At 50.4% G+C, this 144,179-nt stretch overlaps 1 protein-coding gene across 1 annotated transcript; it reads left to right on the forward strand.

Annotated features, from left to right (window-relative positions):
• Positions 1-18,305: 18,305 nt before the first annotated feature.
• LOC140386786 (protein Wnt-6-like) lies at positions 18,306-120,044 on the forward strand. Its single transcript, XM_072469485.1, has 3 exons — positions 18,306-18,522; positions 79,231-79,532; positions 119,556-120,044. The coding sequence occupies exons 1-3, from the start codon at positions 18,324-18,326 to the stop codon at positions 120,015-120,017; spliced, it is 963 nt and encodes a 320-aa protein (XP_072325586.1). The 5' UTR covers positions 18,306-18,323; the 3' UTR covers positions 120,018-120,044.
• Positions 120,045-144,179: the final 24,135 nt, after the last annotated feature.

Consider the following 144,179-nt stretch of genomic DNA (forward strand, 5'->3'; position numbering starts at 1 on the left):
CAGTTCCCAAAACTCCTTCCCCTCTCCCACAGTTCCCAATACACCTACCCCTCTCGCACAGTTACCAATACACCGTCCTGTCTCGCACTTTCACAATACACCTTCCCCTCTCGCACAGCACCCAATGCACCTTCGCCTCTCGCACAGGCTCCAATACACCTTCCCCTCTCCCTCAGTTCCCAATACACCTTCCCGCCTCGCACAGTCGCCAATACACCTTCCCCTCTCACACAGTTACCAATACACCGTCCTGTCTCGCACTTTCACATACACCTTCCTCTCTCGCACAGTTGCCAATACACCTTCCTCTTTCTCACATTTCCCAATAAACCTTCCCCCCTCGCACAATTCCCAATACACATTCCCGTTTGGCACTGTTCCCAATACACCTTCCCATCTCGCACAGTTCCCAATACAACTTCCCCTCTCACACATTTCCCAATACACCTTCCCCTCTCGCTCAGTTCCCAATACACCTTCCCATCTCGCTCAGTTCCAAATACACCTTCCCCTATCGTACAGTTTCTAATAAGCCTTCCCGTCTCGCACAGTTCTCAATACACCTTCCCCTCTCGCCAGCTCCCAATTCACCTTCCCCTCTCACACATTTCCCAATACACCTTCCCCTCTCACACATTTCCCAATACACCTTCCCCTCTCACACATTTCCCAATACACATTCCCCTCTCGCTCAGTTCCCAATACACCTTCCCATCTCGCTCAGTTCCAAATACACCTTCCCCTATCGTACAGTTTCTAATAAGCCTTCCCCTCTCGCACAGTTCCCAATACACATTCCCCTCTCGCTCAGTTCCCAATACACCTTCCCATCTCGCTCAGTTCCAAATACACCTTCCCCTATCGTACAGTTTCTAAAAAGCCATCCCCTCTCGCACAGTTCCCAATACACATTCCCCTCTCGCCAGCTCCCAATACACCTTCCCCTCTCGCCAGCTCCAAATACACCATCCCCTCTCGCATAGTTCCCAATAAACCTTCCTCTCTCACACAGTCCCTAATACACCTTCCCCTCTCGCTCAGTTTGCAATAGTCCTTCTCCTCTCCCACAGTTACCAATACACCAGCCCCACTCGCACAGTTCCCAATACACCTTCCCCTATCGCACATTTCCCATTACACCTTGCCTTATCGCACAGTACTCCAATACACCTTCACCCTCTCTCATAGTTCCCAATACACCTTCCACTACCGTAGAGTTCCCAATACACCATCCCCTCTCGCACAGTTCCCAATACACCTACCCCGATCACACAGTTCCCAATACACCTTCCCCTTTCACACAGTTCCCAATACAACTTTCCCTCTCACACAGTTCCCCATACATCTTCCCCTCTCACACATTTCCCAATACACCTTCCCGTCTCGCACAGTTCCCAATACACCTTCCCCTCTCACACAGTTCCCAATACACCTTCCCGTCTCGCACAGTTCCCAATAAAGTTTCCGTTCTCACACAGTTCCCAATACACCTTCCCCTCTCGCAATGTTCCCAATAAACCTTCCTCTCTCGCACAGTTCCCAATATACCTTCCCCTCTCGCACAGTTCCCAATTCACCTTCCCCGTTCGCACAGCCCCAAATACACCTTCCCGTTTAGCACAGCTCCCAATACAGCTTCCCCGCTAGCACAGTCCTAAATACACCTTCCCGTCTAGCACAGTTCCCCATACACCTTCCCCTCTCACGCAGTTCCCAATACACCTTCCCGCCTAGCACAGTTCCCAATCCACCATCCCCTCTCGCACAGTTCCCAATACACATTCCCCTCTCACACAATTCCAAATACACCTTCCCCCATCGCTCAGTTGCCAATAAAACTTCCCCTCTCGCCCGGTGCCAAAACATTTTCCCCTCTTGCACAGTTTCCAATCAACCTTCCCAGTCTCGCACAGTTCCCAATAGACATTCCCCTCTCACACAGTTCCCAATACACCTTCCCGTCTCGCACAGATCCCAATATTGTTTCCCTTCTCACACAGTTCCCAATATACCTTCCCCTCGTGCACTGTTCCCAATACACCTTCGCCTCTCACACAGGTCCCAATCCACCTTCCCGTCTCGCATTTCCCAATAAACCTGCCCCTCTCGCACTGTTCCCAATGCACCTTTCCTTCTAGCACAGTTCCCAATATACCTTCCCATCTCGGACAATTCCCAATAAACCTTCCCCTCTCACACAGTTCCCAATACACCTTCCCCTCTCACACAGTTCCCAATACACCTTCCAGTCTCGCACAGTTCCCAATAAAGTTTCCGTTCTCACACAGATCCCAATACACCTTCCCCTCTCGCACAGGTCCCAATTCACCTTCCCCTCTCGCACAGTTCCCAATACACTTTCCCTCTCGCACAGTTCCCAATACACCTTCCCATATCGCCAGATCCCAATGCACCTTCACCGATCGCACAGTTCCCAATGCACCTTCCCCTATCGCTCAGATTCCAATACACCTTCTCCCTTTCACTGAGTTCCCAAACACCTTCACCCTCTCGCACAGTTCCCAATACACCTTCCCATCTCGCTCAGTTCCCAATACACCTTCCCATCTCGCTCAGTTCCAAATGCACCTTCCCCTATCGTACAGTTTCTAATAAGCCTTCCCCTCTCGCACAGCTCCCAATACACATTCCCGTCTCGCTCAGTTCCCAATACACCTTCCCATCTCGCTCAGTTCCAAATGCACCTTCCCCTATCGTACAGTTTATAATAAGCCTTCCCCTCTCGCACAGCTCCCAATACACATTCCCGTCTCGCTCAGTTCCCAATACACCTTCCCATCTCGCTCAGTTCCAAATACACCTTCCCCTATCGTACAGTTTCTAATAAGCCTTCCCGTCTCGCACAGTTCTCAATACACCTTCCCCTCTCGCCAGCTCCCAATACACCTTCCCCTCTCACACATTTCCCAATACACCTTCCCCTCTCACACATTTCCCAATACACCTTCCCCTCTCACACATTTCCCAATACACATTCCCCTCTCGCTCAGTTCCCAATACACCTTCCCATCTCGCTCAGTTCCAAATACACCTTCCCCTATCGTACAGTTTCTAATAAGCCTTCCCCTCTCGCACAGTTCCCAATACACATACCCCTCTCGCACAGTTCCCAATACACCTTCCCCTCTCACACATTTCCCAATACACCTTCCCCTCTCACACATTTCCCAATACACATTCCCCTCTCGCTCAGTTCCCAATACACCTTCCCATCTCGCTCAGTTCCAAATACACCTTCCCCTATCGTACAGTTTCTAATAAGCCTTCCCGTCTCGCACAGTTCTCAATACACCTTCCCCTCTCGCCAGCTCCCAATACACCTTCCCCTCTCACACATTTCCCAATACACCTTCCCCTCTCACACATTTCCCAATACACCTTCCCCTCTCACACATTTCCCAATACACATTCCCCTCTCGCTCAGTTCCCAATACACCTTCCCATCTCGCTCAGTTCCAAATACACCTTCCCCTATCGTACAGTTTCTAATAAGCCATCCCCTCTCGCACAGTTCCCAATACACATTCCCCTCTCGCCAGCTCCCAATACACCTTCCCCTCTCGCCAGCTCCAAATACACCATCCCGTCGCATAGTTCCCAATAAACCTTCCTCTCTCACACAGTCCCTAATACACCTTCCCCTCTCGCACAGTTTGCAATAGTCCTTCTCCTCTCCCACAGTTACCAATACACCAGCCCCACTCGCACAGTTCCCAATACACCTTCCCCTGTCGCACATTTCCCATTACACCTTGCCTTATCGCACAGTACTCCAATACACCTTCACCCTCTCTCATAGTTCCCAATACACCTTCCACTACTGTAGAGTTCCCAATACACCATCCCCTCTCGCACACTTCCCAATACACCTACCCCGATCACACAGTTCCCAATACACCTTCCCCTTTCACACAGTTCCCAATACAACTTTCCCTCTCACACAGTTCCCCATACATCTTCCCCTCTCACACATTTCCCAATACACCATCCCGTCTCGCACAGTTCCCAATACACCTTCCCCTCTCACACAGTTCCCAATACACCTTCCCGTCTCGCACAGTTCCCAATAAAGTTTCCGTTCTCACACAGTTCCCAATACACCTTCCCCTCTCGCACTGTTCCCAATACACCTTCCTCTCTCGCACAGTTCCCAATATACCTTCCCCTCTCGCACAGTTCCCAATTCACCTTCCCCGTTCGCACAGCCCCAAATACACCTTCCCGTTTAGCACAGCTCCCAATACAGCTTCCCCGCTCGCACAGTCCTAAATACACCTTCCCGTCTAGCACAGTTCCCCATACACCTTCCCCTCTCACGCAGTTCCCAATACACCTTCCCGCCTCGCACAGTTCCCAATCCACCATCCCCTCTCGCACAGTTCCCAATACACATTCCCCTCTCACACAATTCCAAATACACCTTCCCCCATCGCTCAGTTGCCAATAAAACTTCCCCTCTCGCCCGGTGCCAAAACACTTTCCCCTCTTGCACAGTTTCCAATCAACCTTCCCCGTCTCGCACAGTTCCCAATAGACATTCCCCTCTCACACAGTTCCCAATACACCTTCCCGTCTCGCACAGTTCCCAATATAGTTTCCCTTCTCACACAGTTCCCAATGCACCTTCCCCTCGTGCACTGTTCCCAATACACCTTGCCCTCTCGCACAGTTCCCAATAAACCTTCCCCTATCGCACAGATCCCAATACACCTTCGCCTCTCACACAGGTCTCAATCCACCTTCCCGTCTCGCATTTCCCAATAAACCATCCCCTCTCGCACTGTTCCCAATGCACCTTTCCTTCTAGCACAGTTCCCAATATACCTTCCCATCTCGGACAATTCCCAATAAACCTTCCCCTCTCACACAGTTCCCAATACACCTTCCCCTCTCTCAGAGTTCCCAATACACCTTCCCGTCTCGCACAGTTCCCAATACACCTTCCCGTCACACACAGTTCCCAATACACCTTCCCTCTCACACAGTTCCTAAACACCTTCCCATTTCACACAGTTCCCAATAAAGCTTCCCTTCTCACACAGTTCCCAATACACCTTCCCCTCTCTCAGAGTTCCCAATACACCTTCCTGTCTTGCACAGTTCCCAATAAACCTTCCTCTCTCGCACAGTTCCTAAACACCTTCCCCTCTCGCACAGTTCCTGAAACACCTTCCTGTCTCGCACAGTTCCTAAACACCTTACCCACTCGCACAGTTCCCTATACACCTTCCTTTCTCGCACAGTTCCCAATATACCTTCCTCTCTCGCACAGGTCCCAATTCACCTTCCCCTCTCGCACAGTTCCCAATACACTTTCCTGTCTCGCACAGTTCCTAAACACCTTTCCCACTCGCACAGTTCCCAATTCACCTTCCCCTCTCGCACAGGTCTCAATATACCTTCCGCCCCTCGCACAGTTCCAATATACATTCCTCTCTCTCACATTTCCCAATAAACCTTACCTGCTCGCACAGTTCCCAATCCACCATCCCCTCTCGCACAGTTCCCAATACACATTCCCCTCTCACACAGTTTCAAATACACCTTCCCCCATCTCTCAGTTCCCAATATAACGTCCCCTCTCGCCCGGTGCCAAAACACTTTCCCCTCTTGCACAGTTTCCAATCAACCTTCCCCGCTCGCACAGTCCCAAATACACCTTCCCGTTTAGCACAGCTCCCAATACACCTTCCCCGCTCGTACAGTCCCAAATACACCTTCCCGTCTCGCACAGTTCCCAATACACCTTCCCCGCTCGTACAGTCCCAAATACACCTTCCCCTCTCGCACAGTTCCCAATACAGCTTCACCCTCTCGCACAGTTCCCAATACACCTTCCCCTCTCGCACAATTCCAAATACACCTTTCCCTCTCGCACAGTACCCAATACACCTTCCCAAGGGGCTGGTTTAGCGTACTGGGCTAATTCGCTGGCTTTTAAAGCAGACCAAGGCAGGCCAGCAGCACGGTTCGATTCCCGTTCCATGCTCCCCGAACAGGTGCCGGAATGTGGCGACTAGGGGCTTTTCACAGTAATTTCATTGAAGCCTACTCATGACTATAAGCAATTTTCATTTCATTTCATTTCATCTCGTACAGTTCCCAATGCACCTTCCCCTCTCGCACATTCCCTAATACACCTTCCCCTCTCACACAGTTTCCAATGCACCTTTCCCACTTGCACATTCCCCAATACCCTTTCCCTTCTTGCACAGTTCCCAATACACCTTCCCCTCTCGCACAGGTTCCAGTACACCTCCCCGTCTCGTACAGTTCCCAAATCATTTTCCCCTTTCGCACAGTTCCCAATACACCTTCCCCTCTCGCACAGTTCCCAGTACACATTCCCCTCTTGCATAGTTCCCAATACATCTTCACCCTCTCGCACAGTTCCCAATCCACATTCACCCTCTTGCACAGTTCCCAAAACACTCATCCCCTCTTGCACAGTTCCCAATACGCCTTCCCTTTCGCACAGTTCCCAATACACTTTCACCCTCTCGCACTGTTCCCAATACACGTTCCCATCTTGCACAGTTCCCAATACAGCTTCCCCTCTCGCACAGTTCCCAATACACTTTCACCCTCTCACACAGTTTCCAATACACCTTTCCCTCTCACACAATTCCCAATACACATTCCCATCTCGTACAGTTCCCAATGCACCTTCCCCTCTCGCACAATCCCTAATACACCTTCCCCTCTCGCACAGTTCCCAATGCACCTTTCCCGCTCGCACATTCCCCAATGCACCTTCCCCTCTTGCACATTTCCCAATACACCTTCCCGTCTCACACAGTTCCCAATACACCTTCCCCTATCGCACAGTTCCCAATGCACCTTCCCCTCTCGCACAGGTTCCAGTACACCTTCCCGTCTCGCACAGTTCCCTAATCATTTTCCCCTTTCGCACAGTTCCCAATACACCTTCCTGTCTCGCACTGTTCCCAATACACCTTCTCGTCTCGCACAGTTCCCAATACACCTTCTCGTCTCGCACAGTTCCCAATACACCTTCCCCTCTCCCACAGTCCCCAATACACATTCCCCTCTTGCACAGTTCCCAATACACCTTTCCCTCTCGCACAGTTCCCAATACACATTCCCCTCTTGCACAGTTCCCAATACACCTTCACCCTCTCGCACAGTTCCCAATATACCTTCCCATCTCACACAGTTCCCAATACACCGTCCCCTCGACAACAGTTCCCAAAGCACATTCCCCTCGACAACAGTTCCCAATACACCTTCCCCTCTCGCACAGTTCCCAATACAGCTTCACCCTCTCGCACAGTTCCCAATACACCTTCCCCTCTCGCACAATTCCCAATACACCTTCCCAAGGGGCTGGTTTAGCACACTGGGCTAATTCGCTGGCTTTTAAAGCAGACCAAGGCAGGCCAGCAGCACGGTTCGATTCCCGTTCCATGCTCCCCGAACAGGTGCCGGAATGTGGCGACTAGGGGCTTTTCACAGTAATTTCATTGAAGCCTACTCATGACTATAAGCAATTTTCATTTCATTTCATTTCATCTCGTACAGTTCCCAATGCACCTTCCCCTCTCGCACATTCCCTAATACACCTTCCCCTCTCACACAGTTTCCAATGCACCTTTCCCACTTGCACATTCCCCAATACCCTTTCCCTTCTTGCACAGTTCCCAATACACCTTCCCCTCTCGCACAGGTTCCAGTACACCTCCCCGTCTCGTACAGTTCCCAAATCATTTTCCCCTTTCGCACAGTTCCCAATACACCTTCCCCTCTCGCACAGTTCCCAGTACACATTCCCCTCTTGCATAGTTCCCAATACACCTTCACCCTCTCGCACAGTTCCCAATCCACATTCACCCTCTTGCACAGTTCCCAAAACACTCATCCCCTCTTGCACAGTTCCCAATACGCCTTCCCTTTCGCACAGTTCCCAATACACTTTCACCCTCTCGCACTGTTCCCAATACACGTTCCCATCTTGCACAGTTCCCAATACAGCTTCCCCTCTCGCACAGTTCCCAATACACTTTCACCCTCTCACACAGTTTCCAATACACCTTTCCCTCTCACACAATTCCCAATACACCTTCCCATCTCGTACAGTTCCCAATGCACCTTCCCCTCTCGCACAATCCCTAATAGACCTTCCCGTCTCGCACAGTTCCCAATGCACCTTTCCCGCTCGCCCATTCCCCAATGCACCTTCCCCTCTTGCACATTTCCCAATACACCTTCCCGTCTCACACAGTTCCCAATACACCTTCCCCTATCGCACAGTTCCCAATACACCTTCCCCTCTCGCACAGGTTCCAGTACACCTACCCGTCTCGCACAGTTCCCAAATCATTTTCCCCTTTCGCACAGTTCCCAATACACCTTCCTGTCTCGCACAGTTCCCAATACACCTTCTCGTCTCGCACAGTTCCCAATACACCTTCTCGTCTCGCACAGTCCCCAATACACATTCCCCTCTTGCACAGTTCCCAATACACCTTTCCCTCTCGCACAGTTCCCAATACACATTCCCCTCTTGCACAGTTCCCAATACACCTTCAACCTCTCGCACAGTTCCCAATACACCTTCACCCTCTTGCACAGTTCCCAATACACCTTCACCCTCTCGCACAGTTCCCAATACACCTTCACCCTCTTGCATAGTTCCCAATACACCTTCCCATATCACATAGTTTCCAATTCACCTTCCCCTCTTGCACAGCTCTCTGATACACCATCTCAAAGAACAAAAAACAATGCAGCACAGGAACAGGCCCTTCGGCCCTCCAAGCCTGTACCGGTCAACCTTGGCCAAAACCCTCAGCACTTCCTTATGCTGTATTCCTCTATACCCATCCTATCCATTTTTCTTGAATTCATAGAATTTACAGTGCAGAAGGAGGCCATTCAGCCCATCGAGTCTGCACCGGCTCTCTGAAAGAGCGCACTACCCAACCGCACACCTCCACCCTCTCCCCATAACCCAGTAACCCCACCCCACACTAAGGGCAATTTTGGACACTACGGGGTAATTTAGCATGGCCAATCCACCTAACCTGCACATCTTTGGACTGTGGGAGGAAACCGGAGCACGCGGAGGAAACCCACGCACACACGGGGAGAACGTGCAGACTCCGCACAGACAGTGACCCATGCGGGAATCGAACCTGGGACCCTGGAGCTGCTGAAGCAATTGTGCTAACCACTGTGCTACCGTGCTGCCCTTTGTAGTCAAGATGCCTTTTGAATGCTGTTAATGTATCTGCTTCCACAATCTCCCCTGGCAACGCGTTCCAGGCACTCACCACCCTCTGTGTCAAAAAACCTGCCTCGCACATCTCCTCTCAACTTTGCCCCACAGACCTTAAACCTTTGCCCCCTGGTGACTGACCCCTCCACCCTGGGAAAGAGTGCCTGCCATCCACTCTATCCATGCCCCTCATAATCTTGCAGACCTCTATCAGGTCACCCCTCAACCTCCACCAGTTAACTCCCACACAAAGATAGTCCTTGCTTGTCAGCACGAGAACTCAGTTCTATGTCAGTGAATCTGGCATCGATTGCCTATGCGTTCGTCTATTTCGCAGCAGTTAAGTACTCCAGGGAGGCGCACAAGGGATTAAACTTTTATTTAAAACAGAGCTGCTGTTCATGTGGCTGCACGTTTGATATTCAGTGAGTGTGCATGAGTGTGTGTGTGTGTGTGAGTGTTTTGCAGTCTGTGTGTGCGTCTGCTTGTTTGTGTGATTGGTTATGGCAGTCTATGTGTGTGCGTGTGTGTGTGCATGTGTGTGGCAGTCTGTGTGTGTGCGTGTGTGTCTATGTGTGCTTGTCTTTATGTCTGTGTGAGTATGACATTTGTGTTTGTGTGTGTGTCTGTGAGTGTGTCTGTGTGCTACTGTGTGTCTATGTATATATGTGTTTGTCTCTGTGTGTTTTTTGATGTCTGTGTTGGTGTGCGATGTGTTGGGCAGGTAGGTTCGATGTGGACTGGACTCGATTCAGGGAAGCTAGAAACAGACGTCTAACACAGGAGACGATCCAACACTGTTTTATTCAATGATAGAACTGATATACATATTCAGCTGTGGGTCGACACTATAGTGAACTGACTGGAGACCTTGTAGTAGCCTGACCAGACTTAATAGCTATCGCATGGTGTTTGCACTTGCTAGCTCGTGGACTCTGACTGTCTCAGTGGCTGGGTCCCGAGAGAGCGGGAAACCTAGTGCCCTCTGGCTTTATAGTGGTAGTGTCCTGTCTGGTGATTGGCTGCACTGTGTTGTGTGCTTGCTGGTCATCCTGTGTGTCAATCACTGCCTGTGTGAATCTCATTATATACATGAGTGGATATCATGACATCTCCCCCCCTTTATTTTAGATATATAAATACTGAGGTGTGCGCCTGACTATATACAAAAGGTGTCTAAATGAACGTATATACGTTCATTTAGATGGATCGCTGGATTGCTGGTAGATCAGTGGCCTCGTGGCAGGGTACGTCCGGAGGAAGCATCGTACTTCGGTCAGATAGCGGGCGTGGAACTCTTCGCAATGTCCGTCTGTTGCGCCGTAGCAGGGAGCCATCATCAGCCATGCGGACAAGGAACGGTCTTGGGGCCACTTGTTTGATCACAACAGCTGTGGCTGACCAGCCGCCCTCAGGCAACTGGACACGAACATGATCAGTTGGGGCCAGCTCGAGTAGATCCGTGGCACGAGCATCGTATGTGGCCTTCTGTTGGGCCCGTGATTGCTGCATTTTCTGTAAGACCGTGAGGTGGTCAAGGTCTGGAACATGGAACTGTGGTCCTCAGAGTGCGATTCATGAGCATCTGCGCTGGAGACAACCCAGTGGACAGTGGGGTTGCCCTGTATGCCAGCATTGGTAGGTTGAAGTCGGAGCCTGAGTCTTCAGCTTTGCACAGCAACCGCTTTACAATTTGGACCCCTCTCTCGGCCTTCCCGTTTGACTGCGGGTAGTGGGGACTGGAGGTTACGTGACGGAAGTTGTAGGACTGTGCAAAATCAGACCATTCCTGGCTGTAAAAGCAAGGACCGTTGTCGCTCATTATCGTGAGCGGAATACCATGCCGGGCGAACGTTTCTTTGCAGGCTTTGATTCTACTTCTGGGTAACTGGAGAAGTAGTTGACCAGGAGTACGTAGTCACGCCCCTTGGCGTGGAAAAGGTCGACACCTATTTTGGACCACGGAGAGGTCACGATCTCGTGCTGTTGCAGCGTTTCCTTGGGTTGAGCTGGTTGAAACTTCTGACAGGTAGGGCCGTTGAGGACTGTGTCGGCAATGTCCTGGCTGATGCCCAGCCAATAGACCGCCTCCCGAGCTCTGCTTCGGCATTTCTCGACCCCAAGGTGACCCTCATGGAGTTGGCCCAGCACCACAGCACGCATACTCTGAGGAATTACATCCTGTCGAGTTTCAGAAGGATTCCCTCCACCACCGTCAGGTCGTCTTTTACGTTATAGAACTGGGGACATTGTCCCTTCTGCCAGCCATGGGTAAGGTGCTGCATCACACACTGCAGCAGAGGATCCTTGGCCGTCTCCTCACGAATTTGGATCACCCGTTGATCAGAGGCCGGAAGGTTGGTGGCACACAACTGCACTTGCGCTTCTATGTGGCAGATGAAGTCACTTTGTTCACAGTGTGGTAATGGGCCTGGATAGGGCATCTGCAACGATCAGCTCTTTGTCTGGCGTGTAGACAAGTTCGAAGTCGTAGCGGCGTAGCTTAAGAAGAATTTGCTGTAACCGAGGTGTCATGTCATTTAAATCCTTCTGGATTATACGGACTCGAGGCTTGCGGTCCGTTTCTACTGTGAATTTTGGCAGGCCGTAAACGTAGTCGTGAAACTTGACTATCCCTGTCAGGAGACCCAGACACTCCTTTTCGATCTGGGCATACCGTTACTCAGTGGGCATCATGGCCCTGGAGGCATATGCCACTGGAGCCCAGGACGAGGAGTCATCTCACTGAAGGAGCACCGCCCCAATGCTGTCCTGGCTTGCATCAGTCGATATCTTGGTTTCCTTGGTTCGGTTGAAGAATGCTAGAACCGGGGCTGTGGTAAACTTTGCTTTCAGCTCACGCCATTCCTCTTCATGCGAGGGCAGCCAGTGGCATTCCGTCGACTTCTTGACGAGATGGCGGAGGGCCGTGGTGTAGGATGCCATATTGGGAATGAATTTTCTGAGGAAGTTGACCATCCTGAGGAAGTGGAGGACCGCCTTCTTGTCCTCCGGGGTCTTCATTGATCGCCGAGACCTTGTCGGCATCTGGCCGCACGCCCTGCTGCGAGATGTGGTCACCCAGGAACTTAATATCCGATTGACCACATGAGCACTTGGCCCTGTTGAGCTGGAGACCATGTTCATGAATTCTCTGGAATACCTTCTTGAGGCGAGCGATGTGTTCCTGGGGTGTTGTGGACCAGATAATTACGTCGTCAACGTATGCTCGCACCCCCTCGATGCCCTCCATCATCTGCTCCATGATGCGGTGAAATACTTTGGAGGCAGATATGATCCCAAAAGGCATCCGGTTGTAACAGTAGCGACTGAACGGGGTGTTGAACGTGCACAGCTTGCGACTGGACGCGTCCAGCTGTATTTGCCAAAAACCCTTGGAGGCGTCCAGCTTAGTAAAGAATTTGATATGAGCCATCTCACTGGTCAACTCTTCATGTTTTGGTATCGGGTAATGCTCCCGCATGATGTTGCGGTTTAGATCCTTAGGGTCAATGCAAATGCGAAGCTCCCCTGACGGCTTCTTTACGCAGACCATGGAGCTGACCCAGTCTGTTGGCTCTGTGACCTTCGATATGATGCCCTGGTCTTGGAGGTCCTGTAATTGCTTCTTCAGACGATCCTTGAGAGGTGCTGGCACCCAGCGAGGTGCATGAATTACAGGGGTGGCGTTCGGCTTGAGCAGGATTTTATATCGGTATGGGAGCGTGCCCATTCCATCGAATACGCTGTGGTACTGCGTGATAATGTCATCTATGTCGGCTTGCAAGTTTCCATCAGGCAAGGCCATCGCCGGTGATGATGACATGGTGTGGACGCGCTGAACCAGGTTCAGGAGCTTGCAGGCTCGAGCACCGAGGAGGGACACCCTGTCAGGCCCGACGATTTCAAACCGCAGTGTTGCCTTGATTGCGTTGTTGAATACCCCGAGTTGACAGGGGCCACTGGACGGCATTGCCATTGTAGTCAAGGAGCTGGCAGGCCGGTGGAAGAATGCTTGGTCTGGTGCGGATGGTGTCGAGGTCGGATTTCGAGATGAGGTTCGCCGATGCCCCGGTGTCCAGTCTGAACCGGATGCGAGCCTTGTTCACTGTGAGGACAGCACACCACTCGTCATCGGGATCCACACTGAGGATCGAGAGGCGTTTCGCTGTTGTGGTGGAAGGCAGCGCATGTGTGGTTATGATGCCCACCCGGTATGGGGACTTGAGGCACTCAGCATCAGGGTCCGTTGGGCTGTCGGGATCGGAATCTGACATGCCTTGTTGTATTGAGCGGACACTTCTGCGCCGCAGCTGGGGTCGCTGGCTGCTGAGCGGTGGAGCAGATCTGCAAAGGGCTGTGTAGTGGCCAAGCTTGCCACACTGTAGACACTGACGTCCTTTTGCCTGACATTGCCGCTTTAAATGGGCGGAGCCACAATTCGGACACGTCATGGCGCCATCGCGCATTCGCAGTGCGGTCGGACGACGTACACACCTGCGCAGTCGGGTTGTCGGCCTCGTCGTCCACTCGGTCGTGGCGTCATGCGCAGGGACCCGGGAAAAGCGTGCGAAACGGCCATTCTCCTCGATGCTCAGGCCCTGCATTTGTGCAATGGCCTGCACCCATTCCGCCTCGTGGGAGGCCAGCTTCGCAGTTTCTGCTGCCCTGATGTGGGAGTAACGATTCTTAGCATGCTCATGGACAACGCACGTCTCGATAGCGACAGAGAGGGTCAACTGTTTGACTTTCAAGAGCTGCCACCGAAGGGAGTCGGAGTGGACCCCGAAAACGATCTGATCCCGGATCATGGAATCAGCCGTCGAGTCATAGTTACATGACTGCGCTCGGATGCGGAGATGGGTCACGAAGGACTGAAAAGATTCATCCTTACCCTGAAGCCTCTGCTGGAAAACGTACCGTTCAAAGCTCTCCTTCGCCTCAATGTCGCAGTGGCTGTCAAACTTCAGCAGGACTGTTTTGAATTTTGTTTTGTCTTCGCCGTCAGCGAACGTAATGGAGTTGTAGATGTGGATGGCGTGGTCCCCCGCGGTGGAGAGAAATAGCGAGATCTTCCTGGCATCCAATGCTGCTTCGAGGTCGGAGGCCTCAACGTACAAGAGGAACTTTTGCTTGAAGATTTTCCAGTTGGCGCCGAGGTTGCCGGCGATGCGGAGCTGCGGAGGAGGCTGGATGTTTTCCATTTCACCGGATGGCTGCTTGCTGGTCAATGCTGATTCACTCAAGGTAGATCCGTCAAGATCAATATCACTCTGGTACCATGATGTGTTAGGCAGGTAGGTTCGATGTGGACTGCACTCGATGCAGGGAAGCTAGAAACAGACATCTAACACTGGAGAAGATCCAACACTGTTTTATTCAACGATAGAACTGATGTACATATTCAGCTGTGGGTCGATACTATACTGAACCGACTGGAGACCTTGTAGTAGCCTGACCAGACTTACTAGCTACCGCCTGGTGTTTGCACTGTGCTAGCTCGTGGACTCTGACTGTCTCAGTGGCTGGGTCCCGAGAGAGCGGGAAACCTAGTGCCCTCTGGCTTTATAGTGGGAGTGTCCTGTCTGGTGATTGGCTGCACTGTGCTGTGTGCTTACTGGTCATCCTGTGTGTCAATCACTGCCTGTCTGCATCTCATTATATACATGCGTGGATATTATGACAGTGTGAGCCTGTGTGTCTATATTCTGCTGTGTGAGTTTGTGTGCATGTGATGTGTTTGTATTTGTATGCATGTGTTTGTTTTTGTGTGCGTACCTGTGTGTTATTGTGTGTGTGCATCTGTGTGTCTGTGTGTTACTGTATGCTTGTGAGTTTGGGCGTGATAACTGTGTGTCTGTGTGTGTTACTGAGTGCATGTGAGTGTGGGCGTGATGTGTGTGTACGGGTGTGATGACTTTGTGAGTGTGTGTGTGAGTGTGATGACTGTGTGTGTGAGTGTGGGTGTGATGACTTTGTGAGTGTGTGCGTGATGACTTTGTGAGTGTATGTGTGTGAGTCTGTGAGAGTGTGTGAGTGTGTGTGTGAGTGTGATGACTGTGTGAGTGTGTGTGTGAGTGTGGGTGTGATGACTTTGTGAGTGTGTGTGATGATTGTGTGTGTGTGAGTGTGGGTGTGATGACTGTGAGAGTATGTGTGTGAGTGTGGGTGTGATGACTGTGTATGAGTCTGTGTGAGTGTGTGTGAGTTGGGTGTGATGACTGTGTGTGAGTGTGGGTGTGATGACTTTGTGAGTATGTGTGTGTGTGGGTGTGATGACTGTGTGTGAGTGTATGAGTGTATGTGTGTGATGACTGTGTGTGTGATGACTGTGTGTGTGAGTGTGAGTGTGTATGAGTGTGGGTGTGATGACTGTGTGTGTGTGTGAGTATGTGTGTGAGTATGGGTGTGATGACTGTGTGTGTGTGAGTGTGTGTGTGAGTGTGTGATGACTGTGTGCGAGTTTGTGTGAGTGTGAGTGTGTATGAGTGTGGGTGTGATGACTGTGTGTGTGTGTGTGAGTGTGTGATGACTGTGTGTGTGATGACTGTGTGCGAGTGTGTGTGTGTGAAGTGGGTGTAATGACTGTGTGCGAGTGTGTGTGTGAGTTGGGTGTGATGACTGTGTGCGAGTGTGTGTGTGAGTTGGGTGTGATGACTGTGTGCGAGTGTGTATGAGTGTATGTGTGTGATGACTGTGTGTGTGATGACTGTGTGTGAGTGTGAGTGTGTATGAGTGTGGGTGTGATGACTGTGTGTGTGTGAGTGTGTGAGTCTGTGAGAGCGTGTAAGTGTGTGTGAGTGTGTGATGACTGTGTGCGAGTGCGAGTGTGAGTTGGGTGTGATGACTGTGTGTGAGTGTGTGTGTGAGTGTATGTGTGTGATGACTGTGTGTGTGTGAGTGTGTGAGTTTGTGAGAGCGTGTAAGTGTGTGTGAGTGTGTGTGAGTGTGTGATGATTGTGTGTGTGAGTGTGTATGAGTGTATGTGTGTGATGACTGTGTGTGTGACTGTGTGTGTGAGTGTGAGTGTGAGTGTGAGTGTGAGGTGGGTGTGAGGTGGGTGTGATGACTGTGCGTGAGTGTGGGTGTGATGACTGTGCGTGTGAGTGTGAGTGCGAGTGTGTGTGAGTGTGAGTGTGTGTGAGTGTGAGTGTGAGTGTGAGGTGGGTGTGACGACTGTGTGTGAGTGTGGGTGTGATGACTGTGTGTGTGAGTGTGAGTGTGAGTGAGTGTGAGTGTGAGTGTGTGTGAGTGTGAGTGTGAGTGTGTGCGAGTGTGAGTGTGAGTGTGAGTGTGGGTGTGATGACTGTGTGTGAGTGTGGGTGTGATGACTGTGTGTGTGAGTGTGAGTGTGAGTGTGTGTGAGTGTGAGTGTGTGTGAGTGTGAGTGTGTGTGTGAGTGTCAGTGTCAGTGTGTGTGAGTGTGAGTGTGTGTGTGTGTGTGAGTCTGTGAGAGTGTGTGAGTGTGTGTGTGAGTCTGTGAGTGTGAGTGTGAGTGTGTGTGAGTGTGAGTGTGAGTGTGAGTGTGTGTGTGTGAGTGTGAGTGTGAGTGTGGGTGTGATGACTGTGAGTGTGTGTGTGTGTGTGAGTCTGTGAGAGTGTGTGAGTGTGTGTGTGAGCCTGTGAGTGTGAGTGTGAGTGTGTGTGAGTGTGAGTGTGTGTGTGAGTGTGAGTGTGTGTGAGTGTGAGTGTGGGTGTGATGACTGTGAGTGTGTGTGTGTGTGTGAGTCTGTGAGAGTGTATGAGTGTGTGTGTGAGTCTGTGAGTGTGAGTGTGAGTGTGAGTGTGTGTGAGTGTGAGTGTGGGTGTGATGACTGTGAGTGTGTGTGTGTGTGTGAGTCTGTGAGAGTGTGTGTGTGTGTGAGTGTGAGTGAGTGTGAGTGTGATGAGTGTGAGTGTGAGTGTGAGTGTGGGTGTGATGACTGTGAGTGTGTGTGTGTGAGTCTGTGAGAGTGTATGAGTGTGTGTGTGAGTCTGTGAGTGTGAGTGTGAGTGTGTGTGAGTGTGAGTGTGAGTGTGGGTGTGATGACTGTGAGTGTGTGTGTGTGTGTGAGTCTGTGAGAGTGTGTGTGTGAGTGTGAGTGAGTGTGAGTGTGATGAGTGTGAGTGTGAGTGTGAGTGTGAGTGTGGGTGTGATGACTGTGAGTGTGTGTGTGTGTGAGTCTGTGAGAGTGTATGAGTGTGTGTGTGAGTCTGTGAGTGTGAGTGTGAGTGTGTGTGAGTGTGAGTGTGGGTGTGATGACTGTGTGTGTGTGTGTGTCTGTGAGAGTGTGTGAGTGTGTGTGTGTGTGTGAGTGTGAGTGTGTGTGAGTGTGATGACTGTGAGTGTGTGTGAGTGTGGGTGTGATGACTGTGAGTGTGTGAGTGTGAGTGTGTGTGAGTGTGAGTGTGATGACTGTGAGTGTGTGTGTGTGTGCACGTTGGGATTAAATGAGGCAGGTACTAGTTGAGTAAGCAGCAGGTATTTGCCAGGTTTTGTTCCAGCAGCTCAGGGCGGCGAAGGCTTTGCTCGAACACTTGTGACATCAGCACAGAAACACACCATTCAACCCGAGTTTTATACTCCACGTGAGCCGTCTCCCAATCTTCCTCTCCGAACCAAACCAGCCTTTCCTTCTGCCCTCTCCTTCTCCAGCATCCCTTTAAATACAGCTATTCCCCTCAACTACTTGTGGTATCAAGTTCCACATTCAAACCACGCTGGGCGAAATATATCTCCCGAATTCCCTATGGAATATATCAGCGACTATCTCATAGTTATGGTGCTGTAGTTATTGTCTCTCTTCCTTCTGTCTGCATCAAGCTAATGAACTCTTTGATATTTTGAAAGACATCTATCTGGTCATCTTTAGGTTTATCATTTCTCGAGGAGGGAACTCCGTCTGTACCATCCTTACTTTCAGTTCTTGTGACTCTTTTTAGCGTTTTCTCCAGCGCTGATCAGGGTGGCGTCGGTCGAGGGGCTAACGTTTTAAGTTCAGACTGCGCGGCGGCAGTGGTGACCCCCCCGCGTCTCAGCCGTTCTGTTGCTTGTGCTCGCAGGGCGGTGGGAAGTCCCTTGGTGATGGACCCAAACAGCATCTGTCGCAAGACCAAGCGATTGGCAGGCAAGCAGGCCGAGCTGTGCCAAACCGAGCCGGAGATCGTCAGCGAGGTGGCGAAAGGAGCCAGGCTGGGCGTGCGAGAGTGCCAATTCCAATTCCGGAACCGCAGGTGGAACTGTACCGTCCACAATAAATACTTTGGGAAAATCCTGCAGCAAGGTACGTGCTGAATCAGATCATGTCTCGGATCCTCTGGCAGCGGGGTAGGGGGTGGTCAAAGTCAACCATTCATCCATCCATTCGCATTAAGCCTTGCTTATTCACCTAATCCCACTAACTAATTCTCCGAAAGGGTTATTGATTCGGTGCCACTTATCAGAGCAGCACTTTGAGCCGCTTAATTCTGCACTACATCAACCTTACATCTCATGGCACGTGCATGGTGGAACCTCTTAAACCCAATCTCCCCGTAACCCTGCCCATCGCCCCACCATGGATTAAATGACCTAAAATGGGGAACCCCCCTCAACCTCCCCATAGGAATCATTCTCCGGGACTCCACATGGACTGTTGGAGGAGTTCCAGGGGCCCAAATTCCCAAGGGTCTGGAAGATGGTCACAAGTCTCCGCTCGGAATAGTTACAGGCATTGACGATTCTGCTTGGGTAACCCATTAGGTAATCATGTGTAATGTTGGAATTAGCTGATGTCTTTCCACTCTGGGTAAAGCTGCCACAGGCTGGCGAGGAATGGCCCCAGAAGGCCAGGCAAGCCCCAGGTTACATCCCCTGTCGACATTGAATGAGATCTTAGCAAGTGGGAGAGCTGTGGAGGCCAAATCACTGAACATATTTCAGAAGAAAATAGATAGATTTCATAGGTGTAGAGGGGTATGGGGAGAGTGCTGGAGAGTGGCATTGAGTTAGAGCAACAGCCATGGTCACGTTGAATTGTGGAGCTGGCTTAAGGGGCCACATGGCTTCCTCCTGCTCCTGTTTTCCATGTTTATTTTCTGCCAGGGTTCTTTGTAACTCCTTTTCCAAGGGTGAAAAGAAATGAAGCTGGGTTCTTTGAGCTGATTGCCATCCAGTGGTAGGAACACTTGTCAATATCACGAGGCTGTTTCACTTTGAGCTGCCCTACACTACTTCACCCAAGCAGTCTTACAGCAGACATGAACCTTGAGAATAAATGTCACCAGGCCATTTCACCAAGATTCAATATAAGAACATAACAAATAGGAACAGGACATTTGGACCTTTGCGGCTTCTTTCCAACCATTCAATAAGCTCCGGATCAACTTAGTGATTCACCATCCATTAATCTTTATTATTGTCACAAGTAGGCTGAAGTAACTTCATTGAAGCCTACTCGTGACAATAAGCGATTTTCATTTCATTGAGTGAAGACATTTTGTCAACACTTCAGACTTAAATGGCTGCCGTGTTGTAGATTCCTCAGTCATGGGAAATATTCTCCCAGCGTCTGCCCTGCCCAATTCCTTCAGAACTTTGTACGTTTCAATTAAATCATCTCATTCTTCTGAAGCTAGTGAATCTGGGCCTAGTCAATCTTTCCTCATATGACAATCCTTCACACCAGGAACCATTCTAACGAGTGTACATTGCACTCTATAAGACAAGTACATCTTTCCTTTGGTGAAGAGTCAGAAACAGCACTCAGTGCTCCAGATGTGGCCTCAGAAAGCCCTTTAAAGCACCAAGACAAGTCCAAATGTTTTCCAAACTCAAACATCATCAAGAGCAGGGACACTGAATACCAAAGAGGAGGCGAGGGCTCACCAGGATCAACAGCTCACATTATAATAGCCTTCTGACACTCACTTTAGGCTGGGTCGCAGATGAAGAAGTCCCCCTTCCCCGCCTTCTTCCAGTAGCCCTGCCCATTCCCCGCACCCCTGCACATTGTTCCTACTTAAATGATCATCTATCGCCCTCTTGAACCCCTCGATTGAAGCTGCCTCCACCACACTTCCAGGCCGTGCATTCCAGACCCCAACCACTCGCTGGGTGGAAAGGTTATTTTTCTCACATCACGCTTGCTTCTTTTGCAAATCACTTTAAATCTGTGCCCTCTTGTCCTTGATCCTTTTACGAGCGGGAGCAGTTTCTCCCTGGCTACTCTGTCCAGCCCCCTCATGATTTTCAACACCTCAAATCCCCTCTTAGTCTTCTTCTCTCCAAGGAGAACAGTTCCAACCACTCCAATCAATCCTCATAACTGAAGTTTCTCATCCCTGGAACCATTCTTGTCAACCTCTCCTGCACTCTCTCCAATGTGTTCACATCCTTCCTGTAGTGTGGCGCCCCGAACTGTACACAATACTCCAGCCGAGGTCTAACTACTGTCTGATACAACTTCAGCATAACCTCCTCGCTCTTGTACTCTATGCCCCTATCATAAAGCCCAGACTACTATATGTTTTACTAATTGCTCTCTCCACCTGTCCTGCCATCCTCAATAATTTATGCACATTTATACCCAAGTCCCTCTGCTCTTGCATCCCCTTTAGAATTGTACTTTTAATTTCATGTTGCCTCTCCATGCTCTTGCTGCTGAAATGAATAACCTGACACTTCTCGCTTTGAAATTCCTCTGTCACCTGATCTGCCCTCTTGCCCCGCCATGTCTTCTGTCCTTTTCCCCTTTGAAGATCTACACTGGCCTTCTCACAATTCTTCCAAGCCTGTATCATCCGCAAACTTTGAAAGTGTCCCCTGCACATCAAGATCTTTGTCATTAGTGCACATCAGGAAAAGCAAGGGTCCCTGGGAAAATCCACTACAAATCTTCCTCCAGTCCGAGAAATAACAATGAACCACGACTTGCTGTTTCCTATCACTCCGCCAATTCTGCGTCCATATTCCTCCTGTCCCTTTTATTCCATGAGCTATAACTTTGCTCACAAGTCTGTTGTGTGTCACTGTATCAAATGCATTTTGGAAGTCCATGTGCACCACATCAACAACATTGTCCTCATCGACCCTCTCAGTTACTTCTTCAAAGTTAGTTCAACACAATTTTCCCTTAAGAAATCCATGATTGCTCTTCCTAATCACCCCACATTTTCCTATGTGACTGCTAATTCTATCCTGAATAATATTTTGAGACGCTTTCCCACCACTAAAGTTAAATTGACTGGTGTGTAATCAACCTTTTTTGAACAGAAGCATCATTCTCCAGTTCTCTGGCACCTCCGCTGCAATTTCAACTCTCACTTTCTTCAATATCCTTAGAATCCCTACAGTGCAGAAGGAGGCCATTCGGCCCATTGAGTCTGCACCGACATTCCGAAAGAGCACCCTACCTTGCCTCACTCCCCGTCCTGTGCCCGTAACCTAACCTGGACATCTTTGGACACTAGAGGGCAATTTCAGCATGGCCATTCCACCTAACTTGCACATCTTTGGACTCTGGGAGGAAACCGGAGCACCCGGAGGAAACCCATGTAGACACGGGAGAATGTGCAGACTCCACACAGACAGTCACCCAAGGCTGGAAACGAAACCAGTCCCTGGCGCTGTGAGGCAGCGGTGCTAACCACTGTGCCGCTCCTGGTCCCACTGCCTTGTCAATTTTGAATGTCGACAGCTTATCCAATACCTCCTCCTTATCAATGGTGAACCCTTCTAGGGGCAGTCTCCTCCTCTCTCACAATAGCCTGAGTCCAACTGAGCAGTGTGATACAACTGAGTGGCCTGCCAGGCCTTTTCAGAGGAGTGCGGCTTTTACGGATCCACCTGCTACAGAACCGGCCCCAATGCCTCAGAAATCCTCCTACACCAGTTCTCCAGCCATGTGTCCAATTGCTCAGTCCTCCTATTCCTCACAACTGCCTTGAGGTTGTACTTTATAATTTCCTTCCTAACACCCTAAAATCTGCTTTCAGGACATCATCCCCCTTCCTACTATGTTGTTAGTAGCAATGTGGACCGCAACATCTGGCGTAAGCCGGTTTAAGTCCCCAGAAGGATGTCCTACAGCTGCTCCATGTCGTCCTTGACCCTGGCACCAGGGGGGGTGCAAAGTACCATCCTGGAATTACGTCTACGTCCACAGAAACACCTGTCTATTCCTCCAACTCATGAATCCCCCATTGCTCTGCCACTCTTCATTCTCTGAAGCTGAGTCACTCTTGGTACCACTGACCTGGCTCTGGCAGCACCCCTCAGGGGAACCGTCCCTCTCACCAGTATTCAAACTAGAAGACCGGTTGGCAAGGGAGGTTTGTCCAGGGGATTTCTGCACTACCTGCCTGGATTGCTTAGACTGCTTGGCGGTCACCATTCTCCCCTCTGTCTGAATGCTCTTAACCCACAGTATGGCCATATCCCTAAAAGTGCTGCCTCTGTAGTTCTCTGCCTCGCGGAGGTGCCACAGTGACTCCAATCGCCAGTCCAAGTTCCGAAACCCAGAGCTCAAGATTCTGCAGCCGGTGACACTTCCTTCAGATGTGTTCATCTAGGACACATGGCGCTTCCATGACTTTCCACATACCACAGGATGTACATTCCACTCGGCCGAGCTGACCTGCCAAAACTTTAAAAACTAGTTATTACAATTAGAATGAGTAGAATAACTTAACAGTTACTCACCAATCAGCTTCTTTCCCTGCAGCAAAATAAGAGCCAGCTACCGGAAGTGAGAAAAGGTAGAAAATGAAAGGATCACGTCCTTCCCTCTTGAATGAACTCGCTCATTCACTAAACCCCAACTTAAACGCTCTAATGCAGCCCAAAGCAGCAATCCCTCACTCACTAAACCCCAACTTAAACGCTCTAATGCAGCCCAAAGCAGCAATCCCTCATTCACGAAACTCCAACTTAAACACTCTAATGCAGCCCAAAGCAGCAATCCCTCACTCACTAAACCCCAACTTAAACGCTCTAATGCAGCCCAAAGCAGCAATCCCTCATTCACTAAACTCCAACTTAAACACTCTAATGCAGCCCAAAGCAGCAATCCCTCACTCACTAAACCCCAACTTAAACGCTCTAATGCAGCCCAAAGCAGCAATCCCTCACTCACTAAACCCAACTTAAAGACTCTAATGCAGCTCAAAGCAGCAATCCCTCATTCACTAAACTCCAACTTAAACGCTCTAATGCAGCCCAAAGCATCAATCCCTCACTCACCAAACTCCAACTTAAACACTCTAATGCAGCCCAAAGCAGCAATCCCTCACTCACCAAACTCCAATTTAAACGCTCTAATGCAGCCCAAAGCAGCAATCCCTCACTCACCAAACTCCAACTTAAACACTCTAATGCAGCCCAAAGCAGCAATCCCTCACTCACCAAACTCCAACTTAAACACTCTAATGCAGCCCAAAGCAGCAATCACTCACTCACCAAACTCCAATTTAAATGCTCTAATGCAGCCCAAAGCAACAATCCCTCACTCACCAAACTCCAATTTAAATGCTCTAATGCAGCCCAAAGCAGCAATCCCTCACTCACCAAACTCCAATTTAAACGCTCTAATGCAGCCCAAAGCAACAATCCCTCACTCACCAAACTCCAATTTAAACGCTCTAATGCAGCCCAAAGCAGCAATCACTGAATCACCAAACTCCAACTTAAACACTCTAATGCAGCCCAAAGCAGCAATCCCTCACTCACCAAACTCCAACTTAAACACTCTAATGCAGCCCAAAGCAGCAATCCCTCACTCACTAAACTCCAACTTAAACGCTCTAATGCAGCCCAAAGCAGCAATCCCTCACTCACCAAACTCCAATTTAAAAGTTCTAATGCAGCCCAAAGCAGCAATCACTCACTCACCAAACTCCAACTTAAACGCTCTAATGCAGCCCAAAGCAGCAATCACTCACTCACCAAACTCCAACTTAAACACTCTAATGCAGCCCAAAGCAGCAATCACTCACTCACCAAACTCCAGCTTAAAGGCTCTAATGCAGCCCAAAGCAGTAATCCCTCACTCACCAAACTCCAACTTAAAGGCTCTAATGCAGCCCAAAGCAGCAATCCCTCACTCACCAAACTCCAACTTAAACACTCTAATGCAGCCCAAAGCAGCAATCCCTCACTCACTAAACTCCAACTTAAACACTCTAATGCAGCCCAAAGCAGCAATCCCTCACTCACCAAACTCCAACTTAAACGCTCTAATGCAGCCCAAAGCAGCAATCCCTCACTCACCAAACTCCAATTTAAAAGTTCTAATGCAGCCCAAAGCAGCAATCACTCACTCACCAAACTCCAATTTAAACGCTCTAATGCAGCCCAAAGCAGCAATCACTCACTCACCAAACTCCAACTTAAACACTCTAATGCAGCCCAAAGCAGCAATCACTCACTCACCAAACTCCAGCTTAAAGGCTCTAATGCAGCCCAAAGCAGTAATCCCTCACTCACCAAACTCCAACTTAAACGCTCTAATGCAGCCCAAAGCAGCAATCCCTCACTCACCAGACTTCAATTTAAACGCTCTAATGCAGCCCATAACAGCAATCCCTCACTCACCAAACTCCAATGTAAATGCTCTAATGCAGCCCAAAGCAGCAATCCCTCACTCACCAAACTCCAATTTAAACACTCTAATGCAGCCCAAAGCAGCAATCACTCACTCACCAAACTCCAGCTTAAACGCTCTAATGCAGCCCAAAGCAGCAATCCCTCACTCATCAAACTCCAGCTTAAACGCTCTAATGCAGCCCAAAGCAGCAATCCCTCACTCACCAAACTCCAGCTTAAACACTCTTATGCAGCCCAAAGCAGCAATCCCTCACTCACCAAACTCCAATTTAAACGCTCTAATGCAGCCCAAAGCAGCAATCACTCACTCACCAAACTCCAGCTTAAACGCTCTAATGCAACCCAAAGCAGCAATCCCTCACTCATCAAACTCCAGCTTAAACACTCTAATGCAGCCCAAAGCAGCAATCACTCACTCACCAAAATCTATATTTAAACGCTCTAATGCAGCCCAAACCAACAATCCCTCACTCACCAAACTCCAATTTAAACGCTCTAATGCAGCCCAAAGCAACAATCCCTCACTCACCAAACTCCAATTTAAAAGCTCTAATGCAGCCCAAAGCAGCAATCACTCACTCACCAAACTCCAATTTAAATGCACTAATGCAGCCCAAAGCAGCAATCCCTCACTCACCAAACTCCAACTTAAACACTCGAATGCAGCCCAAAGCAGCAATCCCTCACTCACTAAACTCCAACTTAAATGCTCTAATGCAGCCCAAAGTAGCAATCCCTCACTCACTAAACTCCAACTTAAGCGCTCTAATGCAGCCCAAAGCAGCAATCCCTCACTCACCAAACTCCAACTTAAACACTCGAATGCAGCCCAAAGCAGCAATCCCTCACTCACTAAACTCCAACTTAAGCGCTCTAATGCAGCCCAAAGCAGCAATCCCTCACTCACCAAACTCCAGCTTGAACGCTCTAATGCAGCCCAAAGTAGCAATCCCTCACTCACTAAACTCCAACTTAAGCGCTCTAATGCAGCCCAAAGCAGCAATCCCTCACTCACCAAACTCCAACTTAAACACTCGAATGCAGCCCAAAGCAGCAATCACTCACTCACCAAACTCCAGCTTAAACGCTCTAATGCAGCCCAAAGCAGCAATCACTCACTCACCAAACTCCAGCTTAAAGGCTCTAATGCAGCCCAAAGCAGTAATCCCTCACTCACCAAACTCCAACTTAAACGCTCTAATGCAGCCCAAAGCAGCAATCCCTCACTCACCAAACTCCAATGTAAATGCTCTAATGCAGCCCAAAGCAGCAATCCCTCACTCACCAAACTCCAATTTAAACACTCAAATGCAGCCCAAAGCAGCAATCACTCACTCACCAAACTCCAGCTTAAACGCTCTAATGCAGCCCAAAGCAGCAATCACTCACTCACCAAACTCCAATTTAAACGCTCTAATGCAGCCCAAAGCAACAATCCCTCACTCACCAAACTCCAATTTAAACGCCCTAATGCAGCCCAAAGCAGCAATCCCTCACTCACCAAACTCCAATTTAAACGCTCTAATGCAGCCCAAAGCAACAATCCCTCACTCACCAAACTCCAATTTAAAAGCTCTAATGCAGCCCAAAGCAGCAATCACTCACTCACCAAACTCCAATTTAAACGCACTAATGCAGCCCAAAGCAGCAATCCCTCACTCACCAAACTCCAATTTAAAAGTTCTAATGCAGCCCAAAGCAGCAATCACTCACTCACCAAACTCCAACTTAAACGCTCTAATGCAGCCCAAAGCAGCAATCACTCACTCACCAAACTCCAACTTAAACACTCTAATGCAGCCCAAAGCAGCAATCACTCACTCACCAAACTCCAGCTTAAAGGCTCTAATGCAGCCCAAAGCAGTAATCCCTCACTCACCAAACTCCAACTTAAACGCTCTAATGCAGCCCAAAGCAGCAATCCCTCACTCACCAGACTTCAATTTAAACGCTCTAATGCAGCCCATAACAGCAATCCCTCACTCACCAAACTCCAATGTAAATGCTCTAATGCAGCCCAAAGCAGCAATCCCTCACTCACCAAACTCCAATTTAAACACTCTAATGCAGCCCAAAGCAGCAATCACTCACTCACCAAACTCCAGCTTAAACGCTCTAATGCAGCCCAAAGCAGCAATCCCTCACTCATCAAACTCCAGCTTAAACGCTCTAATGCAGCCCAAAGCAGCAATCCCTCACTCACCAAACTCCAGCTTAAACACTCTTATGCAGCCCAAAGCAGCAATCCCTCACTCACCAAACTCCAATTTAAACGCTCTAATGCAGCCCAAAGCAGCAATCACTCACTCACCAAACTCCAGCTTAAACGCTCTAATGCAACCCAAAGCAGCAATCCCTCACTCATCAAACTCCAGCTTAAACACTCTAATGCAGCCCAAAGCAGCAATCACTCACTCACCAAAATCTATATTTAAACGCTCTAATGCAGCCCAAACCAACAATCCCTCACTCACCAAACTCCAATTTAAACGCTCTAATGCAGCCCAAAGCAACAATCCCTCACTCACCAAACTCCAATTTAAAAGCTCTAATGCAGCCCAAAGCAGCAATCACTCACTCACCAAACTCCAATTTAAATGCACTAATGCAGCCCAAAGCAGCAATCCCTCACTCACCAAACTCCAACTTAAACACTCGAATGCAGCCCAAAGCAGCAATCCCTCACTCACTAAACTCCAACTTAAATGCTCTAATGCAGCCCAAAGTAGCAATCCCTCACTCACTAAACTCCAACTTAAGCGCTCTAATGCAGCCCAAAGCAGCAATCCCTCACTCACCAAACTCCAACTTAAACACTCGAATGCAGCCCAAAGCAGCAATCCCTCACTCACTAAACTCCAACTTAAGCGCTCTAATGCAGCCCAAAGCAGCAATCCCTCACTCACCAAACTCCAGCTTGAACGCTCTAATGCAGCCCAAAGTAGCAATCCCTCACTCACTAAACTCCAACTTAAGCGCTCTAATGCAGCCCAAAGCAGCAATCCCTCACTCACCAAACTCCAACTTAAACACTCGAATGCAGCCCAAAGCAGCAATCCCTCACTCACTAAACTCCAACTTAAACGCTCTAATGCAGCCCAAAGCAGCAATCCCTCACTCACCAAACTCCAATTTAAAAGTTCTAATGCAGCCCAAAGCAGCAATCACTCACTCACCAAACTCCAACTTAAACGCTCTAATGCAGCCCAAAGCAGCAATCACTCACTCACCAAACTCCAGCTTAAAGGCTCTAATGCAGCCCAAAGCAGTAATCCCTCACTCACCAAACTCCAACTTAAACGCTCTAATGCAGCCCAAAGCAGCAATCCCTCACTCACCAAACTCCAATGTAAATGCTCTAATGCAGCCCAAAGCAGCAATCCCTCACTCACCAAACTCCAATTTAAACACTCAAATGCAGCCCAAAGCAGCAATCACTCACTCACCAAACTCCAGCTTAAACGCTCTAATGCAGCCCAAAGCAGCAATCACTCACTCACCAAACTCCAATTTAAACGCTCTAATGCAGCCCAAAGCAACAATCCCTCACTCACCAAACTCCAATTTAAACGCCCTAATGCAGCCCAAAGCAGCAATCCCTCACTCACCAAACTCCAATTTAAACGCTCTAATGCAGCCCAAAGCAACAATCCCTCACTCACCAAACTCCAATTTAAAAGCTCTAATGCAGCCCAAAGCAGCAATCACTCACTCACCAAACTCCAATTTAAACGCACTAATGCAGCCCAAAGCAGCAATCCCTCACTCACCAAACTCCAACTTAAACACTCGAATGCAGCCCAAAGCAGCAATCCCTCACTCACTAAACTCCAACTTAAGCACTCTAATGCAGCCCAAAGCAGCAATCCCTCACTCACCAAACTCCAATTTAAAAGTTCTAATGCAGCCCAAAGCAGCAATCACTCACTCACCAAACTCCAACTTAAACTCTCTAATGCAGCCCAAAGCAGCAATCACTCACTCACCAAACTCCAACTTAAACACTCTAATGCAGCCCAAAGCAGCAATCACTCACTCACCAAACTCCAGCTTAAACGCTCTAATGCAGCCCAAATCAACAATCCCTCACTCACCAAACTCCAATGTAAATGCTCTAATGCAGCCCAAAGCAGCAATCCCTCACTCACCAAACTCCAACTTAAATGCTCTAATGCAGCCCAAAGCAGCAATCACTCACTCACCAAACTCCAACTTAAATGCTCTAATGCAGCCCAAAGCAGCAATCACTGAATCACCAAATTCCAACTTAAACACTCTAATGCAGCCCAAAGCAGCAATCACTCACTCACCAAACTCCAATTTAAACGCACTAATGCAGCCCAAAGCAGCAATCCGTCACTCACCAAACTCCAACTTAAACGCTCTAATGCAGCCCAAAGCATCAATCCCTCACTCACCAAACTTCAATTTAAATGCCCTAATGCAGCCCAAAGCAGCAATCCCTCACTCACCAAACTCCAATGTAAATGCTCTAATGCAGCCCAAAGCAGCCATCCCTCACTCACCAAACTCCAATTTAAACACTCTAATGCAGCCCAAAGCAGCAATCACTCACTCACCAAACTCCAACGTAAACACTCTAATGCAGCCCAAAGCAGCAATCCCTCACTCACCAAACTCCAGCTTAAACACTCTAATGCAGCCCAAAGCAGCAATCCCTCACTCACCAAACTCCAACTTAAACACACGAATGCAGCCCAAAGCAGCAATCCCTCACTCACTAAACTCCAACTTAAACGCTCTAATGCAGCCCAAAGCAGCAATCCCTCACTCACCAAACTCCAATTTAAAAGTTCTAATGCAGCCCAAAGCAGCAATCACTCACTCACCAAACTCCAACTTAAACGCCCTAATGCAGCCCAAAGCAGCAATCACTCACTCACCAAACTCCAGCTTAAAGGCTCTAATGCAGCCCAAAGCAGTAATCCCTCACTCACCAAACTCCAACTTAAACGCTCTAATGCAGCCCAAAGCAGCTATCCCTCACTCACCAGACTTCAATTTAAACGCTCTAATGCAGCCCAAAGCAGCTATCCCTCACTCACCAAACTCCAATGTAAATGCTCTAATGCAGCCCAAAGCAGCAATCCCTCACTCACCAAACTCCAATTTAAACACTCAAATGCAGCCCAAAGCAGCAATCACTCACTCACCAAACTCCAGCTTAAACGCTCTAATGCAGCCCAAAGCAGCAATCCCTCACTCATCAAACTCCAGCTTAAACGCTCTAATGCAGCCCAAAGCAGCAATCCCTCACTCACCAAACTCCAGCTTAAACACTCTTATGCAGCCCAAAGCAGCAATCCCTCACTCACCAAACTCCAACTTAAACACTCGAATGCAGCCCAAAGCAGCAATCCCTCACTCACCAAACTCCAATTTAAACGCTCTAATGCAGCCCAAAGCAACAATACCTCACTCACCAAACTACAATTTAAACGCTCTAATGCAGCCCAAAGCAGCAATCATTCACTCACCAAACTCCAGCTTAAACGCTCTAATGCAACCCAAAGCAGCAATCCCTCACTCATCAAACTCCAGCTTAAACGCTCTAATGCAGCCCAAAGCAGCAATCCCTCACTCACCAAACTCCAGCTTAAACACTCTAATGCAGCCCAAAGCAGCAATCACTCACTCACCAAACTCCAATTTAAACGCTCTAATGCAGCCCAAAGCAACAATCCCTCACTCACCAAACTCCAATTTAAACGCTCTAATGCAGCCCAAAGCAGCAATCCCTCACTCACCAAACTCCAATTTAAACGCTCTAATGCAGCCCAAAGCAACAATCCCTCACTCACCAAACTCCAATTTAAACGCTCTAATGCAGCCCAAAGCAACAATCACTCACTCACCAAACTCCAATTTAAACGCTCTAATGCAGCCCAAAGCAACAATCCCTCACTCACCAAACTCCAATTTAAACGCTCTAATGCAGCCCAAAGCAGCAATCCCTCACTCACCAAACTCCAATTTAAACGCTCTAATGCAGCCCAAAGCAGCAATCCCTCACTCACCAAACTCCAATTTAAAAGCTCTAATGCAGCCCAAAGCAGCAATCACTCACTCACCAAACTCCAATTTAAACGCACTAATGCAGCCCAAAGCAGCAATCCCTCACTCACCAAACTCCAACTTAAACACTCGAATGCAGCCCAAAGCAGCAATCCCTCACTCACTAAACTCCAACTTAAGCGCTCTAATGCAGCCCAAAGCAGCAATCCCTCACTCACCAAACTCCAATTTAAAAGTTCTAATGCAGCCCAAAGCAGCAATCACTCACTCACCAAACTCCAGCTTAAACGCTCTAATGCAGCCCAAATCAACAATCCCTCACTCACCAAACTCCAATGTAAATGCTCTAATGCAGCCCAAAGCAGCAATCCCTCACTCACCAAACTCCAACTTAAACGCTCTAATGCAGCCCAAAGCAGCAATCCCTCACTCACCAAACTCCAATTTAAAAGTTCTAATGCAGCCCAAAGCAGCAATCACTCACTCACCAAACTCCAATTTAAACGCTCTAATGCAGCCCAAAGCAGCAATCACTCACTCACCAAACTCCAACTTAAACACTCTAATGCAGCCCAAAGCAGCAATCACTCACTCACCAAACTCCAGCTTAAAGGCTCTAATGCAGCCCAAAGCAGTAATCCCTCACTCACCAAACTCCAACTTAAACGCTCTAATGCAGCCCAAAGCAGCAATCCCTCACTCACCAGACTTCAATTTAAACGCTCTAATGCAGCCCATAACAGCAATCCCTCACTCACCAAACTCCAATGTAAATGCTCTAATGCAGCCCAAAGCAGCAATCCCTCACTCACCAAACTCCAATTTAAACACTCTAATGCAGCCCAAAGCAGCAATCACTCACTCACCAAACTCCAGCTTAAACGCTCTAATGCAGCCCAAAGCAGCAATCCCTCACTCATCAAACTCCAGCTTAAACGCTCTAATGCAGCCCAAAGCAGCAATCCCTCACTCACCAAACTCCAGCTTAAACACTCTTATGCAGCCCAAAGCAGCAATCCCTCACTCACCAAACTCCAATTTAAACGCTCTAATGCAGCCCAAAGCAGCAATCACTCACTCACCAAACTCCAGCTTAAACGCTCTAATGCAACCCAAAGCAGCAATCCCTCACTCATCAAACTCCAGCTTAAACACTCTAATGCAGCCCAAAGCAGCAATCACTCACTCACCAAAATCTATATTTAAACGCTCTAATGCAGCCCAAACCAACAATCCCTCACTCACCAAACTCCAATTTAAACGCTCTAATGCAGCCCAAAGCAACAATCCCTCACTCACCAAACTCCAATTTAAAAGCTCTAATGCAGCCCAAAGCAGCAATCACTCACTCACCAAACTCCAATTTAAATGCACTAATGCAGCCCAAAGCAGCAATCCCTCACTCACCAAACTCCAACTTAAACACTCGAATGCAGCCCAAAGCAGCAATCCCTCACTCACTAAACTCCAACTTAAATGCTCTAATGCAGCCCAAAGTAGCAATCCCTCACTCACTAAACTCCAACTTAAGCGCTCTAATGCAGCCCAAAGCAGCAATCCCTCACTCACCAAACTCCAACTTAAACACTCGAATGCAGCCCAAAGCAGCAATCCCTCACTCACTAAACTCCAACTTAAGCGCTCTAATGCAGCCCAAAGCAGCAATCCCTCACTCACCAAACTCCAGCTTGAACGCTCTAATGCAGCCCAAAGTAGCAATCCCTCACTCACTAAACTCCAACTTAAGCGCTCTAATGCAGCCCAAAGCAGCAATCCCTCACTCACCAAACTCCAACTTAAACACTCGAATGCAGCCCAAAGCAGCAATCACTCACTCACCAAACTCCAGCTTAAACGCTCTAATGCAGCCCAAAGCAGCAATCACTCACTCACCAAACTCCAGCTTAAAGGCTCTAATGCAGCCCAAAGCAGTAATCCCTCACTCACCAAACTCCAACTTAAACGCTCTAATGCAGCCCAAAGCAGCAATCCCTCACTCACCAAACTCCAATGTAAATGCTCTAATGCAGCCCAAAGCAGCAATCCCTCACTCACCAAACTCCAATTTAAACACTCAAATGCAGCCCAAAGCAGCAATCACTCACTCACCAAACTCCAGCTTAAACGCTCTAATGCAGCCCAAAGCAGCAATCACTCACTCACCAAACTCCAATTTAAACGCTCTAATGCAGCCCAAAGCAACAATCCCTCACTCACCAAACTCCAATTTAAACGCCCTAATGCAGCCCAAAGCAGCAATCCCTCACTCACCAAACTCCAATTTAAACGCTCTAATGCAGCCCAAAGCAACAATCCCTCACTCACCAAACTCCAATTTAAAAGCTCTAATGCAGCCCAAAGCAGCAATCACTCACTCACCAAACTCCAATTTAAACGCACTAATGCAGCCCAAAGCAGCAATCCCTCACTCACCAAACTCCAATTTAAAAGTTCTAATGCAGCCCAAAGCAGCAATCACTCACTCACCAAACTCCAACTTAAACGCTCTAATGCAGCCCAAAGCAGCAATCACTCACTCACCAAACTCCAACTTAAACACTCTAATGCAGCCCAAAGCAGCAATCACTCACTCACCAAACTCCAGCTTAAAGGCTCTAATGCAGCCCAAAGCAGTAATCCCTCACTCACCAAACTCCAACTTAAACGCTCTAATGCAGCCCAAAGCAGCAATCCCTCACTCACCAGACTTCAATTTAAACGCTCTAATGCAGCCCATAACAGCAATCCCTCACTCACCAAACTCCAATGTAAATGCTCTAATGCAGCCCAAAGCAGCAATCCCTCACTCACCAAACTCCAATTTAAACACTCTAATGCAGCCCAAAGCAGCAATCACTCACTCACCAAACTCCAGCTTAAACGCTCTAATGCAGCCCAAAGCAGCAATCCCTCACTCATCAAACTCCAGCTTAAACGCTCTAATGCAGCCCAAAGCAGCAATCCCTCACTCACCAAACTCCAGCTTAAACACTCTTATGCAGCCCAAAGCAGCAATCCCTCACTCACCAAACTCCAATTTAAACGCTCTAATGCAGCCCAAAGCAGCAATCACTCACTCACCAAACTCCAGCTTAAACGCTCTAATGCAACCCAAAGCAGCAATCCCTCACTCATCAAACTCCAGCTTAAACACTCTAATGCAGCCCAAAGCAGCAATCACTCACTCACCAAAATCTATATTTAAACGCTCTAATGCAGCCCAAACCAACAATCCCTCACTCACCAAACTCCAATTTAAACGCTCTAATGCAGCCCAAAGCAACAATCCCTCACTCACCAAACTCCAATTTAAAAGCTCTAATGCAGCCCAAAGCAGCAATCACTCACTCACCAAACTCCAATTTAAATGCACTAATGCAGCCCAAAGCAGCAATCCCTCACTCACCAAACTCCAACTTAAACACTCGAATGCAGCCCAAAGCAGCAATCCCTCACTCACTAAACTCCAACTTAAATGCTCTAATGCAGCCCAAAGTAGCAATCCCTCACTCACTAAACTCCAACTTAAGCGCTCTAATGCAGCCCAAAGCAGCAATCCCTCACTCACCAAACTCCAACTTAAACACTCGAATGCAGCCCAAAGCAGCAATCCCTCACTCACTAAACTCCAACTTAAGCGCTCTAATGCAGCCCAAAGCAGCAATCCCTCACTCACCAAACTCCAGCTTGAACGCTCTAATGCAGCCCAAAGTAGCAATCCCTCACTCACTAAACTCCAACTTAAGCGCTCTAATGCAGCCCAAAGCAGCAATCCCTCACTCACCAAACTCCAACTTAAACACTCGAATGCAGCCCAAAGCAGCAATCCCTCACTCACTAAACTCCAACTTAAACGCTCTAATGCAGCCCAAAGCAGCAATCCCTCACTCACCAAACTCCAATTTAAAAGTTCTAATGCAGCCCAAAGCAGCAATCACTCACTCACCAAACTCCAACTTAAACGCTCTAATGCAGCCCAAAGCAGCAATCACTCACTCACCAAACTCCAGCTTAAAGGCTCTAATGCAGCCCAAAGCAGTAATCCCTCACTCACCAAACTCCAACTTAAACGCTCTAATGCAGCCCAAAGCAGCAATCCCTCACTCACCAAACTCCAATGTAAATGCTCTAATGCAGCCCAAAGCAGCAATCCCTCACTCACCAAACTCCAATTTAAACACTCAAATGCAGCCCAAAGCAGCAATCACTCACTCACCAAACTCCAGCTTAAACGCTCTAATGCAGCCCAAAGCAGCAATCACTCACTCACCAAACTCCAATTTAAACGCTCTAATGCAGCCCAAAGCAACAATCCCTCACTCACCAAACTCCAATTTAAACGCCCTAATGCAGCCCAAAGCAGCAATCCCTCACTCACCAAACTCCAATTTAAACGCTCTAATGCAGCCCAAAGCAACAATCCCTCACTCACCAAACTCCAATTTAAAAGCTCTAATGCAGCCCAAAGCAGCAATCACTCACTCACCAAACTCCAATTTAAACGCACTAATGCAGCCCAAAGCAGCAATCCCTCACTCACCAAACTCCAACTTAAACACTCGAATGCAGCCCAAAGCAGCAATCCCTCACTCACTAAACTCCAACTTAAGCACTCTAATGCAGCCCAAAGCAGCAATCCCTCACTCACCAAACTCCAATTTAAAAGTTCTAATGCAGCCCAAAGCAGCAATCACTCACTCACCAAACTCCAACTTAAACTCTCTAATGCAGCCCAAAGCAGCAATCACTCACTCACCAAACTCCAACTTAAACACTCTAATGCAGCCCAAAGCAGCAATCACTCACTCACCAAACTCCAGCTTAAACGCTCTAATGCAGCCCAAATCAACAATCCCTCACTCACCAAACTCCAATGTAAATGCTCTAATGCAGCCCAAAGCAGCAATCCCTCACTCACCAAACTCCAACTTAAATGCTCGAATGCAGCCCAAAGCAGCAATCACTCACTCACCAAACTCCAACTTAAATGCTCTAATGCAGCCCAAAGCAGCAATCACTGAATCACCAAATTCCAACTTAAACACTCTAATGCAGCCCAAAGCAGCAATCACTCACTCACCAAACTCCAATTTAAACGCACTAATGCAGCCCAAAGCAGCAATCCGTCACTCACCAAACTCCAACTTAAACGCTCTAATGCAGCCCAAAGCATCAATCCCTCACTCACCAAACTTCAATTTAAATGCCCTAATGCAGCCCAAAGCAGCAATCCCTCACTCACCAAACTCCAATGTAAATGCTCTAATGCAGCCCAAAGCAGCCATCCCTCACTCACCAAACTCCAATTTAAACACTCTAATGCAGCCCAAAGCAGCAATCACTCACTCACCAAACTCCAACGTAAACACTCTAATGCAGCCCAAAGCAGCAATCCCTCACTCACCAAACTCCAGCTTAAACACTCTAATGCAGCCCAAAGCAGCAATCCCTCACTCACCAAACTCCAACTTAAACACACGAATGCAGCCCAAAGCAGCAATCCCTCACTCACTAAACTCCAACTTAAACGCTCTAATGCAGCCCAAAGCAGCAATCCCTCACTCACCAAACTCCAATTTAAAAGTTCTAATGCAGCCCAAAGCAGCAATCACTCACTCACCAAACTCCAACTTAAACGCTCTAATGCAGCCCAAAGCAGCAATCACTCACTCACCAAACTCCAGCTTAAAGGCTCTAATGCAGCCCAAAGCAGTAATCCCTCACTCACCAAACTCCAACTTAAACGCTCTAATGCAGCCCAAAGCAGCTATCCCTCACTCACCAGACTTCAATTTAAACGCTCTAATGCAGCCCAAAGCAGCTATCCCTCACTCACCAAACTCCAATGTAAATGCTCTAATGCAGCCCAAAGCAGCAATCCCTCACTCACCAAACTCCAATTTAAACACTCAAATGCAGCCCAAAGCAGCAATCACTCACTCACCAAACTCCAGCTTAAACGCTCTAATGCAGCCCAAAGCAGCAATCCCTCACTCATCAAACTCCAGCTTAAACGCTCTAATGCAGCCCAAAGCAGCAATCCCTCACTCACCAAACTCCAGCTTAAACACTCTTATGCAGCCCAAAGCAGCAATCCCTCACTCACCAAACTCCAACTTAAACACTCGAATGCAGCCCAAAGCAGCAATCCCTCACTCACCAAACTCCAATTTAAACGCTCTAATGCAGCCCAAAGCAACAATACCTCACTCACCAAACTACAATTTAAACGCTCTAATGCAGCCCAAAGCAGCAATCATTCACTCACCAAACTCCAGCTTAAACGCTCTAATGCAACCCAAAGCAGCAATCCCTCACTCATCAAACTCCAGCTTAAACGCTCTAATGCAGCCCAAAGCAGCAATCCCTCACTCACCAAACTCCAGCTTAAACACTCTAATGCAGCCCAAAGCAGCAATCACTCACTCACCAAACTCCAATTTAAACGCTCTAATGCAGCCCAAAGCAACAATCCCTCACTCACCAAACTCCAATTTAAACGCTCTAATGCAGCCCAAAGCAGCAATCCCTCACTCACCAAACTCCAATTTAAACGCTCTAATGCAGCCCAAAGCAACAATCCCTCACTCACCAAACTCCAATTTAAACGCTCTAATGCAGCCCAAAGCAACAATCACTCACTCACCAAACTCCAATTTAAACGCTCTAATGCAGCCCAAAGCAACAATCCCTCACTCACCAAACTCCAATTTAAACGCTCTAATGCAGCCCAAAGCAGCAATCCCTCACTCACCAAACTCCAATTTAAACGCTCTAATGCAGCCCAAAGCAGCAATCCCTCACTCACCAAACTCCAATTTAAAAGCTCTAATGCAGCCCAAAGCAGCAATCACTCACTCACCAAACTCCAATTTAAACGCACTAATGCAGCCCAAAGCAGCAATCCCTCACTCACCAAACTCCAACTTAAACACTCGAATGCAGCCCAAAGCAGCAATCCCTCACTCACTAAACTCCAACTTAAGCGCTCTAATGCAGCCCAAAGCAGCAATCCCTCACTCACCAAACTCCAATTTAAAAGTTCTAATGCAGCCCAAAGCAGCAATCACTCACTCACCAAACTCCAACTTAAACTCTCTAATGCAGCCCAAAGCAGCAATCACTCACTCACCAAACTCCAACTTAAACACTCTAATGCAGCCCAAAGCAGCAATCACTCACTCACCAAACTCCAGCTTAAACGCTCTAATGCAGCCCAAATCAACAATCCCTCACTCACCAAACTCCAATGTAAATGCTCTAATGCAGCCCAAAGCAGCAATCCCTCACTCACCAAACTCCAACTTAAACGCTCTAATGCAGCCCAAAGCAGCAATCACTCACTCACCAAACTCCAACTTAAATGCTCTAATGCAGCCCAAAGCAGCAATCACTGAATCACCAAATTCCAACTTAAACACTCTAATGCAGCCCAAAGCAGCAATCACTCACTCACCAAACTCCAATTTAAACACACTAATGCAGCCCAAAGCAGCAATCCCTCACTCACCAAACTCCAACTTAAACGCTCTAATGCAGCCCAAAGCATCAATCCCTCACTCACCAAACTTCAATTTAAATGCTCTAATGCAGCCCAAAGCAGCAATCCCTCACTCACCAAACTCCAATGTAAATGCTCTAATGCAGCCCAAAGCAGCCATCCCTCACTCACCAAACTCCAATTTAAACACTCTAATGCAGCCTAAAGCAGCAATCACTCACTCACCAAACTCCAACGTAAACACTCTAATGCAGCCCAAAGCAGCAATCCCTCACTCACCAAACTCCAGCTTAAACGCTCTAATGCAGCCCAAAGCAGCAATCCCTCACTCACTAAACTCCAACTTAAGCGCTCTAATGCAGCCCAAAGCAGCAATCCCTCACTCACCAAACTCCAATTTAAAAGTTCTAATGCAGCCCAAAGCAGCAATCACTCACTCACCAAACTCCAACTTAAACTCTCTAATGCAGCCCAAAGCAGCAATCACTCACTCACCAAACTCCAACTTAAACACTCTAATGCAGCCCAAAGCAGCAATCACTCACTCACCAAACTCCAGCTTAAACGCTCTAATGCAGCCCAAATCAACAATCCCTCACTCACCAAACTCCAATGTAAATGCTCTAATGCAGCCCAAAGCAGCAATCCCTCACTCACCAAACTCCAACTTAAACGCTCTAATGCAGCCCAAAGCAGCAATCACTCACTCACCAAACTCCAACTTAAATGCTCTAATGCAGCCCAAAGCAGCAATCACTGAATCACCAAATTCCAACTTAAACACTCTAATGCAGCCCAAAGCAGCAATCACTCACTCACCAAACTCCAATTTAAACGCACTAATGCAGCCCAAAGCAGCAATCCCTCACTCACCAAACTCCAACTTAAACGCTCTAATGCAGCCCAAAGCATCAATCCCTCACTCACCAAACTTCAATTTAAATGCTCTAATGCAGCCCAAAGCAGCAATCCCTCACTCACCAAACTCCAATGTAAATGCTCTAATGCAGCCCGAAGCAGCCATCCCTCACTCACCAAACTCCAATTTAAACACTCTAATGCAGCCCAATGCAGCAATCACTCACTCACCAAACTCCAACGTAAACACTCTAATGCAGCCCAAAGCAGCAATCCCTCACTCACCAAACTCCAGCTTAAACGCTCTAATGCAGCCCAAAGCAGCAATCCCTCACTCACCAAACTCCAGCTTAAACGCTCTAATGCAGCCCAAAGCAGCAATCACTCACTCACCAAACTCCAACTTAAACACTCTAATGCAGCCCAAAGCAGCAGTCCCTCACTCACCAAACTCCAGCTTAAACGCTCTAATGCAGCCCAAAGTAGCAATCCCTCACTCACCAAACTCCAGCTTAAACGCTCTAATGCAGCCCAAAGCAGCAATCCCTCACTCACCAAACTCCAATTTAAACGCACTAATGCAGCCCAAAGCAGCAATCCCTCACTCACCAAACTCCAATTTAAACGCACTAATGCAGCCCAAAGCAGCAATCCCTCACTCACCAAACTCAAATTTAAATGCACTAATGCAGCCCAAAGCAGCAATCCCTCACTCACCAAACTCCAGCTTAAACGCTCTAATGCAGCCCAAAGCAGCAATCCCTCACTCACCAAACTCCAGCTTAAACGCTCTAATGCAGCCCAAAGTAGCAATCCCTCACTCACTAAACTCCAACTTAAGCGCTCTAATGCAGCCCAAAGCAGCAATCCCTCACTCACCAAACTCCAACTTAAACACTCGAATGCAGCCCAAAGCAGCAATCCCTCACTCACTAAACTCCAACTTAAACGCTCTAATGCAGCCCAAAGCAGCAATCCCTCACTCACCAAACTCCAATTTAAAAGTTCTAATGCAGCCCAAAGCAGCAATCACTCACTCACCAAACTCCAACTTAAACGCTCTAATGCAGCCCAAAGCAGCAATCACTCACTCACCAAACTCCAGCTTAAAGGCTCTAATGCAGCCCAAAGCAGTAATCCCTCACTCACCAAACTCCAACTTAAACGCTCTAATGCAGCCCAAAGCAGCAATCCCTCACTCACCAGACTTCAATTTAAACGCTCTAATGCAGCCCAAAGCAGCAATCCCTCACTCACCAAACTCCAATGTAAATGCTCTAATGCAGCCCAAAGCAGCAATCCCTCACTCACCAAACTCCAATTAAACACTCAAATGCAGCCCAAAGCAGCAATCACTCACTCACCAAACTCCAGCTTAAACGCTCTAATGCAGCCCAAAGCAGCAATCCCTCACTCATCAAACTCCAGCTTAAACGCTCTAATGCAGCCCAAAGCAGCAATCCCTCACTCACCAAACTCCAGCTTAAACACTCTTATGCAGCCCAAAGCAGCAATCCCTCACTCACCAAACTCCAACTTAAACACTCTAATGCAGCCCAAAGCAGCAATCCCTCACTCACCAAACTCCAATTTAAACGCTCTAATGCAGCCCAAAGCAACAATCCCTCACTCACCAAACTCCAATTTAAACGCTCTAATGCAGCCCAAAGCAACAATCCCTCACTCACCAAACTCCAGCTTAAACGCTCTAATGCAACCCAAAGCAGCAATCCCTCACTCATCAAACTCCAGCTTAAACGCTCTAATGCAGCCCAAAGCAGCAATCCCTCACTCACCAAACTCCAGCTTAAACACTCTAATGCAGCCCAAAGCAGCAATCACTCACTCACCAAACTCCAATTTAAACGCTCTAATGCAGCCCAAAGCAACAATCCCTCACTCACCAAACTCCAATTTAAACGCTCTAATGCAGCCCAAATCAGTAATCCCTCACTCACCAAACTCCAATTTAAACGCTCTAATGCAGCCCAAAGCAGTAATCCCTCACTCACCAAACTCCAATTTAAAAGCTCTAATGCAGCCCAAAGCAGCAATCACTCACTCACCAAACTCCAATTTAAACGCACTAATGCAGCCCAAAGCAGCAATCCCTCACTCACCAAACTCCAACTTAAGCGCTCTAATGCAGCCCAAAGCAGCAATCCCTCACTCACCAAACTCCAATTTAAAAGTTCTAATGCAGCCCAAAGCAGCAATCACTCACTCACCAAACTCCAACTTAAACACTCTAATGCAGCCCAAAGCAGCAATCACTCACTCACCAAACTCCAGCTTAAACGCTCTAATGCAGCCCAAATCAACAATCCCTCACTCACCAAACTCCAATGTAAATGCTCTAATGCAGCCCAAAGCAGCAATCCCTCACTCACCAAACTCCAACTTAAACGCTCTAATGCAGCCCAAAGCAGCAATCACTCACTCACCAAACTCCAACTTAAATGCTCTAATGCAGCCCAAAGCAGCAATCACTGAATCACCAAATTCCAACTTAAACACTCGAATGCAGCCCAAAGCAGCAATCACTCACTCACCAAACTCCAATGTAAATGCTCTAATGCAGCCCAAAGCAGCAATCCCTCACTCACCAAACTCCAACTTAAACGCTCTAATGCAGCCCAAAGCATCAATCCCTCACTCACCAAACTTCAATTTAAATGCTCTAATGCAGCCCAAAGCAGCAATCCCTCACTCACCAAACTCCAATGTAAATGCTCTAATGCAGCCCAAAGCAGCCATCCCTCACTCACCAAACTCCAATTTAAACACTCTTATGCAGCCCAAAGCAGCAATCACTCACTCACCAAACTCCAACGTAAACACTCTAATGCAGCCCAAAGCAGCAATCCCTCACTCACCAAACTCCAGCTTAAACGCTCTAATGCAGCCCAAAGCAGCAATCACTCACTCACCAAACTCCAACTTAAACACTCTAATGCAGCCCAAAGCAGCAGTCCCTCACTCACCAAACTCCAGCTTAAACGCTCTAATGCAGCCCAAAGTAGCAATCCCTCACTCACCAAACTCCAGCTTAAACGCTCTAATGCAGCCCAAAGCAGCAATCCCTCACTCACCAAACTCCAATTTAAACGCACTAATGCAGCCCAAAGCAGCAATCCCTCACTCACCAAACTCCAACTTAAATGCTCTAATGCAGCCCAAAGCAGCAATCCCTCACTCACCAAACTCCAATTTAAACGCACTAATGCAGCCCAAAGCAGCAATCCCTCACTCACCAAACTCAAATTTAAATGCACTAATGCAGCCCAAAGCAGCAATCCCTCACTCACCAAACTCCAGCTTAAACGCTCTAATGCAGCCCAAAGCAGCAATCCCTCACTCACCAAACTCCAGCTTAAACACTCTAATGCAGCCCAAAGCAGCAATCCCTCACTCACCAAACTCCAATTTAAACGCACTAATGCAGCCCAAAGCAGCAATCCCTCACTCACCAAACTCCAACTTAAATGCTCTAATGCAGCCCAAAGCAGCAATCCCTCACTCACCAAACTCCAATGTAAATGTTCTAATGCAGCCCAAAGCAGCAATCCCTCACTCACCAAACTCCAGCTTAAATGCTCTAACGCAGCGATAATTTACCTTATTGTACAAAATGGTTTATCCTGTCCTTCCTTTAATTAACTTTATATTCATTTCGCCGCCCTCTGGATCGGCCCATGGTCCCTTCCATTTCCCCCCTCCCGTCCCCCAATCCCTCTCCCCCTCCCTTTTCTTCCCCCACCCCCCGTCGATTTTGGTTGTGTTTGCTTTGTGATCGGGGAGGGGTGGGGGGGAGATTGCCCCCCTCTCCCACCTCTTCTTCTTTTTTGTGACTTTCCAACCTTTCCTCTTTCTCCTCCTCGCCCCCCTCCCTCCCTACCTCCCCTGGGTTTTAAAGGCTGGAATAAAACGGGATATCTCCAAACCCCAGGAGCAATTTTTAGTTAATTATTAAATAATAATAATACTAATTGCTTATTGTCACAAGTAGGCTTCAATGAAGTTACTGTGAAAAGCCCCAAGTCGCCACATTCCGGCACCTGTTCGGGGAGGCGGGTACAGGAAATTAAAGAAAATACTTGACTTTAGATATAAATTCACTCTTAAATTAATTTAATCCCTTATACCTCCCTCACTCACTAAATTCTATGTTCATATGTTCTATGTAATTCCAACTTAAACATTCTAATGCAGCCCCAAAGCAGATGAATGCGCAAACTCCATACATAAGAACATAAGAACTAGGAGCAGGAGTAGGCCACCTGGCCCCTCGAGCCTGCTCCACCATTCAATGAGATCATGGCTGATCTTTTGTGGACTCAGCTCCACTTTCCGGCCCGAACACCATAACCCTTAATCCCTTTATTCTTCAAAAAACTATCTATCTTTATCTTAAAAACATTTAATGAAGGAGCCTCAACTGCTTCACTGGTCAAGGAATTCCATAGATTCACAACCCTTTGGGTGAAGAAGTTCCTCCTAAGCTCAGTCCTAAATCTACTTCCCCTTATTTTGAGGCTATGCCCCCTAGTTCTGCTTCACCCGCCAGTGGAAACAACCTGCCCGCATCTATCCTATCTATTCCCTTCATAATTTTATATGTTTCTATAAGATCCCCCTTAAGTACGGACACTAACCCAGAACCGGGATCGAACCTGGGACTTCAGCGCTGTGAGGCAGCAGTGTTGACCACTTGCGTCACTGTGCTGCCCTACAGGCTCTCTCCATTGACTCTGTCCAGACCCCTCATGAGTTTGAACACCCCGATCAAATCCCTTCACAACATTGTCTTCCCTGAATAGAACAGCCCCAGCCTCTCCTCACCTTTCCACGTAACTCAAATCGCTCATCCCCTGAACGATCTTCACAGATCCTTTCCTCACTTGCCCTTCACACCTTTCCTGAAACCCACAGTTGGAGACAAGGCACCAGCTGTAGCTGAACCAGTTTTTTTCAGAAAGATTCATCATAACCTCTGTCAAAGAGATCTAGGAGTACAGGTCCACAGGTCATTGAAAGGGGCAACACAGGTGGAGAAGGTAGTCAAGAAGGCATACGGCATGCTTGCCTTCATTGGCCGGGGCATTGAGTATAAGAATTGGCAAGTCATGTTGCAGCTGTATAGAACCTTAGTTAGGCCACACTTGGAGTATAGTGTTCAATTCTGGTCGCCACACTACCAGAAGGATGTGGAGGCTTTAGAGAGGGTGCAGAAGAGATTTACCAGAATGTTGCCTGGTATGGAGGGCATAAGCTATGAGGAGCGATTGAATAAACTCGGTTTGTTCTCACTGGAACGAAGGAGGTTGAGGGGCGACCTGATAGAGGTATACAAAATTATGAGGGGCATAGACAGAGTGGATAGTCAGAGGCTTTTCCCCAGGGTAGAGGGGTCAATTACTAGGGGGCATAGGTTTAAGGTGAGAGGGGCAAGGTTTAGAGTAGATGTACGAGGCAAGTTTTTTACGCAGAGGGTAGTGGGTGCCTGGAACTCACTACCGGAGGAGGTAGTGGAAGCAGGGACGATAGGGACATTTAAGGGGCATCTTGACAAATATATGAATAGGATGGGAATAGAAGGATACGGACCCAGGAAGTGTAGAAGATTGTAGTTTAGTCGGGCAGTATGGTCGGCATGGGCTTGGAGGGCCGAAGGGCCTGTTCCTGTGCTGTACATTTCTTTGTTCTTTGTTTTGTACTCTATGCCTCTGTTTATAATGCCCAGGGCCCCAGGGGCTCCGTTAACAATGTGTTCATGAGGCAATTGTTCCTTTTTTTTATTCATTCATGGGACTTGGGCGAGCATTTATTGCCCATCCCTAAATGCCCTTGTGGGAGCAGTTAAGAGTCAACCACATTGCTGTGGGTCTGAAGTCACACGTAGGCCAGACCAGGCAGATTCTCTTCCCTTCATATTCTTAAGGACATTAGTGAACAAGATGGTTTTTTGCGACAATCTGCAATGGCTTCCTGGTCATCATTAGACTCGTAAAAAAATTCCATCATCTGCCATGGTGGGATCCGAACCCAGGCCCCCAGATCATTATCCTGGGTCTTGTGTTGTTCTTTGCCTTGCTCTACCCAGATGGCTTTGATGTGTAGTGTTGACCAGAGAACAACAAGTCTTGTAAACTAATTTAACTATTTATTTAACACTACAATTGAATTCGACACTTATCCATATGAACTAACAGTTGACTGAACACACATGAAACTATACTCATCTAACATTTCACTCATTACCTACTCTCATGCTCTCTCACTATCTTCAGCACTCCTAGCCAACTCCTGCCCCTACCACCTACTCCAACCTTCTGTCCCACAAGGCTCAGCGTCATCCCTTATATACTTCTAGGATGCTCCCTCTAGTGGCTGTCTGTACACATTTCATTCACCCCTACTATACCTTCATGTATGATAATACCACAGGTCTCTGGATTACTAATCCAGCGACAAACCCACCACCATGCTCCACCTCCCTGTTGAAATAGATATTGGAGGTACTATGGGAAGGGCAGCACGGTAGCACAGCGGTTAGCACTGTTGCTTCACAGCGGCAGGGCCCCAGGTTTGATTCCCGGCTTGTGCGGAGTCTGTACGTTCTCCCTGTGATTGCGTGGGTTTCCTCCGGGTGCTCCGGTTTCCTCCCACAGTCCAAAGATGTGCAAGTTAAGTGGATTGGCCATGCTAAATTGCCGCTGAGGGTAGGGTTTCAGGAATAGAATGGGGTTTGGGAGTGGGTAGGGTGCTCTTTCAAAGGGTCAGTGCAGACTCAATAGGCCGAATGGCCTCCTTTTGCACTGTAGGGATTCTATGAAAAGCGAATAAATTGGTCATTCGTCAGTTGGCTGTTTGTGAGATTTTGCTGGGTAAATGTTGGCCAATACATTTCACTAGAGATCATCAATGGCTGGCCTTCAAAGGGGTGTTAAATGAGTAGAATCTCTTCCCTTTACCTTTTTTATTTTGCACCATCCAAGATGATAGCTTCAAAAATTACAGTATCCTGCCACACATGCTCGGGAGAAAACCAATTTTGTGGTTGAAATTGTTTTGAAGGGTGTGAGTTGGACTTTAATCAACGTTATGTCGGCTGAAAATCATGAGGTCCTCTTTAAGTCCTCCATCGGAGAGAAAGGAACATTTCAACTAGGGACATAGTAAACCTGGCATTGGCGTGGAGACTGATGTGGTATGGGGGCAGACAATATCCTCGCCCGATGCACTCTGTGTTTTCATCTCCTTCAGTGCCACCTGCCTCCTCCAATTTGTATGAGGAGATGTTCCTGTGTTGGAGAAATGCAGCCTTCCTTTGACACAAAGTTCCTGCTCACTGTCAGCGGTACTTCATTGGGAAATGTAAGGGACCATGCAGATTTAAACCCACGAACCTACTGTCTGATTAAGGCCTGCTGTTGTGGCAGTGTTCACACAGAGAACTGCTCTCCCACACTGACTTCTGTAACATGACAAGAGGGCAAAAGGACAAAACGGGCAACAGTCGCTTCGAGATTACTCTTCCAAGGTGGGACCAAATTTAAGGCAAATGCAGAATTATTACAGTGATTCTCTTGACCTCCTCCTTACTTAATTTTGTGAACTAGGTCCTTGGGGGCGGCACGGTGGCACAGTGCTTATCACTGCTGCCTCACAGCGCCGGGGACCCGGATTCTATTCCGGTCTCGGGTGACTGTCTATGTGGATTTTGCACTTTGTCCCCGTGTCTGCGTGGGTTTCCTCCGGGTGCTCCAGTTTCCTCCCACAGTCCAAAGATTTGCAAGTTAGGTGGATTGACCGTGATAACAAATTGCCCTTTAGTGTCCAAAGGTTATGTGGGGTTACAGGGATGTGGGGGGGGGGGGGGGGATTGGGCCTCTTTCGGAGGGTTGGTGCAGACTCGATGGGCAGAATGGCCTCCCTCTGTACTGTAGGGATTCTGTGATATTTACCTTGGGCAGAAGATTTCATTCCCTAATGGGCATTAGTGAACTAGGTGGGTTTTTACAACAATGATTCCATGTTCACTATTAAGAAGACTGGCTTTTAATTCCCAATATCTTTAACACAATTTCACTCATTGCTGTGCTGGAGTTTGACCCAATGAGCATTAGACTAAGCCTCTGGATTAGAACAGAACAACAAGAACAAAGAACAGGCCCTTCGGCCCTCCAAGCCTGTACCGCTCATGATAACAACCTTTGCCAAAACCCTCAGCCCTTCCCTGTGCCGTACCCTCGATACTCATTCTATCCATAGTCATGTCATTCACCCTGGGGTAACACGGACTGCAACACGATGCAGATAAACGATAAAGCATACACCAAATGTAGGCATTGGTTCAACAAGATTTATTGAACTTCTGTAACAAAGCACATAGCTACCTGTGGGTTAACTCTCTACTACTCGAAGTAAACTAACTCTAACTATCTAGACCAGGCTAGCTCTGATCGACGTGGAGAAGGTGTTGAATGATTTGTACACCCTGACTGTCACTACAGTTGTCACCAGTGGAAAGAGGCGGAGTGTTGATGCCTCGTGTATTTATAGCTGGAAGCCCCCCTCTGGTGTTCTGTTTGGTGATTGGTTGTGTTCTGTTCTGTATGTTGATTGGCTCACCTGGGTGTCTGTCACTGCCTGTTTTTACCTCATGATGTGCATATGACATCCATGTGTTTGTCAAGATGCCTTTTGAACGCCGTTAATGTATCTGCTTCCACAGCCTCCCCTGGCAACGCGTTCCAGGCACTCACCACACTCTACGTAAAAAACCTTTCCTCGCACATCTCCTCTAAACTTTGCCCCATGAACCTTAAACCTATGCCCCCTGATGACTGACCCCTCCACCCTGGAAGAGTGCCTGCCCATCCACTCTATCCATGCCCCTCATAATCTTGTCTACCTCTATCAGGTCACCCCTCAACCTCCGTCTTTCGAATGAGAACAGTCCGAGTGCATTCAGCCTCTCCGCATAGCTAACATCCTCCAGACCAGGCAACATCCTGGTAAACCTCCTCTGCACCCTCTCCAAAGCCTCCACATCCCCTGGCAGTGTGGCAACCAGAATTGTGCGCAATATTCCAAGTCAGGCGTTAGCAAGATTACATACAACTGTAGTGTGATGAATGGTTACTGTACCCTTAACACCATGTAGGTGATGCCCCTTTAAGACCGGGTTTGGAACCCTGGGGGATTCTGCCTCTGGCTCCGCCCACCAGGGAGCCGTATATAAGGTGATGCCCTGTAGGCGGCACTCAGTAAGCACACGTCTCTGTAGCTGGCTAGTCCTCTGCTTATTAAAGCCTTCATTTACCATTCCACACTCTCGTGTCATTATTGAGGGTACTACATGTAGCATGACTTGCCAGCTTTTATACTCGATGTCCCGTCCAATGAAGGCAAGCATTCCGTATCCTTTCTTGACTACCTTGTCCACTTAAGTTGCCACCTTCAAAGATCTGTGGACCTGCACGCCCAGATCTCTCTGACTTTCTACATTCCTTAGAGTTTTGCCATTTACGGTATATTGCCCCTCTATGTTAGACCTATCAAAATGCATCACCTCACATTTGTCCGGATTAAACTCCATTTGCCATTTCTCTGTCCAAGTCTCCAACCTATCTATGTCCTGATTACTAGTCCAGTGTCATTACTACTACACCACCTCTGCAATTGTATATATCACTTTGCGCATCCTTTATTTGTCATCTTTTCTACACATCCCCTCCTCTCCTCTTCCCACAATGCTGACAAAGTCTAAGGATGCTTGTCCTGGCTCTCTGCACCTTACTGTCTAAATCCCCTCCTCCTCGCTCAGACCCCACCGCCTTTGAGGAACATTTCAAACCCAACCATCGACCAAGCTCCTGACCAACCCCGCTTCCAGTCAAACCCGCCGCCTAACTCTTGCCCGCTCTCCCCTGGCACCTACCCCTTGAACTTTGACCCGCCCCATTTTCGCTGTCACTTTTCTTGGGGGAGGTCTTTGCATATTCGGTGGTAAGTCCACCACCGTGAGCTGCGGTTTGCACGATTTTACCGAGGTACCTTTCACAATCTTAAAAGCTGTAGCTGGGGTCACCTTGAGGTCTCTGCCCTCCCACAAAGGTTCAGGCCAACCTTGCGGTTACCAGGCATCTTAGTGACGGGAGACCAGATCAGTCAAGACCTGTACATGATAGAGAGATGTTTTGTCAGCTCCTCACGCGCTCCTTATACCTTTCAACATTGGCGATTCTTTCCTTTCATGATACTCTGATTCAAATGACATCTCTTTTTACAAAGTGGAGGTGTCGATGCGCTCTTTCTGGATCCTACCTGTGTGGTTTGGAGTTAGACATGTAAACATACAAGAAATGAAAGCCACAAGGAGGGATATTGTTTCTTTAATTGTATTCTCTTGGGGCGCAGCTCAGCATTAAAGTAACAGGATCCACTTGATACAGGACGACCTGTCAAGCTCGCAGTTATTCTCGCAGTATATCGCTTCCTGGCTTCTCAACCGGAAAAGACTGAACTGTTGGAATATCGGTCTTGGAATTGGGATTCAAGCACTAAACCTTGCTGACGCTGGCATTCCTTTCCTTCCGCCATTTCTGGTTCTCAGTAGGTGACACTCGTATCTCGAAGTCATGTCGTTGCTGGTTCAAGTCCCCCTCCAGGCCTTGAGCTGACCCTTGACACACCCAGTGCTGTCCTGAGGGAGTGCTGCACTGTCAGCGATGCTGTCTTCCTCATCAGCTGTTAAAACCCTGGCCCGTCTGCCCTCTCTGAGGAATGTAAAGGATCTTAAGGTTGCTATTTTGAAGAAGAGCTGGGGAGTTCGCCTCAGTGTCCTGGCCAATGCTTATCTCTCAATTCAACATCACCATAAGGACTATCTGGTCATCATCACATTGGTGTTTAGAAGAGCTTGCTGGGTGCAAATTGGCTGCTGCATTTCCGACGTTACAGCAATGACTCCAAAATGCACCTCTGCGTCACTGTGAGTGGGCAAACCTCCAGCCGTTGTGACCTACGTTGAGAAATCTCCCCTAAACTGCTCTTGCGCCATTTCCCCCACTTGCCCCCAAACCTCACCACTGACCTGCACCTTCGTCCACCTCCAAGAAAGAGCTTGGATTTACACCACACTTTTCACCCCCACGCCCCAGGACACCCCAAAGTGCTTTGCAGGAGCACAAGTTCCTGTGAAGTTCAGTCACTATTGTAACGCTGTCGGAAAATGTGGCAGCCGTTTTGTGCACAGCAAGCTCCCACAAACAGCAATTAGATAAGGACCAGATTATTGGCTTTCCAGTGGTTGATTGAGGGATAACAATCGGCACAGCCTCTAGGGAAAACTGCCCCGTACTTTGAAATGAGGATGTCTCACTTGGATCTGAGCAGTTAGGGGCCCTCCTCTACCTCATCTGCGTGCTCCCCCTTAGCAGCATCACCCGAAGTCATGCAGTCAATTTCCACATCTGCACAGGTGGCACCCAACTTTACTTTACGAGGGGCTGGTTTAGCACAGTGGGCTAAGCAGCTGGTTTGTAATGCAGAACAAGGCCAGCAGCGCGGGTTCAATTCCCATACCGGCCTCCCCGAACAGGCGCCGGAATGGGTCGACTAGGGGCTTTTCACAGAAACTTTATTGAAGCCTACCTGTGACAATAAGTGATTATTATTATTATTACTTCTCCATCGCCTGTCTCCGTATCCCCACTAACCACCTTGTCAGACGGTTTGTTTGACATTGCATCTTGAACGAGTTGCAGCTTCTTCCAGTTCAACAGTGGGAAACATCCCCCTCCCCCCCCCAGTCCCCCCCCCCCCCCAGTACCCCTCCCCCCCCCCAGTCGTCGTCGTCCCCCACCCCCCCAGTCCCCCCCAGATCCACCACAGGCTTTGTTCCTGCATCGACAATTCCATCCCACATCATGGCCACCGCCTCAGGTTGGATCAGATCGCTTTCAACCTCGAGCTGAATTTATTTGATACCCATGTTCTCTTCATTATTGTTATGTATCAGAGTAACTCCATTGACCGGTGTAACGTCACGTGCTACGCAATAGCGTCACTGGAACGTCTCACGTGCTTTTGTGGAGTTCACCTGTTTGAGCAGCATCTTGTCATCCGCCCCTCGCACTCTGTTGTACGAACTTGACGTGTGCACCTCTGATTCCTCCTCGTGGCGGCTACAACAAAGAACACAGCGGTTACAAAGACCACCTACCTCCACCTGAGCTCATCCCCGTCTCAGCCCATCTACTGTCCTGTCGGTAACTTTGCTGTCACACACTCGCTGCTGTAGTCCATAGATGACAGAGCTGGCACAGCTGATCCTGTGTTGGCTCTCCTGGTCAACGGTGGCGAGAGACATGGCTGTCAAGGTATGGGGAGTCCTCAACACACTCCACAAGTCAACACAAGTCCTAATGTACAGAGCAGCCAGTCATTGCCATAACGCCCCTGTACTGCGGTGAGAGCGGCACCTAATCGAGCTGGAGAAATTCCAACAGCAAGGCCTCCACCCCATCCTCCGGATTCCAAGGGAGGACCAGTGAACACCATTCTTGTCCGTGTTGAAGCCAGCTCCTCAATCAATCAGGTAAAACTCCTCAAAAATCAATTTCCATGGACGGGACACTGTCCCAATAGCTGGAAACTGTATCCACTGAGAGGTCCTGTTTTCTAACCTCCCAGGAAGGAAAGAAAAGCAATCAAATCCTGCATTCCGGACCCCATTCCGTGGAACATCCTGTTAATCTGCCCAGAGACTGTGGGTTGAGAATTAACATGTGCACTGACGTGAAGACGCACGGTAGGAACCCGTGACCCTGAGTAGACGCCATCCTCGAATTGCGGGACATACAATGGTGACCATGATGACGACGACAATTACCATTATTATCTCCAGGCTCAACTTTCCCAATGCTTTCCCTCGTTGGATCTCCAAACCTCCTCCCTCCCTGAAATTGCGTTCACGTAAAACTCTGTTGACTGTCTCCCACCCGGTACCTGGTCCCCGTCACCCATCACCTTGGTTCTCTTGGCTGAACTAAGCCTCAATCTCCTCTTCATGTTCAAATCCCTTCCCAGCCTCACCCCGCACTATTTCTGCCACCTCCTAAAGTTCCACCATCCCCTGAGATCTCTGCATTTCTCCAATTCTGGCCACTTGATTGCGTCTTGAGTAGTCGTTCCTTCAGCTGCCAAGACCCTAACCATTCCCTCCCTAAACTCTCTGCTCCTTCCTCTGTCTCCTTGTTTAAGATGCTCTTCAAAAGCTACCTCTTTGGCAACCTTTTGGGCACCACTAAAAATATCAACCTCTTTGTCTCGCTGCCAATTTTTGACTCATTCAACCTTGATTACAGTCCCATATTCTCTTCACTGCAAAGATCACTCACTCTAACCTCTGACTCAGCCCACCTACTCTTTCATCCGTGACTGAAGAGAAGTGCCTTACGATGTTTTAAAGGCGTTGTACAAATGCAATTTATTCTTGTTATGCGTCCAACATCTCGAGAATGTAACCCTAGTCAATTCATTGCTGGAAAACGGGAGGTGGTATTGAAGCTTTTCACCAGAACAGCTACCCCAACAAGAAAGGGAGCAACAATTTACACTGTATGGGAAGAGTGCGGATCGGTTGGCAAAGGGACTCTGATTGGTAGAGGCATTGCCATATCGAAGCAGAGAAGAGTTAACTGCCAAGCTTTTGTTCAAATTCAAACTAAGCAGGTTGATTCTGATTGGTCAAGGCAATTGGCATAGGAAATAGCATAGGGTGGCAGTGCCCCAAACTTTTATCTAATTGTAAAAGGTGCAATGCGTGGACATGCTCCTTCTGTCTGTCTGCAACATTAGATGTTATTCCACGATTGGACAGTTCAATCAGCATTCTCTTCTTATGAGGTATAAGTGTCTGTTTCCTCTACTGTTGACTGATCTTACGAGCTGCCCTCGTGAGTGCAAGATGAAAAGCTTTGACAGTGTGTCTCTTTTCTCAGCGATACTCAGGTTCTGTACCCCCAACGTGTAATCAGCGTGTTCCATCATCCTCTATGCAAATTTCACCCTCACTCTGTGCCACCTACCCTGATTGTGAGCTGAACAATCAGACGGGGAGATAGGCTGTGGTGAGTCCGTTTGTCTAATTTCAGGCACTGAATCGGCCTCAAAAGGAACATTGTGTCCAGTTCTGGGCATTGCCCTTTAAAGAAGGACGTGAAGGCATTGGAGAGGATGCAGAATAGGTTCACGTGAATAGTTGCAGGGATGAAGAACCTCAGTTCCGTGGATAGATTGGATAAGCTCTCCTTGGAGTAGAGAGGTTGGGAGATTTGATCGGGGTGTTATTTGGCATGACGGATCTGTGCAGGGTAGATAGGGAGAAACTGCTCCCATTGCAGATGAACAAGGACGAACAGATTTAGGGTAAATGGCAAAAGAAGCAAGGCAACATGAGGAAAAATGCTTTTCTATCAAGTGAGTGACAGGATTTGGAATGCGCTGCCTGAGAGTGTGGAAGAGGCTGATTCAAGGGAATCGGATCATTATCTGCAAAGGAAACAATTTGCCGGGCTACAGGGAAAAAAAAGCAGGGGATTGGCACCGGGCGAATTGCTCTTGCAGAGAGCTGGCACGAAGACGGGAGGCCAAATGGCCTCCTGGGCTGTAGCCATCCCAGGGTCCTGTGATCTTCCAGAATTCAGTGTGACGCGTAGAGGGATCTGGGCAGCAGGAGGAGATCTCAACGCAAAAAAAGATTTCCAGAAAACAGAAAGCAAAATGGTCCCCCGCGATAACGATTGCTGGAAAACATTTGTACTTTTGGGAGACATGTTTTGAGCACTCGGTGGAAGGTCTGATGTTACAGCCCGACCATCTGCACTTTATTAGAAAGCATGGGAGTTCAGTAAATTTACACCAGTGTTAAATAATTCAGAGGAAACGGGCGGTCCAAGGGAAACAGCTGAAGAAACATTTAAATCAGTCCAGGATGCATCGACATCCAGATTTCTGGGTTGGCAGTATTTGGAAAAATTATACAGTTGGCTGCAGGTATGTATAGATAACTCTACTGCTCGTCATCCCAAGGCAGAATTCTATATCATTGGATCGAGTCCCATATCGGTCACTGAGGCAGCGTTCTTAAAGAGCCACTCCTGCTTTTAATGAATGTTCTTTAAAAAACATTTGTTCATTTTTAAAAATTCCCTTATGGGATGTGGGCTTCGCTGGTGAGGCCAGCATTTATTGCCCATCCCTAATTGCCCTTGAGAAAGTGGTGGTGAGACGCCTTCTTGAACCGCGGCAGGGCAGGCCGTGGCACAGTGGCATTCTCCCTGGATGAGTAATCCAACTGGTAATCCAGTAGACCCAGGGTAATGCTCTGGGGACCCGGGTTCGAATCCCACCACTGCAGACGGTGAAACGAGAATTCAATTAAAATGGGGAATTTTAAATGATAACCCACCTGGCCCTTCAGGGAAGGAAATCTGCCATCCTCAACCGGCCTGACCTACACACGGCTGCAGACCCACAGCCATGGGGTTGACTCTGAAAAGGCTGAGAAAACCACTCAGTTCAAGGGCCATGTCAGCGACAGCCATGTCCCAAGAATGATCAGAAAGACCCTGGGACGTGCGCATCACTGAAAAGGCCAACAGTGTCGCTGGAGAACACTTTGAGAGTGGACCTGGAGTCACATATAGGCCAGTTCAGGTAAGGACAGCAGATTTCCTTCACTAAAGGGCATTAATGAACCAGATATGACACCAATGATATCTTCATGGTCATCATTACTTTCCATTCCAGTTCATTAAAAAAATTAATTACTCAGACACTGTGGGACAGGACATATGCACATTTGGAGAAAAATGGACTAGTTAGTGACGGGCAGCATGGGTTTGTACGGGGAAGGTCATGTCTCACCAACTTGATTGAGGTTTTGAAGAGGTGACAAAGAAAATTGATGAGGAAAGGGTTGTGGATATAGGGCGCGATTCTCCGATCCCTGCGCCGGACCGGAGAATCGCCGCAACCGCGCCATGCCGCCCCGACGCCGGCGAGCGATTCTCCGAGGTGCAGAGAATCGGCACCATTTGCGCCGGCGCCGGTAGTATATATAAATATCTGGAGGAAAATGTGGGTGGTCTGGTTAGTAAGTTTGCGGATGACATAAAGAATGGCGGAGTTGCTGATAGTGCCGAGGATGCAGCAGGACATAGATAGATTGGAGACTTTGGGCACAGAAATGGCAAATGGAGTTTAATCCGGACAAATGCGCTGTCCGCGGCCGCTGATTCTCCGGCCCGGATGGGCCGAGCGGCCGCGTGGAAACGGCAGAGTCCCGCCGGCGCCGTTCACCCCTGGTCGCTGCTGGCAGAAACTCTGCGCGAAGGGTCGGGAGCGGCCTTGGGGGGGGGGGGGGGGGGGGAGGGGGGATCCGTCCCCAGGGGGGGGCCTCCGATGGGGTCTAGCCCGCGATCGGGGCCCACCGATCGGCGGGTCGGCCTCTCCCCCCCCCCCGGTCCTACTTTGTTGCGCGGCCGGCCCCTGAACCCCCACGCCATGTTGCATAGGGGCCGGCGCGCTGAAGAAGGTCCCCGCGCATGCGCGGGTTGGCGTGGCCTAACTGCGCATGCGCGGGTTGGCGCTGCGCCCATTTGGCGCCGGGAAGGGAGGCTGGAGCGGCGTGAACCCCTCCAGTGCCGTGCAGGGGGCCAGAATCGGTTGTCCCCGCGCCCGTTTCGCGCCATAGTGAAACGCGACGGCGTTCACGACGGCACAAACTCTTAGTCTCCATTTTGGAGATTCGCGCCCACTGTTTATATACAAGGTTCCACATGGTAGACTGGTACAAAAACAAAATCACATGTGAGATTCGGGATGGGCTGGCGAGATGGACACAGAACTGGCTCGGTTATAGAAGACAGAGGGTAGCGGTGGAAGGGTGTTTTTCAGAATGGAGATCTGTAGCTAGTGGTGTTCCACTGGGATCAGTGCTGGGACCTCTGTTTTTTGTAGTATATATAAATATCTGGAGGAAAATGTGGGTGGTCAGATTAGTAAGTTTGTGGATGACATAAAGAATGGCGGAGTTGCTGATAGTGCCGAGGATTGTCAGAGGATGCAGCAGGACATAGATAGATTGGAGACTTTGCGCACAGAAATGGCAGATGGAGTTTAATCCGGACAAATGCGATGTAATGCGCTTTGGTATGAATTATTCTGTAAATGGTAGAACCTTTCAGAACATTAACATACAGAGGGACCTGGGCGTGCAGGTCCACAGTTCCCTAAAAGTGGCAACACAGGTGGCCAAGGTGATTAAGAAGGCATATGGCATGCTTGTCTTCATCAGCCGGGGCATTGAGTACAAGAGTTGGGAAATCATGTTGCAGCTATTTAAAACCTTGGTTAGGCCACATTTGGAGAATTGCGTGCAGTTCTGGTCACCACAGTATCAGAAGGAAGCTTTGGAGAGAGTGCAAAGAAGGTTCACCAGGATGTTGCCTGGTCTCGAGCGTGTTGGCTATGAGGAGAGGTTGAATGAACTAGGATTGTTTTCACTGGAAAGATGGAGACTGAGGGGAGACCTGATAGAGGCCTACAAAAGTATGAGAAGCAGTGACAGGATGGATAGTCAGAGGCTTTTTCCAAGGGTGGAAGTGTCAATTACAAGTGTCATAATATCCACTCATGTATATAATGAGATGCACACAGACAGTGATTGACACACAGGATGACCAGTAAGCACACAGCACAGTGCAGCCAATCACCAGACAGGACACTCCCACTATAAAGCCAGAGGGCACTAGGTTTCCCGCTCTCTCTGGACCCAGCCACTGAGACAGTCAGAGTCCACGAGCTAGCCAGTGCAAACACCAGGCGGTAGCTAGTAAGTCTGGTCAGGCTAGTACAAGGTCACTAGTCAGATCAGTATGGTGTCGACACACAGCTGAATATGTACAGCAGTTCATCTAGTTGAATAAAACAGTGTTGGATCTTCTCCTGTGGTAGACGTCTGTTTCTAACTTCCCTGCATCGAGTGCAGTCCACATCGAACCAATCTGCCTAACACATCAACAAGGGGGCACAGGTTCACGGTGAGAGGGAGAAAGTTTCAGGGAGATGTGCAGGGTAAGTTTTTCACACAGAGAGTGGTGGGTGCCTGGAACGTGCTGCCAGAGGTTGTGGTGGAAGCAGCACATTAGCAACATTTCAGAGGCAACTGGATGGGGACATGAATAGGGGGGAAATAGAGGGAAAGGGACCGAGTAAGGGCAGAAGTTTTTTTTTAGTTAGAACATCATGATCGGCACAGACTTAGAGGGCCGAAGGGCCTGTTCCACCAGCCGCCAGTGTGGGATTTGAACCCGTTTCCCCATACCTGAGACTGGGATTACTAGTTTACTGGATTACTCCTTGAGATTTCTGATTAGAGATGTGCACGGTTGGTTGGCAATTTAAACATCTCAAGATTGTTATTTTATACTTCCTAAACAAAAAATGGTTGTCAGCTTTAAAAAGGAGCCAGTGAAGATGCTGGCAGATATCACAGGAGGCGTTACTGAGATGTTAAATGGAGAATACCTCAGGTGGACAAAAAAGATTTTGTGGCAATATTTCGAAGAGTGGCTAGGGGAATTTGCTAACCAGTATCTCTCAACCAATACCACTGAAAAAACAGTGGATTATCTGGAATGCCACAAAAATAGGTGGGGCAGTAAGTTGCAATGAGGAAATAAGAACCTTACAAATGGGAATCAATGGGTTAGGAGAGTGGACCAAAATGTGGAGTTTAACGTGGATAAGCGCGAGGTCATGCATTTTGGTACGAAAAATGAGAAGGCAACTTATTGTCTAAATGGGAAGAGACTTCGGGGAGCCCCGGGATACAGAGGGATCTGGGAGTCCTTGTGCATGAGTCACAGAAAACTAGCATGCAGGTGTAGCAGGTAATAAGGAAACCAAATGGAATGTTGGCATTTATAGCAAAAGGAATGGAGTATAAAGGTAAGGAAATGTTGTTGTAACTATGCAATGCATTGCTGAGACCGCACCTGGAATATTGCGCACAGATTTGGTCCCCGTATTTGAGGAAAGATATAGTGGCATTGGAGGCAGTTCAGAGGAGGTTCACTCGGTTGATTCCAGAGATGAGGGGTCTGTCGTATGAGATGGGATTGAACAGTTTAGGCCGATACTCTCCGGAGTTTAGAAGAATGAGGGGAGATCTAATCGAGGTATACAAGATGCTAAAAGGTCTGGATAAAGTAGACGTGGAGCGGATGCTTCCTCTTGTGGGGCATTCTGAAACGAGAGGTCATAATCTTAGAGTAAGGGATAGCAAATTTAAAACAGATTTGAGGAGTGACTGCTTCCCCCCCAAAGGGTTGTGAACCTGTGGAATTCGCTACCCCAGTGTGCAGTGGATGCTGGGACAGTGAGTAAAATTAAGGAGGCGTTAGATAGATTTTTAATTGGCAATGGGTTGAAGGGTTATGGAGAACGGGCAGGGCGGTGGAGTTGAGGCCAGGATGGGATCAGCCATGATCACATTGAGAGTGTTAGGCTCGGGGGGCTAAATTGCCGACTCCCCCTCCTGGGTCGTGTGTTCGAGGGAGGAGATGCTCTGACTGATTTTGCAATCCAGCTCTTGGCCTGTAACATTGTCGGTCGCAGATGAGGAACATATCGGCCATGATAGAATGGCGGAGCAGACGCGATGGGCCGAATGGCCTAATTCTGCTCCTATATCTTATGAACTTATTTATCTCCTTGCTTTCTCTGAGAGCTTGCTACGGATAAATTGGCTGCGATATTTCCTGCATTAGAACAGTGACCATACTCCAGAAATAGTACTTGGGATCGACTAAAGTCACGATAGGTACGGCATGAGCATAACTGCTTTGTTTCTCTGGAGCGGGCCAGATTGAAACTTTTAGAGGCCGACGGCAATTTCAGGGGTTAGTGCCAGTTTGAGGCCTGTGCCTCCTCTGGACAGAAGCAATTGAGCCCTCTCTCCCTCACAAGCATTCAAAAGCAGCTCGCCAGATGTCGAATAGTATCTTTGTGGTCAGGGAGTCTTAGACCTAAAAGTTACAGCCTGGCCTTCGGTTAGGAAATATTTCTACGTGCAAAAGGTGGACGTTTGAACTGAGTGGTTTGCTAGGTTATTTCAGAGGGTAGTTAAATGTGAACCACATTGCTGTGGCTCTGGAGTCACATGTCGGCCAGACCGGGTAAGGACAGCAGATTTCCTTCCCTAAAGGACATGAGTGAACCAGATGGGTTTTTACAACAATCACTATAGACCAATGAGCCTAACGTCGGTAGTAGGGAATTTGCTGGAGTCCATTATCAAGGGTTTCACAGCTCAGCATTTGGAAAGCAGTGGTGTCATCAAAGTCAGCACGGATTTACGGAAGGGAAATCATGCTTGACAAATCGACTGGAATTCTTTGAAGCTGTATTTAGTAGAGTTGACCAATGAGAACCAGTGGATGTGGATTATTTAACATTTCAGAATGCTTTTGACAAGGTCTCACATAACAGATTACGATGTAAAGTTATAGCGCATGGGATTGTGGGTAGTGTCTTGCGATGGATAGAAAGCTGGTTAGCAGACAGAAAGCAAAAAGTTGGAATGAATAGGTCTTTTTCTGATTGGCAGGCAGTGATTAGGTGGGGTACCACAGGGATCTGTGCTAGGACCCCAACTGTTCACATTGTATATTAATGATTTGGACGAGTCAACTAAATGCATTATCTCCAAATTTGCAGATGATACAAAGTTGGGTGGGAGGGTGAGCTGTGAGGAGGATGCAGAGATGCTTTAGCGGGATTTGGACCGGCTGAGTGAGTGGGCACATGCATGGTAGATGTAGTATAACGTGGATAAATGTGAGGTTATCCACTTTGGTAGCAAAAATAGGAAGGCAGATTATTATTTGAATGGATGTAAATTGAGAGAGGTGGATACTCAGCAAGACCTTGATGTCCTCATGCATCTGTCACTGAAAGTAAGCATGCAGGTACAGCAGGCAGTAAAGAAGGCGAACGATATGTTGGGCTTCATAGCGAGAGGATTTGAGTGTAGGAACAGAGATGTTTTACTACAATTGTATAGGGCATTGGTGAGGCCACACCTGGAGTATTGTTTGCAGTTTTGGTGTCCTTACCTGAGGAAGGATGTTCTTGCTATGGAGGGAGGGCAGCGAAGGTTTACCAGGCTGATTCCTGGGGTGGTGGGACTGTCATTCGAGGAGAGACTAAGTCGGTTAGGATTATATTCATTGGGGTTTAGACGAGTGAGAGGGGATCTCATAGAAACTTACACAATTCTAACAGGATTAGACAGAGTAGATTCAGAAAGAATGTTCCTGATGGTGGGGGAGTCCAGAACTAGGGGTCATAGTTTGAGGATAAGGTGTGAACCTTTTGGGACTGAGGTGAGGAGAAATTTCTTCACCCAGAGAATGGTGAATCTGTGGAATTTGCTACCACAGAAAGTAGTTGAGGCCAAAATGTTTTGTAATTTCAAGAAGGTATTAGATATAGCTCTTGGGGCTAAAGGGATCGAGGGATATGGGGGGGGGGGGGTGCTTCAGGGTATTGAACTTGATGATCAGCCATGATCATAATGAATGGCGGAGCAGGCTCGAAGGGCCGAATGGCCTCCTCCTGCTTCTCTTTTCTATGTATGTTTCTATATATTGGCAGCTGTCATGGGAGGAGGGTTCAGGGGCCAAGGCATTCATTGTAAAATGAGTCAGCCCTGGGCTGCTCCGACTCATGCTCGAACTGGCTCCTTAATAACAGCTCAAAACTTACACTTATTCAGTGCATAGTTCAAATCTGAAAACTGCCTCCTGTCCGAAAAATATGTCAATTGAAAACTTCAAGACTGATAAGGGTATTGAGGGAAATGCAACAGAGGTGGATAGATGCAGTAGACATATAAATAAATCATGAACGTGATTGAATGGCGGGTGAAAGGGTATGAAAGACAGAATGGCCAAATGCTCCTCTTATAGTCCCGGGATTCGGTTTCTAAGTTCCAGCAGTGTTTATTGTTCTGCTCACCAGGCGGCAGCGAGGATACCCAGGCCCTGACGGATGTCAGGCCTCTTAGGGACTTGCTCATCTCCCCCTTTGAAAGTTTGCTGCCCAGCCCAGTTCCTCCCTAAACTAGCAGCAGGGGCTTGACTCTCAGTTCCCAAAGGAGTCCAGGGATATAGAGGGGGCAGGCAGGAAAGTAGAATTCTGGTCACAAACTGATCTTATCAGACAGCGGGGCAGGCGTGGGAGGTCAAAAGGCCTACTCCTATCCCTGGTTTGTGAGTCCTTATGTTCCTATGGGCCCTCTTTATCGCTCAAGACCTCAAACTGCATGTTAAAATGAGCTGTCATGAGCTGGACACCTACCTGTTTCAAACTGATGTCAGCTGCAGGACCCGACTAATTGGGAGCAGGAAGGCCTAACTCTCCTTGGCGCTGTCACCAGCTCCATTAATTAAAGGGGGGATAAGATACAAGAGCAGGAGCGGATTTTATGAGCCTACTCCGCCACTCAGTACAGAGTTACAGCACAGAAGGCGGCCATTCAGCCCATCGTGTCTGTACCGGTCCCCTGAATAGCTGACCTTCTGCCTCAACCCCACTTTCCTGTTTGCTCCCCACATTATTTGATTTGCTGAGAGATCGACAATATGTCTCTGGCAGCCTTGAATACCCACAATGGTGTGTAACCCTCCGTGGTAGAGAATCCAAAGATTCACAACTCTTTGAGTGAAGAGATTCCTCTTCATCTCAGTCCTGAATAATCAGTCCCCAAGTGATCCGGAAAGCGAGGAGTTTGCTCTTGCGTGTGGTTTCAATTTTGGTGTGCCTCCATCCCAATTCAGTGAGGAAGAGGCAGGTGCTGATTGCAAGCTCTACTCCCGACTTTCCCGCCAACAACCAGCGTCCACTGAAGATGTTGAGTCCTTGAAAGTGCGCCGAGGTGATCAAGCGCCACATAGCGTGGGATTCTGTACACCCTGTCTGATTTCCACGTGCAACATGCGTGTCTTGCAGAGCTGCAAGGCTTTAAGACCAAGCCAGACATACACATCAGTAAACCTGACAAAGGGATGGGAATAGTCATCCTCAGCAAGCGTGATGACAAGCCATTCTTAATGGCCATCCAAACTTGTATCCATTTGACCTGGTGCCCGACATGACCTGACAACCTTGTCCAGAAGCAAGCTAATAAAATGTTTGCTGGACATGTGCAAGAGCTGTCCAAGACACACAAAAGTGATGTTCCTTTATGCCCTATCTTATAGAATCATAGGCAGCACGGTAGCATAGTGGTTAGCACAATTGCTTCACAGCTCCAGGGTCCCAGGTTTGATTCCCGGCTTGGGTCACTGTCTGTGCGGAGTCTGCATGTTCTCCCCGTGTGTGCGTGGGTTTCCTCCGGGTGCTCCAGTTTCCTCCCACAGTCCAAAGATGTGCGGGTTAGGTGGATTGGCCATGATAAATTGCCCTCAGTGTCCAAAAAGGTTAAATGGGAGTTGCTGGGTTGAGGGGATAGGGTATATACGTGGGCTTGAGTGGGTTGCTCTTTGTAAGGGCCGGTGCAGACTCGATGGGCCTAATAGCCTCCTTCTGCACTGTAAATTCTATGAAATGTTACAGCACAGAAGGAGGCCCTTCGGTCCATCTTGTCCGTGCCAGCCCGAGGACACCCAGGTGCCCTTTCGAACCCCACTTTCCTGCACCCAGTCCTCAGCCCTGTAGTTCACAGCACTTAAAGTGCAGATCCAGGTATCTTTTAAAAGAGTTTAGGGTCTCTGACTCCACCACCAACTCGGGCAGCGAATTCCAGCCTCACTATCCTCTGCGTAAAAACGTTCTTCCTCCTGACCCCTCTTCACCTTCTGCCACTTATCCTGAATCTGTGTCCCCTGGTTCTAGAATTCTCCACCAGGAGAAACAATTTTATCCTGTCCACCCTATATTTTCTGCTCAGAATTTGTACACCTCAATTAAGTCACCCTTCTTAGTACCAAGGAAAATAACCCCAACCTATCCAATCTCTCCTCATAGCGATACTTTTCTAGCCCTGGCAACATTCTCACCGCAATTACGTAACCTTGAAAATCCCCTGGTCGCCACATTCCGGCGCCTGTTCGGGTACACAGAGGGAGAATTCAGAATGTCCGATTCACCCGACAGTCACGTCTTTCAGGACTGTGTGGGTTTCGTCTGGGTGCTCCGGTTTTTCTCCCTCAAGTTACGCAGGGATCACAACGGAGAATAAAGGACCTTGGATAAAAGCCGAAAGTGGATCTGGCAGCACTTGTGGAGAGAGAGACAGTGTTAATATTTTGAGTCCAATATTACTCTTCTTTGGAAGGAGGAGATCTGAAGAAGTGTCATATTGGACCAGTTAACCGTGTTCCTCCCTCAGCAGTTGCTGCCAGACCTGTTGCGTTTTTCCTGGTATTTTCTGTTTTATTTCAGTTTTCGAGCATCTGCAGGGCTTTGCTTTTATTTGAAGATGTTAATTAAAGGCAGCAACAGTGTTGTTTACTATGCTCCCCTCTCAATGCTCCATGAGGCCATCAACGCTCAGTGCCAAGCAACAATAGTGACCAGAAGGAGGCAGCTTTGGAATTGTATTAGAGTATGGGGTATTGACTTCAGGAAGGGAAGAGTAACAAATTTCATTGAGTTAACATCCCAAGCTGGTAATGTAATCAGACAGAATTCGACATTGGGATACACAAGGAGATATGATAATAGATAACTAAAAGCCTGGTCACTCAATCTTAAGGAGCATCGTAAAGGATGTGTGTACTGGAAGAAAGCAGAGAACATACACAAGACACATGCTGGCGTGTTATAGTTGATTGGTTAATTGATTAATTTATTGTCACATGTACCGAAGTACAGTGAAAAGTATTTTTCTGCGGCCAAAGGAACGTACTACGTACACAGTAGACAAAAACAATAATTGACAAAGTACATTGACAAATAGTGATTGGTTACAGTGTGGATCAAGGGCCAAACAAGAGCAGCATAGGGCGTCATGAATAGTGTTCTTACAGGGAACAGATCAGTCCGAGGGGGAGTTGTTGAGGAGTCTTGTAGCTGTGGGGAAGAAGCTGTTCCTATGACTGGATGTGCGGGTCTTCAGACTTCTATATCTTCTGCCTGATGGAAGGGTCTGGAAGAAGGCAATGCCTGGGTGGGAGGGGTCTCTGATAATGCTGTCTGCCTTCCTGAGGCAGCGGGAGGTGTAGACAGAATCAATGTGGGGGTGGCAAGCTTGTGTGGTGCGTTGTGCTGAGTTCACCACACTCTGCAGTTTCTTGCGATCTTGGACCGAGCAGTTGCCATACCAAGCTGTGATGCAGCCGGATAGGATGCTCTCTATGACACATCTGTAGAAGTTTGTGAGGGTCGATGCAGACATGCCAAATTTCTTTAGCTTCCGTAGGAAGTAGAGACGTTGTTGGGCTTTCCTGACAGTTGCATCAATGTGAGTGGGCCAGGACAGACTGTTGGTGATCGTGACCACTGGGAATTTAAAGCTATCGACCATCTCCACTTCGGAGCCATTGATGCTGATGGGAGTGTGTGTCGTGCTGCGTTTCCTGAAGTCGATGATCAGTTCCTTGGTCTTTCCCACATTTAGAGAGAGGTTGTTTTCGGTACAACACGCAACCAGGTGATCTATCTCCTTCCTGTAGCCTGACTCATCGTTGTTTGAGATACGACCCACCACAGTCATATCATCTGCAAACGTACAGATCGAATTCGAGTTAAACCTTGCCACTCAGTCATGTGTGTATAGGGAGTACAGTAGAGGACTGAGCACACATCCTTGCGGGCCCCGATGTTGAGGACTATTGTGGAGGAGGTGCAGTTGCCTATCCTGACAAATTGCGGTCTGTTGGTGAGGAAGTCGAGGATCCAGCTGCACAGGGAGGGGTCAAGTCCAAGATTGTAGAGTTTGGTTATTAGTCTTATCGGGATGAAGGCAGAGCTGTAGTCTATGAACAGTAGTCTGACGTTGGTGTCCTTGTTGTCGAGATGTTCACGCAGGGAGTTTGAGATGCCGTGTCAACATGCATGTTACACGCAGGGAGTTTGAGATGCCGTGGCAACATGCATGTTACACGCAGGGAGTTTGAGATGCCGTGGCAACATGCATGTTACACGCAGGGAGTTTGAGATGCCGTGGCAACATGCATGTTACACGCAGGGAGTTTGAGATGCCGTGGCAACATGCATGTTACACGCAGGGAGTTTGATATGCTGTGGCAACATGCATGTTGCATGCAGCGAGTCTGAAATGCCATGTCAACATACATGTTGGACCTCCATCTTCTCATATACACCAGGTGGAAACTCCCAAATCTTTATTAACTGAAATCAGCAGTGGTCTATTTTCTGCCTGAGAGCTTCATTTTCTGATTGTGTCACGGGGAAAAAAATGATGCTGGAGCGAAACGCTGAACGAGGGGTTCCGATGGGCTGAGGGGTAGCGGGTTTCGCCCCCTCCCCCTTCAGCTGGCTGTGAAAAAGAATATAAAAATGTTATTTTTTCTTGTTGTTGTTGAAATCCTTTTGCAACTGGAAACCCTGGGCCAGACATAACAATCCTAAGGAGAAACCAGTTTGGAATTTGGCAAGGTTCAGCTGGAGAATGAATTCTATTCAACCTGAAGCTAAATGTGATGTTGTCAAGTGTAGATTACCTAACCAGCCACAAGCCAACACTTAACTCCTGCGCCATCCTTTCTTCGAGACGCGCGGTCCTATTCAACATATTCAACAAGTGCCCGATGATGATGTTACCACTCGCCTTCTGGAAAGGGAGGAAAGAATAGGCAAATCCCTCTCCGTGCTCGCAGCTGATTTTGTAACGCGCGGTTTATTTAACAGGATTTTCTATGTAAATATTCGAAGTGATTAAAAAAAAAAATCACATCAATGTTCTCTCCTGGCGCTTGCTGCAAACGCGTGGCAGGTTGAGGCAGGGACTTGCAGGTAAAATTTGTTTGGAATTTGTGTCCTGAAGGAAAAGAGAACTCATAAGTGTTTTGTATTAACCCAGCCTCACGCCCCCTCTCACACAAGCATGCCTTATTGACAGTGTTGTTCTACCATTGCACCATGCCATTTTTTTTGTATTAAGAAAAAAGTGCATTCTTACCTGTTTACTTAAGCAGGTTAACCCCTTGTGTGCCCCACTTTTATGATGCATGGACTGGGCTACTTTATTAACTCTTGCTGCCTTTCCAATGTACAGACACAACCCTAAAGCTTAGTGTTTCTTTGAAGGGGGGGGGGGGGGGATTGTACGTTTTCTCTCCTAAGTCCCAGGCCGCATCTTTTAGGGTGGGCGTTCTTTTTTTTTAAATAAAGGAAGGGCTGAGTTTGGAGAATCCCGTCCATTTCTGGGCTCCAGGCTTTAGGAAGAACGTCAAGCCCTTGGAGGGGGTGCGGAAGGAGATTTACCGGAATGGTCCCTGGGGTGGGGGGACCTCAGTTCACGTGGGGAAAGCTGGGATTTCCCTCCTCCGAGCAGAGAATGGGAAGGGAAGATTTCACAGAGGTGTTCAGAATTTTAAAGGGGTTCTGATTGGGCAAATAAGGTGGAAATGCCTACACTGTCAGGAGGGTTGGTAACCACAGGACACGCACATACAAACAAAAATGAGAAAGAAAAATATACACGGAAAAGGATAAATTCACAGGACTTTGGGGAATGGGATATATATGTGGGATAGCCCTTTCAGAGTACCAGCAGGCCCACAATGGGCCAAATAGTCTCATGCTGTGCTATGCAACTCCAGGAGTGTCTTTCTAAACCTCAAGCGATTGCACAAGTCTTCAAAGTCAAATTAAGTGTAGTGAAATGAAAAATGAAAAGTACTAATGCTGCCAGGAAGCATGGCATTCAATTTGTGCACAGGAAGCTCCCACAAACGGCAATGAGATTTTCTTGACCGCCACATAGCCTGATCTTTATTTTGGTCATGTTACTTTTAAGGGATTTTTTTTCAAAAAGTCTTTCATAGGATGTGGCTGTCACCGGCTAGGTCAACATTTATTGCCCATCCCTAATTGCCCTTGAATTGAATGGTTTGCCAGTCATTTCCGAGGGGCATTTAAGAGTCAGTTACATTGCTGTGGATCCTGACTCACATGTAGGCCAGACCTGGGAAAGGACATCAGATTCCCCATTAATGAACCAGATGGGTTCATACAACAGTCGATGATGGTTTCATGGTCATTGTCCGACTCTTAATCCCAGATTTTTTTATTGTGTTCATATTTCACCATCCGCCACGGTGGAATTCAAAGCATTCTTAGAATCATAAAATCATAGAATTTACAGTGCCATTCGGCCCATCGAGTCTGCCCCGGCCCTTACAAAGAGCACCCTACTGAAGGCCACGTATCTACCCTATCCGCGTAACCCACTTAACATTTTTTGGACACTAAGGGCAATTTAGCATGGCCAATCCACCTAACCCGCACATCTTTGGACTGTGGGAGGAAACCGGACCACCCGGAGGAAACCCACGCAGGCACAGGGAGAACGTGCAGACTCCGCACACACAGTGGCCCAAGCCAGGAATTGAACCTGGGACCCTGTAGCTGTGAAGCAACTATGCTAACTGTGCTGCCCCCTGAATTGCCCTGGATCTTGGAATTGCTCATCCAGTGACAATACCATTAAACTACTGCCTCCTCTGATATTGAAATATTGACCAAAACATTGCTGCTTTTCTTCTAATGTAGGCAACATCTTATCTGAAAGACAGCACTGCCAACATTGCAGCATTCCCCGTCACTCCATTGAATTGTCAACTGATAAAGTGGCTGGGATTCACCTTCCTTTGAAACTGCCTGGACCTGTAAGCTTCCAGGAAGCTTGTAAAATGCAATAGTCCATGAAATTGACTGTAAACAATGCAGTTCAAAGCTTATAGTCTTCTAGGAATACAAACAGGCCAGAAAAAGTTAAAGGACAATGACATTGACTGTAAAAAAACATTTAAAAGGTTCCCCCACAATAAAGAAATACTTTTCATCTCACAGATCTTTGATTGTGGCATAGTGACAGATTATTTAAAGGGTTTGGGGGTATAGATGGGCACACTTCCATTTTATTATCACAGAACTGTATTTTTGAGATACTGACCGCCTATTTAAAGGGTTTAAAGGCTGCAGATGGGACGAGCACCCAAATGAGCCAAACGAGAAAAGTATTTTCCAACTGCCATTGAGTGGCACATCAGGGTCTTTCTTAGCGACAATGGGAGTCACTCCTATTTTCCCGCTGGTGGGAGTATTTAGTTAAGAGTTGACCACATCGCTGTGTGGGTCTAGGGTCACATGTAGGCCAGACCCGGTTAAGGGTGGCAGATTTCCTTACCTGCGATAGTTTAATGGTCACCATTACCCCAGCTACTGTGGTGGAGATTTGAACCTATCTCCCCAGAGCATTAGCTTAGGCGTTGGATTACTGGTCCTATCCCAGAAAAGACCTTCAATCTGAGCCCCTCCGGCCCAGCACAGGCCCCGGTGACCTCTACCTCCCATGAAGGATGCCTCTCGGCAGCCTGGAGGCATTTGTAGCGAGGGCACTGATGCACAATCAATTGAACAAAGACTAGAGTTGGATACAACTGAGGCTTTATTGCTCTAAGATGTGTGGCCTCCCACAGCAGCTGGCGAAATGGCTGCTGAATGGAGGACACACATATTTATACTCTGCCTACTGGACGGAGCCAACAGGCAGGGACTACCAGCGAACCTGTAGTACAGGTCCTACCTTACATCACCTAATACAGGTGCAACAGTGGTTTACCACATTCACCCCCTGTTAAAACTGAGTCCGGCGGGGTTGGTGGAGAACTATATACAGCAATGAATTTATATTTACAGTATTTGATCAGAAAAAAAATGTCTTTTGAAGTCCGGTGCCAGTTAGAGATTGAACCGGTCTGGTGCCTTGATGTTCCGCTGGGAGCGACGTAGCGGTGGCGACGATGTTGGCCTGATGTTCGGTGACTCCGGGAGCGTGCCTAAATCCTCTTCATCCTCGGGCGTGGGCAGGGGAAGGACGGATGGTCCTGGTAGGGTTAATGCTGGGAGCGCCGGGGGAGGGGAGGGTGGTGCAGGGCCGGAGAGGTGTGTGTGTGTGGAACCTGCTGGTGCCAGGTCCCTGAGGGAGACAGTATCCTGGCGGCCGTCGGGGTATGCCGCGTAGGCATACTGGGGTTGGCATGGAGCAATTGCACCCTTTCCACCAACGGGTCCGCCTTGTGGAGTCAGACGTGCCTACGGAGCAGGACTGGTCCTAGAGCTGCAAGCCAAGTCGGGAGCGACACCCCGGATGTGGACTTCCTGGGGAAGGCAAAAAGATGTTCATGGGCTGTGACGTTAGTAGCGGTGCACAGCAGTGACCGAATGGAGTGGAGTACATCAGGGAGGACCTCCTGCCAGCGAGAGGCCAGGAGGTTCCTGGACCGTAGGGCCAGTTGGACGGCCCTCCATACCATCCCGTTCGCCCTCTCTACCTGTCCATTTCCCCGGGGTTATAGCTGGTCGTCCAGTTGGAGGCTATACCCTGCTGAGCAGGAACTGACGCAGCTCATTGCTCATGAATGAGGATCCCCTGTCACTGTGGATATAGGCGGGGAAACCGAACAGAGCGAAGATAGTGTTTAGGGATTTGATGACGGTGGTATTTGTCATTTCGGGGCATGGGATGGCGAAGTGGAACCTGGAGTACTCCGACCACACTGAGAATATACGTGTTTCGGTCAGTGGAGGGGAGGGGCCCTTTGAAATCCATGCTGAGGCGTTCAAAGGGGCGTGAGGCCTTCACCAGGCACGCACAATCCGGTCGGTAGAAGTGCGGCTTGCACTCCGCACAGACCTGGCAGTCCCCGGTGATTGTCCGTACATCCTCGACGGAGTAGGGCAGGTTGCGGGGCTTTATGAAATGGTACAACCGTGTGACTCCCGGGTGACAAAGGCTGTCGTGCAGGGCCCGGAGTCGGTCTACTTGTGCGCTGGCACATGTACCTCGGGATAGGGCTTCTGGGAGCTCGTTGAGTTTGCCGGGGCGATACAAAATCTCGTAATTATAGGTGGAGAGCTCGATCCTCCACCGCAAGATTTTATCATTTTTGATCTTGCCCCGCTGTGTGTTATTGAACATGAAGGCTACCGACCGGTGGTCAGTGAGGAGAGTGAATCTCCTGCCAGCCAGGTAATGCCTCCAATGCCGCACAGCTTCAACGATAGCTTGGGCCTCTTTTTCGACGGATGAGTGCCGAATTTCTGAGGCATGAAAGGTGCGGGAAAAGAATGCCATGGGTCTGCCTGCCTGATTGAGGGTGGCGGCAAGGTCGACGTCTGATGCGTCGCTCTCTACTTGAAAGGGCAGTGTCTCGTCTACTGCGTGCGTCCCGGTCTTGGCGACATCGGCTCTGATACGGGCGAAGGCCTGCTGTGTCTTGGCCGTCAGGGGAAAATGGGTGGACAGAATGAGTGGGCGGGCCTTGTCCACATAGTTTGGGACCCACTGTGCGTAGTACGAGAAGAATCCAAGGCAGCGTTTGAGGGCCTTGGTGCAGTGAGGGAGGGGAAGCTCCATGAGGGGCGCATGCGGTCCGGATCGGGCCCCAGAACCCTGTTCTGGACCACATAGCCGAGTATGGCTAAGCGGGTCGTGCTAAACATGCACTTCTCCTTGTTGTAGGTGAGGTTGAGGAGAGTGGCGGTGTGGAGAAATTTGGCAAGTTTGGCATCGTGGTCCTGCTGGCCATGGCCGCAGATGGTGACGTTGTCTAGGTACAGGAAGGTGGCCCGCAAACCGCACCGGTTGACCATTCGTTCCATCTCCCTTTGGAAGACCGAGACCCCGTTAGTGACGAAGGGAACCCTGAGGAAGTAATAGAGGTGGCCGTCTGCCTCGAAGGCAGTGTATGGACGGTCTGATTTACGAAAGGGGAGCTGGTGGTAGGCGGATTTGAGGTCTACCGTTGAGAAGACCCAGTACTCTGCAATCTGATTGACCATATCAGCTATGCATGGGAGGGGTACGCATCGAGCTGCGTGTACCGGTTGATGGTCTGGCTGTAGTCCACCACCATTCTGTGTTTTTCCCCAGTTTTAATGACTACCACTTGGGCTCTCCAGGGGCTGTTGCTGGCCTTGTGATGCCTTCCCGAAGTAGCCGCTGGACCTCGGACCTGATGAAGGTCCTGTCCTGGGTGCTGTACCATCTGCTCCTGGTGGTGACGGGTTTGCAATCCGGGGTTAGATTGGCAAAGAGGGAAGGCGGATCGACCTTTAGGGTCGCGAGGCCGCACACAGTGAGGGGTGGTAGGGGCCCGCCGAATTTGAGGGTTAGGCTCTGGAGGTTACACTGGAAGTCCAGGCCGAGTAGTAGGGCAGCGCAGAGGTTAGGGAGGACGTAGAGGCGGAAGCCGCTGAATTCTACGCCCTGAACCGTGAGTGCGACCGTGCAGAATCCCCGGATCGCGACGGAATGGAATCCGGAGGCCAGGGAAATTCTTTGGTTGGCGTGGTGTACCGCGAGGGAGCAGCGCCTTACCGTATCCGGGTGTATGAAGCTTTCGGTGCTCCCGGAGTCCAGCAGGCAAGATGTCACGTGGATGTTGATTTTCATACTGTGGCCAGGTTGTGCGGACGAGACTGGTCGATCGTCACTGAGGCAAGTCATGGTCGGTCGTCGCTGATGTCGGATGATGGGGAACCTGGGGGGCCCAGGTCCTGGAATGCTGTCGGTGTCCATGTCCCGTGGTGGAGACAAGATGGCGGTGCCTGAAGATCCTGCGGGGGACAAAATGGCGGCCGCCATGGGCCGCACGTTGCGGGGGTTGGACAAAGTGGTGGCGTCCATGGGCCGCACGTGGACTGAGGGGGAGAAGATGGCGGCGCCCACTGATCATGCGTGGCCCCGGGAGGTGAAGGTGGCGGTGCCCACTTGCCGCGGTGGTCCGGGGAGATGAAGATGGCAGCGCCCATTGTGTGTAGGCTAGGGGGGTGGGGGTGATAGTGGCGACTGCGCGGGCCTGGCACACCGCGGCGAAGTGCCCCTTTTTGACGCAAGCCTTGCAAAGGGCAGCGCGGGCCGGGCAGCGTTGGCGAGGGTGCTTCTGCTGGCCGCAGAAATAACATCGGGGACCCCCGGGGTGCGCGGGCTGGCTTGTGGGGCAGGTGTACTGGCTGGGTAAGGCCCCCGCTGGGGCGGCAGTCTGTGGGGTCCACGAGGGATAGGAGGGGTGGGCCGCGCGGCTGGTGTGGTAGGCCTGAATGTTACGTGAGGCGACCGTCATGGAGAGCGCTAGCTTCTTTGTTTCAGCTGGGTCGATCGTGGCCCCTTCTACCAGTCTTTGGCGTATGAGGTCCGACCCAATCCCCGTTACGAACGCGTCCCGCATGAGGAGGTTCGAATGTTCGGTGGCCGTAATGGCCTGACAGTCACAGTCGCGGACGAGTGGGATTAGGGCCCGCCAGAAGTCTTCTATGGACTCACCAGGGAGTTGAGAGCGAGTGGCGAGTACGTGCCTGTTGAAGAGTGTGTTCGTCGTCTGTGCGTAGTTTTCTTAGAGAAGCGCCATGGCGTCGGCATAGTTCGGGGCGTCCTGGATCAGCGGAAACATGCTGGAGCTCAACCTTGAGTTCAGGATCTGTATCTTCTGAGCCTCCGGAACAGGGGTGGTCGCTGAGTTGATGTACCCCTCGAAGCAAGCTAGCCAGTGATTAAAGTCCTTTTTGGCGTCGCTTGATTGCGGATCCAGCTGCAGGCAACCTGGTTTGATTCGGAGGTCCATCTTATAGAAAATCTTAGAGCAATAAATTGAGGCACGATCAAGTGAACAAAGGCTTCAATTGGAATCAATTGGATACAAGTGTGGCTTTATTGCTCTAAGATGTGTGGCCTCCCACAGCAGCTGGCGAAATGACTGCTGAATGACACGCATATTTATACTCCGCCTACTGGGTGGAGACAGCAAGCAGGGACTACCGGCGAACTTGTAGTACAGGTCCTACCTTACATCATCTAATACAGGTGCAACAGTGGTTTACCACAGGTACTTAACCCTTTGCTATCCCTCAGACTGCAAGGTGTGCCTGCCAAGGGGCTGGGCCTGAAAGAGAGAATTGGGGGGGTGCTGAAGGAGTGGATGGGGGCAGGTGAGAGGGGGGAGCTGAAGGAGTGGATGGGGTGATGGGAGAGCTAAAGGGAGACTGGGGGTGGGGCCCTTGCCAACGATTTGGGGAGGACCTTGCCGGCGATCTGCCCGGGGAGTGCTGCAGCAGTAGTCTGAGATTGGGGCGCCCTTTAAAAAAGGTGCCCTGGTCTCTGAGGAGCGGGTTCTGTCAGAGTGGTTAGGTCCCGCCCTTCTCAGGTCCAGAGAGAACCCCAGTATGCCATTGGATGGCACTGAAAACCCGATTGCGGGTAAAGTCTTTTCTAAGTGCCGTTGAGTGGCACGTCGGGGTCTTTCTTAGCGGCAATGGGATTCACTCCTATTTTCCCGCTGGTGGGAGTATTTAGTTAAGAGTCAACCACATTGCTGTGTGGGCCTAGGGTCACATGTAGGCCAGACCGGTTAAGGGTGGCAGATTTCCTTACCTGCGATAGTATCATGGTCACCATTACCCCAGCTGCTCTGATGGAGATTTGAACCTATCTCCCCAGAGCATTAGCTTGGGCGTTGGACTACTGGTCCCATGACACCACACCGCCACCAGCACACCACTGTCCATGCCACCGTCTCCCCATGGCAGCACCTGTGGAGAGAAACAGCGATAACTGTTCAGGTTACTAACGTTCCATCAGAAGTGAAGAAGGAAATACAACTAAGAACTCAAGTGAAGGTGTGTGATAGGGTGGAGGGCAGGAGAGATTAACTCGAACTGAAGATTTGATGATGCAAAAGGCAAAGAGAGTGGTAACGGGTACAGTAAGGAGACAAAGGTTGTGTCCAGATGAGGAATAGGATGGATCGCAACCGACTGAATGGAACTTGAAAGGATAAACAAGCCACCGTTAAAGAAAAATGGAGGAGTTCCACAAAGCGGTCACCCAGACTAGGTTCGGCCTCCCCCGCCATGGCATTTTCACTAAACTAGTAATCCAGAGACTGTGGGACTCTGGGGACCCGTGTTCGAATCCCACTACGGCAGATGGTAGAATTTGAATTGAATAAAAGTCTGGAACTAAAAATCTAATGTTGACCATTGGCAATTGTTGTAAAAAAAAACAGCTGGTTCTCTAATGTCCTTTAGGGAAGGAAATCCGCTGTCCTTACCTTACATATTGAGGTTTGGCTGCCAGCCCAGGAATCCATTAGTCTGTTGAAACACCAATGAACCAAATTTGGTTGATGGAGCTAAGATAGAGATCGAGCATGATTTAAATGAAGAAACGTGAGAGGCTAAATGGCTTCTACCTGTTTCTATTTCCTATTAGTTAAGAATTTTAGTTGTAGTCCTTCAGGATGTAGAAAGATGAAGGTCTAATTGTTCCAGGATTCCTCTTAAAAAAGTGGCTTGTTTTAATCTCCCTGTCTTCAACTATTCTCCGCTGTGGTTTAGTTCTGCTTGCTGGCCCCTCCCTTCCTCAATACCCTATGGGCTAAATATTCTGCTGGGGGCGGGGTTTCCATCGCCCTCCAACATAAACATTGGTGACAAACCCACCTCCACTTGATTGGCTGGCCCCACATCCATTTAATGGCCATTGGGCCTTATACCGTCTTCGAGGAAGTTCCGCCTCCGGGATCTGTCGCCCGATCAGAGGGCCAGCAGCTCTCTGGCCTAAGCTGCGCCACCGGGAGCAGTGGCCACTATTGGAACTTCAGGCAGGCCCAACAAGGAAACCCCATTAACGCCCGGGCATAAAGGTGAGTCTAGGGTCTCGCCAGGACCAGGTTGGCAGGCCTGGGCGAGGGGATTAGGGTCTTGAGCCATAAGAGTGAGGGGTTGAGGGGAAGCCGGGGTCAGGGGAAGGGAGAATTCCCTTGGTGTGGGGCCGGCAGTCCGCACCGTGCGTCCCGAGGATGGATGTGTTGGCCGACTAACGGCTGGAGCGTGGGGGCTGGTCATGTGATGAGATCTCCAGGAATATATTTGATCGCAGTTGGCAGTGGAGGCGGGGCATGGCCCCTCCTGCATGGGTCAATCCAGGGCAGGTCTGGTGTCACAGCCATTGTGCCAAATGTAGGCCCCCACCCACCTTCCATCCCACCCTGTGGGGGTGGGGGGGGTGTAATATTCTGCCCTATTTAATGGGACACCCTCGACTGCACTTGGCCCATGTGTAAATGTGCATGCACTGGCAGTGGTTAGCACAGTTGCTTCACAGCTCCAGGGTCGCAGGTTCGATTCCCGGCTTGGGTCACTGTATGTGCGGAGTCTGCAACGTTCTCCCCGTGTTGTGCGTGGGTTTCCTCCGGGTGCTCCGGTTTCCTCCCACAAGTCCCGAAAGATGTGCAGGTTAGGTGTATTGGACGCGCTGAATCGCCCCTTCGTGTCCAAAAAGGTTAGCTGGGGGTCACGGGGACAGGGTGGTGGTGTGGGCTTAAGTAGGGTGCTCTTTCCAAGGGTTGGGGGAGATGAGATGGGCCGAATGGCCTCCTTCTGCACTGTGGATTCTATGATTCTATGGCGAGGGGTGAACTGCAGTTGGTGGGGGTGGGTGGGGGTCCGGGGGGAGGATGCATCATCACTGACCTGCAGTAAAGGGAAAGGAAAGGGACAGGGGTTCTGTGCGGCGATTGTGTTAGAAGAGGGAGGAGGGTGGGGAGGGGGGTTGTGGAGGGGGGCGGCGAGCGGGGGAACTGCAGTGTTCAAACTGCAGACTGTCTGGCTCCTGCCAACTAATCACTCACTCACACTGAGTTCCCAGGTGCTACTTAAAAGGGTTCCACTGTACTTAAGTCACCTTATCAATATACCAGAGTTAATGGCATGGGTGCACCAGAGGCTATCCTTACATGTCCCGTTCAGGAGGAATTGGCATATCCTGCTCGCCGACCCTTGACCCCATCCATTTTTCACGTCTTGAAAACTGTGTGTTTAGGACTACGAGCAGGTTTGTACCCGTTCCTCCTCCATCGCTGTTTATTCCTGGGCTCCAATTACAAAAAGGGGGCCATCATTGATATCGGCATCCGCTCATTTGTAGTGTCAGACTTTTATCTTCGGGCCTGGCTAAAACATGTTTCAGGCAGGGCCAATGCCTGGCTAAGCACCAGGGAACAGTGCACCGACATGGGAAGATGCCAGCTTGTTTGGGCTTTATTCTCTCCCTTCCCTTCCCCACACCCTCCTCGCACCATCCCTTTGACGATGGGGAATAAATGTTGATATTTAAGACTCGTGGCTCGGGTAGGCACTCGGAGAGCGAGAAGAATTCTGTACTTCCTGGGGCGCAACACAGTCTCAGGCCAACACACACTGTCTGGATCGAGGGTTCAAGTCAAGGTCACGTCAGTCAGGCTGATTTTTAGCCTGGGGGACAATGAGAGGGGATGAAATCTCACAAGGTACCTTCACACCAAAGGAGATCAAGCGACCGACGGTGGGGGAGGGGAGTCAAACAAAGGAACTGGAGGCATTGAAAGTCTCACAAAGCGGCGCACCTCCTGATGAGCCTGGGGACTTGTCTGTTTTTGCAAAGTAAGTGATAGGGACCCCAAACCCTGTTGTAGGAATCCACACTGGATCTTTGAGGTATGATAATGGAGCCTAGAAATCGTACTGGTACCGAGAATAGGGAGCACAGAATTGGGAGGAAAGGTTGAAGCTCTCTCCTCTCGAGAAGAGAGAACTCAGGGAATCATTTTTATTCTTTTTATTGGGATGTTGATGTTGTCGGCAAGGTCAGCGTTTAGTGCCCGTCCCTCATTGCAACAACGGAGAGCCTTGTTGTGGGCCCGGAGTCACGTGTAGGCCAGGACCGGGTAAGGATGAGTGAACCAGATGAGATTCTCCGAATTTACGAATCGGGAGCGGACGAAGGCCACTCGGCCCATCGAGCCTGCTCCGCCATTCAATAAGATCGTGGCTGATCTGATTGTGACCTCAACCCCACACTCCTGCCCAGGGGTTGGCTGGGGGCGGTCGCGGATGGGGTCCATGATGGGGTGGCCGTCGGCAGGATCCACGATGCATAGGGGGGTGGGCCGCGCGGTCTGGTGCAGAGGCCTGTACGTTGCGTGAGGCGACCATAAGCGAGAGGACTAGTTTTTTGATCGCCGCGAGGTCAAGCGTGGCCCCTTCTAAGGGGCGCTGGCGAATGTAGTCAGACCCTACGCCGTAACATACGCGTCTCTCATCAGCCGGTTTGAATGTTCAGTGTCCGAAACGGCCTGGCAGTCACAGTCTCTCACAAGGGCGAGCAAGACTCACCGGGAAGTTGGTGCCGCGTTGACAGGAGATGCCTGACGATTTTATTGGTCCGCTGAGCGTAGTTCTCCTTCAGTAGCGCCATGGCTTCTGCGTAGGTCGGCGCGTCCTGGACGAAGGGAAAAATGTTGGGGCTCAGTCGCGTGTACAGAATCTGGAGCTTCTGTGCTTCTGGGATTGGGTCTGGCGCAGACCCGATGTATGCTTCAAAACAGGCTAGCCAATGTTGGAAGTCCTTTTTGGCGTTGTCTGCTTGACGATGCAGCTGCATGCGATCTGGCTTGATGCGGAGGTCCATCTCTCAAAATCTCTGTGTAATAAATTGATGCACTATCAATTACTACGAGACGAGAGTAGAAGTAATCCAGGCTTTATTACACAGAGATGTGTGGCCTCCGACAGCAGCTGCCGAAATGGCTGCAGTTCGGAGAGCACACACATTTATACTCCGCCTACTGGGCGGAGCCAGCAGGTAGGGATCTACCCCCGTACCTGTAGTACAGGGGCCTTACCGTAAAACCCATATATACAGTATAATACATCAGTGGTGACTACCACACCCACCCCGGATAACCTGTCGCCCCCTTGTTACAACAATCGTTGCTAATTTCACGGCAACCATTACCGAGACTAGCTTTCAATTCTAGATCTGTTAATCAACTTCATTTAAATTCCACCAGCTGCGGTATATTTTGAACCTGTGTTCCTAAACCATTAAAACTGGACCCCTGGATTACGAGTACAGTGACATTACCACTGTTCTCCCACAGTCCAAAAATGTGCAGGTTAGGTGGATTGGCCATGCTAAATTGCCCTTGGTGTCCAAAATTGCCCTTAGTGTTGGGTGGGGTTACTGTGTTATGGGGATAGGGTGGAGGTGTTGACCTTGGGTAGGGTGTTCTTTCCATTCGATGGGCCGAATGGCCTCCTTCTGCACTGTAAATTCTATGATAATCTATGATTAATCTAGGACAAAGGTTCGGCACAACATCGTGGGCCGAAGGGCCTGTTCTGTGCTGTATTTTTCTATGTGCTATGTTCTATAAAGCCATCTCTCGCATTATGAACGGCGCTACCCCACCCCTTGATCATTTGTGCCTATCCCTCCTGAATGTTGAATACCCTTTAATGTTCACTTCCCAGCCTTGGTCGCCCTGCAGCCATGTCTGTGTAATGACAATTAAAACGTACCTGTTTACTTCCAATTCTGCAAACAAATCATCTACCTTTTGGCAAATTCACCCGGGAAAAGCAGTTTTCTCCCTTACACGAGGACTTCAAGACGCTATTTGCATCTAAATTACGTTTTTCACAAACTCAGTGCTTCCAAAGCATCGCACAGTCCATGAAAGTGTGGTTGTTGCCGTAGTGACTGAAACAGGACAGTCAGTTTACGCACAGCAAGCTTCCACAAACTGTGCTGGATCGTCAGTCCCGCTATCTCATTATGTGACACATGAAACTTACTGTTTTATTTATTAACCCCTTACAATCTGTGCTCTTCACCCCTCCCTCGCCACCCACACCCCACAGATATCCGGGAGACGGCCTTCGTGTACGCCATTACCTCGGCTGGCGTGACGCATGCTGTGACGCAGGCATGCAGCATGGGCGAGCTGCTGCAGTGCGGCTGCGACAGGTCCAGGAGCCGCTCGCCTCCCCTTCCCACCGTGGGAACCAGGGCCGAGGGCACGGCCTGGGAGTGGGGGGGCTGCGGCGACGACGTGGACTTTGGCTACGAGAAGTCCAAGCAGTTCATGGACGCCAGGCGGAAAAAGGGTAAGAGCGACATCCGGACACTGGTGGACCTGCACAACAATGAAGCCGGCAGGCTGGTGAGTTCTCGTTTTGTGTCTCTCTATCTTCGGGCTGCTCCTCTTTGACTGGTGTTTGACTTTGCGTTTGGTTTGACAGGAGACGCATTCACCCTCACCCTGGCCTGCCAATGCACAGCGTCACAGTGAGACATGGGATCATTGTCGAGTCCCTGATTGTAGCACGATGGCTTTAATAATAATAATCGTTGCTGCCACAAGTCGGCTTGCATTAACACTGCAATGAAGTTACTGTGAAAAGCCCCTAGTCGCCACATTCTGGCACCTGTTCGGGTACACTGAGTGAGAATTAAGAATGTCCAATTCACCAATCAGCACGTCTTTCGGGACTTTTTTTTTTACATAGAATTTACAGTGCAGAAGGAGGCCATTCGGCCCATCGAGTCTGCACCGGCTCTTGGAAAGAGCACCCTACCCAAGGTCAACACCTCCACCCTATCCCTATCCCCATAACCCAGTAACCCCACCCAACACTAAGGGCAATTTTGAACACTAAGGGCAATTTCTGATGGCCAATCCACCTAACCTGCACATCTTTGGACTGTGGGGGGAAACCCGAGCACCCGGAGGAAACTCACGCAGACACGGGGAGAACGTGCAGACTCCGCACAGACAGTGACCCAAGCCGGAATCGAACTTGGGACCCTGGAGCTGTGAAGCAATTGTGCTATCCACTGTGCTACCGTGCCACCCCTACGATGAGAGCTGTACAAATCCCTGGTTAGTAACCACTTGGAATACAGTGGACACCACAACTCAGAAAGGATATATTGACCTTCGCATCTCTTCTCCAAAACCTTAACTCTTTCTCCATTGTCAATGTATTCAAAAAGTTATAAAAGTCACACCCACCATTGGGATCAAAGGAGGGCCGATGGAGCCAAGGCACGGATCAATCAGCAACTAATTGAACGATGGGTTCAAGGGGCTGGCCGGCCTCTTCGCATACCTGCGGAAGTTGGAAGCCAATCTATTCTCTGAGAGTCTGTCTGGCATTCCTGCTTCGGTGTCTCCTGGAGGAGCATTACCGGCAGATCACTCGCCCACTCTTTCACTTGCTGATGGGGTACAGGCTATACGCAAATCATACTCCAATCATAGCTTCCTTAACTATCTGCTGGTTGAGGCCAGCTAACCGAACAGTGGCTAGGGAAACGGAGGGACAATATTTCCTGCGAAGCAAGACAGAGAAATGGTCATTTTTGTCTTTACAAAGATGCTGCGTTGCTCTCTGTGATGCTTAGGGAGGTTTTAGCAAATTACATTTCCTGTGATGTGAGAGGTGGGCTCAATCACAGGTATGATGGGCTGAATGCCCTCCTCGCGCACCGTGTGATTATGATACGCAAGGGGCTCCTTTATGTATCAATGATCAGGTGTGCTCAGTCATTGTTTGTGGGCATCGCCCTCATCAAGTGGATGGAAATCTGGTGGAACAGTTTCAAGGTATTTGCGGCGCATGAACAGGCCATGGCGTTTAGCTTCCTCTTGAGCTTCCCCTCCCACTCTACTCCATCTCCACCCCCCCCCCATCAATACATCCTTCTACTCCTTTCTCCCTCGTGCACTGATCTATCGCTTCCCCCTTACATACGTCAGTGACATTTGCCACAACTACCCCCTGCCTTAGTGAGTTCCACATTCTCACCACTCGCCGAGTAAGGAGGTTTCTCCTGAATCCTCCAGTCGGATTTATCAGAGGCCGTCTCACATCGCTGCTCCCCAGTTCTGGCCTCACCTGCAAGGGGCTGGTTTAGCACAGTGGGCTAAATAGCTGGCTTTGAAAGCAGACCAAGGCAGGCCAGCAGCACGGTTCAATTCCTGTACCAGCCTCCCCAAACAGGTGCCGGAATGTGGCGACTCGGGGCTTTTCACAGTAACTTCATTTGAAGCCTACTTGTGACAATCAGCGATTTTCATTTTTCATTTTTTTCCCCCAAGTGGAAACATCTTTCTTACGTCTGCCGCACCAAATCTTTTCAGTTGCACGTTTATTAACGGCGTTCAAGAGGCATCTCGACAAACACATGGATAGGATGGGTATAGAGGGATACGGCACTTGGAACTGATGAGAGTTTTGGCCAAGGGTGGTATCATGACCGGTACAGGCTTGGAGGGCCGAAGGGCCTGTTCTAGTGCTGTATTGTTCTTTGTTCTTTGCGATCAGTGGGTGGCAGTCTGGTAGAGGAACATAGAACATACAGTGCAGAAGGAGGCCATTCGGCCCATCGAGTCTGCACCGACCCACTTAAGCCCTCACTTGCACCCTATCCCTGTAACCCAATAACTCCTCCTAACCTTTTTTGGACTCTCAGGGCAATTTATCACGGCCAATCCACCTAACCTGCATGTCTTTGGACTGTGGGAGGAAACCGGAGCACCCGGAGGAAACCCACGCAGACATGGGGAGAAGGTGCAGACTCCGTGCAGACAGTGACCCAGCAGGGAATCGAACCTGGGACCCTGGCGCTGTGAAGCCACAGTGCTATCCACTTGTCCTACCGTGCTGCCCACAATCTGTGACAGCGGGTGGGAGATACACTCTTCCCGGGCAGCACAGGGAAGGGTGACCCTACTCTTTGCGCTGCGTGGCGCTATAATAAATGCAGGCTACGCTACGGCCTATGAGAACAACCAATAAAAAAGGTGCAGACGGAGGCCGGGCAGCTTTTTCCACTGATCTTGGTCTGGTGGACCCTGCACAGTTTTTGTGGAATCCGCTCATTATTTAATCGCCTGAAGGGTCAGAGAGACTTTGCTGCAGTTAAACCTTCCAAGAAGAATAAAGCTACATGGATATGTACTTCCACCCTGGGCCCTGAAGGTAATCCCAAGATATTAATCTAACATTAACAACTGACATTATTCAATGCCGGCCAGCTACATTCCTCAGATGACATTACCATGGCCCCATCATGTCCCATTCAATGTTGGGTAATTTCTGTCAACTCTCATACCCATCAATCCTGTCCTTAAGTAGCTATCCGTACTTTCTTCAGTTTCACATTTGTGTGGAAGCAACGTATATTCTCTAAACCTCAGTCTCCTTCTAGGTGTGTTAAACTTCACAGTTCTATTCTCCAGTTCACTGACTGGAGTTTAGGTTCAATAATGTTGCCTGTAGCAAAAGTGTCTGTGCCCCCTCTGTAACCTTTCAGTAACAGAAGGAAAGGTGTCTCAGCGGCAGCTCTCTCACCTCTCCGCTGGAAGGTTCAGGGTCCTGCGCCAGAGACTTGAGGACTCAGCTCAGGGTGCCACTCCTGTGCAGTACTGAGGGAGCGCTGTCCTGTCCACGGCACTGTCTCTTAAATGAGATGATAAACCACGCCCCTGTCCGCCTCCTCCTTTGCGGGCAGCACGGTAGCACAAGTGGACAGCACTGTGGCTTCACAGCGCCAGGGTTCCAGGTTCGATTCCCGGCTTGGGTCACTGTCTGTGCAGAGTCTGCACGTTCTCCCCGTGTCTGCGTGGGTTTCCTCCGGGTGCTCCGGTTTCCTCCCACATTCCAAAGACGTGCAGGTTAGGTGGATTGGCCGTGAGAAATTGCCCTTAGTGACCAAAAAGGTGAGGAGGGGTTTTAATGGGTTACGGGGATAGGGTGGAAGTGAGGGCTTAAGTGGGTCGGTGCAGATTCGATGGGCCGAATGGCCTCCTTCTGCACTGGATGTTCTATGTAAATGGTTTACTATTTGAAAGAGGAACGGGGGCAGTTTCCCCAGTACCCTGGCCACCATTGCTAAAGGGCAGGTTACCCTGTCGTCATCTCATTATAATTTCTGGGACCTTGCTGTGTACAAATTAGCTGTGGAATTTCCTGGGTTTTGAAAGTGACTCCGCTTCAAAGAATACTTCATTGACTGTAAAGCAGTTTGGAATCTCTTGATTGCTGAAGTCTTGAAAGGGTCGACATAAATGCAAGTCTTTCTTTTCCTATCTATCTCTGTTTAACAATTCTGTCTGTCTGTCTCCCTATGATCTGTCTATTGATCTGTCAGTTTCTAACTAGATTCATGTATCAACCACAAACATTTAGTGATAAGTCAAATGGGTCAATATGAAAAACCTTTCCGCTAGCCAGACATGGGTGGATGGATTGATTTACGTACGGACAGACAGACAGATGCACAGGCGGATAGACAGGTAGATGGACAGACAGGCACAAAGACAGACAGACACACACACACACACACAACAGGCAGGCACACAGATGGGTAAGGCAGCAGGCAGTAAGACAGACAGACAGATAAACAACAGACAGGCAGGCAGGCACACAACAGGCAGGCAGGAACACAACAGACAGGCAGGCAGGCAGGAACACAACAGACAGGTAGGCAGGCAGAAGTACCGACAGGCAGCATGGTAGGACAGTGGTTAACACAATGGCTTCACAGCGTCAGGGACTCAGGTTCGATTCCGGCTTGGTTCACTGTCTGTGCGGAGTCTGCACATTCTCCCCGTGTCTGCGTGAGTTTCCTCCGGGTGCTCCGGTTTCCTCCCACAAGTCCCGAAAGACATGGGCATCCCAACGGCGAAATCGCAGCCGGCGCCAGGGCGGACAATCCAGTTTGACGTCGGAATCGGGCCCGGCGCCGGTTCGGCAATTCTCCGGGTACCGAAAAGCGCCGTCACCGGGGAGTACGCCATTGCCAGAGGTCCGCTCCGACATCCTCCGCCCCCGACCGGCCAAGTTCCCGACGGCGTGGAACTAACCTGGTATTGCCGGGCGGGGTACTCGCGTGGCGGCTGCGGACTCAGTCCGCGGCCGCCCTGGCCGGGGGTGGTTCGATCAGAGGTCAGAGGGGGCCTTACAGGCGGCCGGAGAATGATTGTGCGGGGTTTGAGGGTCGGGCGCGCGGCCGATTGGGGGTCTCTTTTTCGGTTCCAGGTCCGCGGTCTGTGTCCGCCATGGAGCTCGGCACGGCCGCTGGAGGCCATCGCCGTGCGCATGCGTGGCCTCCGACCCGGAAGTGCGGGGGCCCGTATCTGCAGCAAAAGCTACGAGATTTACTCTGGGTCCATGCTAGCCCCCTGCAGGGCTGGGAATTCATGTCCAGGATTTTCCCAGGATTTTCAGCAGTAAATCTCCCCGGTTTTGACACTGGCGTGGGGACATACTCTAAATAATGGAGAATCCAGCCCGTGCGATGAGGTAACTTGGACATTCTGAATTCTCCCTCTGTGTATCCGAACAGGCGTAGTAATGTGGCGACTCGGGGATTTTCACAGTAACTTCATTGCAGTGTTAATGTAAGCCTACTTGTGACAATAATAAAGATTATTATTAAAGAAAAGACTCTAGGATCGAAAGTTAAGCTCATGGATCTTTGATTGACACGCAAGGAGGACCCTCTAAGTGCCCCTAACGTTCACCGGTATGGTTACACCCCCAACTGTTCCCGGTTCAAATCCCACAGTTGCCCCAACATCTCACTCAGATCTGTACATCTGGTTGCCTCACCTCTGAGGAACACTGGCAAATTGATCATCGCTGTTTCTGTTCCGCTTCCCGACCAATTGCCGTCAATGAATCATCCTGCCTTTAATTCTCAGCACCTTTTAATCTCTCTTTGATGCCGAGCTTTAATCAAGCAAAGAATTCCAGTGGATTTGTGAGGCGTGACATTTATGCAGGCTCCTTCTGGAGGTCTCTACGATAAGCACTGATAGAATACAGGTCCTGGGCTGGAATGCTGTTAGGCATTTCCCCGAGCTCCATTTCATGAAAACTAGGATAGAAACCCAAGGTTGATGCCATGCTTTAGGTAATGAATATTGGGATTAGATTCAGAGGCAAATTATTGCCTGGGTGTACGGGGCCTGTCCCCAGGGCAAAACCCAAACATGGGGCAGGTGGAACTTGCCATAACACAGAGAGAATACACAGATAATTACTGGGCCCATTGAAACGTACAATATTGTCATACAATTTGCAGATTCAGCGGACTCAAGTTAAAGTCCGTTGAATGGTGCGTTTAACGGAGTGCTCCTCGGCGCGATTCAACAGTACTTTGCTGTTTTTCTTTGCCTTCTCGAAGCCACTCTTCAAGCAATTTCCTTCACTGCTCAGCTCGCCAATGCAGGAAGACTACTCACGGATTGGGTCGTCATTTCCAAAGGTAACCCCAATCTTTCGACTCCCCTGTGCATCCCCACCGTGTCTTCAGTCCCCCCCCCCCACCTCAACCCAACTCTTATGGGCAAGGGCCACCCCAGGCCCAACCCCTGGCATTGGCAACCTGGCACCTGGGCACCATGACATTGCCAGCCTGGCACCCTGGAACTGTCTCAGCCAGCCTAGCAGTGCCACCCAGGCACCACCAGGTGATGCTGCCCGGGTGCCTGGGTGGAACTGCTAAGGTGCCAGGCTGACGGTGCCAAGGTGCCCAGGTGCCGGGGAAGTGTCAGGGTGCCACCGTACCCTGTCCTTGACCACCTGGGGCTCCATGCACCCCCCTCCCCAACCTGACCCTCGAGGTGTCATCACGACTGGTTCATGATTTTGTGAATCAGTGCAAAGTTGCTGGTGGTTCCTGGACCCCGGGTGAATTAGGCGAGCGCATATTTAAATGTATGCGCCCCTGGAACCACCCAGCGACAGCAAGATCCAGATCATAATTGGACGGCATGGTAGCACAGTGGTTAGCACTGCTGCCTCACAGCTCCCAGGTCCCGGGTTCGATTCCCGGCTTGGGTCACTGTCTGTGCGGAGTCTGGACGTTCTCCTCGTGTCTGCGTGGGTTTCCTCCGGGTGCTCCAGGTTCCTCCCACAGTCCAAAGATATGCAGGTCAGGTGGATTGATCGTGCTAAATTGCCCCCTATTGTCCAAAAACGTTAGGTGGGGTTACTGGGTTACGGGGATAGGGTGGAGGCGTAGGGTGCTCTTTCCAAGGGCCAGTGCATACCGGATGGGCCGGTCTCCTTCTGCACTGTAAATTCTATGATTCTATTAGTCTATGATTCTATGTGCCGCTCCGGGAGATTCTGTTGAATCTCGCGAGATGTTTCGATCGTCTTGAATCTGGATCCCGGCCTCATCCCGACATCAAGCCGGGCGCGACGAGGGCGTTGAATCATCACAACAGTGACCACATTTAGAGGGTACCTCATTGGCTCCTAGGTGCTGTAGCGCACCTCGAGGCTATGAAAGGTGCTACATAAATGCAAGTTCATTGGAAAAACAATTTTCATCATTACTGACAAGTGGAAAAACATTACGAGCTGAACGAACACTGGTGTTTCACTGGATCAGGGCGGTGGGGACCTGGGTAGGGTTGGTGAGGGGCTGGACATGTCTCCATAAATTATTGATTTGACTCTGATTGAACTTCAAGTCCCACTGTGCTCTTAAGAATATTAACCGGAGCCTCACCCAATTTCTCTCATTTCCTACAGGAATCTAACGTGCATTTAGTCTGCTTCTAGATGCCTGTAGGCACTGAATTCTCTTCATGACAGACACTTCACTGCACACTCATTCACTGTAGATTCCACAGATAATTTGATTTAGAAATTGCCAGCCATCCTAATTTATGAAGACAGATTTGAAGGATTCATTTAAAAGGATTACCAGTTCTTGATTCTCTGTAGCGTTTGTACTGAATTTTCTTAAAGCGCACCACCTGATTTAATATTTCTTCTAAAATAATCTTTATTGTCACAAGTAGGCTGACATTAACACTGCAATGAAGTTACTGTGAAAAGCCCCTAGTCGCCACATTCCGGCGCCTGTTCGGGTACACAGAGGGGGAATTCAGAATGTCCAATTCACCTAACAGCACGTCTTTCGGGGCTTGTGGGAGGAAACCGGAGCACCCGGAGGAAACCCACGCAGACACGGGGAGAACGTGCAGACTCCGCACAGACAGTGACCCAAGCCGGGAATCGAAACCGTGTCCCTGGCGCTGTGAAGCAACAGTGCGAACCACTGCGCTACCGTGCCGCCCAATTTTTGGGGCACCTTAAATCGGAGCCCCCCCCCCCACCTATGCCCCGTCCCCTTCTTCAAGAAACAAGAAACCAGTTGGGGGGTCCTGAGGTTTTGAAAGTTGCTAACTAAAATGTCTTCTTTTTTAAAAAAATATATATTTATTAAAGTTTTTTAACACAATTTTTCTCCCTTACAAACAATAACCTCCCCCCCCCCTCGCATCAAAAAAAACCGAGAAATCGCGCAGAGCAAGATATATACATGGCAAAATGATATATTTACACAGCTTTGTATACTGGTCCTCACCCGTACATGCCAGTTTCCCCAACCCTTCATGTTATCTCTTGCTCATCCACCCTCCCAGGCAGTCCCCCCTCCCCCCCCTCCCAGGACGTCCCCTCCACCCCCCCCCCCCCCCCCCCCCCCAAGGTTGCTGCTGCTGCTGACCGACCTTCCTCTAACGCTCCGCGAGATAGTCTAGGAACGGTTGCCACCGCCTGTAGAACCCCTGCGCAGACCCTCTCAAGGCGAACTTAATCCTCTCCAACTTTATGAACCCAGCCATATCATTTATCCAGGCCTCCAGACTGGGGGGCTTCGCCTCCTTCCACATTAGCAAGATCCTTCGCCGGGCTACTAGGGACGCAAAGGCCAGAATGCCGGCCTCTTTTGTCTCCTGCACTCCCGGTTCGTCCACTACTCCAAATATTGCTAGTCCCCAGCTTGGCTTGACCCGGACTTTCACCACCTGAGATATTGCTCCCGCCACTCCTCTCCAGAACCCTTCCAGTGCCGGGCATGACCAAAACATATGGACATGGTTCGCCGGGCTCCCTGAGCACCTTCCACATCTGTCCTCTATCCCAAAGAACCTACTCAACCTCGTCCCCGTCAAGTGCGTTCTGTGGACCACCTTAAATTGTATCAGGCTGAGCCTGGCACATGAGGAGGAGGAATTAACCCTACCTAGGGCATCAGCCCACAGACCTTCCTCGATCTCCTCCCCCAGCTCCTCCTCCCATTTACCCTTCAACTCTTCTACCAGCGCTTCCCCCTCTTCTTTCAACTCCTGGTGTATTTCCGACACCTTGCCCTCCCCGACCCATACACCTGAGATCACCCTATCTTGAACTTCTTGTGCCGGGAGCAACGGGAATTCCCTCACCTGTCACCTCACAAAAGCCCTCACCTGCATATATCTAAAGGCATTTCCCGGGGGTAACTCGAACTTCTTCTCCAGTGCCCCAAGGCTCGCAAACATCCCGTCGATGAACAGGTCCCTCATTCTTCCAATCCCCGCCCGATGCCAGCTCTGGAACCCCCCGTCCATCTTCCCTGGGACAAACTGGTGGTTACCCCTGATCGGGGACCACACCGATGCTCCCATTGCACCCCGGTGCCGTCTCCACTGGCCCCAGATCCTTAGCGTTGCCGCCACCACCGGGCTCGTGGTATACTTTGTCGGCAAGAGCGGTAGCGGTGCCGTCACCAACGCCCCCAGGCTCGTTCCTTTACAGGACGCCATCTCCATCCTCTTCCATGCCGTCCCCTCTCCCTCCATCACCCACTTGTGGATCATCGCCACATTTGCTGCCCAGTAGTAGCTCCCCAGGTTTGGCAGCGCCAACCCTCCTCGGTCCCTACTGCATTCCAGGAACCCTCTCCTTACTCTCGGGGTCTTATTCGCCCACACAAACCCCATAATACTCCTGCCTACTCTCTTAAAAAAGGCCTTAGTGATCACGATGGGAAGGCACTGAACTACAAACAGAAACCTCGGAAGGACCACCATTTTGACCGACTGCACTCGACCCGCCAGCGAGAGCGGTAACATGTCCCATCTTTTGAAATCCTCCTCCATTTGCTCCACCAACCTCATCAGATTCAGTTTATGTAGGGTCCCCCAACTCCTGGCTATCTGGATCCCCAGATACCGAAAGCTCCCCTCCGCCCTCCTCAGCGGTAGGTCCCCTATCCCTCTTTCTTGGTCCGCCGCCTGTAATACAAAGAGCTCACTCTTCCCTACATTGAGCTTATAGCCCGAAAACTCCTCAAACTCCCTTAGAGTCTGCATGACCTCCACCATCCCCTCCATTGGATCCGCCACGTACAGCAACAGGTCATCCGCATATAGCGACACCCGATGCTCTTCTCCCCCTCGGACCACCCCCCTCCATTTTCTGGACTCCCTCAATGACATGGCCAATGGTTTGATCGCCAATGCGAACAACAGGGGGGACAGGGGGCACCCCTGCCTCGTCCCTCGGTACAGTCGAAAGTACTCCGACCTCCGCCAGTTCGTCACTACACTCGCCATCGGGGCTCTGTAAAGGAGCTTAACCCAATTGATAAACCCTACCCCAAACCCAAACCTACGCAGCACCTCCCAGAGGTACTCCCACTCCACTCGGTCAAAGGCCTTCTCCGCGTCCATAGCTGCCACTATCTCCACCTCTCCCTCCTCCGATGGCATCATTATCACGTTTAAGAGCCGCCGCACATTGGTGTTTATTTGCCTGCCCTTTACAAATCCCGTCTGGTCCTCGTGGATTACCCCCGGGACACAGTCCTCGATCCTCGTGGCCAGCACTTTTGCCAGCAACTTAGCATCCACATTGAGGAGCGAGATCGGCCTGTACGATCCACATTGCAGTGGGTCCTTTTCCCGCTTTAGGATCAAAGAAATTGTCGCTTCCGACATTGTCGGGGGCAGGGTCCCCTCCTCTCTTGCCTCATTAAAGGTACTCACCAGTAGCGGGGCCAACAGGTCTGCGTACTTCCTGTAGAATTCCACCGGGAATCCGTCCGGTCCCGGGGCCTTCCCCGCCTGCATGCTCCCCAAACCCTTGCTCAGCTCCTCCAACCCAATTGGTGCCCCCAAACCAGCTACCTCTTGCTCCTCCACCCTCGGGAATCTCAGCTGATCTAGGAATCGTCTCATCCCCTCTTCCCCCGCTGGGGGCTGGGATCTGTACAGCTCTTCATAAAAGGCCTTGAATACCTCGTTTATTTTCGTCGCACTCCGAACCGTGGCTCCCCTTCCATCTTTGACACCCCCTATTTCCCTCGCTGCCATCCTCTTACGGAGCTGGTGTGCCAGCATCCGACTAGCCTTTTCCCCATACTCGTAGGTCGCCCCCTGCAATTTCCTCCACTGTGCCTCCGCCTTCCCTGTGGTCAACAGGTCAAACTCCGTCTGGAGCCGTCGTCTTTCCCCAAGTAACCTTTCCTCCGGGGCCTCTGCGTATCTCCTGTCCACTCTCAAAATCTCCCCCACTAACCTCTCCCTTTCCATACCCTCTGTCTTCTCCCTATGAGCCCTAATGGAAATTAGCTCTGATCACCGCCTTCAACGCCTCCCATACCACCCCCACCCGCACCTCCCCATTGCCGTTGGCCTCCAAGTACCTTTCGATACACCCCCTCACCTTCCCACACACCACCTCGTCCGCCAGCAGTCCCACATCCAGCCGCCACAACGGACGTTGGTCCCTCTCCTCTCCCAGCTCCAGTTCCACCCAATGCGGGGCATGGTCCGAAACGGCTATAGCCGAATACTCCGTCCCCTCCACCCTCGGGATGAGCGCCCTACCCAGAACAAAGAAATCTATCCGGGAGTAGGCTTTGTGTACATGGGAGAAGAAAGAAAATTCCCTGGCCTGCGGCCTTGCAAACCGCCATGGGTCCACTCCCCCCATCTGATCCATAATAAAATGTCTTCTTCACACAGGCTACATGGTTGCCTATGGTGCAAGCAGCACATCACCTTGGCCAGGTGTAGCACACAAAGACTCCGAGAGACGAATAGAGTGAAGTCGATGAGGCTTTATTAAGCATGACTGTTCCCCCGCAGTTCAGTAGTAGACTGCCTGCGGGGGAGGACTCCTGGTTCTTATACTCCGCCTTCAGGGCGGAGCTGGAGGTCAACGGCCAACCAGGACCCGGGATCTGTCAGCCAATGACATCACGGCTTCACAGTCCCACATGACCCCTAATGCATACTACCACATTCACCCCTTGTTAAAAATGAACCCGGCGGGGTGATGCTTCGCATGGTGGTAAGGGTTTACAAGGCTGGTCCTGGGAGGAAAACTTTCGCATGTTATTACAGTATGTACAAGGTTTTTTTTTTTGTTTCGAACTATTTACAGTAATCGTCAGGAGAAAAAGACAAAATGTTCTTGTTAAAAGTCCACATATTGTAGTGTTAGATCGACGCCACGAGTCGGTCGGGCGGTCTGGTCGTCCGTGTCGATCGCCTCGGCCCCGGTGGTGGTGGTGGTGCTTGTTCCGGTGTTGTCGTCTCCGGGAGCCTTACGGTTTCAGCTTGGGCTTCACTCCTGGTCGGGCCTGGGAGGAGGACCGATCCTCCTGGGAAGGGGGCGGTGGCGGGGTGCGGCGGTGGCAGGAAGAGGGTGATTGGTGTCGGGGGGGGGGTGTGTGTGTTGCCGGCGGGCGCCAGATCTCGCAGGGAGACCGTGTCCTGTCGGCCGTCGGGGTACTCCACGTAAGCGTACTGCGGGTTGGCGTGAAGGAGGTGAACCCTTTCGACCAACTGGTCCGACTTGTGCGCCCGCACATGTTTTCGGAGCAAGATGGGTCCTGGGGCCGCCAGCCAGGTCGGCAGCGACGTTCCAGTGGAGGACCTCCTAGGGAAGACAAGGAGGCGCTCATGAGGCGTTTGGTTAGTGCTAGTACACAGTAGTGACCGGATGGATTGGAGGGCGTCCGGGAGGACCTCCTGCCACCGTGAAACCGGGAGGTCCCTGGACCATAGGGCCAGTAGGACGGTCTTCCAGACCGTGCCGTTCTCCCTCTCTACTTGCCCGTTCCCCCGGGGGTTGTAGCTGGTCGTCCTGCTCGAGGCTATACCGTTGCTGAACAGGAACTGGCGCAGCTCGTCACTCATGAAGGAGGACCCCCTGTCGCTGTGGACGTATGCGGGCCAACCGAACAGTGTGAATATGGTGTTCAGGGCTTTAATGACTGTGGCCGCGGTCATGTCAGGGCAGGGGATGGCGAATGGGAAGCGGGAGTACTCGTCCACCACATTAAGGAAGTATGTGTTGCGGTCGGTGGAGGGGAGGGGTCCTTTGAAATCCAGACTAAGGCGTTCAAAGGGGCGGGAAGCCTTAATCAGGTGCGCACCATCCGGCCTGAAAAAATGCAGTTTGCACTCTGCGCAGATGTGGCAGTTCCTTGAGACTGTACGGACCTCCTCCAAAGAGTATGGGAGGTTGCGGGACTTAATAAAGTGGTAGAACCGAGTGACCCCCGGGTGGCAGAGGTCCTCGTGGAGGGTTTGGAGGCGGTTAATTTGTGCGTTGGCACATGTGCCGTGGGATAGGGCATCGGACGGCTCGTTCAGCTTTCCGGGACGATACAAGATCTCGTAGTTGAAGGTGGAGAGCTCGATCCTCCACCTTAAGATCTTGTCGTTTTTGATTTTGCCCCGCTGTGCATTATCGAACATGAAGGCTACCGACCGTTGGTCCGTGAGGAGAGTGAATCTCCTGCCGGCCAGGTAATGCCTCCAATGTCGCACAGCTTCCACTATGGCTTGGGCTTCCTTTTCCACTGAGGAGTGGCGGATTTCTGAAGCGTGGAGGGTTCGGGAGAAAAAGGCCACGGGTCTGCCCGCTTGGTTAAGGGTGGCCGCTAGAGCTACGTCGGAGGCGTCGCTCTTGACCTGGAAGGGGAGGGACTCGTCGATGGCGCGCATCGTGGCCTTTGCGATATCCGCTTTGATGCGGCTGAAGGCCTGGCAAGCCTCTGTCGACAGAGGGAAGGTCGTGGTCTGTATTAGGGGGCGGGCCTTGTCTGCATACTGGGGGACCCACTGGGCGTAGTGTGAAAAGAACCCCAGGCAGCGTTTTAGGGCTTTTGAGCAGTGCGGGAGGGGAAATTCCATGAGGGAGCGCATACGTTCGGGGTCGGGGCCTATTATCCCATTGCGCACTACGTAGCCCAGGATGGCTAGCCGGTTGGTGCTAAAAACGCACTTGTCCTCGTTGTACGTGAGGTTCAAGGCTTTAGCGGTCTGGAGGAATGTTTGGAGGTTGGCGTCGTGGTCCTGCTGATCGTGGCCGCAGATGGTTACATTATCGAGATACGGGAACGTGGCCCGCAACCCGTGTTGATCAACCATTCGGTCCATCTCTCGTTGGAAGACCGAGACCCCGTTTGTGACGCCAAATGGGACCCTTAGGAAATGGTATAATCGCCCGTCTGCCTCGAAGGCTGTGTACTTGCGGTCACTTGGGCGGATGGGGAGCTGATGGTAGGCGGACTTGAGGTCCACGGTGGAGAAGACCTTATATTGGGCAATCCGATTGACCATGTCGGATATGCGGGGGAGAGGGTACGCGTCTAGTTGTGTGTACCTGTTGATGGTCTGGCTATAGTCTATGACCATCCTTTGCTTCTCCCCTGTCTTTACTACTACCACCTGTGCTCTCCAGGGACTATTGCTGGCCTGGATTATGCCTTCCTTCAGTAGCCGCTGGACTTCGGACCAAATGAAGGTCCGGTCCTGGGCGCTGTACCGTCTGCTCCTAGTGGCGACGGGTTTGCAATCCGGGGTGAGGTTTGCAAACAAGGATGGGGGCTGAACCTTGAGGGTTGCGAGGCCGCAGATAGAGAGTGGGGGTATTGGGCCGCCGAATTTGAAAGTTAGGCTCTGCAGATTGCACTGGAAGTCTAATCCCAGTAATGTGGGCGTGCAGAGTTGGGGAAGGACGTAGAGCCTGTAGTTTTTGAACTCCCTCCCTTGCACCGTTAGGGTAACTATGCAGAAGCCTTTGATCTGTACGGAGTGGGATCCTGCAGCTAGGGAAATCTTTTGTGCGCTGGGACGGATGGTCAAAGAACAGCGTCTTACCGTGTCGGGGTGGATAAAGCTCTCCGTGCTCCCGGAGTCGACCAGGCATGGTGTCTCGTGCCCGTTTATCAGCACCGTTGTCGTCGTCGTCTGGAGCGTCCGGGGCCGTGCTTGGTCCAGCGTCATTGAAGCCAGCCGTGGTTGTAATGGTTGAGCGTCTTCTTCGAACCCCGTGGAGCCGTCGACGCTGGGGTCCGTTGTTGCCGTCCAAGATGGCGTCGGGGGTGAACAGGATGGCTGCCCCCATGCATCGCACATGGCTGGGGGCTCACAAGATGGCGGCGGGATGGACAAAATGGCCACTCCCATGCGTCGTACAGGTCTGGGGTGGTCCAAGATGGCGGCGCCCCATCTCCCCTCGTGGTGGCCGGGACCCAAAATGGCGGCGCCTGCGAGTCGCACATGGGGCGCTGGGGGGGTTGGGAGCGTTAGGAACACGCAGGACTCCCTCTTCTCTGGGGACAGCGGTGGTCGGGACCCAAGGTGGTTGCGCCTGCGGGTCGTACATGGGGCGCTGGGGGGGTTGGGGGGCGTAAAAGGCGTGCAGGGCTCCCTGTTCTCCTGGGACCGCGGCGACCTCCCGGGACCGGCACACAGCCGCGAAATGGCCCTTTTTCCCGCAGCTCTTACAGATCGCTGCGCGGGCCGGGCAGCGCTGCCGGGGGTGTTTCGCCTGGCCGCAGAAATAGCAGCGGGCTCCCCCGGTGCGACTCGGCATTTGAACCGCGCAAGCCTGTGGGGTGTCCGGTGGGGGGGGGGGGGGGGGTGGGTTTGTCGCGACGGGTGCATACGGAGCCCAATGGGCTGCCGCGCGGTCGGGGTCGTAGGCGCGGGTGTTTCGCGCGGCCACGTCTAGGGAGGCTGCTAGGGCCCGTGCCTCTGAGAGTCCTAGCGACTCTTTTTCTAAAAGTCTTTGCCGGATTTGGGAGGAGTTCATACCTGCCACAAACGCATCGCGAATTAACATGTCCGTGTGTTCATTTGCGTTCACCGGCGGGCAGCTGCAGGCCCGTCCCAAAATTAGTAGCGCGGCGTAGAATTCATCTATCGATTCTCCGGGACTTTGCCGTCTCGTTGCGAGTTGATAGCGAGCGTAGATCTGGTTTACTGGGCGAACAGAGAAACTTTTTAGTGCTGCGAACGCCGTCTGGAAATCCTCTGCGTCTTCGATGAGAGAGAAAATCTCCGTGCTTAACCTCGAGTGCAGGACCTGTAGTTTTTGGTCTTCAGTGAGCCGGCCGGGGGCCGTTCTGAGGTAGGCCTCGAAACAAGTCTGCCAGTGCTTGAAAGCTGCTGCTGCGTTCACTGCGTGGGGGCTGATCCTCAGGCATTCCGGGATGATCCTGAGCTCCATAGTCCTTTAGTCACGCTTAATAAATTGTAGCGCACAAAGACTCCGAGAGACGAATAGAGTGAAGTCGATGAGGCTTTATTAAGCGTGACTGTTCCCCCGCAGTTCAGTAGTAGACTGCCTACGGGGGAGGACTCCTGGTTCTTATACTCCGCCTTCAGGGCGGAGCTAGAGGTCAACGGCCAACCAGGACCCGGGATCTGTCAGCCAATGACATCACGGCTTCACAGTCCCACATGACCCCTAATGCATACTACCACACCAGGATTCTCCGGCCGTGGGGATTCTCTCTGTTCCTCCGGCAGCGCACCCCCACCCTGGATTTTAAGGAGCAGCTCACAGGAGGAAAGAGAAACGGCGTAGCGGTTTGGGGTGGGAATTCCAGAGCTTAGGTCTTGTTCGCTGAAGGCGTGGTTTCCAATATTGGAGTCAGCACAAGCCGTCTTGTTACTGACAATAAGCACCAGCAACACTGTGGCTAATGCTACTCAACTTGCAGCATTTTCCAGCCCCCCCCCCCGTATTCTCCAGGGCTTCCGCCATGCCCCTCCCCCACTGGGGGGAATTCGCGACGGCGCGGTTCACTTGTGCTTTTAACAGTTGGGAAACAGGCGCCGTGGCTGATGAGGGAGGGAGAGGAGGCAGAACGTGGAGATGCGTGACCGCGGGCTGCCGCTCCTGACACCGGCCGGGCTGGCTAGGGTGCAGCGGGGTGTGGGGAGGGGGCATTGACCAGCGGATGGGCCATGGGGCCAGGGTGTCCCCCACGGGGGCGAGGTGCCAGACACGGACCGCCATTGCCGCGGCCTGCAAGGCAGCCATCTTGTTGTGTACCCCACTGACCGCCCACCATGGCCCGTTGTTCTGCAGAGTGACACCGGCCATATCGGTGCCCACACCCCACCACCCCCGAACCCCAACCTCCGCCGTAGAGCCCCTTCAAACTGGCCGCCACCTGCCGTCAGGGCACCCCTTGGCCCACCCAAGGGGGATGCCCACAGTAGCCCCTACAGGAGGGTGCCGGATGGGGCCTGCAGAGCGTACCACTGGCATGGGTAGCGCAGCAGGGATGGGCCCCCATGGTGCTGGACACTGATGGGACCAAGGGTCTGGAGATGGGGTGGGGTTGGGGGGGGGGGGGGGGGGGGGAGACCATGCAGGGGCAGGGTCCGCAGTGCAAACTGGGGCCACCAGGTAGCCTGTTGGACCTGGTTGGGCGCGGGGGTAGGCGCCATGCTAACACCTTGACCTTTCACCCCCTGCAGACAATGGATATTGTAATTCAACCAGCGATGCTGGCCTTTCTCCTAGTCGCTGCAGCCCTGGGGATGCAGTCAGGCTGTACAAGCTGGAGCTGTTTGAAAAGGAGGACGTTGCAGCAGCATAGCCTGTCTCAGAGGAACAACAGGGCGGGTAGCCCCCGCCCAACAGGCCGAGGAGGAGGTGGGAAGGAGGCACCACGTGAGGCCTCGCGTGTACCGGCAGCGCCTGTCATTCGAGGACTTGCTGGACCGGAGACGCCGTCGAAGACTCTGGCTGAGCAGGGGGACAGTGCCACATATCTGCCAGGCACCATGGGGGGAATGGGGGAAGGCACCCGCCCCTGGTGGCCGTCACGGTGACGGTCGCCCTGAACATTTAGGCGATGGGCTCCTTCCAGGCGCCGAGTCGGGATCTGTCCGGGATCTCACAGAGCTCGGTGCACAGGTGCATCCGCGCCGTCACGGAGGCCCTATATGCCCAGTCCGCACAATACATCCATTTCAATGTGGACCAGCCCACCAGTATCCCCGGGCAGCGGGGTTCGCCGCCATCACCAAGATGCCCGGGGTCCGGGGTGATCGACGGGATGCATGTACCCCTACGAGCACTTGCAGATGACCGGCCGCTCTACACAAACCAAAAGGGGTTCCACTCGATGAACGTGCAGCTGCCGTGTGACCATGAGATGAGCATCATGCACATCTGCGCCCGATACCCAGGCAGCGTGTACGATGGTTCCTGACCTCTTCAGGCATCCCACCAGCTGGGAGGTTGGCTCCTGGGTGACAGGGGTTACCCACTGTGGTTGTGGCTGATGGTGCCTATCCGGAGGCAACAGACTGACGCGGAGAGTGCCAGGCTTGGACATATTCCTTTTTTTTGCTGAGAACGTGTCTCCGTGTACTTCTAGCGAGTGTAAATGAGCTACATTGCAAACCTAATTTGCTATAGTGTAGCTATGAGCACATTCAGCATTGTTCAGTAAGTGTTGGACCTTTTGGTTTGGGTTTTTCAAGCACAGTCTGGTTAAATAGGGGTCTTTATTCTGCCTGTCACAAACAACTGAAGGAAGGTGTTGTTTAATTCGATCAGCCATTTGCTGGGATGTTAAGCCTACGAACCTGACGTCACACCGGCTCTGTAATTCTTATGCAACGTTGCTCAATTGTGGGGCAGGCAGAACATCGTTTTAGTGAAGGCAGCATCCAGTAGTGGAAAATACCATTTGCATAGACACTGCATAGTAGGCATGTACAACAACTTGCTTCACCTGTTGTTTACATTTTGTAAACAACCAATTTAAGATAAGCAGTCGAGCTCATAATGTGGCTCATTTACACTCACGCAAAGCGACATACATTCATGCACAGGGACCCCTTCTCTGCAAACAAAAGGAATGCGTTCAAGCCTTGTGACTTTTTTGAATTTTCTGGGAAACAGGGGAGCCTATTGCTTCCTCATGGTCACACCTCAGCCAATCATAGTTAACTTGCCAACCAAACAGCACCCTCACCTCCTGTAGTAGAAATTGTTGCGATTGTTTGAAATTTGGTAGTCTTGCATTTGTCCTGATGAGTACAAGTTGATAAGTTTCAGCAACATGTCTCTCTTCTCAGTAATATTCATGTTCTATATCACAAAGTGACTATATATATATATATTATTATTTTTATTCATTTTTTTCCGGGATTGGGCGTCCCTGGTTAGGGCAGCATTTATTGCCCATCCCTAGTTGCCCTTCAGAAGGTGGTGGTGAGTTGCCTTCTTGAACGCCGGCAGTCCTTGAGGTGTAGGTACACCTATTCTGCTGTTGGAGAGGGAGTTTCAGGATTTTGCCCCAGGGACATTGAAGGAGTGGCGATGTATCTCCAAGTCAGCGTGGTGTGTGGCTTGGAGGGGAACCTCCAGGTGGTGGGGTTCCCAAGTATCTGCTGTTCTTGGCCTTCTAGATGGTACTGGTCATGGGTTTGGAAGGTGTTGCCTAAGGAACCTTGGTGAGTTACTGCAGTGCATCTTGTAGATGGTGCACACGGCTGCCACTGTTCACCGGTGGTGGAGGATTTGAATGTTTGTGGAAGGGGGAGCAATCAAGCGGGCTGCTTTATCCTGAATGGTGTTGAGCTTCTTGAGTGTTGTTGGAGCTGTGCCAGGGTCAGAAGGTGAGTTACTCGCCGTAGGACTCCTAGCCTTTGATCTGCCCCTAGGATGTTGATTGTTGGGGATTCAGTGATGGTAATGCCATCGAACGTCAAGAGGCGGTGGTTAGATCCTTTCTTGTAGGAGATGGTCATTGCCTGGCACTTGTCTAGCACAACTGTACTTGCAAATGTACCTAATATATAACTTTGCCCCTTGCCCGAGGTCCTGTGACCCTCAGCTCTCTCTCTCTCAAGGAGGAAAGTAGCCTATGGTCCTCTGGGACTATGGCTGCTTCCATATTATGTAAAGCTATATTCTAACGGATTGATAGTGGCAGGTAATCTTAGGTCAGGATTTTCTGCTCCCCCCACCCACCCGGCGCATTTTGCGGAGGTCGCCATCATAGGCCCATGGTGGGATCTTCTGTTCCCGTGCTGTTTTCCCATTGTTTGTGCCCTACGCTGAGATTCCAGACTCGTTGATCGTGAACTGTTGCATCGATAAGTTAGCTGCTACTAACAGCACAAGGTGAACCTGCCAGTTATCATCTGGCCCACTAGGTGGTACCAATTACAGAGTCGTCGCGAGGTGATGGCTCTTCCAGTTCTCCAATAATGTCAGGAGAATCAAAGCTGTAGGCGGAAGGAAGGATGTTAAACTTAGTCCGAATTCCTTTCATGGTATAAATAAATTCAGGCAGCGTTTTCCGGGATAAAACTCTTTCATTGATGGCAGGGCTCATTCGTCCTTCAATTCGAGGATGACGTCGACTCAGAGTGATGAGTTTCTGCCATGGATCAGCATGTGACTGAGTAGGCCGATTCTCGACCTGCTGATCTGTGGGCACAGGGGGCAGGTCGCCCCATGAGGTAACGGAATCCGGAATGCAGGATCAACTCCCTTTTCTTTCCTTCTTTGCCTCGTCATGACCACGTTGTGACTCAGAGCGTGATGAAGCTCGACGGCAATATTGGTAGCAAGCTCTGCCCAGCCATTCATCTCAATGCTGCCGTGCTTCAGTGAGAGTTTCACGGTGTCTCTGGGGCACTTTCTTTGTCCTCCCCCTGGGACACCGAACGTTTGAAAGCTGGGAAAACAGGACCTGGCGGGGGAAATGGCTTTCGGCCAATGGCACACAGTGTTCATTCCATTGCAATTGATTTTTCAGGGGTTTTGCCTGAATGTTTGGGGAGCAGGCTTCAAGAAGGACACCAGAGTTTGTTCAACGTTTGTCCCATTGAATCCGAAGGATATGGCGGAGGCATTGCTGGTGGAATTTCTCCAGTGCTCTTGTGCGTCGCTGATACGCAGTCCGGCTCTCACGGCAGCACGGGAGTACGGTGATGATAACCGCTCCGTACACCGGGACTTTCACTCACCTGCGGGGGTCTACGTTGTCGAACACTCGCTGCTGCAGTTTGGAAAAGGCTGCTCTGGAGCAGCTGATCCAGTTCTGGATCCCCTCATCCACGGAGGCCTTTTGAGAGAGGCCAAGGAAGGGGAAGTGTTCAACATTTTCCAGCGTCTCTCCTTCAACATATACGGGAGGTGGAAAGTTTGGTTGATCAGGTCTGGGCTGGTGTAAGTTTTGTTTTGACAACACTCAAGGACAGGCCGAGGCAACAGCACTGCAGTCACCCCGAAACTGTCGATCATGAGGTCTATGGTGGTCAGTTTGGTTTTAGCACGGAGGCGACTGAGGTTAAAGAGTTTCTCATCGAAACAGCTGTGTTCTGGCGGGCGTTTCAGCTTCTTGAGCGTTGTAGGATCCGCACTCATCCAGGAAAGTGGAGAGCATTCCATCACAATCCTGACTTGTGCCTTGTTGATGGTACAAAGTCTTACAACACCAGGTTAAAGTCCAACAGGTTTGTTTCGATGTCACTAGCTTTCAGAGCGCTGCTCCTTCCTCAGGTGAATGAAGAGGTCTGTTCCAGAAACACATATATAGACAAATTCAAAGATGCCAAACAATGCTAGGAATTCGAGCATTAGCAGGTGATTAAATCTTTACAGATCCAGAGATGGGGTAACCCCAGGTTAAAGAGGTGTGAATTGTATCAAGCCAGGACAGTTGGTAGGATTTCGCAGGCCAGATGGTGGGGGGTGAATGTAATGTGACATGAATCCCAGGTCCCGGTTGAGGCCGCACTCATGTGTGCGGAACTTGGCTATAAGTTTCTGCTCGGCGATTCTGCGTTGTCGCGGGTCCTGAAGGCCGCCTTGGAGAACGCTTACCCGGAGATCAGAGGCTGAATGCCCTTGACTGCTGAAGTGTTCCCCGACTGGGAGGGAACATTCCTGCCTGGTGATTGTTGCGCGATGTCCGTTCATTCGTTGTCGCAGCATCTGCATGGTCTCGCCAATGTACCACGCTTCGGGACATCCTTTCCTGCAGCGTATGAGGTAGACAACGTTGGCCGAGTCGCACGAGTATGTACCGCGTACCTGGTGGGTGGTGTTCTCACGTGTAATAGTGGTATCCATGTCGAGGATCTGGCACGTCTTGCAGAGATTGCCATGGCAGGGTTGTGTGGTGTCGTGGTCACTGTTCTGAAGACTGGGTAGTCTGCTGCAAACAATGGTTCGTTTGAGGTTGCGCGGTTGTTTGAAGGCAAGTAATGGGGGTGTGGGGATGACCTTGGCAAGATGTTCATTGTCATCAATGACGTGTTGAAGGCTGTGAAGAAGATGACGTAGTTTCTCCGCTCCGGGGAAGTACTGGACGACGAAGGGTATTCTGTCGGTTGTGTCCCATGTTTGTCTTCTGAGGAAGTCGGTCCGGTTTTTCGCTGTGGCGCGTTGGAACTGTCGATCGATGAGTCGAGTGCCATATCCCGTTCGCACGAGGGCATCTTTCAACGTCTGTAGATGTCTGTTACGCTCCTCCTCGTCTGAGCAGATCCTGTGTATACGGAGGGCTTGTCCATAGGGGATGGCTTCTTTAATGTGTATAGGGTGGAAGCTGGAGAAGTGGGGCATCATGAGGTTATCCATGGGTTTGCGGTAAAGCGAAGTGCTGAGGTGACCGTCCTTGATGGAGACGAGTGTGTCCAAGAATGCAACTGATTTTGGAGAGTAGCCCATGGTGAGTCTGATGGTTGGATGGAACTTATTAATGTCATCGTGTAGTCGTTTCAGTGATTCTTCGCCGTGGGTCCAAAGGAAAAAAATGTCATCGATGTATCTGGTGTATAACGTCGGTTGAAGGTCCTGTGCGGTGAGTAGGTCCTGTTCAAACTTGTGCATGAAGATGTTGGCGTATTGGGGTGCGAATTTGGTCCCCATGGCTGTTCCGTGCGTCTGGATGAAGAACTTGTTGTCGAAGGTGAAGACGTTGTGATCCAGAATGAAGCGGATGAGTTGCAGAATTGCGTCTGGAGATTGGCAGTTGTCGGCGTTGAGTACTGAGGCTGTTGCAGCAATGCCGTCGTCATGGGGGATGCTGGTGTAGAGTGCCGAGACGTCCATTGTGACGAGGAATGTTCCTGGTTCAACTGGTCCATGGGTGCTGAGTTTCTGTAGGAAGTCCGTCGTGTCGCGACAGAAGCTGGGTGTACCTTGTACGATGGGTTTCAAGATGCCCTCGATATAGCCAGAGAGGTTCTCACACAGGGTCCCATTGCCTGAAACGATAGGGCGGCCTGGTGTGTTGGCCTTATGTATTTTCGGGAGGCAGTAGAGATCTCCAATGCGGGGAGTACGTGGGATGAGAGCACGTAGGGTGCTTTGAAGATCTGGATCCAAGGTCTTGATCAGTCTGTTAAGTTGGCGAATGTGTTCCTTGGTCGGATCTGCGGGTAACTGGCTGTAGTGTTCTTGGTTGTTCAGTTGTCGGTATACTTCTTTGCAGTAGTCCGTTCTGTTCAGTACGACAGTGGCCCCCCCTTTGTCTGCTGGTTTGATGACGATGCTGCGGTTGGTCTTGAGAGCGCGGATGGCATTGCGTTGTGCTTGGGTGACGTTCGGGGCTGTCTTGTGAATGCGACTGATGAATCTGGCATTGACGCGACTCCTGACGGCTTGAGCATACATGTCGAGTCTAAGGCAGCGGCCTTCCGGAGGGGTCCAATTCGACTCTTTCCTCTTCGGTTGCCGCACCGCAGATCTCTCGGTCTGCTGTTCCGGTTCATTGGTAGTCTGCTTGGGTTCGCTGTTGGCCTCTTGGGGTCTGTGGAAGAATTCCCGGAGCCTCATTCGCCTGATGAATTCCTCCGTGTCTGCCGCGAGACTGATGGGGTCCATTTTGGTGGTGGTGCAGAAATTGAGCCCTCTGCTGAGGACTTCGATTTCGTCTGGTTGAAGGGTGTAGTCTGACAAGTTGACAATAGATTTCCCTGTATTGTTTTCTACTGTGACACCGGGGGTGGCTTGGTTGCTGCCGGTGGTGATGCCAAGTTTCTCAAGCTTTCTGTTCTTGGTATGCATATAGGTGGCATAGTATTGTTGTCTCATCTGTTTGGCGGTGTTCCGCAGCTAGTCTGCTGCATCCTGAGCGCAAGTTGAGACTATGGCCTCTATCTTGGTTTCCAGGTTGCGTCGTCTGCTGTAGAGCTGGCGGACAAGCTGTAGAGCTTGTTGATGGGAGAGGGGTTTGGGGGGAGTCAGGACGTGAGTTACTCTCCACAGAATTCACAGCCTCTGACCTGCTCTTGTAGCTTCAAAGTAGAGAATGAGTCTTCGCGGGAACTCCACCATCTCCGGCGTCACTTTTTCCTTTTGGTGAAAGGCAGGCTGGCACCAAATCCCAGAATGCCAATTCGCTCCAGGCTATGATCTAATCAGTATGTGAAATAGTCAGAATTTTTTAATGGATACCGCAGGTATATTTCCCTCTCATTGTGAAGATAATGAAATTAAGAAAACTTGAAAGCATTTCCATTACTGTAGAATCGCTACAGTGCAGAATGAGGCCATTTGGCCCATCAAGACTGCACCGGCACGGAAAGAGAACACGACCTAAGCCCACCCAGGTTGAGAGGGTTGTTAAGAAGGCGTACGGTGTGTTAGCTTTTATTGGTAGAGGGATTGAGTTTTGGAGCCATGAGGTCATGTTGCAGCTGTACAAAACTCTGGTGCGGCCGCATTTGGAGTATTGCGTGCAGTTCTGGTCACCGCATTATAGGAAGGATGTGGAAGCATTGGAAAGGGTGAAGAGGAGATTTACCAGAATGTTGCCTGGTATGGAGGGAAGATCTTATGAGGAAAGGCTGAGGGACTTGAGGCTGTTTTCGTTAGAGAGAAGAAGGTTAAGAGGTGATTTAATAGAGACATACAAGATGATCAGAGGATTAGATAGGGTGGACAGTGAGAGCCTTTTTCCTCGGATGGTGATGGCTAGCACGAGGGGACATAGCCTTAAATTGAGGGGAGATAGATATAGGACAGATGTCAGAGGTAGGTTCTTTACTCAGAGAGTAGTAAGGGCGTGGAATGCCCTGCCTGGAACAGTAGTGGACTCGCCAACACTAAGGGCATTGGATAAACATATGGATGATAAGGGAATAGTGTAGATGGGCTTTAGCGTGGTTTCACAGGTCAGCGCAACACTGAGGGCCGAAGGGCCTGTACTGCGCTGTAATGTTCTATTCTTCTATTGTTAACTCCCCGTCCTATCACCGTAACCCCACCTAACCTGCACATCATTGTACACCAAGGGACAATTTAAGCATGGCCAATCCACCTAACCTGCACATCTTTGGATGTGCACCCACTCAAGTGGTTACAATGTGAGAAAGTCCTGCTCAGCCAGTGCCACATTCACTCCTATACAAGATAACATGGTCTAACTGGTTAGGTTTTCATCCATTGCGTTATCTAAATCATTCAACAATAACAGCAATAACCTCTTGCACTGCTATAGCTCCTTTAACTGAGCCAAATATCGCAAGGCACTTCCCGGGAATGCTCGCAATCAAGATTTGACACCGAACCATTGAAGATGATATCAGGGTAGATAACCAAAGGATTGGTCAAAGTGGTCAGGTTTCAGTAGTGTCCTGCTTTTCCATATCCCTTTAATTCTGGGTGGCACAGTGGTTGGCACTGCTGCCTCACAGCGTTAGGGGCCCGGTTTCAATTCCAGCCTCAGGTGACTGTTTAGAGTTTGCACTTTCTCCCAGTGTCTGCGTGGGTTTCCTTCGGGTGCTCCGGTTTCCTCCCACAGTCCAAAGATGTGCAGGTCAGGTGGATTAGCCATGATAAATTGCCCCTTAGTGTCCAAAAAGGTTAGTTGGGGTTACTGGGTTATGGGGATAGGGTGGAGGCATGAGCTTAAATGGGGTGCTCCTGCCAAGAGCCGGAACAGACTTGATGGGCCGAATGGCCTCCTTCTGCACTGTAAATTCTATGATATGATTTTATCAATTGCTCCACTATTGGTGGCCATGCCTTTAGTTGCTGAGGCTCTAGGCTCTGGGATTCCCTCACAACTCTCTCTCTCTTCCTCTCTCTACCTCTCTATCTCTCTACCTCTCTCTCCTACTTTAAGGTTCTCCTTAAAACCTAACTCTTTGACCTCCCAGCGCTTTATACTGCTCGATATAAGGAGATTACGTAGAACAATACGGTGACCAGTGTATGTTTCATAGAATTTACGATGCAGAAGGAGGCCATTCGGCCCATCGAGTCTGCACCGGCTCTTGGAAAGAGCACCCTACCCAAGGCCAACACCTCCACCCCATCCCCACAACCCAGTAACCCCACCCAACACTAAGGGCAATTTTGGATACTAAGGGCAATTTATCATGGCCAATCCACCTAACCTGCATATCTTTGGACTGTGGGAGGAAACCGGAGCACCCGGAGGAAACCCACGCACACACGGGGAGGATGTGCAGACTCCGCACAGACTGACCCAAGCCGGAATCGAACCTGGGACCCTGGAGCTGTGAAGCAATTGTGCTATCCACAATGCTACCGTGCTGCCCCAATGTAGTTCAGCAAAACCCAGCAGGTGAGGACATCGTTAGCCCTCCTTCGGCAGCATCCTCCAAACGCAAGACCACTACCACCTAGAAGGATAAGAGCAGCAGATACCTGGGATCCCGACCCCCTGGAGGGTCCCCTCCAAGTCACTCACCACCCTGACTTGTAAATATATCGCTGTTCCTTCACTGTCGCCGGGGCAACATCCTGGAACTCCCTCCCTAACAGCACAGTGGGTACACCGCCACCACATGGACTGCCGCAGTTCAAGAAGGCAGCTCACCACCACCTTCTCAAGGGCAATAAATGCAGGCCCAGAGAGCCAGGCCCACATCCTGCAAACAAATTTTTAAAAATAACAGATGTAGGCTAAGAAAGAAGAAAACTTAGAAATACTGAGATTGAATTTACACTTATTTGGCGTCTCTCCTTATGCTGACTCCACCCATTTGTGTGGGAGGTGCAGTTTTCTGCTGAATAAGAGGACTGGCAGAAAAGACTGCATTCTGATAGGGTCCTTCGTGACCTCGCACGCCCCAAAGCACTGCACAGCCAATGAAGGGCTTCTTTGAAGTGTCGTCGGTGTTGCAAATGCAAAAAGCGCAGCAGTCAATTTGAGCACAGCAAGCTCCCACAAACAGCAGTGAAATAAATGCCCGAGATAATCTGTCAGAGTGACCAAGGCAGAGGGGAGGAGGCCCTTGCTCTTGCATCAAAACAGTGCTTTGGGATCTGTTGTGTCGACCCGAGTAGGCTCTTTAACATTACATCAGAAAGGGCAGTGTCTCTCACAGCCTCAGCACTGGGAGTGTCAGCCAAGATTTTGCGCTGAATAGAGTGAGTGGAACTTGAACTTACAACCTTCGAAATCAGAGGCAAGTATCTTACTGAGCCACGGGCTCCTTCATTTTGATAGTGCCTGTGACGACTGGTCGGCCTGATTTGTCCCAGAGTGTGTCGCAGACCCAAGTTGGGGAGTCTGTGGTGTTGATTGCTGAATTATCTGAACGGGCGCTAACACTATGTATGGGCCTAACATTGTTCCTAGGTGGGGGGCCTGGTTGTTAGTGGCGTTGCTGGTTTGGTGGGTTTTGTCGGCATTCGCGGGCGTAATGTCCCATGTATCCACAATTATAGCAACCTCGTGGTGCCTGTGCTCTGGGGTGCTGTCCTTCATGTCTACCCTCATTTATCCATGCTGGGTCCTGGTTAGTTCTAACTGGGTGCATATATGCTTCTACCTGTTCCTGATCTGCCTTCCTGTGTAGGGATTGTTCCCAAGCTCTAGAGTCGCTTTAATACCCAAACTTCATTGTGTGTGGCATCTGCAGGGTCGTAATTCACACAAGCCTTTTGACCTGCTTCTGTGGCGTGGGAGACTAAACTGCGGGACCATTTAGTTGTGTCGTTGTTATCTAAGTGTGCGCGGTTCAAATCCCCAAATACTGCTGTAAAATGGATCCAGAGGCGACCTGCAGATGCGGTCGGATGCTCTCCCTTCTTTTGCCTACAACGGTTTAAACATTCTACTGGGTCTCCCTTGTTGTACCCGATCGCATCTAAAATGGCCGTTTTCATCTCCTGTAGGGTTCCTCCTCCTACATTCTGGGGTTTTGGTAAAGCTGAGCTGACGGGCTGGTCAAGGCTCATTACTATAAGTTTAAGTTCCTCCCTTTCGTCTAGACCGGGCATAACCGTTTGCTGTCGTACTCTCTCAAAAACATTATGTGGGTCTGCGGTGGGTTCGAATGGATCAATCTTAGCGCGGGCATCTCTCAATTGGGTGATGGATAATGGGGTGGTGTAAACGCAATCGGGCTCCTCCCGATCCGATGACGTGCGCTGTGTGGTGACCGGATTCATGGGGGTGTGTGCTGCCTGTGCAGTCGATGGTGTGGGTGCTTTCCTTTTCGGGGCCTGGGGGGCTCTATTGTGATTTTCTGTATCCTCCACATATCTCTGGGCGGTTTCATTTAGTTCTTGCCAATTGGGGGCACCTTCCTCATCTAAATTTTGTCCCGTACCAGCCTCCCCGAACAGGCGCCGGAATGTGGCGACTAGGGGCTTTTCACAGTAACTTCATTTGAAGCCTACTTGTGACAATAAGTGATTTTCATTTCATTTCATTTCAAAGGTATCTCTGAATCCGTTTTGCACTGACAGCAGTGACTGCAACCTCTCTATTTGTTGATACATTTCGCGTGATCTACTGTGCTCTGTCTTTGTTCTGTAGTGGAGCTATGGAGCGCTCGTAAAGCTGCCTTTAAATCCGCGCATTGTCTTGTTAACTGTGCTACCTACTGTTCTGTCTCTTCTCGTACCAAAACTGCGCGCTGTGTATCTTGGTCGGCTTTATCGTACTGGGTCTGAAAGCTGCTAAGGTGAACTAAACAAGATTGGTGTGCCCGTTTGGCATCAGCCATCTCTTTATCTTTAGCTGCCAACTGTTCCCGGAGTTGCTCATTAATCTTTTCACATTCACTGTAGTTTCTCTCATTCTTCTCTTTCTCATCTAGCTGTCTGCAGAGTGTCCTCATGACCTCCCCTGTGCCTCTGACTGTGCCAAACAGGACACTATTGCCATCGGCTTTCGAACTTCCCCTGCGTTTTCTTATGTACCTCGGTTAGGTTGTCCCACCAGGTTTGTCCTATGCTTCCTGGACCCGACTCTTCATTTGAACAAAACTCGGACCAAAGGGGCCATCCTTTCCCCTTAAAATACTTCCTCAACTCTTCTTCGCATATGGGGCACTGCTCTGCTCTGTTGGTCGCTGTGACCTCGGGTTCCTGCGGGTTCATTAAACGTTCCATCGCTTTTGTGGCCATTGCTACTAATATCTCATTTTTCCTACCGTTAATCTCTGTTTTCCTACCGTTAATCTCTGTTTTCCTACCGTTAATTTTGGACAGGGGGAATAAGGCGGTGATTCGAACAGCGGGTATGGCCTAGGCTATTTTCCGGTTCACAATACTCCCGATAATTTTACGCAAAATCTAACGAGTTTACCTTATATCCCTGTTCGTATGCATGCAAGTTAATACACACTTCCGAATCTTGGTGATTTGATCGATACGGGCCTTACACTTGTGGTTCTTTCACTTTTTTCTCGCAATTGGATTTCAAAGTTTTGTGGGTTCTCTCGGAGTGACAAAATCACTTCTAAATCGAGTCCCACCAGAGTCGCCAATAATGTTGCCAATCGGCACCAATAATGTTACCAATTAATAATGATGCTCTTTAGAGTCGCCAGGTATCAAATGATACCACCACAAGGCTTTATCTGATATCGATCAAAGGACCACACAACCAGTTAGTCAGTTCAAGTTCAAAGATGGTTTATTTACACACAAGGATTACTTTGACATGCAACACAAAACACTACAAATTAAACTACACCTAACAACTACAATAATCTATACTTAACTTCAGGGCAACCGGCTCTGTGCAGATGGATAAGGCCTTTGTCCGGATCTTGCGTGGCTGGGTGGAAGAAGTGGCTCTGTTTCTGCTGGGCTCATCCGTCTGGCAGCGATCGTTGGTCTTGAACTTGTCTGTCTGGTCATTATGCTGCACTTGGGTTGGCATAGGCTGGATCCAAGAGAGACCTAGCACATGGCTGTGTCTCTTATCCCTCTGGGATTTCACGCTCTTTGGGGCGGTCCTTAACTTGGACCCAATAATTCGACAGGCTTCGATCACTGCCTTTGATTTTGGCCAATAAAGGGGCGGGTGCCTTGATGGCTGGGAGTGTCCTTAGCGGTCATTGACCTTGGCTGTTTGGGCTCCCTGAGTAAAGGGAGTGGCGCCGATTAGTCTGTATCTGTATCGGTTACCTGAGTACAGTCCTTTTGTTCTGGGGAAATGGGCCATTAGAATGCAAACCAGCGGGGGATTCGATCGCGTCCAGCTATCTGGGTTGCAAATACACACACAAGCTCTGAGTGGGTCTGAATCCTGGGTTGGCCGTAATTCCCATGGTCCTTTGCAGGTGACCATCTGAGATGGCTACACCGCCGGAGGAGAATCCAGCCCCTGGCAAATGGAGTACGATGTGGAAAAATGTGAAAGTGTCCATTTTGGCCACAAGAATAAAAGAGAAGCAGATTATCTAAATGGCGAGAGAGTGGGGAGCGCTAAGGTGCAGAAGGATCTGGGTGTTCGAGTGCAAGGATCACAAAAGATTAAATATGCAGGTGCAGCAAGTAATTAGGAAAGCTCATAGAATGTTGTTTATTATTGTGAGGGGAATTGATTCCAGAAGTGGGGAGGTTATGCTTCAGTCACAGAAAATGCTGAATAGACACAGCAGGTCTGGCAACATCCGGGGAGAGAGAAACGGAATTAATTTTTCACCTCTGACGAAGAGTCTTACTGACTCAAAACATTAACTGTTTCTCTCTCCACAGATCCTGCCAGGCCTGCTGTGTTTATCCAGCATTCTCTGTTTTTTAATTCAGGTTTCCAGCATCTGAAGAAATGTTGTTTTTGTTTAAGCTTCAGTTGTACAGGGCCTTGGTGGAGTACATCATCTGCAGTACCGCGTACAGTATTGGTCTGCTTATTTAAGGAAAGATGTAAATGCGTTGGAAACAGTTCAGAGAAGGTTTACTAGACTAATACCATGGGATGGGTGGGTTGTCGTACGAGGAACGATTGGACAGAATAGACTTGTATCAGCTAGATTTTAGAGGCAACTTGATCGAAACACATAAGATCCTGAGGAGTCTTGACAGGATGGATGTGGAAATGATTGGTGGAATCGTCCCCCAAATTTGTCAGAGTGTCAGTTTCAGACTGAAAACCGACGTGTCGCTCTCTAGCTTCACAGCACAGCTTTCTCTCCAGAGTTCGTGGCAAGGTCAATTCCACAGAGGTCAGGGTGCCGTCATTAAAGGGCGCCCTGATCAGGGCTAAAAATAACCTCCCCCCATGCCCCACAGACACGGTGGAACCTTCACAAGCACCAGGGTGACCCCCCCCCCCTTCCCCCGACCACAGAGGCATCAGGGCATTTCCCCCCACACAAGCATTGGGCCAACCACGCCACTATCACAGACATAGGGGCACCCCCTTCCCTTCCCAGGCATTGGCCTCCCCACCCCACAAGCATCAGGGCACCCCCCCCCCCCAACGTATATAAGGGGACCCTCCACCCTGTGGGACACTCCAGTCTGTCGCTGTAAGGGGGCAATGCCAGAGTCCTGTCCCAGTCATGGTCCCTCACCACCCAGGGCTTAAATCTACCTGTGGTCATCATGACTGATTCTCGCTTTTGAAAACCAGTCGTGATTGGCGCCAGTGTGACGTCACGCCAGCTGGGTGGGAAGATACGGGGGGGGGTCTGAAGTAGCGAGGTCAAACCCGCTAATGATATTATAATCGGGCAGCACTGTAGCACGGTGGTTAGCACGGTTGCTTCACAGCTCCTAGGTCCCAGGTTCGATTCTGGCTTGGGTCACTGTCTGTGCGGAGTCTGCACCTTCTCCCCGTGTTTGCGTGGGTTTCTTCCGGGTGCTCCGGTTTCCTCCCACAGTCCAAAGATGTGCAGGTTAGGTGGATTGGCCATGATAAATTGCCCTTAGTGTCCAAAATTGTCCTTAGTGTTGGGTGGGGTTACTGGTTATGGAGATAGGGTGGAGGTGTTGACCTTGGGGAGGATGCTCTTTCAAAGAGCCGGTGCAGACTCAATGGGCCGAATGGCCTCCTTCTGCACTGTAAATGCGATGATAATCTATGATAATCGGCGTTATATGAACAAGAATGACTTGACCTCTTCCTGGACGTAAACCTGATCGTGTCATCCGAGTGTCAGAGTGAGTCGAGGAAGATCCTGAACTAAAACCACGCTGGCACAAATCATGTTTTTGGTCTCTCGCGAGTTTAGCGGCCATTACGTGATTCGTGTCCGTGGTTAGCGGGGCTGCTGAATCGGGGCTGATATTTAAAAATAACCGATTAAAAATAACCGGTCCCCCATTTAAGACGGAGGTGAGGAGAGTTTTTTCCCTCAGTGGGTCGTGACTCTCTGGAACTCTCTTCCTCAAAGGAAGCAGTCTTTGAATTATTTTTAATGTGGGGTTGTTTAGCACAGAGCTAAATCGCTGGCTTTGAAAGCAGACCAAGGCAGGCCAGCAGCACGGTTCAATTCCCGTACCAGCCTCCCCGAACAGGCGCCGGAATGTGGCGACTCGGGGCTTTTCACAGTAACTTCATTTGAAGCCTACTTGTGACAATAAGCGATTTTCATTTCAGGTGACAATCGGCTCGGGGCTTTTCACAGTAACTTCATTGCAGTGTTAATGTAAACCTACTTGTGACACTAATAAAGATTATTATAGGGCAGACCAGGCAAGGACGGCGGATTTCCTTCCCTAAAGGACATTAGTGAACCAGATGGGTTTTTACGACAATCAACAATGGTTTCATGGTCATCATTAGACTTTTTAATTCCAGATTTTTATTGAATTCAGATTTCACCATCAGCAGTGATGGGATTTGAACCTGGGCCCCCAGAGCGTTACCCTGGGTTTCTGGATTACTAGTCCAGTGACAATACCACTATGCCACCACTGCCCCTATCAAGTATATCTTAAGCTACAGTGGTCTCATTAACCCACAAAGCCCTTTTAATCACACAGGGTGATGTGATAAGACACATTCCTCTCTGTATAGAACCATAGTTAGGCCACACTGGGAGTATAGTGTTCAATTCTGGTCGCCACACTACCAGAAGGATGTGGAGGCTTTAGAGAGGGTGCAGAAGAGATTTACCAGGATGTTGCCTGGTATGGAGGGCATTAGCTATGAGGAGAGGTTGAATAAACTCGGTTGGTTCTCACTGGAACGACGGAGGTTGAGGGGCGACCTGATAGAGGTCTACAAAATTATGAGGGGTTCAGAGGAGGTTCACAAGAATGATCCCTGGAATGAGGAGCTTTTTGTATGAGGAACAGTTGAGGACTCTGAGTCTGTACTCGTTTTGTGTTTAGAAGGATGAGGGGGGATCTTGTTGAAACTTACAGGATACTGCGAGGCCTGGATAGATAGAGTGGATAGTCAGAGGCTTTTTCCCAGGGTAGAGGGGTCAATTACTCGGGGGCACAGGTTTAAGGTGCGAGGGGCAAGGTTTAGAGGAGATATACGAGGCAAGTTTTTTACACAGAGGGTAGTGGGTGCCTGGAACTCTCTGTCGGAGGAGGTGGTGGAAGCAGGGACGGTAGTGACATTTAAGGGGCATCTTGACAAATACATGAATAAGATGGGAATAGAGGGATACGGACCCCGGAAGTGTAGAAGATTTTAGTTTAGTCGGGCAGCATGGTTGGCACAGGCTTGGAGGGCCGAAAGGCCTGTTCCTGTGCTGTACTTCTCTTTGTTATTTGTTCTTTGAACCCAAGTGAGTGTCTGTAGATTTCTTGTCAAAATTCCCCCAGGTGATTCTTAAACTATGAGTCACCGTGTCTCACTGAAATATGGCTTCCACACGGGTGAGTTCAAATTCTGTTTTTAAAAAGACACACTTTCAAATCTTCTTTTAAACAATGCTTTCTCTCAGTTGTTTGCATTGAAAAATCCACCCTTTTCAACAACCTCTGCATTGCCTGTTACCGTTGGGATGGTTCTAGCATCCTCCACCGTGGAAACTGAGGTGCAACTCCCGACCACCATAGAATCATAGAATTTACAGTGCAGAAGGAGACCATTTGGCCCATCGAGTCTGCACCGGCCCTTGGAAAGAACAGCCTACTTAAGCCCACACCTCCACCCTATCCCTGTAACCCAGCAACCCCACCTAACCTTTATGGACACTAGGGGCAATTTAGCATGGCCACTCCACCTAACTTGCACATCTTTGAACTGTGAGAGGAAACGGGAGCACCCGGAGGAAACCCACGCAGACACAAGGAGAACGTGCAGACTCCGCACAGACAGGCACCCTGGAACTGTGAAGCAGCAGTGTGAACCACTGTGCTACCGTGCCGCCCAGGAGAGAGGTGGCAGGATATCTAAGTGTGAACGTGGACAACGTGGTGGGAATATAAGAACATAAGAACTAGGAGCAGGAGTAGGCCATCTGGCCCCTCGAGTCTGCTCCACCATTCAATGAGATCATGGCTGATCTTTTGTGGACTCAGCTCCACTTTCCAGCCCGAACACCATAACCCTTAATCCCTTTATTCTTCAAAAAACTATCTGTCTTTATCTTTAAAACATTGCTTCACTGGGCAAGGAATTCCATAGATTCACAACCCTTTGGGTGAAGAAGTTCCTCCTAAACTCAGTCCTAAATCTACTTCCCCTTATTTTGAGGCTATGCCCCCTAGTTCTGCTTTCACACGCCAGTGGAAACAACCTGCCCGCATCTATCCTATCTATTCCCTTCATAATTTTATATGTTTCTATAAGATCCCCCCTCATCCTTCTAAATTCCAACGAGTACAGTCCCAGTCTACTCAACCTCTCCTCATAATCCAACCCCTACAGCTCTGGGATTAACCTAGTGAATTTCCTCTGCACATCCTCCAGTGCCAGTATGTCCTTTCTCAAGTAAGGAGACCAAAACTGAACACAATACCCCAGGTGTGGCTTCACTAACACCTAATACAATTTTAGCATAACCTCCCTAAAACTCCATCCCTCTAGCAATGAAGGACAAAATTCCATTTGCCTTCTTAATCACCTGTTGCACCTGTAAACCAATGTTTTGTGACTCATGCACTAGCACACCCAGGTCTCTCTGCACAGAAGCATGTTTTAATATTTTATCATATAAATAATAATCCCTTTTGCTGTTATTCCTACCAAAATTGATAACCTCACATTTGTCAACATTGTATTCCATCTGCCAGACCCTAGCCCATTCACTTAGCCAATCCAAATCCCTCTGCAGACTTCCAGTATCCTCTGCAATTTTTGCTTTACCACTCATCTTCGTGTCGTCTGCAAACTTGGACACATTGCCCTTGGTCCCCAACTCCAAATCATCTATGTAAATTGTGAACAATTGTGGGCCCAATACTGATCCCTGAGGGACACCACTAGCTACTGATTGCCAACCAGAGAAACACCCATTAATCCCCACTCTTTGCTTTCGAGATCATAGAACATTACAGCGCAGTACAGGCCCTTCGGCCCTCGATGTTGCGCCGACCTCTGAAACTACTCTAAAGCCCATCTACACTATTCCCTTATCGTCCATATGTCTATCCAATGACGATTTGAATGCCCTTAGTGTTGGCGAGTCCACTACTGTTGCAGGCAGGGCATTCCACACCCTTACTACTCTCTGAGTAAAGAACCCACGTCTGACATCTGTCCTATATCTATCTCCCCTCAATTTAAAGCTATGTCCCCCTCGTGCTAGACATCACCTTCCGAGGAAAAAGGCTCTCACTGTCCAACCTATCCAATCTTCTGATCATCTTGTATGCCTCAATTGAGTCACCTCTTAACCTTCTTCTCTCTAACGAAAACAGCCTCAAGTCCCTCAGCCTTTCCTCATAAGATCTTCCCTCCATACCAGGCAACATTCTGGTAAATCACCTCTACACCCTTTCCAATGCTTCCACATCCTTCCTATAATGCGGTGACCAGATTTGCACGCAATACTCCAAATGCGGCCGCACCAGAGTGTTGTATAGCTGCAACATGACCTCATGGCTCCTAAACTCAATCCCTCTCCCAATAAAAGCTAACACACCGTATGCCTTCTTAACAATCCTCTCAACCTGGGTGGCAACTTTCAGGGATCTATGTACATGGACACCGAGATCTCTCTGCTCATCCACACTGCCAAGAATCTTACCATTAGTCCAGTACTCTGTCTTCCTGTTATTCCTTCCAAAATGAATCACATCACACTTTTCTGCATTAAACTCCATTTGCCACCTCTCAGCCCAGCGCTGCAGCTTATCTATGTCCCTCTGTAACTTGTAACATCCTTCCGCACTGTCCACAACTCCACCGACTCCATCTGCAAATTTACTCACCCATCCTTCTACACCCTCCTCCTGGCAATTTATTAAAATGACAAACAGCAGTGGCCCCAAAACAGATCCTTGTGGTACACCACTAGTAACTGGACTCCAGTCTAAACATTTCCCATCAACTACCACCCTTTGTCTTCTTCCAGCTAGCCAATTTCTGATCCAAACTGCTAAATCACCCTGAATCCCATGCCTCCGCATTTTCTGCAGTAGCCTACCGCGGGGAACCTTATCAAATGCTTTACTGAAATCCATATACACCACATCAACCGCTTTACCCTCATCCACCTGTTTGGTCACCTTCTCAAAGAACTCAATAAGGTTTGTGAGGCACAACCTACCCTTCACAAAACCGTGTTGACTATCTCTAATCAAATTATTCCTTTCCAGATGATTATACATCCTATCTCTTATAAACCTTTCCAAGGTTTTGCCCACAACAGAAGTAAGGCTCACTGGTCTATAGTTACCGGGGTTGTCTTTACTCCCCTTCTTAAACAAGGGGACAACATTTACTATCCTCCAGTCTTCTTGCACTATTCGTGTAGACAAAGATGACTTAAAGATCAAAGCCAAAGGCTCAGCAATCTCCTCCCTAGCTTCCCAGAGAATCCTAAGATAAATCCCATCCGGCCCAGGGGACCTATCTATTTTCACACTTTCCAGAATTGCAAACATCTTATGAACATCAAGCCCTTCTAGTCTAGTAGCCTGAATCTCAGTAGCCTGAATCTCAGTATTCTCCTCGACAACATTGTCTTTTTCCTGTGTGAATACTGACAAAAAATATTCATTTAGCATCTCTCCTATCTCCTCCGACTCCACGCACAACTTCCCACTACTGTCGTTGACTGGCCCTACTCTTACCCTAGTCATTCTTTTATTCCTGACATATCTATAGAAAGCTTTCGGGTTATCCTTGATCCTACCTGCCAAAGACTTCATGTCCCCTCCTGGCTCTTCTTAGCTCTCTCTTTAGGTCCTTCCTAGCTAACTTGTAACCCTCGAGCACCCTAACTGAACCTTCATGCCTCATCTTTACATAAGCCTCCTTCTTCCTCTTGACAAGTGTTTCGCCTGCTTTAGTAAACCACGGTTCCCTCGCTCGACCACTTTCTCCCTGCCTGACAGGTACATACTTATCAAGGACACGCAGTAGCTGTTCCTTGAACAAGCTCCACATTTCCATTGTGCCCATCCCCTGCAGTTTTCCTCTCCATCCGATGCATCCTAAGTCTTGCCTCATCGCATCATAATTGCATTTCACTCAGATATAACTCTTGCCCTGCGGTATATACCCATCCCTTTCTATCACTAAAGTAAACGTAATCGAATTGTGGTCACTATCACCAAAGTGCTCACCTACCTCCAAATCTAACACCTGTCCTGGTTCATTACCCAGTACCAAATCCAATATGGCGTCATCTCTCATTGGCCTATCTACATATTGTGTCAGGAAACCCTCCTGCACACATTGGACAAACACGGACCCGTCTAAAGTACTCGAACTATAGCGTTTCCAGTCAATATTTGGAAAGTTAAAGTCCCCCATAACAACTACCCTGTTGCTTTCACTCCTATCCAGAATCATCTTTGCAATCCTTTCCTCTACATCTGAGACCTGAGGAAGGAGCAGCACTCCAAAAGCTAGTGACAGCGAAACAAACCTGTTGGACTGTAACCTGGTGTTGTAAGACTTCTTACTGTGCTCACCCCAATCCAACGCCGGCATTTCCACATCATGGCTGCCATTCACTTGAACAGCTAGGGTCTCTTGCTCAGGTACACCTTCAAGTTAGGATGACCCCAATGCATGTATGCAAATTTCCCCGTGACAGCCAATCAGCAGCTCCACTCTACTGCCCTCTGCTGGATGCTTGTCTTCACTTGAACAGCTAATGTCTCTTGCTCAGGTACACCTTCAAGTTAGGATGACCACAATGCACGTATGCCAGTTTCCCCCGCGACAGCCAAACAGCAGCTCTGCTCTACTGCCCTCTGCTGGATGCTTGTCTTCACTTGAACAGCTATGGTCTCTTGCTCAGGTACACCTTCAAGTTAGAATGACCACAATGCACGTATGCAAATTTCCACCGCGACAACCAATCAGCAGCTCCGCTGTACTGCCCTCTGCTGGATGCTTGTCTTCACTTGAACAGCTAGGGTCTCTTGCTCAGGTACACATTCAAGTTAGGATGACCACAATGCACGTATGCAAATTTCCCCTGTGACAGCCAATCAGCAGCTCCGCTCTATTGCCCTCTGCTGGATGCTTGTCTTCACTTTTACAGCTAGGGTCTCTTACTCAGGTGCACCTTCAAGTTAATCTATTAATTAACCAATCCTCTCTCCATGCTACTATTTTGCCCTTTATGCCATGGATCTTTATCTTACGCAGCAACCTTTTGTGTGGCATCTTGTCAAAGGCTTTCTGGAAATCCAGATATACCACATCCATTGGCTCCCCGTTATCTACCGCACTGGTAATGTCCTCAAAGAATTCCACTAAATTAGTTAGGCACAACCTGCCCTTTATGAACCTATGCTGTGTCTGCCCAATGGGTCAATTTCCATCCAGATGCCTCGCTATTTATTCCTTGATGATAGATTCCAGCATCTTCCCTACTACCGAAGTTAAGCTCACTGGCCTATAATTACCCGCTTTCTGCCTACCTCCTTTTTTAAACAGTGGTGTCACGTTTGCTAATTTCCAATCCTCCGGGACCACCCCAGAGTCTAGTGAATTTTAGTAAATTATCACTAGTGCATTTGCAATTTCCCGAGCCATCTCTTTTAGCACTCTGGGATGCATCCCATCAGGGCCAGGAGACTTGTCTACCTTGAGCATTGAATGAGTAACCCAGAGGCCCAGGATAATGCGCTAGGGGCAAGGGCTTAAAACCCGTGACAGCAGCTAATAGAATTTAAATTCAACGAATAAAGCTGGGATTGAAAGCTAATCTCAGTAATGATGGTCATCAACCCATTGTCGATTGTCGTTAAAAACCCATCTGGTCCACTAATGCCCCCTCAGGGAAGGCAATCTGCCGCCCTTACCTGGTCTGGACCACATGTGACTCCGGACCCACAGCAATGCCCTCTGAAATGGTCCATTAAAAGCCACTCAATTGAAGGGCGACAGGAGACGAGCAAGAAATCCCGGCCTTGCCAGCGACACCCATATCTCATGAAAGGATAAAGAAAACCTCAGGGTGGGGGAGTTGCATCTTTAAAGCTCGTGACCCAGGCAAAGATTTCAATCTCCATTTGAGCCTTGAGTAATTGGGTGAAGGGATCAAAAGTCCACATGTTCCTGTTGGGATCCCTTCGCTTTTAGTCTGCAAACTCACCTTAATTAAAGTTCGTTAAAACCTTTCAGGCAGCAGCATTAATCATGACTTCATTACAGTAGGTATGTAAGTTGAGGTGAGGTTTGCCGCTGTAACAGCCGGACAATCCTTTCCCTGTAGCTATTAGAATGAATTCTTCAGTGAGTTTTATCTTGCCAATCTATCTGTGATTTTTTCTCTTTCTGTCTCAAACTGCAGGCTGTGAAAAGTTACCTGAGGACGGAATGCAAATGCCATGGCCTGTCAGGGTCCTGCACCCTCAGGACGTGCTGGAAGAAAATGCCCAACCTGCGGGAAGTGGGCGCCCGCCTCTTGGATCGCTTTAACGGCGCCTTCAAGGTGATGGGGGGCAACGACGGGAAGACCCTCATCCCGGTGGGCCAGAACATCAAGCCCCCCGACAGGCACGACCTGGTCTACTCGGCCAACTCCCCCGACTTTTGCCAGCCCAACCGCAAGACAGGGTCGCCGGGCACCCGGGGCAGGACCTGCAACAGCACGGCGCTGGACGTGAGCGGCTGCGACCTGCTCTGCTGCGGCAGGGGCTTCAGGGACCAAACGGTGGTGGTCGAGGAGAACTGCCTGTGCCGCTTCCACTGGTGCTGCGTGGTGCAGTGCAAGAAGTGCACTGTCCGCAACCAGTTGAGCCTGTGCTTGTGACCGGGTGGTGGGTGGCAAAGGGGGATGGCGACGAGTGCCTGAGGGCAGGGACGGGTGTGGAGAGGGAATGGGGGGGGGGATGCGGGTAGAGGTGTGATGGTCAGGTCTAGCCAGATGCATTCCTGGATGCCGTTCTGACACACAGCCCTCCCACCCCCCAGATCCCGTCACCTCCGAGCAGCCCCCGCCCACTCGTCCTCTGACACCTCCGCATTTGCAACTCCCGACCACCATAGAATCATAGAATTTACAGTGCAGAAGGAGGCCATTCGGCCCATCGAGTCTGCACCGGCCCTTGGAAAGAGCACCACACTTAAGCCCACACCTCCACCCTACCTCCGTAACCCAGTAACCCCACCCAAACTTTTTTGGACACTAAGGGACAATTTATCATGGTCAATCCAACTAAACCTGCAACATCTCTGGACTGTGGGATGAAACCGGAGCACCCGGAGGAAACCCACGCAGACACGGGGAGAACATGCAAGTTCCGCACACCCAAGGTGGGAATCGAACCTGGGATCCTGGAGCTGTGAAGCAACTGTGCTAACCACTGTGCTACAGTGCTGCCCACCTGGGAAGCGAATAGGCTCTTTCCTTACCTGGTTGAGTGACTCTTGACTGCCTGTCCAACAGATATCTGTCCTCACCCGTCCCCAACTCCAACATTCTTTATAATTAATCAGCAAACTTCTTTGAAGGAAGTCAAACAAAACCACAATTTTATTTACACCCCCGATGATCCCACTCTTGCTCCCGGATTTTGACTCAGGGTGGTGTCGCGGAAATGAATCTCCAATTCCGGAAGGTTCCAGCTCAGCCCTGGAGGGTTTGACAATCCGGACTGAAACGTCAGTCTCCACAAACCCACCGTTCAGCTACTTGACGGAGATTCCTGTGAGGCAAAGTGGGTGGGGGGGGTTAAACCCAAGGAAAGAGCCCCCCACACCTATACAACCTACGGTGTTGCATCCTAATGACATGGGAGAGATGGAGAGGTCCATAGGAAGAGCTCCCAGAGGAAAGCCTCTGACAACAAAAAAACATGTTGCACTGACATAACTGTGGCGATGGGTAAAGAATTGTAGACGCTCGGACTGGCGTGGGAAAAGGAGGTGTGGGTTTTTTAATAAAGCTGCTGGTGGTGGGGTAGGGTGGGGTGGGGGGATATGTTCCAATGGTATGTGACGCACAGGAACCTTCAGAGAAACTGGACCTCCTGCAAACTTCGACTTCCTGCTGTCTGAGCAGTTTAAACATTAACCGGTGATCTCAAAGGCAGAGAGAGCTGTGAGATATTTCACACTGGGATAAGGCCAGGACAGGAATTGAGAACGATGTTGGAAACACACTCATTGGAGGAGCGGTCCAAAACATTTGCATTTATTTTGTGTGCGTGCGTGCGTCATGCTTTATACATGCGTGCGCCATTTGTGCGTGTGTTTCTGTGCATCATGTGTTTCTGAGTCAAATATGTCTGCATGCGTGTGACTCTGTGTGCGTGTGCACTGTCTTTCTGCATCACATATGTCTGCATGTATGTGAATGTGTACACGTGTGCATCATGTACTTGTGTAGGCACTGTGCATTTCTGTTTTGGTGCGCGCAAGCATACGCGTTAAGATGCATTTGCACATCGTGGCCTGATTTTTTTGCCCGTCGTCTGTGCGCACTCAGTGATGCGACCATCAATTCACACGAGACAGAGAGTTGACGTGAACAGTGGTTTTAATCAGCTAGAACTGTGCCTGCCTGCGACTGCTCTGTATTGAGTGCCACCTGCAGGCAGCAGACCTATATACCTCCCCCGAGGGGGCGGAGCCAGGGGCAGATCCCACAAGGGCACCAACATGATACAATGTAATGTCATGTAATACAAAGGTCCATAGGTGGAGCCCACAAGGGCATCAACATAGTACAATGTAATGCAATGTAATACAGTGGTGAATGGTTGCCGTAATACATTCACCACACTCAGCAGACCGGGAAGAGGTGCCAAACGCGTTCCCAGCCATGGCCAACCCAGAGTGCACTATGACACTGGCTGGTCAATTAACAGCCCGCCAGCTTCAAACACGCTCCGTTAAAGGCTGACCGCTGCCAGGGAGGGAGGTCGACAGGGAGCCGCGGACCTGTGAAAATAATATCAGTGCGAGTACTGTGCCAGGTGTGTCCGGGTATCCCAATCATTCACAGGCCTCCATCCCCAGACACATTTGTTCATTTTCTTTGAGCCCTGACCTTTGACCCTGGATGGAGGTTGTAGCTAAAACGTAAAGGCCGCCCGGCGAATTGGCCCGCTCGTCGTAAAGTCAGACGGGTAACGTAAAATCCCAGTCAATTGCAGTTTTATTAATTTCCGACTTCCTTGCACCTCTTCCAACCGAAACATCGCCCGAGTGTGCGACGGGGTCAGGATGCAGGCCCGATATCTTCTCACTCCGTTTTACGGCCGTCCGGGTCAGCCGCGCCTGAACTCTACACGTAAAGCTCTGGCTTTGGTGCGTGCATTGTCGACTTGTGTGTGCTTCACGTGTTTGCGTGTGTCCTGTCTTTGTGTCTGTGTGCGCACATGCGGGGAGGGCCAGACGGAGGGTAGAGTGTGGCTTTGCTGAAGGAATTGCTTTTCTGGTAAACAAGGCATGTTCGAAACAGATTTTCCTTTGAAAAGACTGAATTTCTAAGGCTGTTCTGTTTTACCAGAGTTACAAACAGAAATCTGTATCCCATCTTTGGCAATCCCCCAATTGCATCTTAATCCCAGATCAATTCCTTTAATTCCCTGCAGTCTCTCTCTCGCTCTGTAATATGTGCTATGTACAACTTGTCATTAAATACATGCGGTTCTATTTAAGGAAAAATAATTCTTTACTGAACATTCTGTTAATTCAGACCAGACAAGATGTGTGTGTCTGTGTGAGTGTGTGCGGTGTGTGTGTCTGCGAGTGTGTGTGTGTCTGTGAGTGTGTGTGTGTGTGTGTGTGGTGTGGAACTCAGGAAATTTACCCGCACTTCTGGATGTGCATTGTCAATACTGACATATTCCCTGGAATACCCTGCAAACATTTATGCACACAAGGAGATCCCACGTAAATAAGGACCCACTCTCCGGGCAAGCCCCATACCTACTGACAGACTCCCTGGGGATCCAATGTAAATACTGGCACACTTCACAGAGACACTTTGTAGCAACTGACACATTCACACGGTCCCCTCTAAATAGTGACATGCTCCCTGGGACCCCTCTGTAAATAACAACACACTCCCCGGGGATCCCCTGTAAATACTGACACACACCCCAGGGACCCCCTGTAAATACTGACACACTCCACGGGGACCCGCTGTAAATACTGACACACTCCCCGGGGTCACTCTGTAAATACCAACACAAACCCCGGGGACAATCTGTAAATACTCACACACTCCCCGGGGACCCCCTGTAAATACTGACACATACCCCGGGGACCCCCTGTAAATACTGACACACACCCCGGGGACCCCCTGTAAATACTGACACATACCCCGGGGACCCCCTGTAAATACTGACACATACCCCGGGGACCCCCTGTAAATACTGACACACACCCCGGAGACCCCTTGTAAATGCTGACACACACCCCGGGGACCCCCTGTAAATACTGACACACTCCCCGGGGTCACTCTGTAAATACCAACACACTGCCTGGGGACACTCTGTAAATACTGACACACTCCCCGGGGACCCCCTGTAAATACTGACACACTCCCCGGGGACCCCATGTAAATACTGACACGCTCCCCGGGGACCCCCTGTAAATACTGACACACTCCCTGGGGACACTCTGTAAATACTGACACACACCCGGGGGACCCCCTGTAAATACTGACACACTCCCCGGGTCCCCTGTAAATACTGACACACACCCCGGGGTCCTCCTGTAAATACTGACACACTCCCTGGGGACACTCTGTAAATAGTGACACACTCCCCCGGGACCCCCTGTAAATACTGACACACACCCCGGGGACCCCCTGTAAATACTGACACACTCCCTGGGGAACCCCTGTAAATACTGACACACTCCGCGGGGACAATCTGTAAATACCAACACACTCCCCGGGGACCCCCTGTAAATACTGACGCACTCCCCCGGGACCCCCTGTAAATACAGACACACTCCCCGGGGACCCCCTGTAAATACTGACACACTCCCCGGGTCCCCTGTAAATACTGACACACACCCCGGCGTCCTCCTGTAAATACTGACACACACCCCGGGGACCCCTTGTAAATACTGCCACACTCCCCGGGGACACCCTGTAAATACTGACACACTCCCCGGTGGCCCCCTGTAAATACCAACACACTCCCTGGTGACCCCCTGTAAATACTGACACACTCCCCGGGGACAATCTGTAAATACCAACACACTCCCCGGGGACCCCCTGTAAATACTGACGCACTCCCCCGGGACCCCCTGTAAATACAGACACACTCCCCGGGGACCCCCTGTAAATACTGACACACTCTCCTGGGACCCCCTGTAAATACTGACACACTCCCTGGGTACACTCTGTAAATACTGACACACTCCCCGGGGAACCCTTGTAAATACTGACACACTCCCTGGGGACTCCCTGTAAATACTGACACAGTCCCCCGGGGACCCCCTGTAAATACTGACACACACCCCCGGGGACTCTCTGTAAATACTGACACACTCCCCAGGAACCCACTGTAAATACTGACACACACCCCGGGAACCTCCTGTAAATACTGAGACACACCCCGGGAACCTCCTGTAAATACTGACACACACCCCGGGAACCTCCTGTAAATACTGACACAGCTCCCAGAGAGCCCATGTAAATACTGACACACTCCCCGGGGACCCCCTGTAAATACTGACATACACCCCCGGGGACTCTCTGTAAATACTGACACACTCCCCAGGAACCCACTGTAAATACTGACACACACCCCGGGGACCCCCTGTAAATACTGAGACACACCCCGGGGACCTCCTGTAAATACTGACACACTCCCTGGGGACACTCTGTAAATAGTGACACCATCCCCGGGGACCCCCTGTAAATACTGACACACTCCCCGGGGACCTCCTGTAAATACCAACACACGCCATGGGGACACTCGGTAAATACTGACACACTCCCCGGGGAGCTCCTGTAAATACCAACACACTCCCTGGGGACACTCTGTAAATACCAACGCACACCCTGGGGACACTCTGTAAATACTGACACACTCCCGGGGACCCCCTGTAAATACTGACACACACCCCGGAGACCCCTTGTAAATGCTGACACACACCCCGGGGACCCCCTGTAAATACTGACACACTCCCCGGGGTCACTCTGTAAACACCAACACACTCCCTGGGGACACTCAGTAAATACTGACACACTCCCCGGGGACCCCCTGTAAATACTGACACACTCCCCGGGGACCCCATGTAAATACTGACACACTCCCCGGGGACCCCCTGTAAATACTGACACACTCCCTGGGGACACTCTGTAAATACTGACACACACCCCGGGGACCCCCTGTAAATACTGACACACTCCCCGGGTCCCCTGTAAATACTGACACACACCCCGGGGTCCTCCTGTAAATACTGACACACTCCCTGGGGACACTCTGTAAATAGTGACACACTCCCCGGGGACCCCCTGTAAATACTGACACAGCTCCCAGAGAGCCCATGTAAATACTGACACACTCCCCGGGGACCCCCTGTAAATACTGACATACACCCCCGGGGACTCTCTGTAAATACTGACACACTCCCCAGGAACCCACTGTAAATACTGACACACACCCCGGGGACCCCCTGTAAATACTGAGACACACCCCGGGGACCTCCTGTAAATACTGACACACTCCCTGGGGACACTCTGTAAATAGTGACACCATCCCCGGGGACCCCCTGTAAATACTGACACACTCCCCGGGGACCTCCTGTAAATACCAACACACGCCATGGGGACACTCGGTAAATACTGACACACTCCCCGGGGAGCTCCTGTAAATACCAACACACTCCCTGGGGACACTCTGTAAATACCAACGCACACCCTGGGGACACTCTGTAAATACTGACACACTCCCGGGGACCCCCTGTAAATACTGACACACACCCCGGAGACCCCTTGTAAATGCTGACACACACCCCGGGGACCCCCTGTAAATACTGACACACTCCCCGGGGTCACTCTGTAAACACCAACACACTCCCTGGGGACACTCTGTAAATACTGACACACTCCCCGGGGACCCCCTGTAAATACTGACACACTCCCCGGGGACCCCATGTAAATACTGACACACTCCCCGGGGACCCCCTGTAAATACTGACACACTCCCTGGGGACACTCTGTAAATACTGACACACACCCCGGGGACCCCCTGTAAATACTGACACACTCCCCGGGTCCCCTGTAAATACTGACACACACCCCGGGGTCCTCCTGTAAATACTGACACACTCCCTGGGGACACTCTGTAAATAGTGACACACTCCCCGGGGACCCCCTGTAAATACTGACACACACCCCGGGGACCCCCAGTAAATACTGACACACTCCCTGGGGACCCCCTGTAAATACTGACACACTCCGCGGGGACAATCTGTAAATACCAACACACTCCCCGGGGACCCCCTGTAAATACTGACGCACTCCCCCGGGACCCCCTGTAAATACAGACACACTCCCCGGGGACCCCCTGTAAATACTGACACACTCCCCGGGTCCCCTGTAAATACTGACACACACCCCGGGGTCCTCCTGTAAATACTGAAACACACCCCGGGGACCCCTTGTAAATACTGCCACACTCCCCGGGGACCCCCTGTAAATACTGACACACTCCCCGGTGGCCCCCTGTAAATACTGACGCACTCCCCCGGGACCCCCTGTAAATACTGACACACTCCCCGGGGACCCCCTGTAAATACTGACACACTCCCCGGGTACCCCCTGTAAATACAGACACGCCCCCCGGGGACCCCCTGCAAATACAGACACACTCCCTGGGTACACTCTGTAAATACTGACACACTCCCCGGGTACCCCCTGTAAATACAGACACGCCCCCCAGGGACCCCCTGTAAATACAGACACACTCCCTGGGTACACTCTGTAAATACTGACACACTCCCTGGGGACTCCCTGTAAATACTGACACAGTCCCCCGGGGACCCCCTGTAAATACTGACACACACCCCCGGGGAATCTCTGTAAATACTGACACACTCCCCAGGAACCCACTGTAAATACTGACACACACCCCGGGAACCTCCTGTAAATACTGACACACATCCGGGAACCTCCTGTAAATACTGACACAGCTCCCAGAGAGCCCATGTAAATACTGACACACTCCCCGGGGACCCCCTGTAAATACTGACAAACTCCCCGGGGACCCCCTGTAAATACCAACACACTCCATGGGGACACTCGGTAAATACTGACACACTCCCCGGGGACCTCCTGTAAATACCAACACACTCCCTGGGGACACTCTGTAAATACCAACGCAATCCCTGGGGACACTCTGTAAATACTGACACACTCCCGGGGACCCCCTGTAAATACTGACACACACCCCGGGGTCCTCCTGTAAATACTGACACACACCCCGGGGACACCTTGTAAATACTGCCACACTCCCCGGGGACCCACTGTAAATACTGATACACTCCCCGGTGGCCCCCTGTAAATACCAACACACTCCCTGGGGACCCCCTGTAAATACTGACACACTCCCCGGGGACAATCTGTAAATACCAACACACTCTCCGGGGACCCCCTGTAAATACTGACGCACTCCCCCGGGACCCCCTGTAAATACTGACACACTCCCCGGGGACCCCCTGTAAATACTGACACACACCCCGGGGTCCTCCTGTAAATACTGACACACACCCCGGGGACACCTTGTAAATACTGCCACACTCCCCGGGGACCCACTGTAAATACTGATACACTCCCCGGTGGCCCCCTGTAAATACCAACACACTCCCTGGGGACCCCCTGTAAATACTGACACACTCCCCGGGGACAATCTGTAAATACCAACACACTCTCCGGGGACCCCCTGTAAATACTGACGCACTCCCCCGGGACCCCCTGTAAATACTGACACACTCCCCGGGTACCCCCTGTAAATACAGACACGCCCCCCGGGGACCCCCTGTAAATACAGACACACTCCCTGGGGACACTCTGTAAATACTGACACACTCCCCGGGGAACCCTTGTAAATACTGACACACTCCCTGGGGACTCCCTGTAAATACTGACACAGTCCCCCGGGGGCCCCCTGTAAATACTGACACACACCCCCGGGGACTCTCTGTAAATACTGACACACTCCCCAGGAACCCACTGTAAATACTGACACACACCCCGGGAACCTCCTGTAAATACTGACACAGCTCCCAGAGAGCCCATGTAAATACTGACACACTCCCCGGGGACCCCCTGTAAATACTGACACACTCCCCGGTGGCCCCCTGTAAATATTGATACACTCCCCGGGGACCCCCTGTAAATACTGACACACTCCCCGGTGGCCCCCTGTAAATATTGATACACTCCCCAGGGACAATCTGTAAATACCAACACACTACCCAGGGACACTCTGTAAATACTGACACACTTCCCGGGGACCCCCTGTAAATACTGACACACTCCCCGGGGACCCCCTGTAAATACTGACAAACTCCCCGGGGACCCCCTGTAAATACTGACGCACTCCCCGGGGACCCCCTGTAAATACTGACACACTCCCCGGGGACCCCCTGTAAATACTGACACACTCCCCGGGGACCCCCTGTAAATACTGACACACTCCCCGGGGACCCGCTGTAAATACTGACACACTCCCCGGGGACCCGCTGTAAATACAAACACACTCCCTGGGGACACTCTGTAAATACTGACACACTCCCCGGGGAACCCCTGTAAATACTGACACACTCTCTGGGGACTCCCTGTAAATACTGACAGCCCCTGGAACCCCTTTAAATACTGACACACTACCTGGGGACCCCTGTAACTACTGACACACTCCCCGGGGACAACCTGTAAATACTGACACACTCCCCGGGAGACCCCCTGTAAACCACCTACAAATATGAAACACTTCCAGTGACCCTCTGTAAATACCGAAACACTCCCCAGGGACCCCCTGTAAATAGTGAGACACACCCCGGGGACCTCTGTAATTACTGACACACTACCCGGGGATGCCCTGTAAATACTGACACACTACCCGGGGACCCCTGTAATTACTGACACACTCTCCCGGGGACCCCCTATAAAGACTGACACACTCCCCGGGCCCCCCTGTAGACCACCTACAAATATGAAACACTTCCAGCGACCCTCTGTAAATACTGACACACTCCCCGGGGACCCCCTGTAAATACAGACACACTCCCTGGGGACCCCCTGTAAATACTGACACACTCCCCGGGGACCCCCTGGAAATACTGACACACTCCCCAGGAATCCACTGTAAATACTGACACACACCCCGGGAACCTCCTGTAAATACTGACACAGCTCCCAGAGAGCCCATGTAAATACTGACACACTCTCAAGGGACCGTCAGTAGTACCTGACACATTCCCCAATGACTAACATAAATATTGACATGCTCTCTGGGAACCCCCGGTAAAATAGACACGTTCCCTGGAGACCACCTGTAAATACTCACGCACTCCCCAAAGAACCCCTATAAATCCTGACACACTCCCCGGGTCCCCTGTAAATACTGACACACTCCCCGGGACCCCCTGTAAATACTGACACATTCCCCGGGGACCCCCTGTAAATACTGACAGCCCCTGGAACCCCTTTAAATACTGACACACTACCTGGGGACCCCTGTAAATACTGACACACTACCTGTGGACCCCTGTAAATACTGACACACTACCCGGGGACCCCTGTAATTACTGACACACTCCTCGGGGACCCGTGTAAATACTCACACAGCCCCTGGAACCCCTTTAAATACAGACACACTACCCGGGGACACCTGTAATTACTGACACACTCCCCAGCGACCCTCTGTAAATAGTGATACACACCCCGGGGACCCCCTGTAAATACTGACACACTCCCCGGGGACGCCCTGTAAATACTGACACACTACCCGGGGACCCCTGTAATTACTGACACACTTCCCCGGGGACCCCCTGTAAATACTGACAGCCCCTGGAACCCCTTTAAATACTGACACACTACCTGGGGACCCCCTGTAAATACTGACACACTCCCCGGGGACCCCCTGTAAATACTGACACACTCCCCGGGGACCCCCTGTAAATACTGACAGCCCCTGGAACCCCCTGTAAATACTGACACACTCCCCGGGGACCCCCTATAAATACTGACACACTCCCCGGGTCCCCTGTAAATAGTGATACACACCCCGGGGACCCCTTTAATTACTGACACTCCCCGGGGACCCCCTGTAAATAGTGATACACACCCCGGGGACCTCTGTAATTACTGACAAACTACCCGGGGACCCCCTGTAAATACTGACACACTCCCCGGGGACCCCCTGTAAATACTGACACACTCCCCGGGGACCCCCTGTAAATACAGACACGCTCCTCGGGGACCCCCTGTAAATACTGACACACTACCCGGGGACCGCTGTAAATATTGACACACTCTTCGGGGACCCCCAGTAAATACTGACACACTACCCGAGCCCCTCTCTAAATTCTGACACACTCACAGGAGACCCCCTGTAAATACCAACACACTACCCGGGGACCCCTGTAAATATTGACACACTCCCCGGGGACCCCTGTAAATATTGACACACTACCCGAGACCCTCTCTAAATATTGACACACTCTTCGGGGGCCCCCAGTCAATACTGACACACTACCCGGAGACCCCTGTAAATATTGACACACTCCCCGGGGACCCCCTGTAAATACAGACACGCTCCTCGGGGACCCCCTGTAAATACTGACACACTCCTCGGGGACCCCCTGTAAATACTGACACACTACCCGAGCCCCTCTCTAAATACTGACATACTCACCGGAGACCCCCTGTAAATACCGACACACTACCCGGAGACCCCTTTAAATATTGACACACTCCCCGGGGACCCCCTGTAAATACTGACACACTCCCCGGGGACCCCCTGTAAATACTGACACACTCCCCGGGGACCCCCTGTAAATACTGACACACTCCCCGGGGACCCCCTGTAAATACTGACACACTCCCCGGGGACCCCCTGTAAATACTGACAAACTCCCCGGGGACCCCCTGTAAATACTGACACACTCCCCGGGGACCCCCTGTAAATACTGACACACACCCCGGGGACCCCCTGTAAATACCGACACACTCCCCGGAGACCCCTGTAAATACTGACACACTCCCCGGGGACCCCCTGTAAATACTGACACACTCCCCGGGGACCCCCTGTAAATACTGACACACTCCCCGGAGACCCCTGTAAATACTGACACACTCCCCGGAGACCCCTGTAAATACTGACACACTCCCCGGGGACCCCCTGTAAATACCGACACACTACCCGGGGACCCCCTGTAAATATTGACACACTACCCGAGACCCTCTCTAAATATTGACACACTCTTCGGAGGCCCCCAGTAAATACCGACACACTACCCGGGGACACTCTGTAAATACTGACACACTCCCCGGGGACCCCCTGTAAATACTGACACACTCCCCGGGGACCCCCTGTAAATACTGACACACACCCCGGGGACCCCCTGTAAATACTGACACACTCCCCGGGAGACTCCAGTAAATACTGACACACTCCCCGGGGACCCCCTGTAGACCACGTACAAATAGTGAAACACTTCCAGCGACCCTCTGTAAATACTGAAACACTCCCCAGGGACCCCCTGTAAATACTTACACACTCCCCGGGAGACCCCCTGTAGACCACCTGCAAATAGTGAAACACTTCCAGCGACCCTCTGTGAATACTGACACACTCCCCGGGGACCCCCTGTAAATACTGACACACTCCCCGGGAGACCCCCTGTAGACCACCTACAAATAGTGAAACACTTCCAGCGACCCTCTGTAAATACTGAAACACTCCCCAGGGACCCCCTGTAAATAGTGATACACACCCCGGTGACCCCTGTAATTACTGACACACTCCTCGGGGACCCCCTGTAAATACTGACACACTACCCGGGGACCCCTGTAAATATTGACACACTCCTCGGGGACCCCCTGTAAATACTGACACACTCCCCGGGGACCCCCCCTGTAAATACTGACACACTCCCCGGGGACCCCCTGTAAATAGTGACACACTCCCCGGGGACCCCCTGTAAATACTGACACACTCCCCGGGGACCCCCTGTAAATACTGACACACTCCCTGGGGACCCCCTGTAAATACTGACACACTCCCCGGGGACCCCCCCTGTAAATACTGACACACTCCCCGGGGACCCCCTGTAAATACTGACACACTCCTAGGGGACCCCCTGTAAATACTGACACACTACCCGGGGACCCCTGTAAATATTGACACACTCCTCGGGGACCCCCTGTAAATACTGACACACTCCCCGGGGACCCCCCCTGTAAATACTGACACACTCCCCGGGGACCCCCTGTAAATAGTGACACACTCCCCGGGGACCCCCTGTAAATACTGACACACTCCCCGGGGACCCCCTGTAAATACTGACACACTCCCTGGGGACCCCCTGTAAATACTGACACACTCCCCGGGGACCCCCCCTGTAAATACTGACACACTCCCCGGGGACCCCCTGTAAATACTGACACACTCCTAGGGGACCCCCTGTAAATACTGACACACTACCCGGGGACCCCTGTAAATACTGACACACTCCCCGGGGTCCCCCTGTAATTACTGACACACTACCCGGGACCCTCTCTAAATACTGACACACTCCTCGGGGACCCCCTGTAAATACTGACACATTCCCCGGGAGACCCCAGTAAATACTGACACACTTCCGGAGATCCTCTGTAAATACTGACATATTTCCCGGGACTCCCTGTACATGACACACTCCAGAAGACCACAAGACATAGGAGCAGAATTAGGCAACTCGGCCCATCGAGTCTGCTCCGCCATTCAATCATGGCTGATATTTTCTCATCCCCATTCTCCTGCCTTCTCCCCATAACCCCTGATCCCCTTATTAATCAAGAACACAACTATCTCTGTCTTAAAGACGCTCAGTGATTTGGCCTCCACAGCCTTCTGCGGCAAAGAGTTCCACAGATTCACCACCCTCTGGCTGAAGAAATTCTTCCTCATCTCCGTTTTAAAGGATCGTCCCTTTAGTCTGAGATTGTGTCCTCTTGTTCTAGTTTTTCCTACAAGTGGAAACATCCTCTCCACATCCACTCTATCCAGGCCTCGCAGTATCCTGCAAGTTTCAATAAGATCCCCTTTCATCCTTCTAAACTCCAACGAGTACAGACCCAGAGTCCACAACCGTTCCTCATACGACAAGCTCTTCATTCCAGGGATCATTCTTGTTAACCTCTACTGGACCCTTTCCAAGGTCAGTGTGGTACCCTCAATAAAGACGCTTAGAGTGTAAACGGTAAAGAAGGCTTTAATAAACTAAGAACTAGACTGGTGCTGAGATGTGTGCTAACAGCTACGCCGCCCACAAGGCGGCCCCTTATATACGGCTCCCAGATGGACGGAGCCGGAGGCGGAGTTCCCCAGGGTTCCAAGCCCGGTCTTAAAGGGCACATCACCTTACATGATGACAAGGGTACAGTGTTACAGTAACCGTTCATCACATTCACCCCCTGTTTAAAAAAGAGTCCGGCGGGGGTGAAGGGCCATCATAAGTCCATCCGTCTCGGTGGCCGGATCGTCCTCATCGACCTCCTCAGTTCGGGCGGTGGTGCGGCGGACACTGATGTCTTGGTTGAGGGTACGTCCGGGAGCACGCCGATCGGAGCTTCGGTCTGGGTCGGGGCAGGGGAACGGGGCGCAGGGCGAATAGGCGGGGCCGGGGATAGCGGTGCCAGCACCGGCGGGGTGTGTAAATGGGGGGCCCTAGGGGGCGCGTGCGGTAGGTGCTCACCAACGGGGAGTGGGGACGGGAAGGGGTGTCTGGAGTGGGGAATCCAGCTGGTGCCAGATCCCGGAGGGAAACCGTATCTTGCCTGTCGTCGGGGTACGCGACGTAGGCATAAATTGGTTGGCGTGGAGTAATCAGACCTTTTCGACCAGGGCGTCCGTTTTATGGCTCCTCGCGTGCCTCCGGAGAAGAACAGGTCCCGGAGCCGTCAGCCAAGGTGGAAGCGAGACCCCGGAGGTAGACTTCCTGGGGAAGACAAACAATCGGTTGTGAGGGGTCTCATTCGTGGCCGTGCAGAGGAGCGACCTAATGGAGTGTAGGGCATCGGGCAGGACCTCCTGCCAGCGGTAGTTGGGAGACTTCTTGACCGCAGGGCCAGAAGGACAGGCTTCCACACTGTCGCGTTCTCCCTCTCCACTTGTCCGTTTCCCCGCGGGTTATAACTGGTCGCTCTGCTCGAGGCGATGCCTTTGCTGAGCATATACTGACGCAGTTCATCGCTCGTGAACGATGTACCCCGGTCGCTGGGGATATAAGCGGGGAAACCGAACAGAGTGAAGATGCTGTGCAGTGCCTTAATCACCGTGGCTGAGGTCACGTCGGGGCAGGGAATGCCGAATGGGAAGCGGGAGAGCTCATCGATAACGGTGAGGAAATAGGCATTACGATTGGTGGACGGGAGGTGCCCCTTGAAGTCCACACTCAGTCGCTCAAAGGGCCCTGATGCCTTCACGAGCCGAACCTTGTCTGGCCGGTAGAAGTGCGGTTTGGACTCCGCACAGATCTGGCAGGCCTTGATCATGGTCTTGACCTCCTTGGTTGAGTAAGGTAGGTTGCGGGATTTGATAAAATGGACGGGCCGGGTAACCCCCGGGTGGCAGAGGTCATTGTGGATGGCTTGCAGGCGGTCATCCTGCACGTTGGCGCATGTGCCGCGGGACAGGGCATCTGGGGGCTCGTTGAGCTCCCCTGGACAATACGTGATATCGTACGAATAGTGGAGAGTTCGATCCTCCACCTCAAAATGTTATCGTTTTTTATTTTGCCCTGTTGCGTGTTAATGAACATATAGGCGACCGATTGTTGGTCGGTGATGAGGGTGAACCTCCTACCGGCTAGGAAGTGCCTCCAGTGCCGCACAGCCTCCACAATGGCTTGTGCTCCTTCTCGACTGCAGAGTGTCGAACCTCGGAGGCGGTGAGAGTTCGGGAGAAGAACGCTACTGGTCTGCCTCCTTGATTGAGGGTAGCAGCCACGGCGATGTCTGATGCATCGCTCTCTACCTGGAAGGGGATAGTTTCGTCCACCGCGCGCATAGCGGCCTTGACGATATCGGCCTTGATGCGGTTGAAGGCCAATCGAGCCTCAGCCGAGAGGAGAAAAGTGGTAGTCTTTATGAGTGGGCGGGCTTTGTCCGCATACTTGGGGACCCACTGGGCATAGTAGGAGAAGAGCCCCAAGCACCGTTTGAGGGCCTTGAGGCTGCGTGGGAGGGGGAGTTCCTTAAGGGGGCGCATGCAGTCGGGGTCGGGACCTAGGACCCCATTTTCCACGACATAGCCGAGGATGGCTAGCCGGGTAGTGTGGAAAACGCATTTTTCCTCATTATAGGTCAGGTTAAGGGCTTGGGCGGTCTGGAGGAACTTTTCGAGGTTAGCGTCATGGCCCTGCTGGTCTCGGCCGCAGATGGTGACATTGTCCAAGTACGGGTATGTAGCCCACAATCCGTACTGGTCCACCATTTCATCCATCGCCCTTTGAAAGACGGAGACTCCATTTGTGACGCCGAAGGGGACCCTGAGCCGGCCGGCTGCTTCGAAAGCAGTATAGGGGCAGTCTTTTGGTCGGATGGGGAGCTGGTGGTAGGCAGATTTGAGGTCGACCATGGAAAATATTCGGTATTGGGCGATCCGATTTACCATTTCCGCGATGCGAGGAAGAGGGTGCGCATCAAGCTGCGTGAATCGGTTTATGGTCTGGCTATAATCCACGACCATCCGTTTCTTCTCCCCAGACCGGACTACCACCACTTGTGCTCTCCAAGGGCTGTTGCTAGCCTCGATGACCCCCTCTCCCTGTAAACGCTGGACCTCTGACTTGATAAAAGTCATATCTTGGGCACTGTAGCGCTGGCTCCTGGAGGCGACGGGCTTACAGTCGGGAGTGAGGTTCACGAATAGCGAGGGGGGTGCGACTTTCAGTGTCGCAAGGCAGCATACCGTGAGGGGGGCAAGGGTCCGCCGAACTTCAGTGTCAGGCTTCGGTGGCTGCACTGGAAATCCAGTCCGAGCAGCAGGGGGGCACAGAGGTGGGGAAGGATATAAAATTTGAAACGGGTGTACTTGGCGCCCTGGATCGAGAGATCCGCGATACAATACCCCTTGATTTGTACCGAGTGGGACCCGGATGCGAGGGCTAAGGTTTGGGACGCGGGATGGGTGCGTAGGGAGCAGCGCCTTACCGTTTCAGGATGGATAAAGCTCTCCGTGCTCCCGGAGTCGAAGAGGCATGCAGTGTCGCGCCAGTTGACCTGGACCTGCATCATAGAGTTCTGCAGGTGTTTTGGCCGAGTTTGGTCGAGAGTGATCGCTCCCACTCGCGGGTAGTCGGAGTCGTCAGCCAAGTCGGTCTCGTAAAATGGGCGCCGCCATCGGCCGCGCGTGTCGGGTCGAGTAGATGGCCGCCAACAAGATGGCCGCTCCCATGATTCGCACGAGGCTGATGACGCGTCAGAAGGGGGCGTGTTGGGTCGGTGCGCAGCCGCATTGCGAGGCCTGCGGGCCTGAGAGCCTGATTTTCGGGCTGGCTGTTCTTTGTTCTTCTGGCCCCTGGGACTGGCCAGGCAGACCCTCGCAAAATGCCCCTTCTTCCCGCAGTCGCTGCAGATCGCAGAGCGGGCTGGGCAGCGTGGGCGTGGGTGCTGGCCCTGCCCGCAGAGGTAGCACCGTGTGTCCCCATGGTGAGCGGGTCGCCGCGTGGTGCAGGCCTGTAATATGGCTGAGTCTGAGGAAGTCCGGGGGGGGGGCTCGCAGAGTCTGCGGGGTACGTACCCAAGTTAAGTCGGGCCACCTCCAGCGAGGAGGCGAGCGTTAGCGTGTCCTGGAGGTCTTTTGCCCCGTTTTCGAGCAGCCGCTGCCAGATGTAGGTTGAGCGGATGCCGGACACGAAAGCGTCTCTGATGTGCAGGTTCATATGGACTTCCCCTGTCACATCCTGGTGGTCACAGTCCCTGGCAAGCGTGGTGAGTTTTTCGACGAATTCGTCTAGCGATTCCCCCGAGCGCTGCCGGCAGGTAGAGAGCAGATACCTGGCGTGCACCTCGTTGATAGGCTTGACAAACCGCTTGCGGAGTAGCTCGACCGCCTCTTCATAAGTCGCCGCCTTTTCGAGCGTGGTGGAGATTCTGTGACTCACCTGGGCGTGGAGTAGACGCAGCTTACGCGGCCCCAGGATGGGAATCTCTGAGGAGTCCAGATAGGCCTCGAAGCATCGAAGCCAGTATTTAAAAATTTCCTTTGCCTCCGGTGTCCGTGCTTCCAGGTTGAGCTTCTCTGGTTTTAGGCCTGCGTCCATCCTGATGTAGTTTACTTTATTAAATTGTGGTACCCTCAATAACGACGCTTAGAGAGTAAACGGTAAAGAAGGCTTTAATATACTAAGAATATATTAAATATATATAATATATTATAAATATATAATATGCCGAGATCTGCCGAGACGTGTGCTAATAGCTACGCCGCCCACAAGGCGACCCCTTACATACGGCTTGCAGATGGGCGGAGTTCCCCAGGGGTCCAAGCCCGGTCTTAAAGGGGACATCACCTTACATGATGACAAGGGTACAGTGTTACAGTAACCGTTCATCACAGCCAGCACATCCTTGCTTAGATACGGGGCCCAAAACTGCTCACAATACTCCAAATGGATTTGCCCAGGGATCCTCTTGTAAATAATGACACACTACCCGAGAACACACTGTAAATACTGACACACTCCCCGGGAACCCCCTGTAAATACTGACACACACGTTGGGGACCCCCTGTAAATACAGGCACACTCCCCGGGGACCCCCCCTGTAAATACAGACACACTCTCCGGGGTCCCCCCCTGTAAATACTGACACACTCCCCGGGGACCCCCCCTGTAAATACTGACACACTCCATGGGGACCCCCCCTGTAAATACTGACCCACTCCCCGGGAATCCCCTGTAAATAAAGACACACTCCCCGGGGACCCCCTGTAAATACTGACACACACGTTGGGGACCCCCTGTAAATACAGGCACACTCCCCGGGGACCCCCCCCTGTAAATACTGACACACTCTCCGGGGTCCCCCCCTGTAAATACTGACACACTCCACGGGGACCCCCCCTGTAAATACTGACACACTCCCCGGGACGCCTGTAAATACTGACACACTCCCCGGGAATCCCCTGTAAATAAAGACACACTCCCCGGGGACCTCCTGTAAATACTGACACACTACCCGGGGACCCCCTGTAAATACTGACACACTCCCCGGGGACCTCCTGTAAATACTGACACACTCCCTGGGGACATCCTGTAAATACTGACACACTCCCCGGGGACCCCCTGTAAATCCTGACACATTCCCCGGGGACCCCCTGTAAATACTGACACACTCTCCGGGGACCCCCCCCTGTAAATACTGACACACTCCCCGGGGACCCCCCCTGTAAATACTGTCACACTCCCTGGGGACCCTCCCTGTAAATACTGACACACTCCCCGGGGACCCCCCCTGTAAATACTGACACACTCCCCGGGGACCCCCTGTAAATACCGACAAACTCACCGGGGACCCCCCCTGTAAATACTGACACACACCCCGGAGACCCCCACTGAAAATACTGACACACTCCCCGGGGACCCCCTGTAAATACTGACTCACTCCCCGGGAACCCCGTATAAATACTGACACACGCCCCGGGGACCCCCTGTAAATACTGACACACTCCCCGGGGACCCCGCCTGTAAATACTGACACACTCCCCGGGGACCTCCTGTAAATACTGACACACATCCCGGGGACCCATATTAAATACTGACACACTCCCCGGGGACCCCCTATAAATACTGACACACTCCCCGGGGACCCCTCGTGTAAATACTGACACACTCCCCGGGGACCCCCCTGTAAATACTGACACACTCCCCGGAGACCCCCCCCTGTAAATACTGACACACTCCCCGGGGACCCCCTGTAAATAGTGACACACTCTCCCTCAAGATCCAGGAACTCCCTTTAGAACATAGAACATAGAACAATACAGCGCAGTACAGGCCCTTCGGTCCACGATGTTGCACCGAAACAAAAGCCATCTAACCTACACTATGCCATTATCATCCATATATTTATCCAATAAACTTTTAAATGCCCTCAATGTTGGCGAGTTCACTACTGTAGCAGGTAGGGCCTCACTACTCTTTGCGTAAAGAACCTACCTCTGACCTCTGTCCTATATCTATTACCCCTCAGTTTAAAGTTATGTCCCCTCGTGCCAGCCATTTCCATCTGCGGGAGAAGGCTCTCACTGTCCACCCTATCCAACCCCCTGATCATTTTGTATGCCTCTATTAATTCTCCTCTTAACCTTCTTCTCTCCAACGAAAACAACCTCAAGTCCATCAGCCTTTCCTCATAAGATTTTCCCTCCATACCAGGCAACATCCTGGTAAATCTCCTCTGCACCCGCTCCAAAGCCTGCACATCCTTCCTGTAATGCGGTGACCAGAACTGTACGCAATACTCCAAATGCGGCCGTACCAGAGTTCTGTACAGCTGCAACATGACCTCCCGACTCCGGAACTCAATCCCTCTACCAATAAAGGCCAACACTCCATAGGCCTTCTTCACAACCCTATCAACCTGGGTGGCAACTTTCAGGGATCTATGTACATGGACACCTAGATCCCTCTGCTCATCCACACTTTCAAGAACTTTACCATTAGCCAAATATTCCGCATTCCTGTTATTCCTTCCAAAGTGAATCACCTCATACTTCTCTACATTAAACTCCATTTGCCACCTCTCAGCCCAGCTCTGCAGCTTATCTATATCCCTCTGTAACCTGCTACATCCTTCCACACTATCGACAACACCACCGACTTTAGTATCGTCTGCAAATTTACTCACCCACCCTTCTGCGCCTTCCTCTAGGTCATTGATAAAAATGACAAACAGCAACGGCCCCAGAACAGATCCTTGTGGTACTCCACTTGTGACTGTACTCCATTCTGAACATTTCCCATCAACCACCATCCTCTGTCTTCTTTCAGCTAGCCAATTTCTGATCCACATCTCTAAATCACCCTCAATCCCCAGCCTCCGTATTTTCTGCAATAGCCTACCGTGGGGAACCTTATCAAACACTTTGCTGAAATCCATATACACCACATCAACTGCTCTACCCTCGTCTACCTGTTCAGTCACCTTCTCAAAGAACTCAATAAGGTTTATGAGGCATGACCTACCCTTCACAAAGCCATGCTGACTATCCCTGATCATATTATTCCTATCTAGATGATTATAAATCTTGTCTCTTATAATCCCCTCCAAGACTTTACCCACTACAGACGTGAGGCTCACCGGTTTATAGTTGCCGGGGTTGTCTCTGCTCCCCTTTTTGAACAAAGGGACCACATTTGCTGTCCTCCAGTCCTCTGGCACTATTCCTGTAGCCAATGATGACATAAAAATCAAAGCCAAAGGTCCAGCAATCTCTTCCCTGGCCTCCCAGAGAATCCTAGGATAAATCCCATCAGGTCCCGGGGACTTATCTATTTTAAGCCTGTCCAGAATTGCCAACACCTCTTCCCTACGTACCTCAATGCCATCTATTCTATTAGCCTGGGGCTCAGCATTCTCCTCCACAACATTATCTTTTTCCTGAGTGAATACTGACGAAAAATATTCATTTAGTATCTCGCCTATCTCTTCAGACTCCACACACAATTTCCCATCCCTGTCCTTGACTGGTCCTACTCTTTCCCTAGTCATTCGCTTATTCCTGACATACCTATAGAAAGCTTTTGGGTTTTCCTTGATCCTTCCTGCCAAATACTTCTCATGTCCCCTCCTTGCTCGTCTTAGCTCTCTCTTTAGATCCTTCCTCGCTACCTTGTAACTCTCCATCGCCACAACCGAAACTTCACACCTCATCTTCACATAGGCCTCCTTCTTCCTCTTAACAAGAGATTCCACTTCCTTGGTAAACCACGGTTCCCTCGCTCGACGCCTTCCTCCCTGCCTGACCGGTACATACTTATCAAGAACACGCAGTAGCTGATCCTTGAACAAGCCCCACTTATCCAGTGTGCCCAACACTTGCAGCCTACTTCTCCACCTTATCCCCCCCAAGTCACGTCTAATGGCATCATAATTGCCCTTCCCCCAGCTTTGACTCTTGCCCTGCGGTGTATACTTATCCCTTTCCATCATTAACGTAAACGTCACCGAATTGTGGTCACTGTCCCCAAAGTGCTCTCCTACCTCCAAATCCAACACCTGGCCTGGTTCATTACCCAAAACCAAATCCAACGTGGCCTCGCCTCTTGTTGGCCTGTCAACATATTGTTTCAGGAAACCCTCCTGCACACACTGTACAAAAAACGACCCATCTATTGTACTCGAACTATATCTTTTCCAGTCAATATTTGGAAAGTTAAAGTCTCCCATAATAACTACCCTGTTACTTTCGCTCTTATCCAGAATCATCTTCGCCATCCTTTCCTCTACATCCCTAGAACTATTAGGAGGCCTATAAAAAACTCCCAACAGGGTGACCTCTCCTTTCCTGTTTCTAACTTCAGCCCATACTACCTCGCCACCGTAATACTGCTCTTGACTAGCAGCGCCACACCTCCCCCTCTTTTGCCTCCTTCTCTGAGCTTACTAAAACACCTAAACCCCGGAACCTGCAACATCCATTCCTGTCCCTGCTCTATCCATGTCTCCGAAATGGCCACAACATCGAAGTCCCAGGTACCAACCCATGCTGCCAGTTCCCCTACCTTGTTTCGTATACTCCTGGCATTGAAGTAGACACACTTCAAACCACCTACCTGAACACTGGCCCCCTCCTGCGACGTCAAATCTGTGCTCCTGACCTCTATACTCTCATTCTCCCTTACCCTAAAACTACAATCCAGGTTCCCATGCCCCTGCTGCATTAGTTTAAACCCCCCCAAAGAGCACTAACAAATCTCCCCCCCAGGATATTTGTGCCCCTCAGGTTCAGATGTAGACCATCCTGTCTGTAGAGGTCCCACCTTCCCCAGAAAGAGCCCCAGTTATCCAGAAATCTGAATCCCTCCCGCCTCCACCATCCCTGTAGCCACGTGTTTAAATGCTCTCTCTCCCTATTCCTCATCTCACTATCATGTGGCACGGGCAACAACCCAGAGATAACAATCTGTTTGTTCTAGTTCTGAGCTTCCATCCTAGCTCCCTGAAAGCCTGCCTGACATCCTTGTCCCCTTTCCTACCTATGTCGTTAGTGCCAATGTGGACCACGACTTGGGGCTGCTCCCCCTCCCCCTAAGGACCCGGAAAACACGATCCGAGACATCACGTACCCTTGCACCTGGGAGGCAACATACCAAACATACCAAACATACCTTTCTAACAGCACTGTGGGTGTGTCTGCACCAAATGGAGTGCAGCAATTCAAGATGGCAGCCACCTTTTCAAGGGGAGCAAACGCTGGCATAGCCAGTGAGATCCACTTCCCAAGAACGAATAAGAAACACCTTGATTGCCTCCCCATCCTCGGTCCAGTTTTCTTCATTTCCAGCTCTCCATAGTATCTGTTCCTGCCCCATAAATCGCCACTCACCTTTCGAACAACCAACTTACTGACTCTCATCCTCTCTCTCTGCTGGCTAAGACAGGGTAGAACCTCAGCGAAGGGCGTTCAGAGGTGGGCTGGGAGTTTGGGCTTCTACTGGAGCGCAGCAGGAACTCTGAATACTGGAGGCCGAGGTGAAGATATGATTATCGGGAACATTGGAGATGGCACAGCACAGAGGAGAGGGTGGGAAATAAATGCTTAACTAGCCAGTGACACCCACATCCGTGAAGGAATAAAAAAAATCACAGGGCCTCAGTTTAATGTCTCACCTGAAAGACAGCACCTTCAACAGTGCAGCACTATGTGGTGATGTGTTGGGTGTTCTGGATCACAAACAGGTCACCAACACTGGAAGTGGTGCAACTCTATATTATTATAAGGTTAACTACATTAACATACTCGAACTGTGGGTAAATGCAATACCAGCTTTAACTGTTGACCCTAGCCTCGTCCTAACCAGTTGATGCATTCAGCACATGCTGAATGTCTGTGATGCAGGCTGTGAGCTCTGTGCTCCGAGCTGGCTGCTACTAGAATGAGCGGGAACTCTCCTGTCCCCTGCCTTTATAGTGCGTGTGCTCTCACTGGTGATTGGCTGGGGTGTTGTGTATGCTGATTGGCCCCACTGCCTGTCCAGCAGTGTGTGTGTGTCTGCACCATAATATACTGGTGTATATTATGACGTGGTAGTCACCACTGTTGTATTATATTGTATATATGGGTATTACGGTAAGGCCCCTGCACTACAGGTACGGGGGTAGACCCCTTCCTGCTGGCTCCGCCCAGTAGGCAGAGTATAAATGTGTGTGCTCTCCGAACAGCAGCCATTTTCGTCAGCTGCTGTAGGAGGCCACACATCTCTGTGTAATAAATTGATGCACTATCAATTACGACGAGACGAGAGTAGAATGCAATCGAGGCTTTATTAACCCCAGGGGAAATGGGCAGGTGGAGCGGGAGAATGGGACGGTCTGAGGAGAGGAAGATGGCGGCGCCCACTGGCCGCACGTGGGGGGGTGCCGGGACAATAGCGGCGATTGAGCGGGCCTGGCACACTGCAGCGAAATGTCCCTTCTTGCCACAGGCCTTGCAGAGCGCGCTCCACGCCGGGCAGCGCTGCCAGGGGTGTTTTGTCTGTCCGCAGAAGTAGCACTTGGGTCTCCCGGGGT

Source organism: Scyliorhinus torazame, chromosome 2 (assembly GCF_047496885.1).
Source record: "Scyliorhinus torazame isolate Kashiwa2021f chromosome 2, sScyTor2.1, whole genome shotgun sequence".
Lineage (NCBI taxonomy): Eukaryota > Metazoa > Chordata > Chondrichthyes > Carcharhiniformes > Scyliorhinidae > Scyliorhinus > Scyliorhinus torazame.

Coding starts and splice junctions, on each gene's coding strand:
- LOC140386786 (XM_072469485.1), top strand. CDS start 18,324: ATGGACCCAAACAGCATCTGTCGCAAGACCAAGCGATTGGCAGGCAAG. Junction 18,523..79,230: donor TGGGAAAATCCTGCAGCAAG/GTACGTGCTGAA, acceptor CACACCCCACAG/ATATCCGGGAGACGGCCTTC. Junction 79,533..119,555: donor ACAATGAAGCCGGCAGGCTG/GTGAGTTCTCGT, acceptor CTCAAACTGCAG/GCTGTGAAAAGTTACCTGAG.